General features: G+C 43.8%; 1 protein-coding gene across 1 annotated transcript; it reads right to left on the bottom strand.

Annotated features, from left to right (window-relative positions):
- Positions 1 to 8,343: 8,343 nt before the first annotated feature.
- Positions 8,344 to 83,687, bottom strand: LOC130492916 (tyrosine-protein kinase JAK2). Its single transcript, XM_056866689.1, has 23 exons — positions 83,439 to 83,687; positions 65,107 to 65,230; positions 60,537 to 60,654; positions 58,003 to 58,148; positions 56,768 to 57,089; positions 50,777 to 50,896; positions 49,128 to 49,285; positions 39,919 to 40,030; positions 38,448 to 38,634; positions 37,849 to 37,976; positions 35,130 to 35,264; positions 32,893 to 32,980; positions 31,741 to 31,868; positions 30,869 to 31,007; positions 29,417 to 29,568; positions 27,167 to 27,317; positions 26,134 to 26,270; positions 25,169 to 25,358; positions 21,460 to 21,584; positions 16,279 to 16,451; positions 15,969 to 16,086; positions 10,007 to 10,120; positions 8,344 to 8,472 (listed from the first exon to the last, which is right to left on the bottom strand). Exons 1-23 carry the CDS (start codon positions 83,656 to 83,658, stop codon positions 8,365 to 8,367), a joined length of 3,393 nt encoding a protein of 1,130 aa, XP_056722667.1. The 5' UTR covers positions 83,659 to 83,687; the 3' UTR covers positions 8,344 to 8,364.
- Positions 83,688 to 121,896: the final 38,209 nt, after the last annotated feature.

Below are 121,896 nucleotides of genomic sequence, written 5' to 3'. Positions count from 1 at the left end.
AGACAGAGGAAGCTGCTAGGACCCTTGTTGAGAAGGTCATAGAGTACAGAGTGGCATCTGCTAAGTTAACTGCCTTTAGGACTCTGTTTAGACCTTCTGACACTCTTCTATTTTCTTGTGGAATCAGTTCTATTAACTTCCTGATTCACATGATGCATGTCCTGGCAAATAGGGCTGCAGTGGCAGAGGCTTCGACTGAAAGGGCAGATGCCTCATGAGCCTTTTTGGTAGCAAAGTCTGCCTTCCTGTCCAGCAGATCTCTAATGTTCCCTGCCCCATCTTCGGAGAGTAGGCCCGAGGATTGGAGGGCTGCTATGGGGGCATCCACCAGCGGAACCTGAAGAAGGCCCATAGCATGTGGTTCTAGGGAATATAGCTTTTTTTTTGCCAATGGGGAACTGCCTATTGGACATTGGCTTCTCCCACTGTGCCCTTATTAGGTCCTCAAAATATTCAGGGAAAGGGATGGATCTAGATTGAGTTTTTAGCCTAGAGAAAAAATCCTTATTTCCTCTGTACTTGGATTTATTTTTAACAGCTTCTGTGTCCTCATCTGCATGCAAATCAAGAGCTGCAAGGACTTTGGGAGAGTAAGTAGCCTGATAATCCTCGCCTGCAAAGAGGTGAGACTGCTGTTCTTGGTACTGTGATTCTTTCTCTCCTTCATCCTCTCCTGAGGAAAACTCTCCTTCCTCTGTCCTCCTCGTCCAAGGGGTTTTGTGAAGGGGGGTAACTAGATCTATTGCTGGGACCTGGGTTCTGAGGCACAGCCTTTCTAGCTGCCTTGGTGGGCCAGGCGTGGCTAGCACTATTACTCTGCTCCAGAATAGCTTCCCATTTGTGTTTGGGCCATTGTTGACAAAAGAGAGTGAGCCCTGGAACCCACAGGGTCTCCCAAGGCTGAATTGCATAGGTGAGCAAGCTCTTCCCTCAAAACTAATCTCATTAGATCGACCATACTGCAATTCAGCTGCCCACCCATTGCAAAAAGCTGGGAGAGGTCTACGTTACCGATTTCTGTTGAATTTCCAGTTAAGGCAGCCATCTGGGTGGTTTGCACTCCCTCAGAACCCCTAGGGGTCGAACAGGGCATAGCAGCATCCATTTCTTCAGTCCACGTCTTTTCCCCGCCCTTTTGCTCTGGCGGTGGTGGCCATTTTCTTTTTGAGGCGATAGCTTTCACGTCTGCAATTCCCAGAGGGTGATGAGTTGTGCCACTGTGGAGAGAGGAGTCCAGCCACTAATTGCTCATCTCCAGACTTGAACTCTTCTCCTTCTCTTTCCTCCCGGGATGCCATTTTCTCCGATTAGAAGGAGAAGGGGGTGAATGGAGGTAAGATTGAAGGAGGAAAGAATATAACAGAATAGGGAACTGGAGATGGATAGTAGTTATGGTTAGATAAGTAAGCTAGATAAGTAAGTGATTAGGTTAAAGGACTGTTCCTAATCTAGTAATTGTCAAGCTAAGGAAAGAAAGAAGCAGGAAAGGGGAAGAGGCTATGGAGGCTTTCAGTGAACAGAAAAAGGAAATAGTGTGGGAAGCAGAAATGAGATGTCCCCCGCAAGTCCTTGCTGGTCCTCTGGTTTTACATTCCTAAATGAGTATTTATTGGCACAAGAAAGCTTACAATTGGTCTGAAAATCCTCAGATTTTATCACTGTAATATGTAGAGTGTTGTTGAAGTCTGTAAAAGTTATGATTATGATTGTATTTGTTGTTGGAAGCCGCCCTGAACCTGGTTTTTTGCAGGGGGAGGGTGGGGCATAAACTGAATTAAAAAAATTAAACTCTCCTTCTGAGTAGGTCAGTTTTCCACTGCTCTGTCAACATCAAATTTACCCTAGCATCTTTTATTCCTACTATCCTGGGTTTGGTCAGTGGTAAGAATTATTGTGATACCATGTGCAAAAATCAGAAGACGCTGTAGGATTTTTGAAAACATTTAATACTCTTGAGATATGTTGATACAGCAATATACAGTAACAGGTGCCCAGGAACTGTGGAAGTGTTTCTTACAAACTCAAGATCAAGCTACTTTTCTGCTTTTGTTTTAAGCTGCAGTTTATGCTTAAACTTTTGCTTATTTTGTGACTGATTCAACTCTCTGCAACAAAAGCAAGAAATTTTGAAATTCAGCATGTTGATATTTAATGAACCACAGACCTGTACTTGTAACTGTAAATCAAAGCCACATTTCCCCAAGTTTTACAATATTTTATCAAAATTAGTTTCATTTTTAAAAATGCTAGAATTTTTATTTTACTTCATAGCAGCATTACTGAACATGTACTACCGTATTTTTCGCTCCATAAGATGCACCTGACCATAAGATGCATCTAGTTTTTAGAGGAGGAAAACAAGAAAAAAAATATTTTTTAAAGACCTGGTGGGGGGTCTTTAAACTCCCCCGTGCTGCCATCCCAGGCAGCACAGAGCACTTTCAAGACCCCCCGCCCGGCTTCCAGGGAGTCCCTGGAACCCCGGTGGGGGTCTTTAAACTATTCTGCGCTGCCTGGGATGGCAGCGTGGAGAACTTTCAAGATCCCCCTCCCTGGAAGCCGGGCGGGGGGTATTTAAACTTCTCCACGCTGCCATCCCAGGCAGCGCAGAGCACTTTCAAGACACCCCCCCTCCAAGTACTGACCATGGCCAATCCTGCGTAGTTCCCATGCTCTGATGAGCCTGGGCTAAACTAGCCTATTTGGGTTGCTCAACTCAAAAATAAGCCGTGCTTTATTTGGGTGTGTGTGTGTTTCCTCCCGAAAAAGTGTTCTTAGCATTGCAGCCCAAGCTACATATTAGTAGATTTCTACAGCTAGAGTTACAACGCCATAAACTGTAAAGTGAAAAATGCCTTTCTGGGATAAATGCATTGTTGACAGTGCCAAAGCACACCACTCCTAGGGTTGCCAACTCTGGGTGAGGGAATTCCTGGAGATTAGGGGGTGGAGTATGGGGAGGGCAGGGACCTCAGCAGGTTATAATGCCATAGAGTCCAGGGGAACTGATCTCTGTAGTCTGGACATCAGCTGTAACTCCTCGAGATCTCCACCTGGAGGGCAACCAAACTCCAGTTCAATTTTTCCTTCTCTTAAGAGCCTGTTACCTTCTAAATCATATACTACGCTGGCCAATGGCCATAACAATAAATGGAAATGGAAATGATATATATAGGTTCTAGTTGACAGATACCTGAAGGAATGCACCTAACACACTAGTTGATTAGAGCAAAGGAAGCCATTACACAGATTGCATGATTCCCCCTCCCCCTATTATATTTGCTAAAACTCATTAATTGCAGCTATTTTGCAAAGTAGCAGCTAAAGAGAAGGCAGCTGGAAGAGAAGGGCTGTTTTAGCTGGGCTCGATTCCTTTCCCTTCTTTGCTGAGAGGCAACAAGAGGCGCATCGCCCACCCACACTCTCCTCTCCAGCACCTGCGCCTCTACCTGTCGCCTCCTTGAGCTGGACAAGGAAGTCCTCAATCAAACAGCCCTACACTAGGGCGCCTCTCAATCTCACCGCGTTGCATTTGGGGATTTGTAGTCTCCGTTCCCTGGCAGGCCACCCCAAGGAGCAGAGGCAGGACAGGGAGCGACTTGCTCCTTCTCCTCGGGCGGTGCCGTTTTTTCATTCAGCACGCTGGGCGTGCGCGTCGAGGAGCAAACCGTTCGGACATTGCGGCCCAGCCGGAGTTTTTTAACCAAGGCCAAGAACTACATTTCCCAGCCTGCTGCGGGAGAACGGGCTAACCCCCTTTCTTGCTGCAGGTTGATCGCCTGGGCTGCAGATGAGCGAAAGAGAAAACGGTGCAAAAAAGAAAAGAGGGAAGGAGGGGGGGTTGGGGGAGAGGCAGGAGAAGGACCCCCTTGGCTGGCGAATTATGCATGCACTATGCGAGCTCTGAGAGAATGGCCGTGGAAGGTAAGGGCTGCCTTTTCTTTGCGGTCACCCCACCTCCCTCCTGCACCCGCTTCCATTCCTCCTCCTTACCTGAGGGGGGACGAGGACAGAAGAGTCACCGGCTAGAAAGGGCCAGCGCATCGATCAGATGGAGAGGCCAGGGGAGAGGAGGAGGAAGCGGCCGGCACAGCTGGCTTTTTTGCAAAACGGCGGAGAGGCGTTTTCATGCATGGGCGCCGGGCTGCGGAAGGACGTGGAGGAGCTACCCGAGGCCGGCCAGAGAGGGACCCCCTCCCACCTTTGCATGCAAGGGACACCTTCCCACCTCGGCCCGGCTGGGGGCATGCTAACGGCCTGCAATCGCCTCTGCAAGCTTTGAACCCCAACTTCTTTGGAAAGCAAGGTGGTTTTGTTTTTGTTCAAGAGGGCTCTGTGCCTACCGCATGATCGACACCCCCCAAAAAAATATATGATATGAAGGCTCACTGCTCCTTTACTTTCCTTCCCAAATGTGAGTGTTTTAACTGGTGACCCTGGGCCTTGTTTGTGTTTATATATATATTTTACAGTGTTTCTTAAAAGTGACTAAAGTATCCTGTCCTGGGAAGGGGGGCGGTGGGTCTTTAAACTGCTCAGGCAGCGCAGAGCAGATTAACCTCCCCCCGCGCTTCCCGGTCCCGAGGCTCAGCTGTTGGGCAGGGACTCTGCACTGCGCTGGGCGGCTGGCGGAGTCCCAGCCGGCCCCCGGGGCGCCCCGGCGCCGCGCCCCGTTGCATTCGCTCCATAAGACACACTGACATTTCCCCTCGCTTTTGAGGAGGAAAAAAGTGCGTCTTATAGAGCGAAAAATACGGTATTTCTTCCACAGCAAATCATAGCAACTTTTGGTATCATGATAAACAAAATAATGGTCATGTGGAAACTGTGGGAAAACAATTGATAACTGCATATTTTAATAAACAGATTGCATAATTTTACATGATATGTACAGAATTAATTTCTCAAATACAGCATATTTCTGAAGTGTATTGATTTCAAAATATTATAACTAGTATTGTGACTGCATTTGTCCCATGTAGGTACTCCACACTGAGTGATTCAATAAAGAAATATGAAACCAGTGTCTAAATTAAGATTCAAGAGACAGGGAAAGGCTTCTGCAAGCACACAAGGACTATGTGCCCCCCACATTCCACAGCCTTTTGTACCCCTCTAAAAGCTGTTCCTCAAGGTAAGGGGAACCACCTAGGGCAGCATCCAATACTGAACATGGGACTGCAACTGGAAGTAAAATTTGGGAAAGTCTCCATGATCATGCAGAAATACTTTAGGCACATGCATGAGGCTGTCAATTCCTTTACAAATTTCAAATAGCCCATGAGTACTTTTTTATCATGTTCTTAAAATCCACAACAGCTGCACTTTAACATATACTGAGTTAAAGGGACTACCTCTACAGGTGTCCCAAGACACTTCACATCAATATGGGAGCAAGGAATGGGGGGCCAGCGAGCTTAAATAATCAAGAGAGAATTATTGTTCTTCCACTTAATGTCATAAAAATTTATCCCAACTGGAGCCCAAATTTATATTTAAACGATGAGCTACTTAGTCCCAGCCTGATGAAAATATCTAATTGCAATATACAAAACTCAACTTTCTGAAAAATGGGAGAAGACAAAGATGGGGCCCTCCAAAATACAGAACTGGAGAAGCCTATCTTCTTGCAGGTTGTCATTCAACTTAAGAAAATTAGACAAACTTTATTAGAACAAGCAAAGGCTTTTATTCACATTGGGGAAAAAACAGTATTATGGAAGATCTCTACATTGCATTTCACAAACTTCCCTGAGCTTTTTTTCTTTACACAGAACATAAAATTCTTTATCAAACAGATGCATTCCATTAGTGCCACACTGCCGCATTTGTTTATCCTGATACCTTATATTGCTTTCCTTGCCTCTTAAAATGCTATCTGATAATTTTCCAGCAGTTCAAATATAACATACTGTTATACAATGCAACTGCTTACAATTTTGACCCAGGCTTCTGCTCTCTTCCCTTCTTCAGCTGCTTGGCATAAGTCCTTACACTTAAAACATCCACAATATTGTTGCCTGAATATACAAGACAGATTGTGCGATCCCTTTCAGCTAGGCATTTCCCATTTCCCTTTACAAACAGATTAGGGCAAAGCATACTTCTATTTGTTAAGGGAAAACAAGGAAACTCTTATAAGGACAGAACTTAACATATGCATTGGAGCCACTAGGCCAGTTCTAACCCAGAGTGGCATAGTCTAATGCTGGTGCTCACCGGGTAAATATTTGCAATCTTTCTAAGGTACTTTTTCATCTTATACAATCGGTATCACTACACATCTCCTCTTTGTTTGAGGTAAATACAAAGGCTATGAGATTTATGGCATAGTGCCATCAAGGCTAAATTCCAAACACTCACATGTTTGGAATGTTTAACAAATGCTTGAATCAGTTGTCCCATTTCACCAACTCTCCCTTTGGATCTCTTTAAGGAAGTAAGCACCACACTTGAATATGCCTCTAAAGCATGCCTGGGTGGGTAAGCAGTGTAAAGGAGGCAAACTGGCCAGCACGGTACATTTCCACTGAACTCTAGGGACAGCTCTGAAAATTCCAGTCAGAGATGAGCAGCCAAGGGTATGACTGCTGGCTACTCTGTACCTTACCTTGAAAAAAATGTATCTGCATCACAGATCCTGGGGCTGAAGTAACTGCACCAAACTTCAGTTTATTTCACAATATAAACTTCAGTTTATTTCACAATATTTCACAAATTGCTCTGTAAAATTAAGCAAACAGAATCATATGGCTGCTACTACAAACAGCCAACTTATTCAACAACCTAAAGGTACTCTCTTGGGCCCCCTATGTTCTTAGTTATGTTAGAATAATGCTTTCTATTTCTATATGAATAACTCACCCTGCAAAAATGAAGGGAGAAAAGGAAAACTGAACCATGTAATAAAATTGGCAAAAATATCAAGGCTTAGCATTTGGAAAATATTAAGCTTGCAAATTTTTGTACCTTTAGGAGACAGAGAGAACATAACACATCTACAACACAAACATAAGAAAACAGACGGCTATATACTTGTTCATTTAAAAATGTAATTTTCAGCAGTTTTTTGGAAAAAATATATATAATTTGATCCCTTTCCTTCAAAATATATACAGTACATCACTCTGCCTTAACGTATCTCTCTGCTTATATTGCTGGCCAGTGATTGGCTCAGTCAGGCACATAAAAAATTGCTCAATAAACTATCCAAAAATATACATTTGACTTGTTCTTCAGAGAAGCCATTACAGCCTGGACATTTTAAAAACTATATAACCCTATTCATAAAACACAAGCCCTTGTGCAGTGCATGTTCAGTGAGGAAAGCATTTATGATGTCTCCTGGGTTTTCTTTTTTTATGCTGTCAGTTTGCAGAGAGCAGACCTATGCATCTTGCATCTGACACTCTACTCTGAACAGCTGCCAGGCTTAAGCAATTCTTCTTGTTGGCACCAGCAGGGTCTCTTCCATGACCCTCAGGCTAGCCTCATGCTCAGTCAGGCTGCTTTCTTCTCTCACCATAGATTGATAGAGATTGTGCTTTTCTGCTACACACTTCAATTGTCTGTTTAAAAAAATTCTTCAAACTCTACGTAATTGCATAGCCACAAACGATCCAGAGAAATGTACATTTATGCAAAATCAATCATGTTATCTGTCAATTAAATGAAAACAGCTTTGTCTGTTACACAGTCATCTTTTGTGGTAGGCAAAATGGACAAAGGTTACCGTGGGGAAATCAAGACAGAGTCCATAAATAGCAATGATGAGTAGTACAGGGTGAACCTGTATTTCCATACAGTTCAACATGTTAAGTGCAAATATTTGCTCTTCTTAAAGTGGTGCAACTTAACACAGACACTTCTAGTGGCGTTGTCAAACTGGACCCAAGATGTTTCCAACATAATGAAGTATGACAGGTCAGGTACTGATTATGTCACCTTCATTTCAGCAGCAACCCAAGACAACCATTATGTAGAAAAATCCTCAGTCCCTAAATTTAGTTTTCTCATCCTTCTATTAACTTCTCTGCTTGATTTTTTTTTGCACAACTGCACTATGACCCTACAAGGCAAACCATAGTGATTGCAGACTGAACATACATTATGCTATTTTGCTTTTCAGACAGCCGAAGTGCTTTTCATTGGTGTCATTGTAGTCTTCTTGATGAAGAAACTAAGCAGAATTCGTCTACATCATTTGCAAGTTTGGATGTGATGATTCCCTACAGTCTCTGTCCTCAAGATAAGATGAATGTATATGGCAGTGCATAGGAAGCCAATCATCTGCAACCATCCAAAGAACCCAGAACATATTTGTTCTGTATGCCAATGTATCCTTCTGAAAGAATTCCAGTAAACTCATCCACCCATGCTCTCCCTTATAAGATCCACTCGCAGAGCAAGGTCCCTGAAGGAGGGTCGCAGGCTCACATTATTATTCCAGCATTCCGTCATTATGGCATAAGCCTTGGCAAGAGAGAAAACATCAAATAAGGTCCACAAAATAGTCAGGGGTCAACCATCCTAAGGAAATCTTGCAGGTCAAGGTACCAGAAGTCTCAGCAGCATACACTATCAAACTTTCCCTTTAAGTACTGTGCATTGTCTTACACCAACCCCTTCTCTGTAGCATACCCACTCCTCCCACCTACTCATCTACAGAGGTAAGCCCCCATCTGTTCCAAACACACAAAGTTTGTCCATTCATCGGCCAGGTATAAAATGAGAAAATGGAACAGCTGAAGCCACTGCCCATCTGAAACAGTCATACCCAAGAATGGTCTGGCAGGGCTCCTGTTTGGGGCAGCTGCACTGTTGTTACTAGCTGTAGCTCAGTTACTAGCTGTAGCTTGGTCTTTCCAATGAGGTGCTTTATAATTGGGGTTGGTTGAGTCAACAGCACCAGCTTTAATGACTTATATCCTACTGCTCTGCTAACAGCAGTGCCTTCTTCTGGCTCATGCAGACTTTCTGCGATGTAATAGGCTGCTCTTCTACTTGACCCTCTTCCGCTGAATACAACCGCTGAAACTTTATTGCTTGCCCTACAGAATCTGATAGAATAGCATGAACATATCTAGGTAGTGCCACAAATGATTAACAGTACTGTTGAAAGATCAGAGATCAGTGATTTCTCCCAACTCTTGAGCTTTTAACAGTCTTTCCTGTAACTTCCTGCCCCCTTCCCCCAGGAAAAAACCACACAATTACTTTAAGCAACTAGGGTGAGAAAAGGCTTCTGTTTCCACTCCATTGGACAATGTTACACACAAAGGGGCACTTACAAATAATTAAGACAATTTCTTACTTTCAAAAGGGATCTATATTGTAAAAATCATTCCAAGTAAACGCTAACCAAAGATTTAGAGGAAAGGGTGGTAGATGGGCAAAGAATAATTTTTCATACAGACCCTATTTTAGAACTTCTGAGATTCCTTTGGGTATATTATAATGTGTGCTTGGAAAGGATTTCTTGCTGCTATCAAAATGGTTACTTTCACATAGACACATTATCCCGAAACATGGAGACCACTTAGTCACTTTCACCTGCAACTGTACTCTAGTAATGGTTAACTGGATAAAAGGGTCTCTGAAGGTAACAACCCTTATGGAGTTAACAACACACACAGTGTGTTCCTGAGTTGTTTTTTTAAACACATGGTTCACAAAAGATGTGTCTGGTAATGATAACATTTCAAGACTGGGAAACTTAGCTGAAAACAGGTAAAAAGAGTTAATATGCCAGCACCTACTGCACACTGAAAGTATTTTGTAAACTCTAGATGGTTTGGAGCAATAGTGTATTGCAGCTGAGTTTTTTTCCCTTTAAAATTCCAGGCTGCTGAAGAAAGCAGATGTTATCCTTGATTTTGTGATAAATCCAGAAAAAGACAGAAAGTGAATCCGGCTAGTATACGCCACTAGAACCCAAGAACAATCTGCAGGTGCCCCTCATAACTAAAGCAAGAGAACAGCAAGATAAAGTATTACATTTCAATACCTCATCAGGGCACCCATCAGGTCTTGGCAACCGTCCATTATTTTTCAAAAGCTCTATCAAATGGTACACGATCATCTGGTTTTGCTTATCATTGCCAATCATGCGCATGAACTCCTGAAACAGAAATCCAGCACTGAATCTGGGTCAAATTAATAACACTGGAGCATGTGTAAATGTTTAAGAGAAAGTTCTCTGTAGAAAGCCCAATTTTTTTGACTGCTGCAATGCAAGACGCCAGAGGCAAACAATATATCGATGAAGCATCCATTTTTCAAAGTAATTCTGAAGATAACACAATGAGACCTAAAATCTGTTTGTATTATGCTAATGCATTTAACACTGAGCCTCTGACAGGAGGGTTTTTGCTTCTCATCATAAAAGGTTAAGAATATGCAGGTGGTGGTGGGGAACATGAGGAGGAAAGAGAAAATAATAATGCCATTGGCTTGCTGGTCTGGGAAGCATCCTGGAACTTGTATGACCATGTTCCAGGATTACACAGGATTCCTTGTAGCACCCCCACCCCAAGCTGTGATTTATGTCCATGACTTGGACTACAATATTTTAAACTCAATGTACTTTCTGCACATGTGCAGAAGTTCATTTATCCATTATAAGTAAATTTAGAACTGTCAGAAAAATTGTGTGTGTTAAGTGCCGTCAAGTCGCTTCCAACTCATGGTGACCCTATGAATCAATGTCTTCCAAAATGTCCTATCTTTGACAGCCTTGCTCATATCTTGCAAACTGAGGGCTGTGGCTTCCTTTATTGAGTCAATCCATCTCCTGTTGAGTCTTCCTCTTTTCCTGCTGCCCTCAACTTTTCCTAGCATGACTGTCTTTTCCAGTGACTCTTGTCTTCTCATAATGTGACCAAAATACGATAGCCTCCTTTAGTCATTTTAGCTTCTAGGGTCAGTTCAGGCTTGATTTGATCTATAACCCACTGATTTGTTTTTTTGGCAGTCCACGGTACCCGTAACACTCTCCTCCAGCACCACATTTCAAAAAAATCTACTTTCTTCCTATCAGCTTTTTTCAATGCCCAGCTTTCACACCCATACATAGCAGGGAATATGATGGCATGAATTAACTTAGTCTTGGTGGACAGTGACACATCTTTACACTTCAGAATCCTTACACTTTCAGAATCTTCATGGCTGCCCTTTCCAGTCTCAATCTCCTTCTGATTTTTTGGCTGCAGTCTCTCTTTTGCTTGATGATGGAGCCAAGGAATAGAAAGTCTTCAACGATTTCAATTTCCTCATTGTCAACCTTAAAGTTGTGTAATTCTCCTGTAGTCATTACTTTTGTCTTCTTGATGTTCAGCTGTACTACTGCTTTGGCACTTTCTCTTTTAACTTTCAGCAGTAGTCGTTTCAAGTCTTCATTATTTTCTGCCAGTAATGTAGTATCATCGGCATATCTCAAATTGTTAATGTTCCTCCCCACAATTTTCACTTCATCTTCATCTAAATCTAATCCAGATTTCCTAATGATATGTTCTGTATACAGACTGAAGAGACAGGGAGATAAACTACATCATTGTCTAACACCTTTGCCAATTGGAAACCATTTTGTTTCTCCATATTCTATCCTAACTGTGGCCTCTTGTCCAGAGTACAGGTTGTGCATCAAAACAATCAGATGTTGTGGCACACCCATTTCCTTTAAAACCAGCCATAGCTTTCACTTCACTTTGTAAAACTGTAGGTTCTTCTTCAAAAGATTATTCTTGGAAGGAAACTCTCATCCTTTCATCTCTTCTGTATAGTTCTTCAGTGTATTGTTCTCACTTTTTCTTTGTTTTGTCCTGTCAGTTAATGTATTTGTCTCTACGTGTGAGTCACTGGAATGCTGCACTTAGACTTTTGATTCTGTTTCTGTCACCTTTTACTTTTGCTTCTTTGGCAATTCTAAGAGTTTCCTCAGTCATCCATCAAGGCTTTTCTTTTGGCTACAGGAATAATCTTTGCACATTTTTCTTTGATAATATCTCTAGTTTCCACTCATAGTTCTTCTGGTTTACATTCATTTGAACTCAGTAACGCAAATCTGTTCTTTGTATGGTCCTTAAACTCTTTAGGAATACTTCTTAGATTGTATTTTGGCACTATGAATGTTCTGGTGTTTTTCTTCAGCTTTATCCTTTTTGATATAAACAATTCATGATCTGTACTGCCGTCGGCTTCTGGTCTTGTTTAGCAGAGAATAGAGCTTCTCCATCTTCTGCTTCCAATTATGTAATCTACTTGATTTCTATACTGGCCGTCTGGTGATGTCCATGTATACAATCATCTATTTCGTTGACTGAAACATGTTTTGTCAGATAGGCTCTCTGTCAACCCCGGAATGAAATAAGATGGTTTCCCCCATGGACAAAATGGAGTTTTTGCACTCCGTCCCTCCCCCCGTTTACACCCGGTCTCCCTCCCAAGATCTACACCTCAATGGAGACCCGCCTGGGAAATCGCCTATCTGATACCGGGTCCCGCAAAACTATGACACAGCCCAGGAAGATCAGACAGTTAACGAACGCGTTTATTTTCTGTATGCGTTTGTTTAAGTACTTGCCGGTAGTTAAATTCTGTATTGTTTCTTTGTTTCTCAAAACTAATCTTCCCTATTGTATCTGCCCTATATATGTATCACTATCCCCCATGCCTGTATTCTAGCCTTAAGTCTTTTACCTGCTGAAACCACTGACTTTCTGTAATAAACTTTTAACTCGCTGTACAATCTGGAGAAAAGTTATTGCCAGGAACGCATTGGATTACTGAGGCCTGACATGTTTGCAATGAACAAACTGTTGTCTTCACAGAATTCTATCAGTCGTTCTCCTGCTTCATTCCGTGCTCCTAGCCCAAATCTGCCAACAACATTTGATTCTGCTTTCCTACTTTTGCATTCCAGTCACCTATGATTATCAGCACATCTTGAACTCTGACCGTGAAAGCCTTCGACAATATCAGCACATCTTGTTTAGGTGCGTGATCAATTTCTTCCTGAACACTTGCATAAAAACTTTCAGTTTCTTCCTCATCAGCATCTGTAGTTGGGGCATAAACTGGAATGATGCTTATGCTGACAGGCTTTCCCTGAAGTCTGATTGACACTATTCGGTCACACTTTGCAGTATAGCTCCTGACTGCCTTTGCTACATCTTGGCTTACTATTAAAGCAACTCTGTTTCTTCTGTTTTTGTCATTTCCCGAGTAAAATACTTCATAATTTTCGGACAGAAAATGTCCTAATCCAGTCAACTTTAGTTCACTTATGCCCAGGATTTGAACCTTTGAAATGTTCAAATGTTGCATTTCTTTGGTTCTTGTAGGTTATCTGGGCTGTGTGACCGTGGTCTTGGTATTTTCTTTCCTGACATTTCACCAGCAGCTGTGGCAGGCATCTTCAAAGGAGTAACACTGAAGGACAGTGACTCCCAGTGTCAAGTGTGTAGGAAGAGTAATTTATAGTCAGAAGGGGGTTGGGTTTGAGCTGAGTCATTGTCCTGCAAAAAATATCAAAGGTAATGTGCTAATCATTGTCCTGTCAGTATCAAGATAATGTGCTAATGAGGGTGTGGTATGTTAATATGGAACCATTGTATCCTGAAGTGATCTGTTAACATGTGGAATCCAAAGCTAATCCGCATGGCTATTGTGGACTGTAGTCTTCGTTAGTCTGGAGGTTTTCAGGACAGGAAGCCAAGCCTTATTCATTCTTAAACTCTCTTCTTTTCTGTTAAAGTTGTGCTGATGTTTATGAATTTCAATGGCTTCTCTGTGTAATCTGACAAAATAGTTGGTAGAATTGTCCAGTCTTTCAGTGTCTTGGAATAAGACCCTGTGTCCTGTTTGTGTCAGTCCATGTTCAGCCACTGCTGCTTTCTCAGGTTGGCCAAGTCTGCAGTATCTTTCATGTTCTTTTATCCTTGTTTGTATGCTGCATTTTGTGGTCCCGATGTAAACTTGTCCACAACTGCAAGTTATATGATATACTCCTGCACAGGTGAGGGGGTCCCTTTTGTCTTTTGCTGATCGTAGCATCTGTTGTATTTTCTTGGTGGGTTTAAACACTGTTTGTAGGTTATGTTTTTTCAAAAGTTTCTCCATCCTATCAGTGACTCCTTTAATAAATGGCAATAATACCTTTCCTATGGGAGACTGTTTTTCCTGAGTTTTCTGATTTTTGTTTGGTTTAACAGCCCTTCTGATTTCATTTCTGGAATAGCCGTTTGCTAGCAGTGTGTGATTTAGATGATTAATTTCTTCCTTAAGAAACTGTGGTTCACAGATCCGTCTTGCACGGTCCATTAACGTTTTGATTATTCCTCTTTTCTGTTGGGGGGGTGGTTGGAGTTTTTGTGTAAGTAGCGATCTGTGTGAGTTGGTTTCCGGTAGACCTTGTGACTTAATTGAAAGTTTGTTTTACAGATGAAAAGGGTATCAAGAAATGGGAGTTTACCCTCAATTTCCTTTTCCATGGTAAACTGAATGTTTGGATGGATATTACTGAGATGGTTTAGAAAGTCCATTAATTTTTCTTCACCATGGCTCCAAATAGTAAATGTATCATCCATGAACCTGAACCAGACTGTAGGTTTGTAAGGTGCCGATTCTAATGCGGTCTTTTCAAAATATTCCATGTAAAAGTTTGCTATTACCGGACTGAGAGGACTTCCCATAGCTACTCCATCAATCTGTTCATAAAATTCTTTATCCCATAGAAAATAACTTGTTGTCAAACAATGGTGAAATAAGGCTATTATATCTTCCGGAAAAATCTGGTTAATCAATGAGATTGTGTCTTTCGACAATATGTTGCATTTCTTGTTTTACAATTTCAAGCTCACCCTGATTCATGCTTCTCACATTCCATGTTCCTATTATATGCATCAAACAGCCTTGGACCTTCCTTTTGCATGCATTCACATCAACCTCTGAACATCCTTTTGGTTTTAGTCCAATCACATCATTGAGAACAGCACTCGTACTTGTCCTCTGCTTTTCCCCATTAACTGATTGAGTGCCATCTGACCTGGGGGTTCCATATTCCTGCACTATATCTTTTTTTCATTTTGGATTGTTTCATCATAGGGTTTTCAAGGTAAGGGTTGGTCAAAAGTGGTTTACCATTGCCTTCTTCTGAGCAGTGCTAACCAGGGTTAGCTGCAGTGGCACTGCCATTGTCTACAAAAGATCCTCCGCCAGTGTCACCTTCCACTACTGCTGCTGCCCAGTAGTTAACCTTCAAGGATTCCTCTGACCCTATCACCATTGGAACTGCCTGTTCTCCTCTGCAGATATGGCCATTGATCTCTGAAGTGGATGGATGCATGTTCGTTTGATGTCTCAGCTGTGACCATTCTGTCTTGAGTGACTCTGCTAGGAATTTAGTCTTTTGATAGAGTCTAGCCCCCTTACAGCATTGCTCCCAGCTTCACTGACACACACAAACCCCTCACCAGGTTAAGGTGTGTGTCCAAAAGGGGGGTTAGAAAAATTACTCCATCCCAAATACAGCTGATGGGAACTTGTCCATCACCACTTCAGATTTTTGTGGGTGTATATCGAGACAGGGCTTGTCAGAGATCCTGCAAAGTATGCCCCAAACTAACACTTTCCATGATCCACCTGTTAATCTCTCCTGATGTTATCTTTTATTCCTATGCTACAAGATATAAACTAGAAAGAGAAGGAAATATATTGTTGAGGAGCCAGACTTGTTTTAAGAGGACAGTTGTGCTGCTGTGGCGTGTACATTTATTTATTATTTTTATTTATATTATTTATAGTTCAGCATTCTCACAGGAACTCAAGGTGGACTGCACAGACTAAGTTAATACAATCACAACAGGATGGGACATCCAATAAACAACGCAGTAGGATTTGGACTGTAGAAATCTCGAACCAATCGGAAATCTGAAATAGAACTGAAATAAAGCATAAGTATATATACAAACCGCTGGAGGGCTTTTGTTCTTGTCTATATATGTGAAGAGTTCATATAGAACCACACCAAAGCTCCACATATCCGAGGCCACAGAAAACTTATTGTCTGTCAGTGATTCTGGAGCATACCTATATTGCAAGGGGGAGAAAATGGGAGACAGAATATGAAATTCATAAAAAGCTGCATGGAAAAGCATTATATTTCCAAACAGAATCAGGGACTTTTCAACCCTCATTCAATAGACCAAAACTGTCATGCAAAATGACACTGTTGTTTCCTCTATCAGTTAGCTTAGATTCAAGCAGCAAACAGAAACTTACCAAAATATAGGGCTCTCGCCTGGCTCCTTAACTTTGTAGTACTCTTTGTCCTGGGGCAAAACTTTTGTCAAGCCAAAATCTCCAATTTTAACTCTGTTCTCGTTCTCCACCAAGATGTTCCGTGTTGCGAGATCTCTGTGGACATATCTTTTTATGCCCAGATACTCCATTCCCTGTACATAAACACAGTGTTGTTAACTGATTTGATACATATGAATCAGAGAGAGGGAAGATACTAACAAGCCATTTAACCCATTGTCTGGACAAAGGTCTGATGTGACTCAGGTTTCCATGTTCCTTGCTGAAACTGCTTTTGCCTTTAGTAACAAAAGGAAAACACAAAAAGGAAAACACAGCAACAGTAGATCCTCATGGTTCCCCTGAATGCTGCTTCATACAGTTTGGCCCTGACAGCTCCCTTTTTCTGTCCTTTGAACCAAAATGCTTAACGAGAGGCGGTTATTAACGTTCCTAGGACAAAAAGTAACACTTTGCTGTTAGAACCAAACTATGCACATTTACTTTGGAGTAAGTCTCACTGAACTGAGTTGGACTTGTTTCCAAATAATAATGCTTGGGACTAGGGTGCAGGGCTGGACTGCCAACTGAGAAAATCCAGAAAAAAAGCCTAGCCTGCTTCTGTGCCTTTAACAGGACTCTGATTTTTGGAAATCAGTAAAGTTTTTTGTGCTATTGAGATAAGTAACATATTAATTTTTACAGATTAAGGAAAAAACATAGAAGGTATCAGGCAGCAACATTCCCAAATTTGGACATATCTACTTAATTTTGACCGAATCACCACTAGATGTCACCACTAGATTTGCTGCTAGGAGATGGGGCCAAAATTTTCTCAACAGCTAGCATTCTGACACAGAAAATAGCCCCTCTGATAATCTGCGAGAAAACTGGTACAAGCAATTTTTCAGATGGTATATCACACCAATGGATATTAAAAAGATAGATAAAACATATGATTGCCGCAGCTGGAAATGCAAAGATAAAGACGCAACTTATTTTCATCTGTGGTGGACTTGCAAAAAGATTAGGAAATTTTGGATACAGATTCATCAAGAAATGCAGGGCTAGGGTGCAGGGCTGGACTGCCAACTGAGAAAATCCAGAAAAAAAGCCTAGCCTGCTTCTGTGCCTTTAACAGGACTCTGATATTTGGAAATCAGTAAAGTTTTTTGTGCTATTGAGATAAGTATCAAATTTCAAATTTCCAATGAATCCAGAAATTATGTTACTGGGGATGGCACCAGAGAACCTGGAAAATAATCATAGAGAACTTTTTTGATATCTGACGACTGCAGCAAAGATAGTACTGGCAGCATCATGGAAACAAGAGACTGTTCCGGATTTAGAAAAGCAGCAACAAAAAATGGAAGAATATGCGGTGATGGCCAGACTAACTAACATCTTGAAAGAAAGAATGATTGAAGACTCATTGAAGAAATGGGAATGTTATTTTGAATATGCTAACTGGAAACTGTAGAATAAAAATTTAATGGAGATAGAAAATATTAGTCATATATCTTGAATAAGTTGTAAATAAAGATAATTTTTTTGAGTTCAGCAATGTTTAAGTAAATATAATAACTGTACAATGTTCATAAAAACTAATAACCTGAAGTAAGCACAAATTGTATGAATTGAAGTGTTTGTATATGTTTATCTTTGCTTTTGAAAATGTTAATAAAATATCTTTAAAAAAAGAAAAGAAAATAGCCCCTCTGATAGATACTCTGTGGAAGGTTTAGTTCTGGAAGGTCAGGGGAAGAAGACTCAATTTGTTTATACAATTCTGTATTTCCATTCATATCCCACACTGGGAAACTGATGTTCTTTGTCAGTTCTTTGCCTTATTATACCATGTTTCAGCTAGGAACAGAAATAATTTCCTGATTGACACCAATGATAAACACTAAAGGATTTATCATTTCATTAGATCTCTTTTTCAAAAATATGTAACATACATCAAAACAAGCAGGAAACTGAACCTTTATTGGACACTAAGCAGTCTCTTTTACCCTCATTCTGCCTGCCCCTTCATCCCTCCCTCCAACAGATCTATCCAACAGCCAGGTCCATAATGTACATTGTCAGGGAGAAGATGGGATGACCAACCAACAGGGTAAAGCCACAGCAAGCTGCTTGCTGCTGACATACTCCATATTTTCAAGACTACCAGCTCATCTTTCAAAATGCAAGATGCCCCATCAAGCTGCCCAGCAGGAAACTTACTTGCTGTTTTGCCAGAAGCAACACGTCCTCAGGATAGACTGGCCACCCCTAAATACACTTTGCTACTGTAGGCTCCAAAGGACAGCTCCACTACTTTATTGCCCATCAAAAACTTTTGGATGTATGCCTTCTGGACCTGATGATTTGTTATTTTTTTATTTATCAATTAGCTCTAGAAATACTTCTTTGGATACCTCTATTTGACTCAATTCTTCCCACGTTCTCTGAGGAATTCTGCTCAGAGGTAGGTATCTGTCCAACATTTTTCACAGTGAAGACAGACGCAAAGAATTTGCTTCACTTATCCACAATTTCCCTTTCTCCACTCACTAATCCCCTTACAGGTTGGTCATGTAATGGTCCAATAACTTCCCTTCATGGTTTCTTGCTTCTGATGAATTTAAATAAGTTGTTTGTTCTTCTAGCAACAGGCACTTCAAATTCTTTTTTTGCTTGCCTTACCTGTAACTTGCATTCATTTACCCGAGTTTTGCCCCCTTAAATCTTTCCTATTTGAGCTAGACTCCCATTTTCTAAAGAAGGCCTACCCTTCCTAATTAACAGTATACATTATAGCTGAGCTTTTACTATTGTGGTTTTAAATAGTCTCCAAGCATCATGAAGAGTTTGACCCTCCTCTTCAATTTCATTTTGAATGAATCTATCATTGAAAAGCTGCCCCTTTTTAAAAAAATAATTTTTATTATTTTTCTGAAACAAGTTAACATATACATTTCTACATTTATTAAAAACCATCAAAAAAAATTTGTTGTTATTGAAAGTATATATAATATATAGGTAAAAAGAAAAAGAACAAAAAAATAAACAGGACTTCCCCTACATCTCCCTCCATCCATTAATAAACCTGTATACTCTTTGGTATCAACAATTCTAATCCTAATATTTTTAATTACATTAATTAAACTAAATCTCATACAGTTTTAAAGATATAACATTGAATATAATCATTACAAAATAATTAATACTAACACAGAAAAAAAGTTAATAAATCTCATTAATAGTAAATGGATTAGATCAATAAGTAACAATTATCCACTACTTTATAAAATAGTTTCTCTGTAAACCCTCCATGTCTCCCAACACCTATTCATTATAGATTGTCTTTCTAATGTATTAATATAGTAAATTATACCATTATTACCAAAATCAAACCTTTTAACCAGTTCCTTGTCTATTTAAAAAAAAAACCTAGACTCCTTTAGCCAGTCCTTTTGTCCGGAATTTCCAGCGTCTTCCACTTTTCCTCATTTACACCAAACACCGAAGGGCATCCTTGGATATTGTTGGTAAAGTTTCCCCTGCAAGCATAGAGTTCTCATAGTAAACCTCAATTCCAAAATCGTAAAAATAGATCCCAGTAGCTCCAGTCTTTCCACTCTTCAAGTCCTTCAAGCTAGTATCAAAGAATTCTTCAGGCAAATTGTAAAGACAAAAATCAAAGTCTCTCACGTTCATATCCATCGTAAGCAGCTGGTCTGTTGCAATTTTTGGTTGAGAGGATGCAGTGTCTAGTTGTTTATCCTGGCTCTCCACTTCCTTTATGGGGATTTTCTGATCTTCAGCCGTCTTTTCAATTGGAGAATCCACTGCTTCCACGTCTGACTTCGTTGTAGTAGCTTGGTCCTTTATGTCTTTAATTACATCCAGAATAGTATCCAGTTTTTGATTAATAGTTTGATATAGGGTGTTTGTCATGGCAAGTAGTTGATCCATCTGTTTAATTGCATGTTCCATGCTTGCTGCTTTTAAGGGTTTTGTTGAAACTTAGTTGGTAAAGTCCAGACAAATACACCAAAAAATAAAAAAGTTTGTAGGTAATTTAACAGGATTCTTGTGTTGTGGGTAGTACTTTAATAGTAGAATACCATCAAGTTGGAAACACTAGTATAGAGCTGCTGCAGAAAACAGGATATACCCAAAAGGTTGCAGGACTGTGGACCTTCCGTTGCCTCCTCTTGTCCAGGAACTTGGGAATTATTTGCCAGTTACACAAGAGAGCCACACTTCCGGTCTCACGATATGATACTCTCGCGATGGCATTAGCTGAAGAAGGAAAGACGACACCTAAGGAGGGGGGGGATTCTTCCTCCCTCCCCTTTCAGCGTCGAAGTATCTGATTGGTAGTTGTAACGTCTTTCAAAAAATCCTGTTTGTTATGTCTACCCACTGATCAGATTGATAGGATTCCTGCCGATTTATCTGATTTTTTTTGTTTTCTAAGTCATTTATACATCAGGTGGGGAGGCACGGATTTAATAGATGTATTTGGCAATCCTTCAGAACCTCCAGATCCAGGTAAAACAAAAGAGTTTTTGTAACTTACTCAGATTTTAGAAGAGTAGGTATTCTTGCTTCCATGTAGTTGCTTAGTTGGTAATAGGTAGAGGAGATCTGAGCCTGATTTCAAAGAAACGTTTGTGGCATTGTATTTTCCCTCAATGCCGGTGGGACCGCGCCCAATTCCCCGAGAGTCTTCCTCTCTCAGAAAAATGGGGGTCAGACCGCTCTTCAAGGCTGCAGGAGAGTTCCTGATTCCCGGTCCACTATTTAAGAGCCGGGTAGGGGTGCAGGGTGCACCCCAAATTTGAATGTTTCTTGGGTCACTCGGGAGCTCCCGAGGAATGTGGCGCTCAGATCAGCGTCTCTAGCGGAAGTCCGAAAAGCTGCCTCTTTTGAAGCTTAACACAGCTGTGTTGGACTTCCCAGGTAGCTTACTGTTAACATGTAGGTTGAATTTGATAGAAATGAATGGCAAAGCTATTGCTGATAATGCAAATTAATTTAGGCTTTAGATTGTAAGCTGTCTTGAACCACAAGAAACGGCAGGATATAAATGTTTTAATAAATAAAAACCAACATACATTCCACAGTGAAAAGCCCTGACAAACACACGACGTCTGCGGAATTTATTACCTTGCATATCTGTGAGGCATACTGCAGGAGTTTCTTATGATCCAGTCTGTCTTTATGTTTCTGGATGTAGTCACGTAAACTTCCATAAGGTAAATATTCCATTATCAACTTCAGGTTTCTCCGACCTTTAAAATATATTTTTTTAACATGTCAAACACTCACTTTAAATATTTCTAAAAGAAAATATTTAAAAGTTATGATTTGTAGGGATTCCTTCATATGAAAGCTTTGGCATTCATCCACAGAGCAACAACAAATCAAAAACTGACATGATTATTATTAATAAAAGGTGAGTATTCTACTACTGTATTTCAACAAATTCTCACAATCTATTGGTTTGTCAGTTGGCCAGTAAGCACATATCCTGATTCATGTCAAATAATGAGGCCAGAAGGGCCAAATGCAATTTCATGCTCCCAGATTAACACAAACAACACTAACAGTGCAATCCTAAGAAGATCTACCATATAACTTTACTTACTTACTATAGGTGTCAACAGGCTTAAACGAGAGTAACTTTGCATAGTACTGTGCTATGTGTTATGTGCCATCAGGTCACTTCCAACTTATGATGACCCTACAAATTGATGACCTCCAAAACATCCTATTATTAACAGCCCTGTTCAGATCTTGCAAACTGAAAGCTGAGGCTTTCTTTATTGAGTCAGTCCATTTTATGTTGGATCTTCTTCTTTTTCTACTGCCTTCAACTTTTCCTAGCATTATTCTATTTCCTGTGAAACTTTTCTTTTCATGATGTGATGGTAGCCTTGGTTTAGTCATTTTAGCTTCCAGGGAGAATTTGGGCTTGATTTGATCTAGAATCCATGTCTTTTTTGATGGACCGCAGTATTGGTAAAACTCTCCTCCAACACATTTGAAACGATTTTCTTCCAGTCATCTTTCACATCCATATGTAGTAATGAGAAATACCATAGTATGAATTATCTTGATCTTGGTCTCCAGCAACAGTTCCTTCCACTTCAAGATCTTTTCTAGTTCCTTAATGGTTGCCCTTCCCAGTCTTAGAGCGCAATCCTGAAGGGGAGGTAGATCTGCAGTGGCCAGGAGTGGTGGAACAGCACCACCTCCTCAGAGGCTTCCTGGCTGCTGCGGAGCCTAAAAAAAATATTTTTTAAATAAAAAACGGGGGGAAAGGGGGAAATGCCCCATTGAAAACAGTGTGGCTATGCCACCAAAAAAGGTGGCACAGTCCCACTGCCACTCAAGGGGGCGTTCACGGGGCAAAAGGGCTGTGGAAGCTGCCTAAAGGCAGCTCCACCGCAGGAACACCCTGCAAACGCCCCCCACCCCATGCTGGCGAGGGCTTTCCCTTATGGGAAAGCCATGCCAGCATGGCTGTACCAGTGGCGGGGGCCAGTGGTGACCGGACGGCAATGTGTTTGCCCCCACATTGGCGTAGATGCCACCTTATTCTATGAGAAGGTGGCGCCGGCACAGGGTCATGCTGGCTCCAAAGAAGCTTCAAGAATGGGCTGTTCGTCACCTCCTGAATTCTTGGGTGCAGTCTCCCTTTTGGTTGATAACTGAACCAAGGAATAGAAACTCTTTAACAATTTCAATGTCTTCACTGTCAATTGAGTAATTCCTCAGTAGTCATTACTTTTGCCTTCTTGATGTTCAGCTGTAATCTTTCTCCTTTACATCAGCAGTCGTTTCAAGTATTTACTGTTTTCTGCCAGACATCTGTGTATCACAAATTGTTAATGTTCCTTCCACTTATGTACTTTTAAACTATCTGCCTATCTCTTGGATGCTAACCAATGGTCAACAAAAATGGACCCTCCGTGATTTTACTACAGTTAAAAGACTCATATTACAACAGTAGAGAGATAAATGCCTATCTCTAGCTTTGGATTCCACATGTTAAGAGATCCTTCAGGATACAATGGTTCCATATTAACATACCACACCCTCATTAGCACATTATCTTGATTCTGACAGGACAATGATTAGCACATTACCTTTGATACTTTTTGCAGGATAATGACTCAGCTCAAACCCAACCCCTTTCTGACTATATATTACTCTTCCTACACACTTGACACTGAGAGACACTGTCCTTCAGTGTTACTCCTCTGAAGATGCCTGCCACAGCTGTTGGCGAAACGTCAGGAAAGAAAATATCAAGACCACGGTCACACAGCCCGGATAACCTACCAGAACCAATGAACTCTGACCGCGAAAGCCTTTGACAACTATCAAATTTTTTGCATTCGCATTTTCTCTTTTTATTTTCCAAAGAACCGCGTTACTCTTCTCCAGCATTCCACCTACGCGCATGCCCATTTTCTTCCAGCTTTGACCTGCCTTCAGAAGAACTACTGCGCATGACTTGATCCTGCCTCGTCGCTCTGCGCATGTCCACTGTGCGTTTCTCCGGCTGCACTTGCCAACTTTGGAATTATAACTTGGGATTCGTTTAATTTATTATTTCACTTCAGTTAGCTGTCGTTAACATTGCTCGCCTGTATTCCCTTGGTACCGAGTATTTGTACTTTTGTGGTAGTGTGTTGTATACACCTTGCTTAGAATATACTTTTGTAATTTGCTAATTTCGGAGCTAGTGCTGTCTTTTTCTTATTGACTAGTCATCCTTACAGCGCTGTTTGTTTATTGTATATGCATCTTGCACCAGGGCTAGGGGAATGGAATACAAACTATTGAAATTCTGTATGCTCCAGAAACAAAGCAACTGGAAGTTGAAAGAACAGGCAAGTAATAGCACATCAATTTCTCCCCAGTCTGGATTTTAATTATATAGGAGGAAAGATGAAGAATAAGTTATACTGCCATTTTGTTCCACTGATCATTTCCCACATTTGTAATGCTCAGAGCTGTGACAATACTGCTAAGTGTAACAATCACAAAAATAGAGTTCTTAAAAAATCATTTTGTCTTAAAAGTTTGGATAGAAAAGAAAAAGATCCCATACAGATCTCCACTAGGAATGGCGTAGGATGCAGCATGGGGGTCTGCAGTGGAAGATGAAACATTCAGAATTTACTCCCCATGCTTGCACTTCCACTGGTAGGAAAAAGGGAGTTTAGATCCAACCCATTAGAAGGGTACGTATGGTTATTTTCCTTTACACTGAACACATCCATTGATTCAAGCCATGACAAGTGGAAATTTGTGTTGCTATTAGTAGTAGATAAAAGCTGAATAATTAAAATACATATTTAAAGTAAGTGGGACAGACAGTGAGAGCATGCCGGTGTGGTGCAGCGATTACCGTGTTAGCCTAGGATCTGGAAGACCCACATTTGAGACCCCACTCTGCCATGGAGGCTTGCTGGGTGACCTTGGGCCAGTCACACAATCTCAGCCTAACCCACCTCACAGCATTGTTGTGAAGGGGAGGAGAATGATGTAAGCCACTTTGGGTCCCCACTGGGGGAAAAGGTGGGGTACAAATGAAATAAAATAATAATAACTTGGTTAATCACTTTGGGAATTATATGAGGTATAAAATACAAGTTTCACAGACTTCTACTGTGATAAAACTTGTTTTAAAAAAAAAGTGGAAATCTGTGAAATTTAAATTTGTATACCAACTGTAATATACGAAACGACTGCCTATGTTCTGACATTGGCATTTACTGATTCATGCTAACAGTATACATTTTATAAATATGAAAGGATTGTTCGCTTTATCAAGAATATTAACCAAGGACATGCAGATTACCAGCGCTATAGCAGACTCCTTTGTACTTGACAATGTTGTCATGTTGCAGGGATTTGAGAATTTCAATTTCTCTTTCAAAGTCCCGCAGATGTTCTTCTGTGCTGTGCTGCAGCTTTTTAACAGCCACCACCTCCCCAGTATTGTCCTGCAGTGGGTCATATCGACACATCTCCACACTGCCAAAATTACCCTGCAAAGCAAATTAACACACATTTCTACCAAGAATGTAACATGCATAACACTTGATAGGTTGTTTCCCTAGAACCAGTGATCAACTACTAGTAATTGCGGCCATTCATCCAAACACAGGCCATTCAGCCTCCTGTTTCTGCAGTCCTAAGGACTGCACATCACTCTAGCACTCTTAATGAATACAAAAAGCACTACACTTGTTAGGATTTTAAGTCATCCAATAAACCCAAACTAACCTGACGACCAGCCGGCACAGCTCATAGGAACACAATGCATATTTAAGTGCAAGAAAAGCAAAATGCACATTAAAATGGAGCCAGGAAAAGGACAGGCACTGAAATGCAAACACACTCTAAGGCACTCAAGCCAAAGTCTCACAATAAAAAGAACGGATTCTTGTAAAGCAGACTCGGGAAAGGTTTTGAGCATCCAGGGCTGCAGACTAGGCAGATCTGAAAATGCAATGATGGTAAGATGTACAACATGTGCTTAATTATCAGAGTTAGAATAGGCAAGTTAAAAAGCCGTCACATTCTTCCCATTAAGTCAACTCTTCCAAATCACACTGTGATGATGAGCCAGTTATGCATGCAGTTATCTAATTCCCACAGATTCAACGTGGATCAGTGTGACCATAGGGCATTGTTTGGGTTGCTGGGTATTCCTCGCATGGCCCAGGTGCCCCATCCTGTCTTGTAGCCCTCCAATGTCCATGGCCCCAATAGCCTTTGGTGCTGCGTGCCCTTGCAAGGCTGCGCAACTAAGCTTCCTACCTTGCCAAGCTGCTGTAAGAACTTGAGGTGTCTCTCTTCAAAATGGGTTGGATCCCTGCTTGCAAAAGCCCCAGAAAATCCAAGCGCACCAGTTCTCATATTTGGCAACATGTCATTTTCCGTCAATAGTTCATAATCTTGGGGAAAACATAAAAACAGAAAGATAAAAAAATACTATTCAGCTAGTTTCTCCATAATATCTAATCAACATATTGATGGTAACAGCAGACAGATCAATTTGCTTTCACCATTAAAAGAAATGATCATATGAATGCAGTATACTAGCTTTCTGTCCTAATGTCCTAACAACAGCAGCAACCTAGTACATTTCAGAAGTTCCATTACAAGGCTGCTTCACTTATTATGTTTATGAGCGCACACAAAATTTGAGATAAAGATGTAATTTATGCATACTACAAAGATGTGTTCGCAAACACATGTATCACATAACAAGTAAATGGGCTGGGGAGACAGGGCTGGCATGTACCCCAATGAAAACAATGAGAAGGGGAGTCTTGGTGGCACTGCCACTGTAGTTTAAGGGCTATATATTTGCCATCTGAATTTTCTTTGGGTGAATGGGGAACACCCCATTCAACCATCACGAACTAGTGAGAACCTTTAACATTTTGGGCAAAACTGTGGAATAAACACAGGTAGGAAATGAAAATTTATATAAGAAAGTTTAGAGTCTTGCAGAAAACAGTTCAAAGAGCAATAACTTAGCATTTAAAGAGCACTTTATATAGTATTAATAAAGCACTTCACATAAAATATAGTCTTTCCAACTGCCCTGTAAACAAGGTCATAATTGTTATCTTACAGCAGATCTGAACCAGGAACTTCCTGATTCAAAGTATGGGCTCTTAGCTTACTGCTACACCACCCCTCTGAATAGGCAGTTAAGTTGAATGGCTACTAAATGACATCTCCTCCATGGTAACCCTTCACCTAGACAACAGAATGCATTTTTATAGCAGACTGAGAAACAGACAACCAAGCAAACCTTGCAACCTTTTCTCTGTTAACGTACCTGGAGTGAACAAACTGTTAAGATCACGTATAATTGCTCTGAATGAAGGCCTGAAGTCTGGTTCATAATCCATACAGTTATTTATTAGATTGGCCAGTTCTGTCCAATTTGGAGCAGGAAGCTGGTGCCTGTCTTCATAAAACTGTAGTTTCTAGAATTCAAGATGGTTTAAGGATTATTAAAAAATACCTTTAGAAAAAATTCTGAGCAGCTTTGGAACAAAATACAATATGCTTTCAACAACAGGAGATGGATGAGGGATTTTGTTAAGCCTTTGACTGAGACACTGCAAGCAACAAGTATGGCACAGCAGTGGATGCTCTGCCTCTTCTCCAAACCAACTCAATCTGCATGTTTCTTGCAAGTCAATGAGGTCTACACAGAAACTTTTCAGAAGAGCCTCCTGTATTGGGGAAGATTCCTTGCATTGAAAGGAAGTCCCACTGTTAGCAGAACAGATCTGTGGGATCTAACCTAGTAAAACCTTTGAATAAATCCCAATTCAGCCTCTTCACACTGGAGTCCCCCTTTGAAGGTTTTTTGTTGAAGAATTGTGACTTTCAGGTCATAAACAGAATGCTCCAGTAGACTGAGAGGTTCTCCCACTGGTTTCTGAATATTGTGGTTTTTAATGTCAGATTTGTATCCATTTATATTTTTAAGTAGGGCCTCGCTGTTTGTCCTATGTAGAGATCAAAAACACATTGTACATCATGCGCTGGACTGGTTGGAGCTATAGGTGACAACCAGTAGCGTTCTGTGATCTATTTTGGGCCTGTCTTGTAAAAAGTTGTTTTGGGGTATCGGTCTACTGTATTGATCCATTCCTTCACTGCACTGGGTGGACACTTTAACTCCAAGAGTATCTGCTGTAAATCTTTCAGGTATAAGCCCACATTCCAGAAACAGAAATAAACACTGTTGTAACATAGTGCTTAGCTGTAGATAATAGGCTGTGTGATTTGCTCAAGATGGTAGTGGTTGGTGGGCTTTTGAAAAAAGGAGGTTCTTATGGGTCCATGACATGTATGGAAGTATCCAGAAAACAGACATGTGGTATGGGCTGATCTAGGCCCAGGTTGTTGGTGCGGTGAAAGCTGTTGAGTTCTGGTGGAATCTTGAGAGCATCCTTCCCATATGTCCAGATGATGAAAATGTCATTGATAAATTTTAAGTACAGGAGGTTTTAGTAGATAGGAGCTGAGGAAGCACTGCTGTAAGTCAGCTATGAATAGGTTAGTGTACTGTGAAGCCACACGTGTACCCATGGTTGTGCCACTACCCTGAAGGTACAAGCTGCTGCCAAAGCTGGAGTAATCATGGATGAGGGAAAGGAGGCAAAGCCTGGTATATCTGTATGTTAAATAATTACATCTCACTCTGTACTTCCTGCATTTCATGATCCCTTGACCCTGCTGTTGTAAAAGGAATGCAAAGTGGGAATCTACCCAGTGTCTGAAGAAATGGGCTTGAGTCAATCAGAACTTATGCTGGAATACACTTTGTTAGTCTACAATATGCCACAAGATTCCTGTCGATATTTTCTTCCTGGTTCTAGTCGCCTGGAGAGTTTAAGTTAGAATTTTTAGATTAGAGATTTTGCTTGATGTTTATTGCCCTCATGATAGCAAAAGAAAAAAGCCAAGCAAAATTGAACTAATTATAGAAACCTATTGCAAGTCTCAGAAATAAGAAGGGGAAAAAAGAGATGCATACCAAATTATGTTTCAAATTCATTTTGCCCAACTTGGTCTTTTGATACATGGCAGCAAAAGATGAACCCTGGTGTTTCTACCACAGATCAACTGTCTCTCTTCCAAGATTTATTAGATCAACAGTTTGAAGGCAGGGGACTGCTGACAATTTTTATTCCTTATAAAACACTTAGTATACTTTAAAAATGACAATTATTAGGATGATGCAGTTGGACAAGGCTACAACTCCACCCAACTGCAGCTTCTGCTAGCCTTTTTAATTTTTCCTGAAATATAAATGTCCATTACAGGAAAAAAAAGTTGATCTGTGACGAAAAGCATGGAAACTTGTTAAATGGCTCCAGTTGCATCTGATTGGGAAAGTGTAGGAAGGAGTGGAACATTACATCTCTAGCTGGCCAAGAATCCTTTCCTGAAAATTAAGCCTGGTGAAGGTCAGAAGCAAATGACGAAACTGCAAACTGCATGCTACTGCATCAGTAAGATCACTGCAAATATTGCAAGATCAAAATGTTAAACTCCACATTGCTCTTACTCTCTGAGAATCCAGTGCATTAAGAGGCTTGTCTCCCCCACTGCAGATTTCCCACAGAGTGGTCCCAAAACTCCATTTATCTGTCGCCAAACTCAGCTGTTTGGGGTTTTCTATGCATTCAGGCGGAACCCAGGGTATTCTCTCAAGAAGAACTAGATAATTGGGAAGACAAACAAGATTACTCATTATTGAGAATAAATTCTTCACTACCGTATTTTGACAACGGTGGGTTATATGTAAATAAATAAAAACTTTTAAGTTACAAAAAGAATAATTGTGACCTATAGAAAGCAATTCACAAATGCTCACATATAACATAGCCCTAAGCACACAAAGGCTTTCAATTCTATTTTGTAGGGGAAAATGTTCTGCAGATGCACAAGGACTCCCCATTACATAAAGAAAAAATTCTTCTGACTATAGCAAAGAACATGGAATCTCTTTGACCATGGAGTGCAATGTACTGGATTATGGCCAAAGTACTGATTCTATGTTGTTACTTCCTCTGAGTGACTCTCACTAATTCTAAAAACAAAGAAGCACATTAGGAGACTGCGAGCATAAAATTTTTTCCAGGAGCCTTGGTGACTGGGATAGACAGTTTTTCAAAACCATTCCGAATATTTCATATTAAGCTATGTTGGAAACTGCTTGTCTTCTACAGCATTCTCTTCTCCATTCTCTGCCCAAGGACATTTGTTCAGCATAGCAGAAGCTATCTCACTTTAATGCATTTATCCTGAAGTTGTGTTTTTAAGACTGAAGGGAGAATTAAGTAGCCCAGCTTTTAATGCCAGGTTTTAGAATCTGCCATCTATACCATCAGATTTGTGCAGACTGTTAAAATAAAAAAGGAGGCAAAGAAGAAAGATGCATTGGCCTGATTAGAAGGGTATATGCTGTTTGAAATCCCAGTCTTGGGAAATCAACAGAAATATTATAGATGAATAGAGACCAGATGTTACCTTGTGTAACTAAAGGTTTCAAAGTGTGTCTTGTTAATGAGACAAATATATTTGTCTAAGGCAGGCCAAATTAGTAATTTTTGTATATGTGCATGTGTGTGATTAACAGGCTGGAAAGCAAGTCCAACAGTTCAAGAGTATGAGCGTTGGATTTGGATCAAGAGTCACTTGGATCATTTTGAAGCCCTTGGCACATTAATCTCTTGTGCTACTGTTGCTGCTGCCCAATTCTTTCAACATGCATAGGCTTAGATGCATCTATTTGGAACTTTAGTACAATTTCCAGTACTTAGAAAATTTTGATGTTCTAAAAATCAATTGTGCAAGTTTATGCTGCCAAGCTTATTCTATTATTTATTTTAGGGCTTCCCAAACAGTGCAGCTGACTGTAATAAAAAATCAGAACAATAAGAAAATTCAGATAATCACATACTGACATTTTTAAGGCAGCAAGTTAACCACTGAAATGGTAGAATCAGAGACTTACTGTCTTTTGGCAACACTGTAATGCTGATACCAGGATCACTAAGCTTGATAAAAGGAAGGTTCCCCGCCTTCCTATCTTCTTCTCTGATAAGCAAAATATTTTTTGCACATACGTTCCCATGAACAAGGTTTTTATCTTCCTGGAAAATACAAATAGTGCAGTTTAATTTTCCCCCTCCAACACAAATCATTTACCATTTCCAGCTTCTGTAACACTATGAAAATAATGTCAGACACTAAAGCATGGAACATTTTCTAGCGGAAACAAATTCCCAAGAGTGGTCAGGTATAAATGAGAACACCATGGCTGGAAAGTCAGAGGATTCCACTGTGCACACTGAGCCAAGCAGGGTCTGCCTACTGTTTGCAGGACACGTCTCATATACCATCCAGAGTCAGCATTTGCTCCTACGGAGCAATGCCTTGATTCTATGTTAAAGTCCCACAATTACAGGCTACAAATAGCATGAAAGCTCATGAACAAATCTGCTTGCAATTGGCAGATAATTTACATTGCATGCATTCCCCACAGATGAAGTTCAAATCTTGGATATCTTCGTATTTTAAAATAACCATGACAAGAACAAAGTATACCTCCCTCCAAGAAACAAGGGACATTTCCGACACACGTCCAACAGCAACTCAAATATTTTCTCAACATGCCACTAGATACCAGATAGGTTTTTCCTATTCTGAAAATCAGTTTCATTAAAATGGTCTGCATTCTACAAATCAGAATTTGTGAAGACCATATAAGCAAGAATGTTAAATCTTTACTATAGGAAAGCCACTTATAGGAGTGGGAGGGGCCACTTACACAAAACAACTCAAGCTGCTTGCTTTGGAATTACACCAAGACAGTTAGCTACTTACCAGAAAGTGCATGGCCATTGCAAGCTGCTTGGCAACTTCCAGTTTCCACAAGATGTTTATAGAATTTTTATTCTTCTTCAAATAGGTGTCCAATGATCCAAACTTTACAAACTCCTGTACAAGAATATCTGATGAAAAACAAAAACAAAAGATATTCCAAGCCATCAATACTTTCTAACTTCATTGCTTTCACACTTCAAAATCATTATGACACTTAATTCAAGATTGTGCCACATTTGGAAAAAAGGCTATTTTTCTTGTAGTCTAGTGTGTATTTCCAATTATGCATCATACTTAAAAAAAAACCTCAACTATACTGATACCTATATCTTTTAGGAAGGAAGAAAGCCACTGATACCACTGCAGTTTTTTAAATTTCCCTTTCCTTGTCTGTATGAGGAGGATGGCTGGTGCAAGAAGCCCCACCCCACCCCACCCCACGCCCATGCCATTATAGGCATAGGTGAACAAGGGTCCAGCAGGCACTAAACTTCAGGTCAGATTTGACCAATTGCTGCTTTAACTACTAAATGAAAGAGCTGAGATACAAGGCTTCCATATTGCTGAGAGTTTTTATCTTCCTTTGAAACCTGTGAAAACTAGCTAACTTTAGGTGTTCAGAACAGGAAGAGGTGGGAGGGGAAAAGGAGTTAAAGTACAAGGGCAGATTTTAAGAGCATGACTATTCAGAAGTTTATAAAATTACAGAATGGCCATTCTTTACAACTAATCTTATGAGGTTTGAAGATCTATTTTCCAATCTTCTGGAACAGTGGAAACAGAAGGTATGGGCAAGTGACATACACTTATAATGGAGATTGTAGATCTCATCTCCAGTAAAATTAAACGAGAAACCAAACATGTGATTTACAACTAAGGTAAAATACACCATTAAATAAGCTTTTTAAAACAAAACAGCCTCCAAATATTTACTCTGGAGGTGCAGCAGTTTGCACACACACACACACAAGAACGTGCTGACGGGTACAAACGGCTTGTGCTCTGTGCATCTCCCACTCTTCCACATCAGTACCTGAACACTGTCAAACAATGTTTACCCTGACTGCGATGTAAATAAAATTCTGAAATAAATATTTATACAGTACATTATTACTCTAATGTGAATATGAAACATTAATTGGCTTTACTCACTTTCCTCTCCATAGACACAAACTCCATAATTTAATACCAAGTGCTTGTAAGAAAGTTGACTCATCATGCTTGCTGCCTCAAAGAAAGACTGCAAGAGAACATGAACAGCAATTAGTGAAGAGAATCCTGATGGGAACTGTCTGGAATTAAGTCTCAGTAAAACCCACCTATATTTTCACACAACTTCCTCTTCCAACCTTCCACAACAATACTGCATAACTGTGGTTTACCATTGGTCTCTGCAGGCCCATTTGAATTGTTTTGGTTACACTGCATAACCACTTTGATAATAAATCAATCCAATTTACTGGCAGAATGAAAATCCCTAAGGAGCACATTAGGACTCTTCACACTGCAGAAGGAGGGGCTATTTTCAATGCACATAGAAATGTCTGACAGTTTCACAGCAATGGAAGTAATTAAAGTCGGCTGCGACTTGAAGGCACTTTACACACACACACAATTGCTCTAGCACTGGGTTACAGCACTTAATCTGTATACACAAGGCACACACCCCCAGCCGACTCCTTGAGGCCTTACTAAGCTGTGGCACCAGACATGCCATTTGCCTGGTTCAGGTGGGCATTCTCCTGTTGCTGGGCCCTCCCATCTGCCCTTGCCTCTGGGCTGGTGGGAGAACAGGGCTGGTAGTGGAAACGACATTACGCTGTGTGTCAACATCACTCTGGGTGAAAATGTGGGCATGTCAGCCAACACTCTGGAAATCCTATGGTAAAATTATGGCTGTAACTAGGGCTGTTGATTCGGTAAAAACCGAACCGAAAAAATACTGAATAAATGCCATTTCGGTAAATTTCTGGTTCAGGTTTACCAAATCAGCAAAATCTGGGAGGTTGGCAAAGCCGAATTTGCCATTCCCGAAAATTTGGCGTTTATCAGGAATGCCTTTCTCCAGCTCCTGGGAGAGCATATTTGCAGGTAGAGGTCCCGAATTTTCAGGGTAGCTAGAAGGGACTCTCCTTGCAAGAACCTCCAAGTTTGGTAAAGATTGGGTCCGGAGTTATGGGGTCTGGAAGGGGTCACCCCATCCTCCTCCTTTGAAATGCAATGGCTGTGTTCAGAATCTTTAGTGTGATCTTTGCAATGTATCTTTGCAAAGTTCGCCCCATGCCTCCATAGAGATACAATGCAACCTTAAAAATGTGGGACCTCTACCTGCAAAAATGCCCCCCCAGGAGCCGTGGAAATCCGCGAAATGGGTTTAAATGGACGAATTTTTCGGGAATCCCGAATTTAAAGCTGAATTCCCACCTTTACCGGTATAGGGGAATTTAGCATTTGGGTTTTCCTGGGAAAAAAGGCTAATTAAACCCGAACCTGAATTTTCCTGAATTTTTTTCCCCAACAGCTCTAGCTGCAACTCTATGCAGGCTTACCTGGAAGTAAGCCCCACTGAACACAGTGAAAGTTACTTTTGAGTAGACATGTGCAAGACTGGTCCAGATCCCCACCCTGCTGGGAAAAACAGTGGGTGACCTTGAACCAGTTCCTCTTTGATCTAGGCCTAATTTACCACCCAACTACATGCCTCATAAATAAGGGAGGAGAAAATGCTGCCCTGATCTCCTTGGAGGAAGGATAAAACAAGAATGTAATGTATTCCCTGACCATCACCCACTGAGGCACTGAGCAAACCCTACTTAGGTTCTGTAAGGTTGCTGCATCACGTGTTTTCAGACCATCCTCTGTGTCATATAGTAGTGCAGTTGCCATCTGTGTTGTGGTAGAGTTCTTGTGGATTTAATGAGTGGCATGACAAAATTCACCAAGTGAACCTCTCCTCAAACGTCTAGCATGTTGGATTTCAGTATCTCAAGTTATGTGTAGTGATTTCAAAGTAGGAGTTGTGTGCCCCTGACAAAATTACTTCAGTGATCAAGCAGGGCTATTATGAGGGATTGTTGTGACAAAGCTAGGCTGGCTGGCTGGAACTGTAAAAAGGATGCTGTGAGGGTCAAGTGGTGCAAAATGAAGCCTACACATATGGTGGGTAGGTGTGAGAAAAGTGAGGAATGTTGACAGATGTGATGTGCGTGTGTAAAAACTGTCATTTTGTGCCTATCACAGTGGTAAGAACTAGAAACCTGTAACATTCAAAATGAAAGGTGTAACACTCAACATGTTGAAGTGCACTTCTGCACGCTGCTTCTGAGCCATCATGCACCCTCAAATAATTAAGTTCATCATCCATAGAGTGTTCTAAACCAAACACAAACCTCAGAGTAGTTCCTGTGAACTTTATCCAGAACTTTCAGTAGGACTTCAGTTTCATACACCTTGCCATAGTCTCCCTCTTCTTTTCTCATACCTTTGAAAATCTTAGTGAACGTTCCCTGACCAAGGCTTTCATTCTAATAGAAAACAGCATGAGAAGAAAAATGAGGAGGGAGGAGTTAGTTAACTGTAAAAACCTATGAACTGGAAACTAAAGATATTAAGCATGTTGAGGAACAAAGCCTGTTGAGAGAAAATAATCAGGATGGCTTCCACAAAGGGAATTGTGGATTGTGAAGAGCTATAGGAAAATCTATAAGACTGGGTGAGTGGGCAACAATGTGGCAAACTAGTTCAGTGTTGGAACGTATAAGGTGATTTTATTTATTTGTTTAAAACATTTATCAGCCACCTTTCTACCTTACAGGCGTCTTACAAGGCGTCTTACAATATAAACAACAATAAAACACAGTCAAATACATAAAATGTATAACACCACTAATTTAAAATACACAAATTAAAACTGATGGTAGGCAGAAGAACAAAATTAATCAAATGCCATCCTGAATATAATAGCCTTCAGCTGCCTCATAAAGGTCGAAAGTGAGGGGGGCAGGTGCACCTCCCTGGGGAGGTTTTTCCATAATTGTGGAGCTGCCAATGAAAAGGCCCTCTCTCATGTACCCACCATATGAGCTTCTCCGGTTGATGGGACAGTCAAGTGGGCTGTAATCTCTCCCTGTAACCTTAGTTCCCAGGCAGGAATGTATGGGAGAAGATGGTCCTTCAGATACCTCACTCCCAAGCCATGTAGGATTTTAATGGCCAAAACTAACACCTTGAATTGGGCTCAAAAGCAAATCATTAGCCAGTGTAATTGCTATAATATTGCTGTAACATATTCCTAATAACTGCCCCTGACTAGCAGCTTCTGAACACTCTTCAAGAGTAAACCCAAGTACGGTACATTGCAGCAGTCCAGTCTAGATGCAACTAAGACATGGAACATTTTGGCTAGATAAGACTAAACCAAGAATGGGTGCAGATGGCGCACCAACCAAAGTTGGGCAAAAGCTCTCCGAACCACAGCAGCCCCCTGATTTTCTAAGGTTTCTACTGTGTTGAACAGCACTCCCAAACTGCAAACCTGGCTTTTCAAGGGAAGCGTAACCCCATCCAAGACAAGCTCTCAAGTCCCTGGTCTGCCTTTCTATGAACCCACAGAACCTCTGTCTTGTCAGGATTTCAGATTGTTCATCCTCATCCAACTCATTACTGACTCTGAGCACCAGTTGATAACATCAACAGCTTCTTTGGAATTAGGTGGAAAGGAAAGGTAGAGCTGGCTATCATCCACATATTGGTGACACTGCAGCCCAAACATCCTGATGACCTCTCCCAGTGGCATCATATAGAAATTAAATAGCATGTGGGATACGATCAAACCCTGTGGAGCACCACAGACCAAAGGCTATGGGGCAGAGCTGGAATTCCCTAGCAACAACTTCTGGGACCGACCTCCCAGATAGGACTCGAACCTTTGTAACAGCCTTTAGTCTCAGCAAGAAAGGTAGACTATAAATAACCAAAATAAATAAATAAAAAGAAGGCCAAAGGGGACATGACAGAAATTTATAAAATTATGCATGTGTAAGAAAGTGGACAGAGGGAGCTTTTTATCCTTCTCCTACAGTATTAGAACTCAAGGGCACCTAATGAAGTTGCTGGACAATAGGTACAGGACAGACAAAAGGAAATACTTTTTAAAGTAAATTGTAGAATTCACTGTAAACGAAGGTCTGGCTATGAGCAAATGACTTTAAAAGAGGGTTAAGACAGATTCATGGAGGAGAGGTCTATCAATGGCTACTAGCCATGGTGACTAAAGAGACCCTCTATGCTGTTAGTTGGCCTTCCAAAAGAAGTGGTTGGCTACTGTGTGGAACAGGATACTAGACTAAATAGATCACTGGTCTGACCAGCATGGCTGTTCTTACATAAACACGAGTGTACATTTTAAAACAAATGACTGTAATCAGGCTCAGAAATAGCATCAATTGAATAATTGTCCTTAAATGCTGTCAAAATTAAATCCCAGAGGTCTACAGTGCTTGCACACACCACAAGAAAGGCTTAAAAGGCCAAACCTACACATGATTATTCAAATGGAAGTCCCACTAACTCCATTCATTCTTATTCCCACAGAACTATGCATGGGATTGCTCGACTTCCCTGTCTGAGAGGGAAAAGTAGAAGCTGCTGGAGCAAATGACAAATAGTTTATTTATATACATGGCTGAAATCAAATGAGCAAACATATGCAGTTACACAGGAGTAAGCTTCACTGAATTTAACAGAATTCAGAGAGATGTTAGAGCCCAACTGTACGCATATTTGCTCCCACTATGCTAGGAAAAAACTGTAGCATCCAGCTTTTCAAAAATTTATTGGTGGAAGGTACACATTCATTTCCCAATGTATAATTAAAGGATACACTTGCATACTGAGTTCAAGTCCCCTGGTTGCATGCACACTTAGCAACTGTGCAGATTCTATATGAACCGTACGTAGTTCTTGTGCCTGTGGGTACAGAATCTCCAGTACTGCATTCCTGAGAAATATTGTCATTGCGTTTGAATTTATGGAATTTAATCCTGAGTAACTGCATTTAGTTAAGATCTGGGTGTTACACAGACAAGGATTCAGGTCCAGAGAACTTACAAATATCAAATCTTCATTGGAAATTTTGTGAAAGACCATCTGGTTGATGTTATTGTGCCTCTGCAAGGTGGGTGACGTTGGTATATCAGACACTCCATTGCTTCTGAATACTAGGAGGTTCGATTTATCTGTTGAGAAGAAGCCAGAGAGCATCACCTGATGACTCACAGCAAAGAATGCAAATGATTACTACAACAAGTATTACAAAAACAGACATTGGCTTATCCTAAGCATAGCTTCTGATTGCTAAGGCTAACAACCAGCACAGTAGGAAAAGATTCGGTATAACTCCCCATAGTTTCACCATAATCACTTAAATAAATGAAGCCTCAAAGAATCAAGCATCTCCCTTTACCTAGCCCCAGAACCAATCAACAATCAAAAGTTGCCAAAGGCCTGGGAACTCCCTTCTTTTCACATTTGACCTATCAGGGAGAATACCTATTAGCTCACCAAGATTCCCCTCCTTTCTCTGGCTCAAGGGTCGGGCCACGTACTAAAACCAGACAAATTACATAAAATAGAGTTCTAAGGAATAAAAAGTCAACTGGAGAAGAATTTTAAACATTTGAGTAATATTCACTAAGGAAGTCCTTTACCTTTTGGCTTTGGTGGGCAGCATCTGGTAAACTGGAAAATGATGCTGTCTGATCGTACAGTTTCTGTCCGGTAACAATTCAACAAATCTGGGAGGTTTGTAAAGCTTCTTCTTGTACCAGTGAGATTATACTCTCCACTTTCACTTTTGGTTATTAAACAATGCTTGTAATCAGTGATGCTGTCACGCTGTAGAATTGGACAAGGTGTGGGGAGAAGAAAATACATTTTTGAAAAATGCTTTCTTCATGCTCTATCAACGTTTTTAAAAAAAGGTTGTCTCTTTTTTTTGTACTCTGCCAAAGAAGTAACTACATAAATTTTATATTCTCATTAAAGTAGATTAGAATTTTATGGGTGGAAGATAATTTATCCTTTAACTTTCTTTCAAACATCCTCCTAACGACACAAGGGAATCCTTGCAGGAATGATTTCTACCTTCTCACACTGAATGTCTAACTGACATTAACCAACTGGTGGTTTAATGTAGAACTTATCGGAAGGGGGTGAAAAAAAAAAACAGTATGGAAGTGATACTTGGAATCTGCTGAATAGGGAATGTTCCCCTCTGGTGGCACCCTGCAAATGGGTAAGATTGGCAACTGCATGTTCACACGCATTCTCTATCATTCTGCAAAATGTGCAAAAAACATGTTCAGGAGGGTATCTTTACAAGACTTTAGTAGAATCAAGCAGTCCAGGAAAGCGACTTTACAATGGAGTTGAACTGTAGCACACTGCAATAACCTTGCTTTTACTGCATTGTCTTCTACTTTTGTAGTTCCACTATACCTTGCCTAGGCAGTTGTGGTTTGCATTGTCTACTATTCTGTAATCCTAGTCCAATTGCATGGTTCATTAGATGTCTTATGCTGTATGGCTGCATTTTTTAAAAAATTCTGCAATCCGCCTTGAGTCTTAGAAAGGTGGGATATAAATAAGTAAAATAAATAAATTTAAGGATGTTAAACAATAGCTAATTCACATTAACTGATTTTCAGATATGTGCCCAGATCATTATTGTTATTTAATATTTCAACTGGAAACCCCCATCAAATGGATGTCAAGGGTAATAACACTCTAATTCAAGCTTTTAACTTCTTGGCATCAGAAATCAGGATCAGTACAGAATAAATCTCACAGACTAGGCATCAAGTAACCAATCTCTGCTAGGAACGTCAACTGCTTCTACAATAATTTTCTGTGCAACAATGATTTGATATAGGAATAGTGAACAGAAGTCTGTTCCGAAATTACAACTAAAACAAGTTTATCTAAAGACTTTACAGTTTTAAAGGAATTGTCAGCAATCTCCCATTCAAATCTGAAACTACATATATTTTGTTCAAATGTTTTATGCTATTAATTTCCTACGCATTCTTTAAAGATGGAGGAAGCCAATTAAATTCTGAAGTAATTTGAAGTAAAAATCAGAAAAGTCAAAGGAGTTGAATTCTGATCCTCAGTACTAACCTGCACAGCAAAGGTCAGAAAGTATTTCTTAAACTCTTTCGGACTGCAACGAAGAACATAATACCCAGTCTGATTGCCGGCTTTCTTCAGTTTACTGATTGCAAAGTCCATACTGTTTAAAAAAAAAAACCCAAGAGAAGCAACATTTTTTTACTTTTGAAAAGTTTTTTACTTTTGAAAAGCTGAACTTCAGCCTACAGCCAGATATTTTAATGCCCAATCAAGAGTTTTATTAAACACAGTATCTGTTTATTATTGCTTACAGATTACAGCATCTGTTTACCTTTCTCTGGTCTACTGTTGACAAAGTTAATGAAAAAGTTCTGCCAATTCTGAAGTGCCAGCTGCCAGAAACCCAGCAACAGCCAGATTCATCAAGCTGGCCAGCTGGAGAGGTGGGGATGAGGTGTGTAAATCCCTAAAAACACAGAGGAATGTATGGTGGCTGATGAGGAGGAGCTTGCTCTCTAGGCAATGCTGGTTAACTGAGCATTCTGCATAATTGAGTGCTGGATAACAAAGCATTTACTGAATATAGATTCACATAGCCTCACCTGTGAACAATGTGGGCTACTGCTCTTGTATGAGGAAAAAGGGAAATGTTGACATGGCAGATTCCTGTTAAAAGCCAGTCTGCACTTTGGGAAAGTAATGGAAGGTAGGGTTTTGACCATCAGGGCAAAAGCTGCTTAATCACTGGTATTGTTAATAATTGAGCAGAAGCTGCTTAATCACTGGTATTGTTAACAAACTGCTGAAACTAACATGGCAACTGACAAATAAATGTGAGTCATACTAGAAATAATCTGGTTATAATAAAACATAACATTATACTTTAATTTTGAACAAATTGATAGCGTCATTACTTTGAGATCTCCTGCATAGGACAAGCCAGGTCAAAACACTATCAGGTAAGTGACTGCCATCTGACTCTAGGATGCATAAAAGCAGTGTCAGCCCCCCACAATGGGTTTTATAGGTGATGGCCACACCTCAGACCATACCCTTTGAAGGGGTACCCTTTTCCAAATGCAGCCTCAGCAGAGAAAGGTGAATTTGGCCCTCTGGACTTCTCAAGGAGAAGCTCCACCGAACATTTAGTTCTTCAGAAGACAGTATAGTAGACAAGAGTAACAGCCTGAAATAACCTTTCTGTAGAGAATGGTGTGTGTGTGGGGGGGGGGGTGAGCAATCTGTACTCACAGCAATTTCCTTTGCTAGCAATTTTCTATGTTCCCGCATAATAATTTAAGATACTGATATCTGAATTGCCTTTTCTTCACAACTTAAATTCTATTTTTGCCAGACCCTGCAGTGAACACATTAAGAAATCCTCAGCTTATGACATCATACATTATCACCACGGTTATGGTTGGGAGTTCTTAAGTTCATTATCTGTTCACAGCATGCCAGATTCAGAAGTGAACAGTGAATAGAAGAAAACGTCTTTAACTTTGTTTTAAGATTTGTGGGTTAAAATCAAAAAAATAAATCTAACACAATAATCAAGACCTATTCATACGTTGGGTATCGCATGGAAAATGGCAGATTGATCAGACGTGTTTTCTTACACGTCCTGCCTCTCCCCTTTGGGACTCTAATGCTAGGATTGAGGCTGGGTGGGGTAAGGATTTTTTTGTTCCTATAGCCCCCCCCCCTATTTTGAGTGCCTTGTTTTCCAGCTGCTTGCTGCGATACCAGCAGGCTTGGTTTTTTTCAAAGGGAAGAACCATGAGCTTGTCCCGGTAAGATCCAGCCTCCACCAACTGTGTTGTTTGTTTTGTTTTGTAGTTTTTGTTTGTGTGAGTGTATGTGTGAATGATCACAACTGGACTAGGCAAAACTGACTTCTACCTAGAAAACAAGTTTATCAGAGTGAGATCAAGGGAGGAAGAAAAAAGACATGCTGCATCAGATTGCTGCTGCTTCGCTCTTCAAAACAAAGTACAATTTCACACTTTGAGCTCTCGAACTGGCTTGAATATTCATCTAAGTGGGGACAGGGAAAATGCTGGGCTTTGGATTCCCTTAAGAAAAAATCTAAATAAGAATCAAACTGACAGAAAGGAAACAAAGCAGAGGATACACACACACACCTCCGTTTGTTTTGACTGCCAAAGTAAAGCTGCTTGTCTGGGAAGGAGAATGGCATTGACTGAATAGAGAAGCTGAAATGGGGGGGTCCCCGAAGTCACTGAATAAGTGGCTGGACTACTCTCATCCCTGAGTAGGATCTGAAGTGGCATCAAGATCTGTCAGATAAGCAGTGGAAGAAAGTTAATTGCTCCTATATAAACCCACAGTTCCTGTTTGAACTTTTTGCTTTCATTCTCACTGTAATGACATGCTATTGAATAAACTTTTGAACTGAGATAAGAGAATCAATTTTGGTACAACTAAAGACTTTTATTTGGTTATTGCTTACAGCCTCAGGTGTTGCCAAGGGCACACCTTGTGGATACAATTTACCATTCTCTCTCAGTGCTTTTAAGACTTACAAGACCAATGCTACACTAAAAGGATTATAAATAAATCACAGGAAGCCACAGCCTTCAATATGCAAGGCTGTCAAAGATAGGACATTTTGGAGGACTTTCATTCATAGGGTCGCCATGAGTCGGAAGTGACTTGACGGCACTTAACACACACACCACACACACACACACACACACACACAAATAAATCACTCATACCGTATATACTCGTGTATAAGCCGAGTTTTTCAGCCCCAAAAAAGGGCTGAAAAAGCCGGCCTCGGCTTATACACGGGTCAATACGGTAGAAGGGGGAAGGAGGGAGGAGGGAGGAGGGAGAGGGGAACTTACCTCTGCTGCCGAGCCACCGCCATTTTCTCCCGCCGGGAGGGGCCCTGGGCAGCCTCTCTGCAGTCGCAGAGAGGCTGCCTTGGCCCCCCCTCCGGCCCCCGCCGCCATTTTCTCCCGCCGGGAGGGGCCCTGGGCAGCCTCTCTGCAGTCGCAGAGAGGCTGCCTTGGCCCCCCCTCCGGCCCCCGCCGCCATTTTCTCCCGCCGGGAGGGGCCCTGGGCAGCCTCTCTGCAGTCGCAGAAAGGCTTCCCCGGCCCTCCCGTCCCCCGCTGCATTTTCCCCGCTGGGAGGGGCCATGGGAGGCCCCTGCCCGTCGCGCCGCTACCGCCCACGCGCCTGGGCGCCTTCCTCCGGCCGGCAGCGGCCTGGAGGGGCCTCCTGCCAGCCCAGGAAGGACGCGCCGCCGCCGCTTTGCCGCCTCTCCAGGTAAGGAGTGGGTTCAGGGTCTTTTCCCCCTCCCCCCTTGGATGGGACTGGGGTCGGGGTGGGTTGGGGTCGGGGTGGGGGCCGCCATTTTAGAGCGCAGCATTGCGGGTAAAGGAAATTTCTTATTGCCCCTCGGCTTATACGCGGGTCAATAAGAAATTCCCTTTTCTGGCCTCTAATTTGGGGGGTCGGCTTATACTCGGGTCGGCTTATACCCGAGTATATACGGTATATATTTTTTGCTTTAGACAGCAGATTTGGGTTTCCTTGATAGTGGACAACATTTTACTATTTCCTTTCCTTGTTTATATGAAATTGAGAAGAGAACCATGGCAAACATATCAAAAGTTTCACTAGCAGCAAAAATCCAAGCTATAGCAAATCAAGTGGAGGGGTTAGAGGAAATACTAAGATCTGAGTTTAATTCTATTGAAACAGAAATGAGAGGAATGCAATCAGATATCAAATCATTGATTTTGGAAAATACAGAGGTTACAAAAATTGAATATCATGTGGTGTTGGCACAAGTTCAAAAGCAAGGTCCTGAGGAAGATTATAAGAAAAATAATATGGAGGGAAGCTCCAGAGAACCAAAGAAAGATCAACCCTTTTTTGTGAAAAGGAAAAGCCCACTGCCCCATAAAGGCAAGCAAACACAAATTTTTCAAGATGTGTCTGTCAGAGCAATTAAAAAAAGGAAAAGATACAACTCTTTAAGACAGATTTCTTGGAAGAGAGAAACAAGATACTGTTGGCGGTTTCCTTTTGTAGCAGATTTGTCGACAAGAGAATTGACCACACAGGAAAGGATGGAAGAAAAAGGAAGGAAATCACGGGGAAAGAATTGAAGCAAAAAAGTCACTAATTTTAAAGAAAAAGATAATAGGGACAAACAGAAGAATCTACTGAAGGACACGTCCAGTGATGGTTAAGCTGATAAATCTCGATGACAAAAAAGTCATGGAAGAGTGTGGGAAAAAGCAGAGATTTTACTATGATCGTATGTGTTAAGAATCTTGACTTATTAATGCTTATACTTATACTGAGATTATTATATTATAGAACATGTAAAAAATGCTAATTATGATTACATGTGTCATGATCTCTAACCTGATTTACTAATGAAAACATATTGTCTAAAAATGTTATTGAATAGTTAAAATAAGTTAAGACACATATAGATAGTGAATAGAAAAACCAACAATTTATTTATAGTTGAGAATTCAAATAATAATGGAAGAGTGGGAGAAAATCAGAGCTTGAATTATGATTATATATATTAAGAATTTTAATTTGACTTAGTAATGCTACATATGTATTCAAATTAAGAAATATTATAAGATAAGGTAAAGGTCCCCAGTGCAAGCACCGGGTCATTCCTGACCCATGGGGTGACGTCACATCCTGACGTTTCCAAGGCAGACTTTATTTGCGGGGTGGTTTGCCAGTGCCCCAGTCATCTTCCCTTTACCCCCAGCAAGCTGGGTACTCATTTGACTGACCTCGGAAGGATGGAAGGCTGAGTCAACCTTGAGCCGGCTACCTGAAACCAACTTCCGTCAGGATCGAACTCAGGTCGTGAGCAGAGCTTTTGACTGCAGTACTGCAGCTTAACACTCTGCACCACGGAGATTATATATTAATTATAATCATAATTAACAATTTTAACATGTTATAGAACATGTTAAAATTGTTAATTATGATTATAAGTATTAAGAATTCTAATCTAATCTACTAATGCAAATACTTTGTTTAAAAAATGTTACTGAATAAGTCAAATAAGTCAAGAATTATATAATAAACTGTGAACAGAAAAAATAAACAATTTATTCATAATAACTTATAACAATATACACAATTAAGGTCGTATTAATTTTGAAGACTGCGAAAAACTGAGTTAGTGATGCCTCTGGTGCTGCAGAGGGAACTGGGGTCAAAACTGTGCCAGAGGCAGAAGCAGTAGAGGGTGGGTTCTGCGACTTCGAGCAACAAAGCCCTCTTCCAGAGATCAGCCTTAAGTCGGGAGTCTCTCTCATCTCTGGCTTTCTTAGTAAATTTTTGGCACACTTTACAGGCCGAGACATTATGGGTCTCCCCCAGGCAAAGTACGCAGCTTTCATGCCTGTCCAATTGGGGCATTTTGGTCTTGCAGCCCATACACCTTTTGAAAAGGGGCTTAGGCATGGTCCGAAGAATGTAGATGAGGTTAGGCAAGCTCAACTACCCACACACTCACAGTTAAATACACGAAGCTCCTAAAAACACGTCTGATCATCGCGGTGGCAAAAAAGGAACTGAGGGAAGGAGGAGGTGCCTCCCGGAGCATGGGACGTTTGGGCAGGAAAGATGTCTCTGGCTGTGTAGGAGAGCGCCTCCTAGTGGCTCTAAGCTAAAGTCTGTCCGGTGGTAGGCCTGCGCACAGGCCCAGTCCCAAATGCGGGGCTGCACGAAACCAAAGATGAATATATATAGACAGTGGACAGAAAAAAACAAATAATTTGATAACTTAAATAATAACATAAATAACTGTGGTTACATCAAATATGAAGACCCAACTACATAATTATATGAGAAATAATAAGGGCAAACTATCCCTTCTTTTTCGCTTTTATATGATAAAATGCTGATAAAGTAAGAAGGTAGAACAGAACAGCTATACTCTGAGTAAAATAGATTAAGATAGATTATATAAAATAGATATGTAAGATCTTATAAAATAGATATGTAAGATCAAAGTGTAATAGTCTGTATTGTGTTTGTATATTGTTCATGTTTATGGTGTTCTATGTTTAGAAAAATACAAACGTTCAAAAAATAGACCTATCCATATGTTCATGCCAAGATTTTCACCAAATTTCAAGACGATAATACGTATTGAACACCAGTGGTCCTAACCCAGCTTCAGGGAGAGACAATTAGTCCTATGTAGCAACTGGAGACATTCCAAGTGTTCCAAAGCACCCCTGCCAATTCAATAGAACCCAAAATGATTATCTTGATGTGGCTAGAATATGCAGTCAGGTTCACATTGGTACTGGCTATACACGTGAAAGACTATTTGCTTAACACTGATTATACTTGCTGGATTGGGACAACCATCTCTCAAGAAAGGGAAACATTTCTTTTTTGATGACATGTCTGGCTTTGTGGGTTACCATGGTAAAGCAGCTGCTGGAGCAAATGGTGCATTGCTGACCTAGTCACTCCAGGAAAGAAATAGGAAGTTACCAGAATGGGTGTATGACATCACCTTTGCAGGGGTCCAAGAAGCTGGAGGGAGCATACAGATGATCCCCCCCCCCACCAAACACATGCACACTCCTTTTACTTTTGTTACCAACAAGGCTTCTGTAAAGGCCCCTTGTGACAGAGAAGGGGTGAATCTGCAGTAAACTCACAGAAACCAAGAATGGGCGGAGCCAAAAGGCTGACACTCTGAACTCTGAGGGAGAGAAAGGATTCGAAGCTTGGTAACCAGCCTGAGAGGAGGCTGAGATAGATTCTGAGCTTGGTAGCGAGACTGAGAAGCAGCGTGACTGTACTCTGTGAACCTAAGGGGTTCTGTAAAGCCTAAACTAGTAGAACACACAACCTGTGGAGTGACAGGATTGAGAACTGGGTGGGAAAGGGCCCTTTCTCAGGTCACAAAGGGGAATTAGTCTCTGGGGCAGAGCTATTCCGGTTGCAGGGTGGTGTGGAGGATTACTGCCCCTGGCGTGGGGAGGTTCAGTGAGAACTGGAAGAGGGATTTTTGGATATTTCCCCAAACTTCTGGATGTTCTCTGAGTAGAAAGGGTTTCAAAGACCCTTCACTCCTGTTAGCCAGGCTGGGAACAGAGTCTGCGAAACTGATCTGTAACAGTTCTGAGGGACAGAACTAAGCTTGTAACCTAAGTACTGAAGGAACTTAACTTGAGAAACATCTAAGCTAAAGACAATCTGAGTAACATCTGAACTAAGCTATCTCTCTGAAAGAATCTTGTGTACATATATGTGATTTTGAGTTTTCCCTCCTAGTCTGCCTTTTCCTTAAAATCCATGTTGTGAGTTCTGTTCAATAAACTTCCCTGTTCTGTTTGTTAAAGTTAAGAAGCCTCTTGGGTCAAATTTCTCTCTGAGGTAAATACAGGTGTGGGACTAGAGGAGAAGAAAAATAATCTCCTCACAATACACTCAGGCTAACACTTTCCCTCAGCATATTCAGTCAGGCTGAGAGAGTGGGATATTAAAGAGGGTAAAAAGAGGGGTGTATCATTCCCCTCTACCAGCAGCCAGCAACACCCACATCCCACAAGGCCCTCGGGGAGAATTTGGAGAAGCAACACACCCTCATCCCACAAGAACTTTCCAGACCCTCATCTCACAAGCCCCTTAGGGACAACTTGTAGAGGCTACTCAGAGGGTGAAGTGACTTCCTCTCTGGCCATACCCTCTCACATTGTGCCATATTAGCCCACACTGGGGAAAGCTCCTCCTGGTCTCAGAACAGGAGGGAGAGGAGGTTGCAGCACCTTCACCCTCTTCTATTCCTTAGATAGCTATTTCCCTTCCAGCACAAAGTCCTGTCCACTTCCCTGGCGTATCCCTAGAACTTCCCTAATGAAAGGTGCCTGCCCCACCCCCCTTTTCCCTAGGTCTAATCCCTGCCCTGCTTGTCAGGCTGTGGTACCTGTTCAGGCCAATCTGGAGCTATAGGTGGGGCATTTGCTCACCCCTTCCTGGCTGCTGACTGCTTCTTAATCCCTCCCCCCAGCCCCTGGCATCTCTCCACCCCAGCCTAAGGCTTGTCCTGACTCTATCCTGTCCCTGGCCTTTTGTCTGGGCCACTGCTGTTGCTGGGCCACTTGCCATTGGCAAGGCTGTTGTCCTCCACAGAATAGGGTCCACTTCCCTGGCAGTCTCAAGGGCTGCTGGGGCCTACTTCTGGCTGGCGCGGGTGTCACCAGGCTCTCGGCAGCTGATGACATCAATGGCCTTGTCGTGATGAATCCAGGCTGACTCCTACCCTCGGTGGCTTCTGGACCCTCCCAGCTTGACTCTCTTTCTGGCAGCTGAACTGGCAGTGCTCCTCCCAGCCTCGGGTGAGTGCCTGCCAGTCTGATTGTGAGGGACAGCCCTGCCACGGCCAGTGGGGTCTGGGCAAGTCCAAGCCAGGTGTCATCTCCAGACACAGTGATGCAGTGATGCAATTGGGCTAAAAAGAGCATGAGGAACCACACAGTGCAAAACACACACACACACACAAAAACAACAACAGCCATGCTCTGCTCCACCCAGCTAAAGGGAGAAGGACACCTCTGCACGATGTTATCCCACATGCTTGGTTTCTTTCTGTGGCTGTTACCACACTAGGTATTCCCAGCGATGTATTAAGAGTTTAGAAATGTTATAAAAAATACTTTTCGCACTTTGTTTGGCCCCTTTAGCTGTGAAGACGTCTTCCAATCATTTTTTAGCCGTGGCATCCAAAAACCCTTTTAAAGTGATGTTTTTTATAACATTTCCAAACTCTTGATACATCGCTGGGAATACCTAGTGCGGTAACGGCCTGTGCATGTAGCCAGGGCAGGGCATCTTGGCCAGGGCTCCCCAACACTCACAGTTGCCCTGATCAAGAAAAAGAGCTGATTTGTATATGATGACTTTCTCTACCACTTGAAAATCAAACCGGCTTGCCATCCCATTCCCTTCCCCACAACAATCCTCCTTCTGAGGTAGGTGGGACTGAGAGAAAACTAAGAGAGATGTGACTAGCCCACAGTCACACAGCAGGCTTCATGTGGAGGAGTGGGGAAACCAACCCAGTTCACCAGATTAGCGTCTGCCGCTCATGTGGAGAAGTGAGGAATCAAACCCGGTTCTCCAGATTAAAGTCCACCACTCCAAACCACCACTCTTAACCACTACACCACGCTGGCTCTCAATATTTTGTAAAATGTAAGAAGCATGTACCACTTACGAAACTGGCCCATGGCAATTGCTCTGGATATTTTCAAGCACTGAAGGAGGTGCTACTTCTTTACAGAGGTAATGATGAGCATCTGCAGTTAATCTATAATAGCCATCAATTAACGATACAAAAGAAAGAGCGTCTCTTAATGAATGAAATTCTGCTTCCTGAAAAGATAAAAGGGACAAAATTATATATATTACATAAAAACGTTTCTCTTGCATGCTCAGAACAATTATTCCTGCTCCTACATGCTGATCAATGAAAATGCATGGCAATAGCTGTCAACTGTATTTTGTGAGGGGATGAAGCTCTATTTTACTTCAGAAAAGCCATAACACTTTGATGTCAAGCAATGGAATGTAGATAATCTGGAAAGCTTACAGCCAGCTTGCCTATGTTCTCAACATTATGAACTGTATGTACAATCATGCACAGAGTTAAACAGCACATATTAGGTGCTATTATACATGTGGCCTTTGAAGCACAGCAAAATTTTAAAAAGCAGATTCATTGTTACAAAGATAGTATGTGGTTACAAGTGTGCAAGACCTCACAGGCTGGCATCAAAATAACTAAATCCAAAATAAAAAGTAAATTCTAAAGAGTGGTTCTGTCAAAAAAAGTATATCAATACACAGACCTCTCTTTGCAGACATTATGCCCCCACAAAAAACTTGCATGCTAATTAAGACTCTGTAAATCTAAAATTCAGCAGACAGAGGATGACGATTTGAGTTTTAAAGATCAAATGATGCAATGGTAACTGAATTGAGGGGGAAATATGCTCTCCTTTAAGGTACTTCTTCTAAATCAAGATCAGCTGTCACAGATTAATCCATATACCACAGTACAGGATGAAGTAAAACCTAGATTCCAGACTCCTCCTTTGGGGACTGAAAAATATATTGTTACCTCTCAGCCACTTCCATAAAGGTTTTGTGGTCATCACCATTATTGAATTAATGCTTCCAGCCACTTTGAGGCATGCTGTCCTAATCTAATTTGTGGGCAGAGAAGCCAAAGCTTAGCCTTAGCCATAATGTGGAAGAGATCTGTTCTAGTTTCTGCTCTGCCTCTTGAACCATTCATCAGATTTCAATGGCACATAACAGCTTCCTGGTGATTTTTAAAAAGTTTCTTCCCCATCTCTCAAACTATAGGAAAAGTATCTATGGTGAGTTCACATATTAATTTTTAGAGAAAGGTTTTGGCAAAGGGAAATAAAATTGCCTAAGTGTGCCGTCATGTGGGGAAAAAAGCACAACCAGAAATGTCTGGCATTTCAATAACATCAGGACTGTTCAGACAGGGTTATTCCTCTGGAACCTCTACATGTGCAGAAATTGGAAATAGGTTTCTGGGTTGGATTAGATACTCTGATTCCATTGGGAAATGCTGCATTCAAATAAATACACAGGGGCTCTGAAAGAATACTTATATTTTGCATTCGCTAAGCAGATATAAGTAAGATGGATACGGTGCATAAGCCCAAGTCTCAATTCCGATCGATTACATGTACAAATACTATCTACATGTCTCATGGTTTCCCAAAGTGGTGTACTTATTACAGCCATTAATGCAGAGTATCCAGTCCAATTAGAGCAGTCAGCTAAATATATACAGACATAACTAGCTGAAAGCATAAGCCACTGTACCAGATTCTTGGAGTCCTGCTTGTGAATGGTTACAATTCTGCTCTCAGTGGAACCTTCCTGGCTTGCTTGCTTAATACTGACATCAATGATATCAGGAAAATCACAGTAGGTCTGTAGGTTCTGCAAAAGGGTGTTCATTTATTAGAAAATGACTTGAGACATAACAGAGATGCAAACCCAGGGACCAGACCCTGTAACAAATACAGAGGCCAATGCTGTCCCCATATCCACTGAACCAACAGTTACAGGACCTAACCATCTGACAGTGCAAAAAGGACTCATTCATCAATATATCTGCCATCAGCTGTCAACAATGCCCTTCTCTTTACAACAGGACAAACAGTTCAGTCACTTACTGGACATCATTTAACAAAGTGGACATCATTTAACAAAAAAGACAATACTCAGAAACTGACTGAGAATATTTCCCAGAATGCTCAAAATCCCTATTTTCAGGAAAGAATTTCAAAAAAGGAGACTCCAGTATGAATCTACTGAGTCAGAATGATCAAGAACACCATCTCCCAAGGACTTTGCAAGGACCTGGAATTCTTCAGCGATTACATACATTAACCTCCTTAGCAAAACTAGGGAAATTATATAGTCTGCCTAGCGAGGACCCACCATATGTATCTGATTAGAAGAGCTGTAGTCCATGGCAGCACATGCTGCAATAATTTTTTAAAAAAATCTTTAAGGTGCCACGAGACTCCTGTTTATTTATGAGCATTTGCCAAGTATTCTCCATGAGAGCTTTCCCATAGAATATACCAGATATCTAGCATACTTCTGCATGCTGACAGATTATCCAAATTGTAAACATAATAAAATGCAGACATGAATGCTGAAATTCTTAGGCAGGAAAAATTTCAATATACATAATCAGTAAACCGATGAAGAAGAGGGTACTATCTCAATTTAAACAAGCTAATTAATCTTGTCGAAGGCTTTCACGGTCAGAGTTCATTGGTTCTTGTAGGTTATCCGGGCTGTGTAACCGTGGTCTTGGTATTTTCTTTCCTGACGTTTCGCCAGCAGCTGTGGCCGGCATCTTCAGAGGAGTAACACTGAAGGACAGTGTCTCTCAGTGTCAAGTGTGTAGGAAGACACTTGACCCAGAGACACTGTCCTTCAGTGTTACTCCTCTGAAGATGTCGGCCACAGCTGCTGGCAAAATGTCAGGAAGGAAAATACCAAGACCACGGTTACACAGCCCGGATAACCTACAAGAACTAATTAATCTTCTTTATAATATCCCCAAATAGCTCAGAGAAAACAAGAATATCAAAGCAGTAACATCAACCAACCAATTACCATTTTCAATAATATCATCAAAATATTAGGAGAGACTACAGCAAAACTCCACTAAAATATCCACAGACTTCCACTATGACAACCAACAGTCTAGTTCTAAGCAGAGTTACACCCTTCAAAGTCCACTGAAATCAATGGGCTTAGAAGGGTGTAACTCTGCTTAGGATGACAAAGTTGCATGTACCTGTAACTGATGTTCATCAGTTTTCTTCTGTGAAGGCACACATTGGGGGCTGCGCATGAGCAGGCCTGCCTTGGATGGTTATTTTCAGTGTTTAGACTCTAGGGGGCATTAGACAAGGCTTCGCACTCACCACGACCCTTCCCTCACCAACAGCCACATGGCCAGTGGTCTAGGGCCCCACCCCTCAGTTCTGAGCCGCTACCATATCCATGCCCCTTACAGCACAGAACTTGCAGCAGGGCAGGAGGGAGGGATGTGTGCCTGCACAGAAGAAACTCAATGAACAACAGTTACAGGTAAGTGCAACTTTGTTTTCATCATCGTTCTTTTGTGCAGTCCCCACATTGGGATTCTAGCAAGCTAAAATACAGGTGGAGGGCACAGTTCTATGACTGACCTTAATGAAACATGGCCTTTCCCACTGATGCTTCTTTTCTTGCATCCAAATCCAGGGCATAGTGCTTCACAAACGTCTCGGCCAAAGACCAAGTCGCAGCCTTGCAGATCTCCTGAATTGGAACTTCACCTAAAAAAGCTGCGGACAAAGCTTGTGCCCTTGTGGAATGAGTGACTATCCCAAAAGGACAACTCACACCTGCTTCAGCCTAGCACAGTTTTATTGTGGACACAATCCAACGAGATGATGTCTGAGAGGTTACTCTTTTTCGCTTACACGGACCAGAATATGCAACAAATAAAGAATTATCCTTTCTAAAACCTTTCATTCTCACATCCAGGCTATGCATTTTTCTTTAAGCTTCATATGATGGGTTGAGGTAGAAAACTGGCAACGCTATTTCTTGGCCCAAGTGAAAACTCGAAACTACCTTAAGCAGAAATTTTAAACTGGTATGTAAAACTACCCTTTCAGGAAAAACCTTCAAGAAAGGGGGATCCACACATAATGCTGCAAGTTCACTAACTCTTCTTGCAGACGTTATCACTACTAGAAAACGCACCTTAATTGACAAGACTGCCATGGCACTGTGGCCAATGGTTCAAAAACTCTTGACCTGAGGTATGTTGAAACTAATTATAAGGACCATTGTGGTACCACCTTAGGTGTGGGAGGGAATGCATTTACTAAGCTCTTCAGAACCTCTTGGTTAAAATATGGGGAAATAGAGATTGATCTTGGATAGGAGGCTGATATGCGGAGATTGCTTCCTAATGCACCCTTACTGAAGAAAACGCCAACCCCCGCTGCCTAATATGCAGCAGATACTCAAAGATGTTCGGCAAAGAATTCCCCAAAGGATCAAGTCCTTTTGCTTCAGCCCACTCAGTAAAATGCTTCCATTTTAGACAATAAGACTGCCTAGTAGTCGGTTTTCTGGCCTGCATTAATATCCACTGCTGCCGAGAATCTTTGCCCCTGGGCTGGATTCTCCAAGCTGTTAAACACAGATGTCCAAGTTGCCATGTCTCATTGACCCCATCATAATCAATTTGGGGTCCTATGGCAAATGACCATATATTTCCTCCACCAACCTCATCAGCATTGGGAAACATAATTGCGATCAGTATAACCAATGGAGCGATCAGTATAACTGATGCCTTGTCCTGTACTATTTTTGCTGTCACCCTGCCCAGTAATGGGATAAGTGAAAATGCATAAAAAGTGCCCCTGTCCATCTTATCTGGAAGGCATCTCCCAGTAACCCTGGCTCCCTGCCTGAATGGAGCAAAAACTCTTGGCCTTAGAATTCAGATGGGTGGCAAATAGGTCTACCTGGGGAAAACCTCACCTCATAAATATGGTCTGTACAAATTGCTCCTACAGAACCTATTCATGCTTTGTCAACATCTCTCGGCTGAGCTGGTTTGCCTCCCCATTGCTGGAGCCTGCAATGTGAATTACCTGTAAAACCACTTTGTTGTGTATGGACCACTGCCATATTTTTGCAGCTTCCAAAGACATACATGGCTCATGCCCCCCTGTTTGTTTATGTGATACACAGCAGCAGTGTTGTCTGGACCAGAACTGCTCTCCCACGCAACATCTCTGTAAACGAAGTTCGGGCATTTTTAATAAGTTCAAGCAGATTAATATCAATCTCCCTTTCTAATGTCAACCATTCACCTTGTGCCTCTGCCCCTTCACAGTGAGTGCCCCAGCCCACCTTTAAAGAATCAAATGTGACTACCACCTCATGTGAAAAGATACCAAATGGAGTTCCCATGAACAATACCTCGTCTTGCGTCCACCATGCAAGCGAGTATATGACCTCTCTTGAGACAGAAAATTTTCTGTAGGGTGAGTGCACCATAGGCCTGAACACCCTTAGAAACCACAGTTGGAGCGGCCTCATAAAGAGCCTGGCAAGCAGTAGCACTACTGTCACCGCCTTAGCTGACTGGAAACCATTCCTTTTGAACTTGTTTACCATAGCCTTGATTGCCAGGCCTCTTTCTTTGGGAAGGAAACCCTTGCTTTCCCTAGAATCTAAACCTGCCATTCCTCCAGCAAATACGCAGTCGAACAACACTGTCTCGGTTACAATACTATTCTTGGATCCAACTCCTAATCCAATAAGGCAATGATTGACACAGGTGACCTGATCGATGGAGTTCTGGGCGGTGTTGGAACCAATTTCTCCAGGTCTGGCCTCAGTTTCAAGACAGCCGTTGAGTTTTGAGCCGTCTTATGGCCAGGGTTCTCCTTGTGCTTGGTCTTGCTCTTCGCTTTCTTTGCAGGAGGTCCCGAAAAACTTCTCGGAACCAATGGCTCTCCTTGATTCCGATGCCTTGGCCGGAGCCAATTTGATGGAACTGACCACAGGCGACTTAACTGGGTCTGAGCGACTGGGCTGGAGATTCAGTAGAAGCTAACACTCTCTCCCAAAGCACTGCCTTGAGCTTAGAAGCTCTATTAGAATGTGCCTTCCTTTCCCAAGCAGAGAAGGCAAAGGGCATGCTCATCTGTGTGAGTCATTTTAACACACTTTTTAAACAGCCCTGCATTTCACACACTTTTAAAACAGGCTTTGCGCCATATCACCGCACTCTCTCAACTACAAAGTAATGAAGAGCAGGTGAACAAAAGTCCACACAATCCAACAAATTTATTCAAGAAACTCACAATGACCAATCAAGCAAAAAACAACCTAATCCGGCGGCGGCGAAGAAACTGAAGGGCAGGGTGCTAGACTGTTGGCCATGTGGCCGTTGGAGAGGTGAGCACCATGCTGGGTCTAGCGCCCCCTAGAGTCTAAAAGCTGAAAAAAATCTGTCTGGAGGCAGGCCTGATCATGCACAGTCCTCAATTTGGGACTGCACAGAAGAACAATGATGAACTGTAAATTCCTTGTCCTACAAATATTATGTCTGTGCTTCAAGACAGACGTCCAAGAAAGAATTTCCAAATGTGGGGGCATGTATCAGAGGATGCCTTTCTATGTGGTCACAGCTGCTTCCAGGATAAACTATTATTTTTATTCTACTTTTCACCTCCAAAAATTTTCTCCCAAGCACGTCACAGAGATCAGAATCTAATATAAATGAAAAGTAACATTCAACATAAAGTGTTCCTTGGGGATTCTGTTCTTTGAACTGGATTCAGGCACAGTGAAGGAGTGCTTGGCTGCTGCATTTCCTCCCTTTGGTGGGATCAGCAGTGGCAGAACTATTGAAAGGTTACTCCTGACAGATTGCAGAACCAGCAGAATTAAGGCCATGATATCAGTGAGGTCTTCATCAGTGTACACAGACATCATTAGTCAAGTTTGCTCTTCTCTCTTTAGGTTTGCTCTTCTCTCCTCTCTCTTTCTCCTTAACTTTAAATAATGCTCTTACCACTTACATATTCATTTTAAACCTTTCTGCGTGAATGAGAATAACCCTCCTTTGGTTAATTTACCAGGCTGTTTCAAGGAGAGTGCAGAATTTACAGATAAAATGTTTTATCCTTTGAGTTAACTCTGCATCACTATGGCTTTCTTGGTCAACTTATATCCTCTTACAATGCCACTGCAAAACACAGACTGGCATTCTTTGCATTCTCAACCACATCTGATACCAAGACAGTTATATCTGTGATAAGAAACTAGCAATCTTTAAAGCCTTGGCAGCAATTCTGTGTGATGCTACATGCAAATAAGGTTAGCTAAAAATCAATGGGAGTTACACACGCACAAATACCAATAGGTCGTCTATTCTTTGGTACCATCTAGCATCTCCAGTGTGCTTATTATGCTCCAGCATGGACGTGGTACTCTACTGAAGCAATTGGCAATATGAACTGCCCAGGGTACAAAAGAGCAGTGGGTGTGCAGAGCTTCCTCTAGTTACAGGACATTTAAGAAGCTTTCAACCAGACTCTGATGCTGGGGTTTTATCTTCCACAAAAAATACACTTTGTGAGAACTATTTTGTATTCAATATGAATATCTATTTAGCTGGTAAGCCTTCCAATACCAAGACCAGATCACATTGCTTCCAGTAGTTTTCAGAAATCTTGAAAGTAAAAAAAAAAAAAGGTTAAAAGAGATTACCTGTTCTGCCAGCGTTTCACTGTCTTTATGTTTCCCTCTAGACAACCGAATTCCTCCATTTCCGGATATTACAATGGTTGCAAAACTGTCTTTGTCTGAATGCTCTCTGCCAGGCTCCTTTACTTCAAACACCTCTGAGTAGAAGGCAGACTGGAGAGTTTCCAGATTTATAAGATATTTCAGTTTCAAATTTCTGGCAGTTGCTTTGCATTGGCTGAATTGCTGAATAAACTTGCGAAACCTGTACCTTATTCTTTTTCGTGTTAGAATGTGATAGTCTTGGATTTTTTCTTTGATACATTTGGGCAAAAACATTTTGTAGCTGTGAATATAAAATCCAACAAGTCAGTGGCAATTTACCCATAGAAACCTCAAAACGTGAATTATTTCTGTAAACAAGATCAAATAATAATGAAAAACAGTCCTGAATCCTAAAATAATTTGACCTGAAAGCAAATCAGACTGAAACCAAAAGTGCTGAATTCCAAGTTATTCTATTTACTGTTTGCATCATACTATCAAACCTTATTTTTGCAACGATTAGAGCTGAATAATGGTTTTAAATAAGAAAAAAGAAAATCCAAAGTTGTCACAATAGGCTAAGAAAAGCATCCCAGGAGTCTAATTTGGTATATGGGATGCATTTAGTACTCACAACTGCAGTGGTTCCTTCAAATCTCCCAATGTCTGAGTTAATCCATGAGCCAGTGCAGTGGATACTCAGACTGTGAGGTCCCGAGTTTAAAATCTCTGTTCAGCCATGAAACTTACTGGATGACATTGGGCCAGTCACCATCTCTCTCAGCCTAATCTATTTTATGGGGTGGCTGTTGGGATGTAATGCTTATATAGGCTGCTCAGAAGAGGGAAAAAGGAAAGGAAAGAAAAGAAAAATAAACTATAAGTTGTGCACTGGACAAATTTCAACTCTCATGAAACAGAACTACCTATGATTTCATTTTTTTTTTAACAGAAGAGTGTTGGTGAGGGATTAGACTTGCATTTTGAACAACTTGGTGACCTTCACATACGGTAGTCCTAACTAACCTCTATTAGAGGCTTCACTGTCTTTAGATATCCCATGCATCAGCTATGTGTCTGTTAGAATGTTCTATCTGTTAGAATGTTCCGGATAGGACACATGAAGAAATTATCACCCTAAGAACACTATCCTACCGGATAATTTTGTTTTTAAAAGAAGTATGTGAATAAGAATGACGTTGCAAATTAATTACCTGACAGAATTGTAGATAGCCAATGGAGTTTGGTCCTTTTCTTTAGCCATTCTCATCATATCTAGAACAGCCATGCCAAGACACTCTTCTTGTGTCTCATGAGTAACAGACATCTTTACCCATCCATGGACAAAGTCTTCTCGCCACTGAATGCAAAAGAAAGCAGACAACTCAGGCTGAACATCTGCAAGATGCCTTTTCCATTTAACGTATTGTGGTTAGAACTTCTTTGAGAAATAGTCACAACATAAATTGCATAAATTATTTTTGAGACTCCAATAATTAGATTGCAAGGGCACTAGCATTCTAACTGCTATCAATCATTTAGTGATTAGGAGAACCCAACCAAAGAAAAATTGGGAAAGAGCGCCTTAATCTTGTTGGTTATAGCAGGCTCTCAAAAACAAAAAGGAAAAGACAGTGAGATAGCCCCATACAAGGACCTGCAGCCTAGCTGTTTTCCCATAGTGGATGGAATGGCCAAGTACGTCTCTAGTCTCTTTCCCCGTCCCCTTGGTTTGTCACCACACCACCATCTTCACAGGCAGACACTACTTCTGTAGCCAAACGGTTCCCATCTCCCGGACTATGCTATCTGGCACCCACCTATACACGTGTCGCCACCGTTCCAGGCGTGTGCCAAACCCCCAAACGCAAAGGGAAGGGCTCACGCACCGTCCCATGAAACAGGCATGAAGGAACCATGGGCAGGACGACCCCTCCAAGTGAACCAGAGGGAATCCATTTTCCTGTGACCCCGTTTGAGTGTCCAGTAGAAACCATTTCGCAAGGAACAACCAGACACGTAGCCAGCATTCCCCCCCTCCATCTGCATGACTAATGGCTCATCGGAAGCCTCTGAGATATCAGCTCCAAGAGATCGCACCTCAGGCAATCAGGAAGTGACTCGCCTGGACGCAGCTTTTCGCTTCTTTGTATCCAGCCCGATCATCCCATTAACGATCATTTCCCGATCTCCCGGAATGTGCAGTCAATGATGTAGTGTTAGCCCGTCTCAATTGCCCCCTGCCCCACCTTAGCAGCCGACCATCAAAGCTTTTGTCCACCTTTGTTTGCAAAGGGAACCACGAGGGGGTAAGCCCATCATCCCCCACCCCACAATGAGTATAACTGGGGTCGCTGACATCCATAAGCTAGCTAGCTCTCTCCCTCCCGTACTTGCTGTTACTCTGTCGGTGTAGGCAGCAATGCTCGAACATGCAGGGGACCCCCTCTGCCCCCTTTTCATTCCTCTCTGCTGCACGGAATCTAGGATGCCGTCTTCAGGATCAGGTGATTATTGCCCCTCTTCAAAGGGAAATCTGCCACATGGCAAACGTCTCTACTCTACCACCTTTTATTCTCTAAGCTCTGTGTGTGTTTTGTAAGAATCTGTTTTGTTTGTGCGTGAACATATAATCAAGTAAACACCTTTTAATTTCAATTCCATTGCTTCCGCCTTGTTTTGTAGTCACGGTATGGACTCTGGTAGACACAGGCTAGATCCTGCTTAAGTTACGCCTATTTGCCAGATATTGATCTGCTAATTCCCCCATATAAAAATTAATAACTGAGCAATTTAGCTAACACTTCCCCCTCCCCCCCAGCACTCTGGCCACAAGAGTTACTTTCCTGTGTACTAGACAAATTTTCTATTGTATTTCATTATGGTATGCCACACATTCTCATGCTCTCGTGTTGCTAATCACCTCTGCGTACTTCCAAATAAGTAAGAGAATATATTACCAAATACTAGACCAAAATTATCTTAATATCTATATGGTTAAAACTAAGTTTCTAACATTCTACCCAGTGTCCAAGAAGCAAAACTGAGGGCTAAGCAGGCAGAGCTAGCTTCCATCTTAATGGCTGGCCTCAGATAAAGAAGGTAACAGGTTTATCCAGCTCCTAATGGTACTCCCAAATACACTCCATTATTTTTCCCCACACAACTGAATATTGCCATTCACTACTATTGGGAAAGTAAACTGCTGCATTGGGCAACATTGTTGTCATGAGGTCACAGCCTGTCTTCTATCCGCATCAATGGGATTTTCTGGCTCTCACTGACAGGAATTCTACAGAGAAATGTAGAATGTATGCCTGGGCACAGAAATGAATTGTATCAAAATAATTAGCATTTCCCTAGTTACAAGGTAATATCTACGCAGCCCTATCTTAATTGCTAACTGGAAAACTCCTGCTAGATTTGTTTAGGACAGAGTAAAATAATGCAGAGAGATTCCAGTTTCCCAGGCCTGTTCTTTCATCGCAAAGTTAATGGTAAAAGAAGGACTTTCACATAAGGACAAAGAACCAATGCAGTTTTAGCTGCAGCAGATGTCATCATTTACTTCCAACTTTCTTCTCCATAGAAGATAAAACAAAACACTTATTTAATTTCATGGAATTGTTTCCTGTTTCTCCTGTAAAACTATCCACATTTGAATGAAGACAAATGTAAACATGATGAAAAAAGGGACAGAAGGGCACAAGCACAAACAGACCCAAGTATTAAATTACCAAAATCTTACCTGGGCAAACAAATAAGACATGACAACATCATCAAGAACAGGACTCTCTGCACCCCGAGAAACACCATACCGGTATGATCGTGTACTGCTGTTAGAATACCAGTGAGGGAAGTAATACCTGTTAGGAAACATATTTTGTATCCTGTATCAATCTGGTTCGTTTTAAACACACAAGCTCTAGAAACATGTTAGTGAAATTAAGATTGCCTGTATATAATATGAAGGCTTCCAGTACTTCTATATAGTACTCTCTCTATTTTATTTATTTATTTTATTTATTGTCCGCCTTTCTCACGTGGATTCAAGGCGGATTACACAGAGTCAGTATAATCAACAGGATAGGACATTCAATAAACAATACAATAGGATTAGGGTTGTAGAACCAATCAGAAAACTAAAAACAGATCTGAAACAAAGCATAAGCATTAATATGGCACATTAAATGAAGTAAAAATTACATAGTAGGATCCTAGTTTCCACAAACTAAACACAGTAGTATAGACTACCATCCCTAATTATTAATCCAAGTAAATTCTGTGAATCATTTAGTACAGTCCAACTCTGTTGCCTACATAGAAAAGCCCTCTTGAATCTTTCAGTTTTGCATAGTTTGCGGAAAGCCAGTAGAGTGGAGGCTTTTACGAACTTCCTCAGGCAGCCCATTTCTAGACATTTGGGAGCTGTGCCATCATGAAGACTGTATGCGCTTTGCTTCATGTTTTCTCCCAAACCAGGTGTTCCTGTTCAAAGGGACTTGCATTACAAACTTGGCAAGTAGAAGAAAACCAAACAATATGGCTTAACTGGGAAAGGAGAAGGCAAGCAGCAGCTCTCTGGCAAAAGTTAGCAAGTATGCAATGCCTACTCCTAAATGAAGGTAATATTTGTATGTGACCTTTACTCTTGTGGTGATGAGCAACGAAGTTGCCTCACTTCTGCCAATTTTATTATCAAACTGTCTGAAGGCATGAATTTGTTTTATTTATTTTTATTTTATTAAACTTATATCCTGCCCTCCCCAGCAAATCCGGGCTCTGCAGAAATTATCTGAATTTTTTAAAATAAAAGAAGCTGCTTCATGTTGGCAGAGCAACTCAAATCATAATATACATCCATATGATGCAGCACTGTCCAATGGTGTCTTGTTAATCCACTACTTCAGACAGCTCTTGCATTATCTACAATTGTTATGCATTTTGGACATACCCAGACTCCTTGGGATTCACAAAACAGCAATGTTTACTGGATTGGCTGCTAAGACATTCATTCTATAAAGTTGGAAATCCCAATTCTCACCTAATCAGTTCATAACTTCAATAAGAGTCTAATCTGGCAATAAATCAAACAATGACATATACAAAATGAAATCATGTTGCAATTTAGAGTTCAAATTTTCAAACTTCCAACTGCAATTTAGGAAGTCCTCAAGATTTCATGTAACAGAGAGGAGGCAGGCTCATCAGTCATAGCTTCAGTTTTTTAATGGAATATTCAGATGTTATGGACACAACTTTCTTTTCTTTTCTTTTAGTTTAAATCAAGGGATATAAACTGGAACACAGGCAGGATGGTGCTGCTGCAGTTGTCTTGTCTGTGGCTTCCTAGAGGCACCTGGTTGGCCACAGTGTGAACAGACTGCTGGACTTGATGGGCCTTGGTCTGATCCAGCAGGGCCTTTCTTATGTTCTTATGATTATGTAAGAATTATGAGTTTATAGTCTACTACAGTTAATACTGAATAACAAGTGGGGGCCGTGAAACTCGCACAGGGGGGATTCCATCTCCCCCTCCCCTCACCTTCCAGCCCAGCTGCAGCCTTACAGTGGCTCCCGGGCTCTGTCACCGCAGTGGAGTTGCTTTTCCTTCTCTCTCTCTCCCTCCCTCCCTCAGGGGCTCCCCTGGACTGCTTTGGGCGGGCTTGCCAAGGCCCCTGCTGGCAGCTGCCTTTTCCTCTCTCTCTCTCTCTTTCTCTGGATCTCTCCCCTCCCCCAGCTCGCCTGGACTGCTCCGGGCAGGTGGGCCAAGGCCCCTGCTGGCAGCCATCTTTCTCTCTCTCTTTCTCTCTCTTCGCAGTAACCACTGCCAACAGCCTGAGGTAAGGTTTTTTAAAAAACTTTTTTTTACATTTCAAATTTTTCTGCAGACCTGGGAGGTCCCCCAGGTCAGCAGAAACATCTGTGGGGGGGGGTCAATGTGCCCCCTATCCACGGATTTAGCTACCGTATATACCCGTGTATAAGCCGACCCGCGTATAAGCCGAGGTGCCTAATTTCTCCCCAAAAATGGGAAAAAATTAGGCACCCGCGTATAAGCCGAGGGTCGGCTTATAACCCCTCCCCCCCCCCCCCGCAGGCTTACCTGGCGGCGGGCTCCTGGCGGCGGGAAGCAGCGGATCCGGCAGGGGCGGCTGCAGGAGCCCCCCCCAGGCCGCTCCTGGCGGCAAGAAGTGGCGCGGGCCCGGCGGCCCGGCCGCAGGGGGCCTCTGAAGGCCGCTCCCGGCCAGGAGAAGGCAGCGGGGGCGGCTGGGCGGACTCCCTGCAGCCGCAGGGGGCCTCTGAAGGCCGCTCCCGGCCGGGAGAAGGCAGCGGGGGCAGCTGGGCAGCCTGCCTCCGGCCGCACGGGGCCTCTGAAAGCCGCTCCCGGCCGGGAGAAGGCGGCGGGGGCGGCTGGGCGGGCTCCCTGCAGTCGCAGGGGGCCTCTGAAGGCCGCTCCCGGCCGGGAGAAGGCGGCGGGGGCGGCTGGGCAGCCTGCCTCCAGCCGCAAGGGCCTCTGAAGGCCGCTCCCGGCCGGGAGAAGGCGGCGGGGGCGGCTGGGCGGGCTCCCTGCAGCCGCAGGGGGCCTCTGAAGGCCGCTCCCGGCCGGGAGAAGGCGGCGGGGGCGGCTGGGCAACCTGCCTCCGGCCGCACGGGGCCTCTAAAGGCCGCTCCCGGCCGGGAGAAGGCGGCGGGGGCGGCTGGGCGGGCTCCCTGCAGCCGCAGGGGGCCTCTGAAGGCCGCTCCTGGCCAGAAAATGGCGGCGGGGGCGGCTGGGCGGGCTCCCTGCAGCCGCAGAGGGCCTTTGAAGGCCGCTCCCGGCCGGAAAATGGCGGCGGCGGTGGTAAGTTCCCCCCTCCCTCCCCTCCCCTACCGTATTGACCCGCGTATAAGCCGAGGCCGGCTTTTTCAGCCCTTTTTTTGGGCTGAAAAACTCGGCTTATACGCGAGTATATACGGTATCTTTGGGCAGGAGGCACACTTGGGAATTAGATATATAGACAAGTAGCCAATTGACTTCAGAGTCTGAAGACTAATCTCGCTATGCAACGCAGCAAACAGGACAGATTGCAATCCCTAAATTACATCAGAAGGGAGGAGCCATATCTCAGTGGCATGTACCAAGTTGTAGCCTCACTCTGAGGCATCTCCAGTTAAAAGGAGCTGGTAGAAGGACTGGGAAAGACTTCAGCCTAAGACTTCAGAAAGCTTCTGACAGTCACAGTGTTGGGTTGGATTCATATGTAGGAACAGTCTGCAGTACTGCAGCTTAAATAACATCTAAGGCTGGAGAAAGGCTACCCATTCATTAAGATGGCAAAAGAATGAGAAAGTTCTTATTCAGAAGAGGAGGCGATCCTTTCCAGATGCAAATTTCCATTTGTCAAAGATGTCCTCTATACCTCAGAGTAGAAGAAATCACCACAATAAGGCCAATTGTTCAACTCCTTCCTGTCTTACGGGTATTCTTTGCAGGCACTGACCATATGAAACAAGAGGCTACATGAGTCCACATTGTAACACTGTTCTGAAATAACTGCTTTATTTTTATAAATAAGTAGTGAAACGTTGAGTTTCATAATGCCACAGGTTTCTGTAAGACTAACATTACAATTCTAAGCCACTTCTTCAGAAACATTCAAATGAAGTCACAAATAACTAGGGTTGCCAATCTCAGGTACTAGCTGGAGATCTCCTGCCATTACAATTGATCTCCAGCCAATAGAGATCAGTTCACCTGGAGAAAATGGTAGCTTTGGCAATTAGACGCTATGGCACTGAAGTCCCTCCCTTCCCCAAACCCCGCCTTCCTCAGGCTCTGTACCCAAAATCTCCAGCTATTTCCCAACCCAGAGCTGGCAAACCTACAAATAACCCACAGCTCCTGGATTTAAGTGGTTTGTGGATAATGCTAAGAACTAGAGCAGCATGAGCTGCCAATGAGTTTTCTCCATAATTACTGTTCGCACAGCAAGTCTCTGAGTTTCTAAGAGCGTCATGGAAAAAAGCTCACCCCAGAGGTGTAAGAGTGACCGTGTAAAACCATCCTCAGATTATCATCTCTTCAGGATGTGCACCTGTCTCAATGCCATATTCTGCATTATATATCATATTCTGCTTAATATGCATGCAATAAGGCTGGTTATGGAATGAAAAGATGAGGACATTATTATTCTGTATGAATCTTTCTGACAATTAAAGTACAATGAAAACCATGATAAAAGGAAAACAATAACTGAATTACATTTCAACAGTTTAAAGTTTTGATTAACAAATAACATTTTCTGTACATGTCTAAGATAAAGCATCAACGCTACCTTAATCGGTACAGTACGGTGTCACTAGCTGATCCCTCTATTTGGAAGGTATGGTTTGGAGGATACCAGCATCTGTCTGCCTGGTTCATTAATGCAAACATGTTATGGTAGACTGGCAAGATTCCTGGTAAAGAAGAACAACGTATTTTACTGACAATTTTTTATAATCATCATACAGAAATTACAGATACACAGAAATTACAGATACACACACCCTCTAGAGGCCGTTGTAGAAAAACCTAAGCAATCAAGCATTTACACTTAATTTAATTCAGGTAGACACAAACTTTATTGTACCAGTGAAACAAACAAACAGCTGCCACATTATAGAGAGAAGGATGGGACAGGCTTGCCTATCCCTTAGTGTATTTATATAAGACATAGTAGGCATTCCAAGAACTACTTCCAACACTGGCTTCAACTTAAAAATGAGATACATATTCACCTCCAAACAGGCAGCTAATGGGAACTGACATCATCTTTTCTACACCTCAAATTTGTATTGTTAAAATCACGTCTCAACCAAAAAAGCAGGCAAACAATTCAGAAATGGCTTTGGATCCCCACTGGGGAGAAAGGTGAAGTATAAATTCAATAAATAAATAAATATTGACCATAACCTATTAAACTGTGATCTAGTCAGCAGATGGCTGCCATCTAGCTTGCCATTCACCCCCTCACATTCCCCAGTAGTTAGAATCATAGAATCATAGAGTTGGAAGGGACCACCAGGGTCATCAAGTCCAACCCCCTGCACAATGCAGGAAATTCACACTTCCCCCCACACACACCCCTAGTGACCAGAATATTGGCCAAGTCTCCCACATCCTATAATTATGCATTTGATTTTTCCTTCCTAAATGCAGAACTTTACATTTGTCTTTGTTGAAGTGCATTTTATTAGTTCTAGCCCAAGTCTCCAGCCTGTCAAGATCATCCTGCATCTTGGCTCTGTCTTGTACCATATTTGCTACCCCTCCAGGCTAGCCTGATCTTGTCAGATCTCAGAAGCTAAGCAGGGTTTATGAATCAGCCCTATCTGATTGAAGGGTCCAAGAGTCTCTGTTTGATTGTTTCCTTGGCTTTTTGGTGTCCCAATGCCAATATGGCTTGAGAAGAGAAGCAGTGTCTCTGGAGAGGTTGAAAACTGGTCTCAATTTAATGTATGCACTATTCTTTAAGTTTCACTAAGACTGAAGCAAGGGTGTAAAATGTACAACAGCAGGCAGGGACACTGGCTTTAAATACAAGGAAACTTCTGTTTAACAATAACAAATTCTGTACTCCTGTCCCCATATCTGTGTTCTGCTTTAACATTCAAATGGCAGAATCAGCACTTCCAAAAGGAACATCTTTGAGGTAAATACATCAAGTACTCTCAAGCAATTTGGTTTTTTGATCTTCCAACCTAATCGCACACACACTACATTCTGTGCCAGAATATTACTGCAATTCAAAGAAATAACATTTAAGAACAACTTATGCATTTAAAGAACTACCTAGGTCAGTGGTCGGCAAACCGCGGCTCACAAGAAGCATGCGGCCCTTTGGCGCTTTGAGTGCGGCTCTGCCCCCTCACTCACCGGCATCTCATCCAGGGCGGCACCAACGGGTCTGCTCTCTCCCCAGCGGCCCTCGGAGCCGGAAGGAAAGGGGAGAGTCCGACCGCTGATCTAGAGAGGCAAATCCAAGGCAAAACCTCCCATGCATAAATGCTCTCCTGTCCTATCCCAGATGATGGGAAAAACCCAACCGGCGTAGCTTTGTCCATCCTTATGTCTTTGCAATAGGAAAACGTCACGAGGCGAACGCCTCCTTCCTACCGTAGAAGGGGAACCCTGCCCAGGACTGATCTCCCCAGCAGCCCCGCTCGGGAGGAACCCGGACGGGCCCGTCCCCCTTCGCGCCTGCCGCTGCCGGACTGGTCCATTCCGAGCTCAGGAAGCAGGGAGGTCTCCAGCACTGGGCCGGCGACCTCCTCGCCGCCGACTTCTCCCGCTCCTTCGACCCGACTGCAGTCCGGCGGAGGAAGGGCCAGCAGCGGCCTCAAGAGACTCTCGGCCCAGTGGGCAGCGGGGAAGGCGACGGAGCGCCCGAGCCTCCCGGCTCTCCCACACACCCCTCGCTGCCTGCTCATCCAGCGGCCCTGGGCTGGGACGCCTGGCAGTGGCGCCTGATTCGAGCTCCGGCTTGGGAAGGGGCTCGGGAGCGAGTGAGCCGAGGAACGCGCACCGCGGCTGGTCCCCAGGAACGTGCAGCCGAGTGGCCCCCCGGACCCCCCCTCCCGAGGACTAAGGTGAGGCAGAACAGCACCACCACCCGCCCGAGCTTTTGGGGTGCCTCTTCTCCTCCCCGGGGCGTCCCCCCCCCGCCAGCAGCTCCTGCTCACGCGGCTTTTCTTTGCACAAAACCAACCGCGGAGACACAGCCCAGCCCTGGCTTTTGCCGGGAACCGTTTTGTGCAGCAACTGTTTGCCGCTAGTTTTTTTTTTTTTTTAATCTCCCTCCTCTTCCTGTGCGGAAAAGGGCACATTGTATTTTGGTGCTATGAATGTTTTGGTATTTTTCTTAAGCTTTATCTTTATTTTCTATATTAACAATTCATGATCTGTACCGCAGTAGGCTCCTGGTCTTGTTTTGGCTGAGAGAATAGAGCTTCTCCATCTTCTGCTTCCAATTATATAATCTATTTGATTTCTATACTGGCCGTCTGGTGATGTCCATGTATACAATCGTCTATTTGGTTGCCTGAAACATGTGTTGGCAATGAACAGATTGTTGTCTTCACAGAATTTCAAAGTACGACAGCCTCAGTTTAGTCATTTTAGCTTCTAGGGTCAGTTCAGGCTTGATTTGATCTATAACCCACTGATTTGTTTTTTTGGCGGTCCAGGGTATCCGTTACACTCTCCTCCAACACCACATTTCAAAGGAATCTACTTTCTTCCTATCAGCTTTCTTCATTGTCCAGCTCTCACACCCATACATAGTAATAGGGAATACGATGGCATGAATTAACCTGATCTTGGTTGCCTTACACTTAAGAATCTTTTCTAGCTCCTTCATGGCTGCCCTTTCCAGTCTCAACCTCCTTCTGATTTCTTGGCTGCAGTTTCCCTTTGGTTGATGATGGAACCAAGGAATAGAAAGTCCTCAACAATTTAAATTTCCTCATTGTGAACCTTTAAGTTGTGTAATTCTCCTGTAGTCATTACTTTTGTCTTCCTGATGTTCAGCTGCAGTCCTGCTTTGGCACTTTCTCTTTTAACTTTCAGCAGTAGTAGTTTCAAGTCTTCGCTGTTTTCTGCCAGTAATGTAGTATCATCAGCATATCTCAAATTGTTAATGTTCCTCCCCCCAATTTTCACTCCACCTTCCTCTAAATCTAATCCAGCTTTCCTAATGATATGTTCTGCATACAGATTGAAGAGGTAGGGAGATAAAATGCATCCTTGTCTAACACAAACTTTAACATGCTTCCTTAACTATGATTTGATGGGATGTTTCAATTAAGCCTTAGTATTTTGACCACAGCCTTCCAGTGAGCTTCAAGACACCCATATCTTTCTGATCAAAACTCAACACTATTCCGTACAAACACACTGACCTCATGGCAGTATTGCAATGACTTCTGGTTACAGAGATTCATTGTACAACTTCTTTGCTATGTTCACGTAGTCTTTTTAAATACACATTTTACAGGGAAAAGGACAGATCAATACAACAGTAGGGATATACTGAACGTAGAACAAGTGGAGTAAAGTCGAGAGTTGATGGAGGCAGTAAGCATTTTCTTTCTTGACAAAGCCTATTAGATCTGATTTCAAGGTAGGGCACCTATTTTGAATACATAAAGGGTTTATGGAAGTATTTGATATAAACTACTGCTGCATCTGCTTCAAAGGAAGAAGGCGGGGTGAAGTAACAGAAAGGATGACATTAGGCATAATCCAATCTTCCCAACAGCTTTAAAGGTTAGAAGAATAGATAGCAGAACTGTGTACTGGGCATAGTTAAAGAAAGAAGTGTACAGGTTTTACCACTCAAGAGTATGCCACTGCAACCCATTTCAAGGAGACAACGTTATTCTAATTATAGGATCAATTTAGCTGGCAACAGAGTCTTAGATTAAGCCTAAGAAAATTCTAAAATCTGAATCCAATATTTAAACAAATATGATACTACATGTGGCCTCTTTTAGTGGCAGCAATGTTTCTTTGCATTGTTTACCTATACTAGGACAAAGACTGGAGAAATATATAGTTTATAACAGAGCTTCTTAAACTGTGGGTAGCGACTAGGGTTGCCAACCTCCAGGTAATTAGTATGGAGTCGGCTAGTTAATTTCAAGTCAATCACAGACACAAAATACTCCAGAATTTAACAATTTATCACATAGGGGCAAAAGTGCAGTGAAAGACTTACAACATACAATTCTATATACAATCCTATGTTCTCAATCCTATAAGGTAACAATCTCCACAATTTTCTCTTGAGTAATCTTCACAAAGGTAACTGGAGAGCAAAATTCAAAAAGTCCCTTGAGGGTAAGGTTTCAATAGTATTTCTAGAAGAATGAAGTGGGGGATGATCGTTTCAGTTCTTCTTCAGCCCCTTTCCAGTTTAATTCAATTGTATATGTTCACAACTTATCTCCATTTTTCCATTCAGGATAAAGCTGCAGCCACGTACTGTATATATTTCTTCAGCCAGCAAGTCAGCTGAAGCAGCCCCTCCACCCCCATCTGGGCTGCAGACTTTGTGAGGGGGAAGAGAGAGGATGGCCTCAGAGAGGCAGCAGCAGCCCAGCTGCTCCATGAACAGCCCTGGCCAAGCACGTGAGCCTCTCCCTCTGCCGCATGAGTGCAGGAAAGCAACAAGAAGCTCAGCTGCATGTGCTTTCCCCTCATGGCGCAGGCGATGCACACTTTTGCAGCCCTAACTTAGCCGCATTATGGGGGAAACAAACAAAAGGTAACTTTTCCCCTGGCTCTCGAGGGCTGTCCCAGAACAGAAGAGATTAAGGCAGGAGGCAGCCACCTTGGAAAGGAAGGTGCTGCTACCACGTACCTGGGCAAAGGGCTCACACCTGCATGCTACCTGGTAGAGCAGGGGGAAGTTTGCTCAGAGTTGGGCACCCCTTTGGGCGGGATCCTGCGCCCCGCAGTCTGCCCTTGAGCAGCCCACGGTAAGTGCTCAGGGCCAGCAGGGACAGAGGAAGGAGGAATCAAGTTTCTCACTGCGGAAGGCGCCTCTGACTCCTGAGACCTTTTCTATTGTCCCTTTCTTGCAGATGCTTGGGGGCTGGAAGGGAAGACCACATAATTCCCTCCCCCTCCCCCCAAGGCTTGATCCTGGCTTCCCTCCCAGGCTGGTCCTGCAAAAAGCCCCCTCACTTCCGGAGGACCACAATCCTTCCCGGGTGCTGGATTGTTGCCCAACTCAAAGCCCCAAAGAAACATGCTGCGGCCTGTAGGATCTCTGCTGTTGTTTTTTTCAGTGTTCTAATTATTTTAATACATTAATTTTCAAATGCACCTTTGGGCATAGCAGTAAATATTTTCTTCTCAGTTGTGTATGTCAGAGTCTGCTCCTGGTAGTTTTTGTATGTGTGTGCACATGCAAATGAGTTTGGTGGGCTCTTTGGCTTTCTTAATGCTTAAAGAAGTTTGGGAAGGGGGGATTCAGAGAAAGTTTGACCAGATGATGTTCTACAATTGGATTTGTTCAGACTTAATTTGGGTAGGGCTGAAGTTTGCTTTGCAGGCTGGGAAGGGGGGCTGGTCCCAGATAGACTACTTTGGGTCTGGAATGACAGCCTCCAGAGTGGAATGACAGTCCCTAGGAATAGAATCAGTGATCTGTCATGGGAATTACAGGTCACAGACTGGAATGACAGCCCCTTGGAACAGAATCTGGGCTCTGGGACTGAAATGATAGGTCACAGAATGGAATGACAGCCCCTAGGAGTAGCAGAAGTGTTCTGGGAATGGTATGACAGCCCCCAGAGTGGAAGGATGGTCCCTAGCAATAGAAGGAAGCAAAGACTGTCATTCCACTCTGCAGCCTGTCATTTTAGTCCCAAAGTACTGATTCTCTTCCTAGGTGGAAGAGTGGATTGTCATTCCACTCTGGTGGCTCTCATTCCGGTCCCATTAATTGGCTTTGCCTGTGCCTTCTATAAAGTTTGTATCTCCGGTACCTGGCATTACATTTTATGCTACACATGGCCCGGCATTCTCAGCATTGACAATTATAAAATCAAAATATTGATCAACTCTGAAAAACGTTGAAGATGCTCTACGTCCTGCAGGATCAAATATCCTGCCACGATTTAATTCTTTATGTAAAAATAAACAAGCACATCCATCTAATTAATATGCAAATTTGCTTTAGCCTTTAATAAATGGTAAAATTATATGTATACCAAAGAATTGTTTTAAAATAAATTTCTTTATGATTTATTATCAGTAAATGTTTGATTTGTATACCTATTTTATATACCTATATACCGGGGGTCCCATAAAAAATTCTCAGGCAAAAAGGGGTCACAAGTGAAAAAAGTTTAAGGAGCCCTGGTCTATAACCCTGCTCATGCTTTCCTTTGAGAACAGATAGCACCTTCCAGCAGTCTAAAGAGGGGTTGTTCTAAAGAGGGGTGCCTTACTGCATCTTCATTTGCTCACTGGGAGAGAAAAAACAAAATAGAAGCTGGAGCCACTGCCACACACCGACATGTCTTCCTCTGCAGCTATGGTTCTCTTTTGAAAGCTTTTGTTCCTCATTTGATCCATCTGCAACCTCTTTTGCCTGACCACAGAAGATCAGCTGCTAAATGAGGAAAATACTTTCAAAAGACATCTGCAGCTACTGAGAAGGACAGGCTGATTTGAGTGCGAGAATAGGCTGCTGCTCCCTTTTTCTATCACTTTTATTTATTTTTTCTCTGTGTTCTATTTTATTGTACATCATTTGAACCCTACTTTTCTCCCCAATGAGGAACCAAACTGGCCTACAACAGTCTCCCCGCCTCAATTTTTTCCTCAGAACAACCCTGTGAGGTAGGTTAACTGAGAGCGTGTGATTGGCCCAAGGTCATCCAGCAAGCACCCATGGGTGGAGTGGGGATTCTATTCCAACACACTAACCCAGGGGGTCAAAGATGCTATCTGGCCCACGAGCCAGCCAAGGCAGCCACCCCCACCCCCCGCTCCCGATCTGGGCTGAAGACTTCAGGGCTGGATCTGGGAGGAGCGGCTGCCCCTGGCTTGACTGCTGCACACACCACCCTTCCTCATCGCCAAGGCGACTCTGAGGGTGAGCACTGCACATGCACGAACATTCCAACCAGATGCTTCCCCAGCATGTGGATCTACTTGAAGGAAATTGAGTTTTTCTTAAGAATGATCCTGAGTCTGATTAAGGACTCAACAAAGTGAGTTTATTCAGAAATCACAAATGTGTAAACGACTGAGAGACAGGCTTATCTCTAACTAGGGTCCATAACTAACAGGGTAACATGCGGCCTGTTACTCGTCTCTTTCACTGTAACTAGAAGGAAGAGGAGGGGTGCATTATGGAAACAAACAAGAACACAGGAAGAGACGGGAGAAGGATCACAACCTTTCTATCTATCCAACTCTCACACTTGCTGCCCCCTGATGATCTTCCTTTCTTTAATCAATCTTTGTGAACTAGACATTGTATTTCCAACACCCCTTCTCAAGGTCTAGCGTACAAAGTCTACAAGATTGAGGTTCTGGCATAGACCTTTACACTTGTCTTTTGGGAGAGGCTTTATAAGTATATCTGCAATCATTTTCTCTGTGCAGCAATATTTCAACTCGACAAGCCCTTCCTCTTGCATATTTCTTATTATGTCTTCCCATGTGGAAGGCTCAGATACAGTCGCTGTTCTAGCCAAATAGGAAAGTCTGTTTGGTGGAATCCTTTGGTTGTTCTTACTGACTACATGATGCTTGACTCTTTGGCTTCTGTAGCCCCTTCTGGCTCTGTGGCCCCTTCTGGCTCTTCATTTGTGTCAGGTTCGTGGTCCATAAGGTAGAATTTTGTTGTTTGTAGGTGCTGTTCTTCATCTTCCTTTGTCAGTGCTTGGTCACTCACATTTTCTTTCTTTCATCAACATAAACAGCATGGCAAATTTTTATTGTTTCAGTCTTGGATTGAGGACCCGGTATCCTCTACTTCCTTGTGCATATCCCACAACAATTCCTTCTTCTGCTCTCAGATCCATCTTGGACCTCTTTTCTTTAGGAACATAGCTGTAGGCTTTTGATCCAAAAACCCTAATGTGATTGACATTGGGTTTGTATCCAAACCATAGTTCAAAAGGGGTACTGCTTGCACCTTTGGTAGGCAGTCTATTTTGCAAATAGGTAGCAGTATTTATTGCTTCTCCCCAAAATTTCTCAGGTAGTCTTGCTTCAAAAAGCATGCATCTGCTCATTTCAGTGAGAGCAATTCTTTCTCTCTGCCACTGCATTCATCTCTGGCATGAAAGGCACTGTGACTTGATGCTGGATCCCCTGCTCAGACATGTAGTTCTTCATTTCATGTCCTACGTGTTCACCTCCATTGTCAGTGCGTAGTACTAGTGATTTTCTCTGGTATCTATTACTAACCAGTCCCACATAAATTTTAAACTTTTCAAACACTTGACTTTTCTCTCTGATCAAGCAAGTCATGGTATACTTGGAGTATTCATCAATGAAGGTGAGAATATATCTGTTGCCACTAGGTGTCGCAATTTTCATTGGGCCACATAAGTCACTGTGAACCAAGTCCAATGGCTTTCTTGCTTAATTTTTCTGTTATTTTGCCCTTGAAACTTGGTCATGTTGCCTTGTTTTTAATGCAGCAAACACATTTTTCTTCAAAAGCACATTTTGTAAATTTCATCCCTTTTGTTGTCATTGCTTTGCAGCTGGTTTATTGCATTTGCATCACGATGACCAAAACGTCGGTGCCAAATTAATGAACAATCTCTGTGCTTGCAACTTTCCTTTGCATTGGCAAAGCTTGCTACTTGCTCACATGTTTCCAGTACATACAGTCCATCTCTTTTCTTAGCTATTGCAATTATTTCTTTGTCCTTTTCAATAACACATTCTTTTCCAAAAGTCACATTCATGCCTTTATCAGTAAGAACACTCACAGAAATCAGGTTAGACTTCAAGGCTGGCACAAAAAAACACTTTGTTATTAGGATTTCTTGAATTTCTTCATTTAGAAGTTTGCATCTCAAAGTCCCTGACCCAATACCTGCTATTTCTACAGTCCTGCCATCAGCAACATGCAGTACCTCCCTTTTTTCTTCCTTTAATATTTCAAAGAAGTTTTTGTTTCCTGTCATGTGTGCAGTACATGCAGAATCTATATATCATACTTGATTACTGGATTCTTTCTCTGCCAGCCCAAAACATTTCTTTGGAGGTTTTGATTTCTCATATGAGAAATTCCCCTTTTCTTCTCCTTCTTTCTTGGAGAAATGAATTCCTCGTTTAAAGAAAGGACAATTTCTTTTAATATGTCCACACTTCCCACACTGATGGCATATGATTTCAGTTTTTGTTTTTAATTTTACAGCACTCATTGCATTCTCACAATCCCTCAGTTCACACCCCGTCTGAGTTCTTAAACTCCTTGTATCTATTATAGTCTTCCAGCATACTTATTGCTTGACTCAAGGTTAAGTCTTTCTTAGTTTCAACTTGGTTTATAAAATTTTCATACTCTGGGCGCAGACTTATCAACAACAGTATTATTAAATCCTCATCAAGAAAGTCTTTTCCAGCTGAGTGGAGCTGCTGCACTAAATTCAGAAAATTGTCCAAATGTGAACACAAGCTCTGATCATTTCTCATTCTGATGGAGAATAACTTTCTTTGAAAACATCCTACTTTTCAGAGAGGTATCTGTATAAAGTTTCTGAACTTCTTCCCAGATTTCTTTAGCTTTATCAAAATGAATCACCCTCAAAATGTCCCTGTCTTCCAAACCTTTGAACAGGACTCCTTTTGCTTTGTCATTATGCTCGTCCCATTTGCTTTTCTACTTTGACATCTGCTGGTCTTGGATCCTTTATCGCACTCCAGTTCCCCAGCTCCATTAGGTGAGTCTGCATACGGGCTTTCCAGATTAAGTAGTTGTGTTCATTCAGTCTTTCTATCACAGCAGCATGCTGATTATTGTAGGCGGCCATCTTGCCTCTCGTGAGCCCTTTCCTTTACTCAGAGATCAATCCACAACCATCCTCTGCTACCATGAAGGAAATGGAGATTTTCTTAAGAATGATCCTGAGTCTGATTAAGGACTAAACAAAGTGAGTTTATTCAGAAATCACAAATGTGTAAACGACTGAGAGACAGGCTTATTTCTAACTAGATTCCATAACTAACAGGGTAACATGCAGCCTGTTACTCCTCTCTTTCACTGTAACTAGAAGGAAGAGGAGGGGTGCATTATGGGAACAAACAAAAACACAGGAAGAGAAGGGAGAAGGATCACAACCTTTCTATCTATCCAACTCTCACACTTGCTGCCCCCTGCTGATCTTCCTTTCTTTAATCAATCTTTGTGCACTAGACTTTGTATTTCCAACAAGCTTGACTTCCACCTGTTTCCCTCACTAGCCAGTCAACCCTGCTTAGCTACTGAGTTCTGACTAGATCGGGCTAGCCTAGGCCAGGCTGCCCTGCCAGGAGCCAGCTGGAGGTCGAGGGGGGAAAGCAGGAAGATGCGACAGCCACTGGGGGAAACGCCGGGCCTGCTCAGCAGCCGAGGCAACGTTCGCTGCATGCCCACCAGCTGGAGTCTGGCCTGGCACATGGGGGAAGGGCGAAGGCAGGCTCCCTGCCCCATCCCCGGAGGAGAAGGCCCCAGGCAGAAGGACCTGGAGGAGCCGATGGGATGAAGCTCCTTGCCAGTAGCCTGGCCGGAGAGAGGTGAAAAGTTCAGGTGGGGGCTGGCCAGAAGGAAACAGGGCAGAGCATGGGTTAAGGAGCAGGGGCGGTGGAAAAGCAGGGTGGGCGAAGTGCTGCCTGGCTGAGTTCAGGAACAGGGGGAGGGAATGAGGGAGGGATGGGGGTAGGGAAAGCAAATAAAAGGGAAGACACCAAAACAGCTGGGGAGGAAGAAGGTTGAGGGCAGCAATGGTTTTCCATCACAGCGGGCCTATCTCCCCCTTCTCTATGCTTTCCATCATTTAATTGGGGAGTCTGGCTGCTCCTCTCAAGTCAGCCAAGACCCTATATGTTAAACTTGTGCTCCATCTGATTTTTTGATTTTGTTTTAATTGGATTTTAATTGAATTGGTGGTTTAATTAATACTGTACAAATTGAATATTTTATGGTTTTATGGTATATACTGATGTGACCCGCCCTGAGCCCGGCCACGGCTGGGACAGGGATGGATATAAATTTTAGAAATAAATAAATAAAAGGCTGGAAGGTCTGGTCTAGTCTAGAACGTACCCCAGAATTCTCTGCAATATTGGGGAGTTCTGTGACAGATACGCTGAGGATCCTTAACAGAGCAAAAGGATTGCAAAAAGGTTTCCAAACCCAAGTAGGTAGAAAGTTGGAGGGGGGGGAATACTGCCTGAGCATAATGCTCCGTTTTACCCACTTCTCCCATGGTGATAACAACAAATTACAGAAAATCCTTTACAGTTGATCAATGAATGGTACAGAATTTCCAACAAGGTGCTTACTTGAAAGAAAACCTAACAGCATTACAGATGTCCCTGCTATACATGACTTGCAGCTAATTAAGCTTCTTTGAGTGATGGGTTGATGATGAAGGGGGTTTAACATCCATAATCCTGATATTTTTATAATAATGTACAGAAACACAGAAAAGCAATTATCTTGGGACATAAAAAGATTGATTTAAAAAATAACGGAGAGGCTCTTAACTGATTATTTTATAGTTTTATCATTAAAAAGTGCGGGAGTATTTATTGTATTTATGTGTTCTATTAAATTGTGTGTGTGTGTGTGTGTGTGCGCGCGCATCTTAAATGCATTTTAATGTTTGCCACCTTGGGTGGAAATTCAAAAATCGTCCCTCGTGCTATAATAACAGAGTTGAAGGAAAATAACAAGCACTGATGGCTAGTGGAAACATCAATAAGACTTTTTATAATTCAGTCATGAAAATCAAACCTTATACAGTGAAACGGAAGCAAACAAAGTCCCGTGGTGAAAATAAATTCCGCCGGGTAAGGTCTCCCGATCCGTTCACTGGGGCGGCACTAGCAGCATGCCGAGCCACGGATGAAACAGATACCGCAGGCAAAGGTAGTTGCAGATCGATGTTGGCTATATGTAGCCGAAGAATTTCAAGCCAAAACTTGATTTTAAAGTATATTATAACAAAAATTAGGGCTGAATTGCCCTTTTCTTTGAGGAGAATTTCCAATATTCAAAGGAAATTCTCCTCAAAGAAAAGGGCAATTCAGCCCTAATTTTTGTTATAATAAACTTTAAAATCAAGTTTTGGCTTGAAATTCTTCAGCTACATATAGCCAACATCGATCTGCAACTACTTTTGCCTGCGGTATCTGTTTCATCCGCGGCTCGGCATGCCGCTAGTGCCGCCCCAGTGAACGGATCGGGAGACCTTACCGGCGGAATTTATTTTCACCACAGGACTTTGTTTGCTTCCGTTTCACTGTATAAGGTTTGATTTTCATGACTGAATTATAAAAAGTCTTATTGATGTTTCCAGTAGCCATCAGTGCTTGTTATTTTCCTTCAACCTTGGGTGGAAAGGCAGCAAAGAAATGTTTTAAATAAAATAAATAAAATAAATGTTAGTTTCTGTGTGACCTCCTCAAGGTGCACGGGCTGTCTCTGTTAATCTCCAACAGCCTGCCTTAACCTCAAGGACAAGTGTGTGTGGAACCACACTCTGCACTCTCAGAGCCACTGGTCTTACGCGACCTCACGCATATCCCGGCCCAACCAAGTGACATTTATGTCATATCCGGCCCTCCTAACAAATGAGTTCAACACCCCTGCTCTAACCATTCCTTCCAAATCCATCATTTAAGAACTCCACACTCAAACACACACACACACACACAAGGGAATGAGCCTTGGACTACTTACCATGAAAGCTCCTTCTGCTCTGAGGTACGGAGGGCATCTTCAGATTGGGTTATTTCCTTCTCTTGCTCAGGGAGCCAGGAACAAAATTCAACAGTTCCTGTCTCCTGGGGGAATCAACCCCTCCTTTCTCCTCAGGTCCAGTACTTTCCGAGCTCTAATTGTTAATAACAGTCAGGAAGACAAAAAACAAGAACCATACAGGCCCTAAGGGAAGTCTCCTAAACATGAACTAGGAATAACAACTGTTAATAAACCAGGTTAGATAACTACAGAGCAGAACGGATTAGAATAACAAGGGGTAAAGCGATAATCTGCCTCTTCGTCCCGGAATATTAGATATTGAGAATGTATCACATGTCAAAAATTCCTCTTTTTTTTAAACTCCAGCTGTTGCAAGTATCTTCTTGGGTGGGGAAGATGCCCTCCATACCTCAGAGCAGAAGGAGCCTTCACAGTAAGTAGTCCAAGGCTCATTCTTGCTCTGGAGGAGGGCATCTTCAGATCGTTACTTACAAGACCAACATCCCTTGCCCGAGTGGTCCAATTAGTCTTCTTCCATACTCTGCAACACTTTTCTTCCAAATGTCGCATCTGCTGAAGAGATGATGTCGATCTTGTAATGGCGGACAAATGCGGAGATGGATGACCATGTCGCTGCCTTACAAATTTCCTCGACAGAGGCTTGATGATTGAAGGCTGAAGAGGTGGCTTCACTAACCGAGTGAGCCGTGACTCCAGGTGGCACAGGCAAACTGCTAGATCTGTATGCCTGTTCAATGCAGAGCCAGCGTGGTGCCTGTTCGATGGGAGCCAGTGTGGTGTAGTGGTTAAGAGCAGTGGTTTGGAGCGGTGGACTCTGATTGGGAGAACCGGGTTTGATTCCCCACTCCTACACATGAGCAGCAGAGGCTAATCTGGTGAACTAGATTTGTTTCCCCACTCCTACACATGAAGCCAGACAGATGACCTTGGGCTAGTCACAGCTCTCTTAGAGCTCTCTCAGCCCCACCTACCTCACAGGGTGCCTGTTGTGAGGAGGGGAAGGGAAGATGATTGTAAACTGGTTTGATTCTCTATTAAGTGGCAGAGAAAGTCGGCATATAAAAAACCAACCTCCTCCTACTCCTTCATATTGTAGCTAATGGAAGCTCTGGACATAGCCTTTCCCCTGTTGGGAGCTGTTAAGGTGATGAATAAGAAGTCTGATGATCTGATGGCCTGGGTGCACATAATGTAGATATGTAGAGCTCTTCTCAAATTCTGAGAATGCCATTCCTTTTCTCGCACTCGCTGGGGGTCTGGGGAGAAGAATGGTAAAGCGATCTCCTGTTCCCTATGAAAGCGGGAGTTGACTTTTGGGATAAACGTGGGATCTGGGCGGAGGACCACTTTGTCCTTATAGAACACGCAGAGACCGGGTCTGATGGACAAGGCTCCTAGTTCGGAAACTCTGTGTGCCAAAGTTATTGCTGTTAGGAACACAACTTTCATTCTGAGCCATTTGAGGTTGACGGTACAGAGGGGCTCAAATGGTGGCTGTGAGGACTGTATGAGGTTTCCAAGTGGGGAACCTATGGATCACTGCTGGAGAAGTAGACTTACTGCCTCACAAAAAGACTTTGATGTGAGGGAGTTTGGCTAAAGGGTATCTCGATACTCAGGGAACTAGGGTAGCAATGGCTGCCAGCTGCCTCTGTAGGGTTGTGGCTTTCAGGCTTAAACATCGATCTTCCTGAAGGAAGGATAGAGGTTGCCCATCCTTGGTCTGAGTGGGTCTAGTAGCTTGCTGCAGCACCAACTATCGTACTACTTCCAGGTGGCATTATATATGTGGTGAGTGGAAGGTCTGTGTGACTGTATAATGGTGTCTGCAATATCAGAGTCATATACAAGAGCTAATAACCTTCGCCTTTCAATGACCAGGTGGTCAGCTTGTACCATCCCGGGTCCAGGTAGCAGATGGGCCCCTGGACCAACAGGCCCTGACGATCCGGGCATCTCCATGGGTCCCTGAAAGACATTTCCTGGAGAGCTGGGTACCACAGTCTTTTGGGCCAATCTGGAGCCAACAGAAAGACTGTGGCCATCAGGAGTTGAATGTGATGCCCAACTATCGAGAGTAGGGGAAGCGGTGGAAATGCATACAGAAGTCCCAGAGGCCACGGTGATGGAAGTGTGTCTGTCTCTTCCACGTCCTGTTTGTAGTGGGAGAAAAATCTTGGGAGCTGGTGGTTGCAGAATGAGTTGAACAGATCCACCAGAGGAGTACTGAACCTCTGGGTTAGGTGGTGGAAGACCTCCCAGTTCAGTTCCCACTCTGCTTCATCCACATGCTGGCAGCTTTGTCAGTCCGCTTGAACATTCAAGGTCCCTTGAATGTGTTTTGCAGAGATGGAGGTCAGATGAGTCTCCGCTCAGTTGAGGACTAGCTTTGCTTCTTTGTGAAGGGTAGAGGAATGCGAGCCGCCCTGCTAGTTCACGTGGGCTTTTGCAGCCACGTTGTCTGTCCTGATGAGTAGATGCTTGCCTGAGAGCTGGTGTCCAAAGTGGAGAAGCACCTTTAGGATGGCCCTGATCTCCAAAGCATTGATGTTTAGTTTAGAAATTGCAGGAATCTCTGGTGCCCAGGATGGATGGGGATATGGAGATATGCCTCATTGAGATCTATTGATGTGAGAAAGGCATCTGGCCTCAGAGCATTTGTTATGGAGCGCAGCATTTCCATGCTGAATTGTTTCTGACAAATATGTCTGTTGAAAAACTTCAGATCCAGGATGGTGCTCCAGTCCCTGTTCCTCTTGGGGACAGTGAAAAACAATGAGTACACGCCAGAGAAGTGTTCTGATGGATTGACGCGTTCAACGGCCCAGGCGTCCAAGAGGTGCTGGACTGCCTGTGAGGTCTGTTGAAGTTTGTCTCTGCTGAGATGACATGGAGAGGTTACTCGACGGTCCGATGGGGTTTGAAAAAATTCCATTAGATATCCCTGATTGACAATTTGGAGAACCCAGTGGTCTGCCTGGGCGGCCGCCCAGCAATTAGCAAAGTGGTTCAGCTCCCCTCCCACTGGTGCCGTTATGGACAGGAGTTGGTGTCTGACCTGTCCGCGTGGCATTGGGAGTAGCGGGATGGTCTGGAAAAGCAGCCGCCTCTGCGAAAGGAGCCTTTGGATTGGGTCTATCGATTCCTTCTCTGATCGTTCTGGAACCAAGGGAGTGTATGGTATGATCGAAAGGAATGTTGAGAGGCAAAACCCTTGTGGTTCCTGCACATGCTTCTGGGCAAATACATCTTTTTGTCCTTAGATTCCACAAGGATTGACTCCAGCAGATCTCAGAGCTTGCCTCCTTAGTAAGGAAACCCCATCAGTACAGATTTTGGAGCATGGGTCAGCCTGCCACGCATGAAGCCACGTTGCTCGCCTGGCTGCATATTGTGTGGCCAATGCTCATTCCGCAAAGGACATGGTGTCCAGTGTGGAGTCTGCTAGGAAGGTAACAGCCTTCAGTACCCGAGAAATGCCTTCTAACACTTATCCTCTGGGATAAGTTGGTTCAACTTGCGCATCCACACAATGGTGGCTCTTGAGATGAGGGCTGAAGTAATGGAGGTGCTGACCACCAAGGAATAGGCCTTGTGAGCCCTTTTGGAGGCGAACTCCGCCTTTCTGTCCAAGGGGTCTCTTATTACACCGAGGCAGTCTCCAAAAACCAGATCAAAAGAATGTAGTGCTGCAACCAGAGCATCCACTAGGGGGACTTGCAGCAACTGAGCCATGGAGTTTGCCAGGGAATAAAACTTCCTAGTAACTGCTGGGAATTGCTTATTGGCCATGGGCTTCTCCCATTCAGCCTTCAGCAGGGTGGTGATCTGGCACTGGAATAGACTTTGAAGGGGTACAATGCCTATGAAAGAATTCCTTGGATCCCTTTAGCTTATCTGCATTATGAGGGTCAGAGTCCTCTGACAAATCGAGGGTGACAAGAGCTTTTGAAAGGAGGGGTTGGAAGTCATCTTGTGCAAATAATCTAGTCTGCTTCTCCTCTACACATGGTATTTCTTTGTCAGAAGAAAATTCTCCCTCATCGTCTGAGGAAACCAAGGACATGCTAAGTCTTGCGGGTTTGGTGAGGGGGAGCTTTTGGGGCTGCCTTGGTAGGCCATTGCACCCCTCAAAACCCTGAGGTGGGCTGAATAATTACTCTCCCTGGGCTCTTGTGTGGAAGCCTGTGTGGGGAGGAGGCTGTGCACCAAGGGAGCTGGGGAGGAGATCTGAAGGGCCTGAAGCCCGTCCGCAAAAGCGCTCCTTACTAACTTGGCCAGCTCCAATCTTAAGGCCAAAAGCCCTCCCTCTGTCTGAGCAGTACATTACAGGCCGTTGAGTCCCGGGTGCTGGGCTGAGAGGCGGGCTGAGCCGAAGCGTCAGATGATGTAGCCTTCGGCGATAGAAGAGACTGACTAGAAACCACGCCTCTTTGCCTCGGGGTTTGGCTAGGAGCCGGAGTTGCGTCACTTAGTTTTGCGGCGTTTACTTTTGGGATGTCCTTTTTTGCGCCCTTATTAACACTGGTCGAGCTGATCTTTTTGTGTTTGGCTCCAGACTCCTTCCCTTTGCTGTGTTCCTTGCTGTGCTTCTCATAACCATCTCCATGTCTGCAGAAGGGCTATTCCTGGCTCTTAGTAGTCGCCACAAGCAAGCCTGGGTCTAAATCTGCCGGCGAGATATACTCGTCGTTGTGGACCTCCCCCATCTTGCTCAGTGGGAAAATTGCCTAGCCGATGCCTCAGGCAAAAGGGGAAGCAAAGGAACACAAGAGAAGATGAACAAACGATTAACAAGGTACAATCCACAAAGAAAACAATTAGTATGTAGAGCTGAACAGGTAAGTTTCCTATAAGTGCTAAAGACCAGCGGAGAGCTGCACAAAACTGCTCTCCCTATACAAGGCAGGAAACAAACTGGATCTGAGGAGGAAGAGGGGTTGATTCCCTCAGGAGACAGGAAGTGTCAAATTTTGTTCCTGCCTCCCTGAGCAAGAGAAGGAAATAACTCGATCTGAGGATGGCCTCCTCCTCCTCAGAGAGAGAAAATATGAACTAAGCCCAAAAATAATTTCTGACCAATGTTCCTAGTTAAATAATAATTTAAAAAGCAACCAAAATGGCTCAACGAGTTAGAAAACTGTCCATGATCTTACCACAAGCCTTACAGGCAGCCATACAGAGCTCTTCCGCAACATATTCTCCAGCTGGAAACTGTAGATAATCGCCTTCCACTTTCCCTAGGGAATGATAAACATAAACCTGAAGCAGCGCCTCTCTCGGACTGTGAATGGCTGAATTCCCAAAGATGCTTCCATTCTGATGAACAGCAGATGATGTCGGTCCTTCCATCTGTGTTATTGTAAGACAGGCCATGGTATCTTTAGTATACTTTCAAAGCATATTTCTGCAAAAAATACAAAATCATCTAATGATTTTAAGTTACATAGAACATTCTATAGAAAAGTGTAGTTCTGCAATACTTTATCCCCTAGTAGCATTCATAAAGCAACAGAGAATCTATACTTCAGCCGCACTAAATTTGTGATGGTTTTAAGATCCTGTATAAGATTTAAAGTGCTGTCCAAAGGGTCTCAAGGGAACTCTGCGTAGATGCCCCTCACTGAGCTCCATGTCAAGTTGGACTTTTTTCACTAGCTTTAAAAAAATCTAAACATGAACCAAACCATAAGTGGAGGTTCTCTGTTCTACCCACACAACCTTACTAACAACAGCTTTGTTTTAAATTGATAGGACTATGGTGATAATGTACATGGGGAGTAATGTCAAGAAATTCAACATGCTGAATTCCAGATGCAGGAAGAGAAGCCCTATTGAAGATAGCTAATGCCAGGAATTCAAACTTTGAAATTACTTTCTATAAAAGCTTAATGGTAAAAAAAAAAATCCTCATAAGGGCCTCTTTTGGCAAACTACTTCATGCATGTGTGTTTTCCACTGGCAAGCAACTGCTAGAAGGCTCCTTGTGGTGAATAAGCTGCATAAATTAATTATAAGAAAAATACTCTTCTTAACTGCAAGTCTTGGAGTTTATAACACAGAGAAATTAACACAGTTGTTTAATCTGGGAATTCTCATTCTTCTTTTCAAGTACAAGCATATTAACAGGTTTCCTGATTTAGAAGTTTCATTTCTGCATTAAAAAAAAAACAAAAGGCCTTAGATCCTCTTTTTGTTTACTTCCTCAAAATAAAAATACTGCAGAACTATTAGCGAACTGCTGAAATATTATTCAGAAATCGTCTTTACTGCTCTTGCTTTTTTCTCATGGCTAGCAAAATCCCCAATGTCTTCTCCAAACACCTAAATGTCATAAACTTGGAATCCAGGGATTTTTCTTTTCCAAGGAACACAGGCTGCATTTAGAGTTACACAAATCCTGGTTAGTCTGTACTTCATGTGCATAAAACCACAGTGTTCATAAAGCTGAGTTACGCTGCAGTTTGCCTCCTTTGCCAGCTTCAAGCAGAATTTCCTGAAGCCATCCCATGCTGTCCGCATTGCCATTCACTTCCTCTTGGTCAGCTCCAAAAAAAGGGGAGGGAAAATCCTAGCACAAACCCAGCCTACTCAGTCTCACTCTTGGCTTAGGGTCTTTCTTCCCCCTTTCTGTCTAGCTTTCAATGAACTCCTACACTTTTTAAACTCTGAAACAAAGTAGATCTTTTACAAGCCTCACACCCACCCACCTTTCTCTTTTGCTGTTTCACCACATTCTTTAAACTTGTTTTTTGCCAAACAATAAGAGGTGGTGGGAAACACCTGATCTCTCATTCTTCCCCACACAGGTATAAACAGGGGATTGGAGGAGGAGCTCTCTCTATAGGGAGGAAAGAATGGCAGTAGGCAGGTTGAAAACTGCTTTTGACAGCAGTCATGTCTTGCGTAGAGCAACATCTATTATGTATGTTGGCAAACTGAACAAAAACCCATGCAATTATTAAAGATCTTTTATCCTGCTTTCTTTTAAGTTTTCCCTGGGTAGAGGCTGAGGTCTCTGAAACACAATCCTGCTTGGCAAGTCAGAAGCATAGTCCTATATGAAGTGCTAGTTGCAGCTGTCTAATACATAAGTTCTAAATAAAGCATGCCTTTCCCCCCCACAGCAGGTCTTTCATGATAAATATGTTGTCCCTTTCACAATGCGAACTACATTTTCCTAGTACTTCACTAACAGACAGTGAGCCAATAAAAAGTGTTTATTTCTCCTGCATTGCTTATTTTTTTTCTAAATTCAAAATACATTGCAATTTAAAAGCTAGTGCCCTGCACTTTGCAAGCCAGCCCAGTTAGGCTACCTCTGAAGTGATGCACTCAGATCTAGACAGCGATGCTTGGGAGCACTGATAGTTGCTGGCAGCCAAGAGTTGGAACTGATGGCAAGGAGCTGGAGTTGGTACATAGACTTGTGCCCAGGGGACCAGTTGATCCAGCAAGGCAGCTTTCCCTGATAACTGAGGCCGGTGGTGAGGCCTCCATTGCACTTGGCTGTGTTTGGAAACAGCAGGACCAAATCTCCTCCTCCTCTCTCACTAGTATTGTTGTTACCACACAGAGATTTCCTGTCATCACAAATTATGACTAAATGGAACTGATTTAATGGAATGTGGGTGGGAAAATGCACAATGCAGCAATTTTACATATCAAGTATTCCTAGAAATTATTAGGAAGGAAAAGACAATAGGCTGCTATGTTCCGCATTGTGTTTTCTATCATTTCATTCTGCCCAAGGACTTTTTAGTATATGCCAAAAAGACAATATTAAGGGTGTCACTGCAGGCATCACAATTTGGAGATAATCAAAGCACTCGAGAAAAACCCAATTAGCGCAATAAATCAGAATATGCTTCATAAATCCTCTTTATTATTTACATAGCAACAGTTTGTATAGCATGCTTTCCTATACATTGCAATCAATTTCACACTGCCTCAAGTTGTGAGTGACTTAAACAGAAGTTCCTTCATTTCCTCTCTTGCCACACAAAATCTAAATTGAGGTGGTCTGCAGTTAATATATTTGCCACTTTCACAGTGCATTCCTGAGCTTTGGAGTCGAAAGTGCTTAGGAGGCTCGCAGGGCCTTCCACTGGCACAAAAGGCACTTCCGCGGGCACAAGAGGTCTGGATGCTGGTGTAAGTGGTTAGGCTGGCGGTGGCAGGCGGTGTAGAGGGAAGGCGCGGGGATGCTGCCACAAGAGTCATGCCAGCACCCAAGAGGTGCAGAAGCAGGTGGCTGCCGCAGTGGAGGCATTTCCAGGGGCGTTCCACCAGCTAGGAGGCTTCCTAAGGCCCTTTCAGGCCGGGAACACCGACTTTTGCTGCCGAAAAGTTACACCAGGTATTTACCTAGCATAGCCCATTGAGCCCCATGCAATTGCTCCGGGCCCTCGTCTCTGAGCCGCCCAAAAGGGCAGCCCATCTCAGCATGGCGCCTCTGGAACCCGACTAAATCCCAGGAAGTGGCAGCACCCCCCTGGGGGAGGGCCCTGGAAGATGGGAAATTCCCTCATAAGCAGCACTTTGAAGCTGGCGCTCACTTGACAGGTAAGCCTCGCATGGGCCAGCATGCTGCTAGTCAGCTCTGGGGAGTTGGGACTTTGCGATTTCCCCCCTCCAACTCCCAACCCTAGGGGAACGTTGCACATTTGCTCCTCCAGCTCCCAACTCTCGGGGGACTTTGCGCATTTGCTGTCCAGACCCCTTCCCAACAGCCCAACTGGACAAACTCTGAGAAGTGCTCCTGTTTGGAATAGTGGTGGAGAATGTGTCGGTCGCCATCCACCCAGATATGCGCATGCCGACACAGGTGCGACGCCGTGAGTTCTGGGAGGATGCGGCCTGAAGAGTGTCCGATCTGGGCCATGCGACCAGGATAGGACCCTCATGTTTGAAGCGGTGGAACAACTCCTATGGCTGCGCCAAGAAACGGGTGCGGCATCTGGTGGCGCAGGAGTTGGCCTTCGAGCAGGCCCTGGCCACAGGACTGGAAGGGCCTGAGACCATCTTGCGCCCTCCCATCCTGACCACGGTGGTGGAGGGGAGAGGTCTCAAAGATCTGCCTGGTGTCTGGGGGAGGGGAACCCCCAGGGCCCCCCCACCTCCCCTGAATGCCTCCCCTGTGTCTTGCAATGCGCAACTTCCAACAGGATGCCCTGAGCACACTGCCACCGCCTGGAAGCCTGGCCAGCACTGACTCCCAGGGCAGCTGGCCCGCCCAGGGCCCAAGCACTCAGGATGGGGCACCTAGTACCAAAGATCCCAGTGCTGGATGCTCGTACGAGAACCCCGCAGGGATGGCTGAGACCCCGGAGTGTGGCCCCCTTGAGCGCCACGCCTCCACCCAGGAAGAGCTGATGGAGCTGACCCTGGATGTTAGCCGTCCCTGTGAGACAAGCCGAGCTGCGACGGAGAGCGCAGGTGTGGGCCAGGGGCTGGGCGGGGATGAGGGGAGTCAGCCACTGGGCCGGACTGGAAGTGATGAGGCACCTCTCTCTGCAGGTCTGGCTCTCTTGTCCATGACCCTGGGCGCCCCTGTCATCCAGTGTCCGTGTGACCAGCCCCCGAGGAGCAGCAAGGCGACACTGGTAACGCGGTGCAGGAGTCCATGAAGATCCCAGGGTCTCATGGCCTGCCAGGCGGCCACTGGCCAACACCCAAGACCTCAGGAAGCTCATCAGGAGAGGAGCTGGGCAGCGGAGGCCACCCACCACCCCTCCATGAGCCTTCTAACGAGCCCCCTAGGATGGCCACTGACCCTGGGGCCAAGGAGGGGGAGGAGGGGCTGGCCCCCAGGCCTCATGCACGTGGGCCCCGGCCGGTGCAACCCATTCCCCCACCTTTTCCTCCATGTGGGCGGCCATTGAGAGGGATCGTCTGGAGGCCAGACGGAAGTGGCGAAAGACGAGCAACTGGGCTGATCCGTGGATGGAGACCTTGGCTGCTGATGTCACCACCTCCAGGGGCCACCTTTCAATGATGCTGGAGCTGACCATTTCCGTTAGTCTCTTGCCTTGAAAACCATACTGGGTCGCCTTAAGTCTGCTGCGTTTTATACATACACACACTTCCCAATATGTTGTCATTAAACCACTCAACCAATCTAACCTGTGTAACCAGATTCTTTCCCCAGAAGTTTAACTGCTCCCCCGTTTCTCAATATTTAAGCAACTTCCCCACTCTCTTTACACACTTTTACACCCTCACACAGTGTGCCTTTTCTGGCCTTCCTATTCACTTATTTAGACAAGAATGGACAGTTTCCAGAAGATTGGGCACAACAGTAGTTGTCCCCTTTTTCAAAAAAGGTAGTAGGAAAGAGCCTTCAAACTTTAGACCCATTAGCCTGATAAATATTATTGCCAAACTCTATGACAGGCATCTGTTAGAAAAGTTCCAAACCTGGTTGGAACTAGAGAATATAATAGCTGAAGAATAGACAGAGTTTAGGGGAGGAAGGTCAACCTTAGACCATTGACTAACTCTGCAGCATGTGATAGAAAAATATAGTTCCAGAGGGCCTTCCTCTCTGTATGCTGCATTCATTGACCTTAAATCAGCATTTGACTTTATATCACATCCCAAATTCTGGGACAAATTAGAAAAATCTTCCACTGATAGAAGACTTTACTTTCATGAAGGCACATCCCTTAGAGTCAAGTGGAACAGAAAGGGACAACTAACTGAAGCTATTAGTACATCCAGAGGTGTCAGGCAGGGCTGTTTATTAGCTCCAACGTTATTTATATTTTACATCAATGATACCATAAAGGAGCTAAAGGAGCCAAATTTCCATCCACCTAAATTTTCCCATTGCCAGGTTTCAATATTACTATATGCAGATGATGCCGTTATCCTTTCAAGCACACTGGTGGGGCTTAGGAGAGCATTGGCCAAATTAGCAGTTTATTGTAACAATCAGGAGCTAAATGTTAATGATCAGAGAACCAAAATAATGGCTTTCGGCAGAAGTTGTAAGCTCAGGAACTGATCTATTAATGGGCATAAGGTTATTAATTTCAAGTGCCTAGGAATGGTAATCCAATCAAATGGCAGCAAAAACACACATAGTAATTATGTGGCCGAGCTAGGTGACAGATCTGCATACAGCATTTTTAAGTTTTATCGCACCAAAGATGGATTTATTATCCCAGTGGCACGTGAATTGTACCATGCAAGAACTCTGGCACAGCTCTTATATGGCCCTTTTTTTAGAATCAGCTTCTTCCTGTTACGTTCCCCTAGAGCAAACTCAAACAAAATTCCTAAGAGCACTTCTACAGGTGCCTGTCTAACTGCCATTGATTTTAGAGGATAACTACCCATCAAGTTGGCTTAAGGCCGTTAGAAACAAAATAAAACTTCTTGGTTTTTCCCCAGAGAACCTGAGAGCTTTAGGTTATGATATAGCGAGACAAGCAGTAAAAACAAAGAATGAAAGACTCTGAAAAGCAATTTGATCTAGCTAGAGTGCCCTTTTTTAGGGCATCTGCCAAAATCAAGTACATCCCTTGCCCAGTGACATGCCTTTCGATAATAAATAAATTTTTATTTGTGGCTAGTATGTCAGATAAAACAGGTAAAACAGAAACTGACCATACAGAGATGTTTACAACCAAGGCCAACAAAATTAGGAATGACCCAATTTTACAATTCCACAGATTAAGGATGTACATTAAGGCGACGTAGCTTTATTGCTACTGCACAATATTTTGCCTTTTGATATCAGAAGGAAATACTACTAGGAGAGCATTTACTCTAGCTCAATGTTTGGCTCTGCCCTCTGCAGTATTAGAAGGAAAATTTTAAAAGACTCCTCTCTCACAAAGGCTCTGTCCCTGCAACAGTGGTGACCCGGAAACACTAGAGCATGCCCTTCTTAGATGCAGTTACTATAAGGAGGATAAGGAGAAGATTCTTGGCCGTCTTTTGAGAAAAAGTACTGGTTATCCTGAATCTGTTAGAGTTAACATCCTTCTTAAGGATGAATTTTCTCAGGTAACAAAGTTGGTGGCCAAGTTTTGTAGAACAGTATTTAATTTTCGGAAATTTAAATAGAAATGAAAAGTTGCAGATGGGATTGATTAAATTTATACTGTACACCAGTTTTTAACAATTTTAAAGAGAGTAATATTTTGTATAGCGTTTAAACCCAAATGTATTGTTTTATTCTGCCAGTTTGGGTAAGGCAGTGTAACTGCAAAAATTTTATGTTTGGTCTAAGGACCATAATAATAAATCTTTACCCACACACAGTAGGGAGCTGGTGTCTTGACCATAAACCATTTCAGCTTTCTCCCCACCACAGTCCTTTAATTTCTGATGGTTTCAGATAGAAACCTCCAATGATTTTGAACTCAAGGGTTCTTTCTTCAGAATAAATTTTCACTCAGCTGCAAAGCCACCACTCCCTATCTACTATGCTTTGGTATTTCTCCTTCCAGTCAAGTGAAACATCCTTTCTTTCCCCCAACTTCCTTTCATCTGGTTACCGGTCTGTACTTTTCTCCAACTGTCTATTAAAACTTAAGCAACTGTCAATCAATCCCTCTCCACATATGGAAGTGTGCCAGTTTTGGAGTAAGCAATGGCACCTCTAAAGTTATACAGTGAACAATTTTACTGGCACAGAAAACCACTTTCATGGATTTGTGAATGTAGCACAGACTAAACAAGAATGCTCCTAGTTACATTTTCCACTTCCAAAATGACTGCCCATGTCTTTGATATATAGAGTATGACAGAAACCCTAAAACTTACTAAGGCTCAAGAGTGCCACCTAGAGTTTCTGGGATATTGGACCCCTGGAGGTTCCATTAGAAAGAGCCATTCACTTCCATTCCACATTAGACTATCTTGGCAAACTTAATCTCTTTTGGACAAAGGACAATCCAGTTTGGACTAGACCACCTATTTGTCATAAAAGTTCAGGGCCATTACCAGGTACATGATGGAGGTGGGACTGTATTTTATACAGCTCTGATTGGTAACAGTAGCCTCTGACATCAGAGATGGGGCTTTGTATGGGATTTGCTTAAGCCACTTGTTACTCTTAGTAACTGGGTTTCTAAGATCCACTTTACTGGGACTACAGAGTTTGAGCTGTGGGAAATTGTCTCAGGTTGCCCAGCCAGTTCCATAACATCCGTTTTTTACAGGCCAGTTAGCTTAACATCTGTTCCAGGTAAATTAATGGGATGCATTATTAAAGATAGAATTGTCAAGCATATAGAAGGGCAAGCCCTGCTGAGCAAAACCCAACATGGCTTCTGTAAAGACAGCTCCTGTCTCACTAACCTTTTAGAGTTTTTTAAAAGTGTCAATAAGCACGTGGACAGGAATGAGCCTGTGGCCATTGTGTATTTGGATTTCCAAAAGGCTTTTGACAAAGTCCCCCACCAAAGACTGCTAAGCAAACTTCATAGTTATGGGATAAGAGGAGAAGTCCTCTTATGGACTGAGAGCTGGCTGAAAAATAGGAAGCAGAGAATAGGAATTAATGGTCAGTTCACACAATGGAGGGATGTGAGTAGTGTGGTCCCTCAGGGAACTGTGTTGGGACTGGAGCTTTTCAACCTGTTAATCAATGACCTGGAGGTGGGAGTGAACAGCGAGGTGGTCAAGTTTGCAGATGACACCAAATTATTTAGGGAGGTTAAAACAAAATCGGACTGTGAAGAGCTCCAAAAGGATCTCTACAAACTGGAAGAATGGGCATTAAAATGGCAAATGAGATTCAATCTGAGCAAGTGTAAAGTGATGCATATTGGGGCAAAAAATCCCAGCTTCACATATACACTGATGGGATCTGTGCTGGCAGTGACAGACCAAGAAAGGGATCTTGGGGTGGTAGTGGATCGCTCAGTGAACATGTCAACCCAGTGTGTGACTGCTATGAAAAAGGCAGCTTCCATGCTGGCCATAATTAGATGAGGAATAGAGAATAAAACCGCTGCTATCATATTGCCCTTGTACAAGTCTATGGTGAGACCACACTTGGAATACTGCGTACAGTTCTGGTCACCACACCTAAAAAAGGATATTGCAGAGCTTGAGAAAGTGCAGAAAAGAGCAATCAAAATGATCAGGGGACTAGATCAACTGTCATATGAGGAGCGGTTAAAATGCTTAGGGCTGTTTAGCTTGAAAAGAAGGTGGTTAAGGGGAGACATGACAGAGGTGTATAAAATTATGCATGGTATGGAGATAGTGGACATAATACTAGAATATGGGATCATCTGCTGAAGTTGGAGGGTGAGAGATTCAAAACAAATAAAAGGAATTATTTCTTTACACAACACATAGTTAAATTGTGGAACTCCCTGCCCCAGGATGTGGTGATGGCTGCCAACTAGGAAGGCTTTAAGAGGGAAGTGGACATGTTCATGGAGGAGAGGAGAGGGTATTCATGGTTACTAGTAAAAATGGATACTAGTCATGATGCATACCTATTCTTTCCAGGATCAGATGAGCATGGCTATTATATTAGGTGCTTTGGAACACAGGCAGGACAATGCTGCTAAATTGTCTTGTTTGTGGGGTTCCTGGTTGGCCACTGTGTGAACAGACTGCTGGACATGATGGACCTTGATCTGACCCAGCATGGCTTGTCTTATATTCATTTTGCACATTAAGACCACACATTTGATACTTCTTTAAACATGATGCAAGCTAAATACTTTTCCAGTCATTGTTGTCATTCATAATTTCTCCATTTTTCATCAATTAAATGATTCCATCTTCATTTTGCAGTCTGTGGGATTGTCTTCCTTTTTATATCATGTTCTGTGTTTCAATATCATCTGTGAGTTGCAACAGCACCCACCCCAACTACACGTGACAATTTGAGACAAAGAATCAGCATTCAAATGCCTTTTGCAAGATCAGTGTACATTATCATAAAGGTATTTATATCATTCAGTCAGCCGTAACAGTAGCAAAAACCAGACACTGCCAGGCTTGCGTAGCTTTCTTGGTATATCATTACACCGAAATATTCATCAGGTTATCTGAATTCCCAGCTTTCATTAAAAAAAAAAAAAAAGTCTCTAGCCTACTTCACTGGGGAGGTATTCTTTATTTGCATATATCTCTGCAAGGAAAGGGGCTAAAGATTTAATTTTTAAAACAAGGAAGCTGGGAATTCAGATAACCTGATACATATTTTGGGATAACTGTGTATCAATAAAACACGATTAAATCGCTGATTTTTTTTTTAAAAAACCTCTACAGTAGGGAGAAGAAATGGCTGCCGCAGTGCTGTGTGGGTGGGACCTGGAAAATCCGATTTTTTCCACCCATACAGCAGCCATCCTGGCTTTGATGTGATCTTTCAAAAACTTCAGAACAAAAAAGGTTTGAGAAAGATCAGTGGAAAGCCAGGGAAACCCTGGGACGTACACGAATGCACCACAATGCTGCAGTGAAGGAGAAATCCCAATTCCCAACAGCATCAAGCCCAGGGCAAATAAGCCATGCTTAAATACCCTTATTCTTCTTAGTAAGGCTACAGATTCAACCCAAGATCTGGTATTTGATTATATAATGACTTTTTCCTGCATCTCATGTAACAGTTATCCAAATTCCTGGGGAAAGCTGGATGAACCGACTTATCACATTTTTATCCCACCCTTTGTTCACAGCTATATAGACTACAGATATTATTAGTAAAATTAATCCCATTTGTCCAGTCCAAGTCATGGTTTCCTCTTTACCAAACCAGAATATTTTAGTTGGATTTTGAGGCCCTTCTTAACTAACATTGGGCAGCATTACTAGAGTTGGAATTATTTTGTGAGATGAATAACAGTCCACTTGGATTTTGTTGGTATGTGGCCTGTAGTGAAATGTAGTCTTGATTGGGTAGTTGGAACAGGGGAGGAGCAACTAACAGGAAACAGGAAGTTAGAAGGAGACTTTGAAAAGAGAAAGTGCAAGCAGGCACTAGGGAGGAACTGTTGACTTTTCTTTGTGTTATAGAAGTTCAATAAATACCTTGTACCAATACCTGAAGTCCCTGGCAATAATAAGACATGGAGTCAGAGGCCTGAACCCTCAATCTCTGCAACAGAGCTACAGCCAGTCAGGGCCTGCAATGGCAAAGTTTTCCCCACCAGAAGCCTTAGATTTTAGTAGGCCTGCCGGATGGCCTGAATGGAAACAACGCTTCTCTCGCTACAGGATTGCAACAAAACTGAATGCAGAAGCAGGAGAAATCCAGGTATGCTCCCTAATCTATGCAATGGGCCCACAGGCAGAGCAGATCTTTACCTCCTTTGTTTTTGCTGCTGATGGAGACAAGGATGACTATAATCTTGTTCTGGAGAAATCTGACAGCTATTTTGTGCCCAAACGAAACATTCATGAGAGGGCCTGCTTTCATCAGAGAAAACAGAAGCCAGGGAAGTCTGCTGAGGCCTATATAAGATGGCTGCATGAGTAGGGTTGCCAGGTCCCAATTCGCCACCAGCGGGAGATTTTGGGGGCGGAGCCTGAGGAGGGCAGGGTTTGGGGAGGGGAGGGACTTCAATGCCATAGAGTTCAATTGCCAAAGCGGCCATTTTTTCTCCAGGTGATCTGACCTCTATTGGCTGGAGATCAGTTGAATTAGCAGGAGATCTCCTGCCACTACCTGGCAGTTAGATTAGGAAATCAGTACAGGGGCGACAAAATTGTACAATAACAATTACTGTTAAGTGCAACCAATATTTATCCTATGGTATCTAAATACAACTATACATATAAACATACAGTGTTATGTACAAGCATACAAAAATAACAAGCACAACCAAACAAGTCCACATGGATGGTGACACAGACACTAACAAAATTCACAAAAATGCAAGGTCTTTGGCAAGGTGCTGCATTCTTCTATAAGTCCCATGCAGGTAAGTGTGCAATTCTAGCAGAAATACCAATTTTAGAGGAGTAACTTGATGGAGGATATGGCCGTTTCAAATTCTTATGGGTAGAATTCTTCATCAGTCCTTCATATAGATTCCTCTAATACTGCACATCTTAAAGATTAAATTTCAAAATACTGGATGCATGTTAGTTCCCACGAAGGGTAGTTATCCTTAAGGCAGCCATATTAGAGGAATCTATATGTAAGTATTCTTATATTTATTGTATTTATTAAATGAACTATTTTTGTAATTTTATATTTGAAACATATTATATTTATTGCATTTTAAAATATTACATATTGGAATAGGAAGGACTGATGAAGAATTCTCCCCACAGTGGTGTCTTTTTCTCCTACTACCTGGCAGTTGGCAACCCTATGCATGAGAAAGCAGAGGCCTGTGATTTTGGTGGCTGCAAAAGTGAAACCATTCGAGATCAACTAGTAGTGGGCATTTTAGACAAAGGCCTATCTCAGCAACTACAGCTGAAAAGTGACCTCACCTTAGAAGGGGCAACACAAATGATCAGGACTTCAGAACTGATCAAGAGACAAGTCCATGACCAAGGAGCATTTGCAGGGCTTCAGGAAATCTCATAAAACGTGGTTTCCCAAATACTCTAGTCGGATAGAGATGGGCTTACAACCTTCCCAGAAATACCTCACTAAACCACACAAGCAATCTCCCTGTCCTCCAAAACAAGCCCCTAAGTGCACACGCTGCGGAAAAGGCCATGCTCAGAGAGCTGTGTGTCCAGCAAAGACTGCTGAGTGCCACAAATGTAAAAGGATAGGACATTTTGCTGTTGTATGTATTGGGAATAACACATTAGAGATTACATCACCCCTCTTGAACTGGTCGGTATTAGGGCTGTTGATTCGGTTCGGTCCAAACAGAAAAACAGCCGAATTTACCACAATGAACCGAACTCAAAAAGGGGGGAAACCGGGGAGCCGAATTCGCCGAGTTCGGGGTGTTCCCGAATAAATCCGGCGAATTCGGCCCCTTTAAACAGATCTGCGCCTTCCAGCTGGAAGGTGCAGATCTGTTCCCCCCCCCCCGCGCCTCCAGCTTCCCTGGAGGCGCGCGGCGGGCCCTTTAAATAGATCTGCGCCTCCCAGCTGGGAGGCGCAGATCTGTTTAAAGGGCCCCCGCGGGCCTTCAGGGAATCCCCCTGAAGGCGCACGGGTGGCTGAATTTTCCCCCGAACACCGGATCCCCCCAAATTTCGGGGGATCCGAAGCAGGGGAGTTCGGACTTCGGCCCGGCCCGAATAAAAACGGGCCAAATTCAGCCGAATCCAAACTATACCGAATTTTCTTTTTCAACAGCCCTAGTCAGTATGTCGTACTCAAGGGCTGAGAGAAGTCACAAAACAAGACAGCACCCCAGATCAGGTTTTTTGGGGACCAGTCCATTGCTCCACATCCACTACTGACCCATGGGTGATATCATTACCAATCCATGGCCTTTCTCTAGACTTCAAAATAGACACCGGGGTAGATGATGGCTTAAAAGTCCTCCTCCACTCCATCAAACATCCTCAGTATTTTCTAGTCCTGGGAGAGCTAGCCTGAGTTGTGCAGGATATTTTCACACTCACTCAATACAAAGCAGAGAACTACAGTTTTAAAGTCTACGTGCTTCAAGCTCAATGTAACAACCTACTGAGCAGAAACACTGCTGTCACAATGGGTTTGGTACGTCATCTAGATGAACTCCCTATAGGACCCCAACCTGAGTTGGGAACTCTGAAGATTGTATCATGTCCGGAGACGGGGCTCCCAACCCGCTCCCCGGACTTCATGGCCACTTCAGCGGGGTTGGTGCGTCCTCTCCGCCCCGCGGCCGCGCAGCCGGCTCAGCAGGGTCGGCCCATCCTCCTCACCCCGGGGCGGTGCAGCCTCCCCGCCTCCTGGGCCACGCAACCCACTCCCCCGAACGAGGGAGGCCTCCAGAGCCCGAGGCCCCACAACCGTCTCCCTGCCGGGGGCCCAACCCACAGCCTTACCGCTGGCCCATCCCTCCTCTCTTCCAGGGCCGAGCCGAGGCCGGGGTCGACGGAGGCACGCCGGCTCTCCCACCGCCACCGGACCAAGCCGCGGATCGAATCCCCGCGGTCCCAGGGCGGCAGAGGGCCCTCGGGCCGTAGCGGCCGCCCGAGAAGAGGGAGACCAGCCCGCCCGCCAGCGGAGCCACGGGCGGGCCCGCGTCCGGTTGAGCCGCCCCCCCCGCCCAACCCTGCAGGGCCGGGTAGAAGCAGCCGGTCATAGGGACCGGCTAAGTGGGTGACTTCCGGGTGGTGGGAAGGGGGCGGGGTCTATTATTGAGCATCGCTGGCTGGGAAGGATAAAGAGGGGAGAGAGAGAGCCGCCAAGGAGGATACAGAAGTCAGGAGTTGCAAGAGCTGGGGAGCTCGTAGAACGCTGGCTGAATCGGGAGGAGAGACTAGCTCTGACTCTCCTTCCGACTGGTCTGAGGCTGAAGAAGTCGTCTCAAACCCCTCTTCCTCGCGGGCAGCAACCTCGGACCCCGGGGGAGACACCCGCCCGCGTGACATATCAATAAAGATAAGGTTAAAGGAAAATGCAGTAACTTATGCTGTCAGCACAGGCAGAACCATATCAGTCCCACTGCTTCCTAAAGTGAAAGCTGAACTGGATAGGATGGTTCGCTGTGGGGTTATAGAGCCAATTACAGAACCAACTGATTGGTGTGCTCCAATGGTGCCAGTACCCAAAAAGGATGGTTCAGTGCAAATCTGCGTAGATCTGCTTAATAAAGCAGTAAAAAGAGAAAAGTATATCCTTCCTACTATTGATGACATCCTTCCACTGCTAGCCAGTGCTTGCATATTTTCACAACTAAATGCAGCTAGTGGATTCTGGCAGATCCGCTTGGATCCGGACAGTGCAAAATTAACCACCTTCATCACACCATTTGGCCGGTGCTTTTTTCATAGATTGCCTTTTGGAATTTCCAGTGCCCCAGAGTTGTTCCAAAGAGAAATGACTCAACTGTTGCAGCATCTTGATGGTGTGTCTGTGTACATGGATGGCATCTTGGTGTATGGCCACACAGCGGAAGAGCATGACGCCCGACTAGACAGAGTTCTAGATGCGCTACGATGAGCAGGCCTCAAGCTGAATGATTCAAAATGCCTCCTATGCCAGAAAATAGAAGCTATTTTGGGGATAGATCCTCCCAACTCCACTACTGATTTAAAATGTTTTCTAGGCATGGTACACTATTTGGGCAGATTCTTGCTGAACCTGTCAGAGGTCTTACATTTGTTAAATGACTTGCTGAAAGTGGATGTTGCTTGGCATTGGGGCCCAGAACGCTGACAGATTCAGAGACACGTTATGCCCAAATTGAAAAGGTGTGTTAGGAGCTGTTTGGACATGTGAAAGGTTTTCCGAATATCTTTATGGTCTAGCCTCCTTCCAGCTTTCACAGATCATAAACCTTTGGTACCCTTGATAAATTGTAAAGACTTGGACAAAGTACCAATAAGATGCCAAAGACTCCTTCTGCGTCTGATGAGATTTAACCCACAGGCGGAATACCGTCCGGGCAAAACTCTAGTAGTTGCAGATATCACGACATCCACTGAAGACTATTGATGCTGATGCATTTACACTTGTAGAAGAGGTTGCATGTTATGAAACCACTGTGCAAAGCTTGAAGCCGATTTTGGATCCCTTACTCCAACAGTTACAGGCTCTTACCACCTCTGATGCAGAGCTACGAAAGGTATTGGGATTTGTGAAAACAGGTTGGTCACAAAACATGCGAAGTATACAAAGTGATCTCAAGCCCTATTTTGCTGAATGGGGACACCTCACAGAGTCCCAGGGGCTACTTCTTCATGGTGATCACATTGTTATCCCACCACAGAAGAGACAAGAAATATTGCAGCAGCTCCACACTGGTCACCAAGGACTTACCTGCAGGAAAAGAGCCCAACTTTCCATTTGGTGGCCATGAAAAGGTCAGGATCTCAAGACCCTGATACAAAACTGTGAATTCTGTCACAAACATAAACCTTCACAACGGAGAGAACCCTTGATAGTTACTCCACTACCAAATAGACCTTGGGAAAGGGTCGGAGCTGACATTTGTGAACTGCAAGGACGCAAGTATTTAGTCACCCAATGGTGACTAAATACTTCTCAAGATACTTGGAAATAGCACATATTACTGACATGACCAGCAGTACAGTTATTAACTGCTTAAAGAATATATTTGCTAGATGGGGTTGTCCAGAGGCCCTAATGACTGACAACATTCCTCAGTTTGCAGGGGGAAAGTTTGCTCGATTTGCAAAAACATACAATTTCAAACATATTACAGCTAGCCCCCACTTCCCACAGTCCAACGGAGAGGCAGAAAGAGCTGTACAAACAGCAAAGCAACTTTTAAAACAAGATCCTTTTCTGGCTTTATTGACCTATCGTAATACTCCCATCAATGCAACTGGATATAGTCCTGCACAGTTGATAATGGGTTCACAACTACGAACGCCACTTCCAACTTTGGCAACAACTTTGTATCCTCAATGGCCCGATTTGAAGAAAGTCCATGCTACGGATGAGAAGGCAAAAGCCGCATACAAGAGACATTATGATCAACATCATGGAGTTCAGTCATTGCCAAAGTTCACCACTGGGTCACAGGTGAGAATAAAGCTTGATGACGAAAAGTAATGGTCTGATCCTGCAATAGTTTTGAAACAGAGTCAAACACCATGATCATACCTTGTAGAAACCAGTACTGGAACAATTAGAAGAAATAGAAGACATTTGCAACTTGTACCAGAAGAACGTTCAGAAACAACACCAACCAAAGCTCCAGAAACTGAAAACCCAGACAACGTTCAAAGCTCATCTACTGTCATGAGTCAGCCTGCAGAGACCTCCTCTGACGAAGGGAAAATAGAAGCCAGAACAGAGGGACATCCTCAGGCAGAAGTCCCACAGGAACAACCACAGGGCCTACAGCCTGCCAGAATAGAGGATCAGCCAAAGTCAGGAGATGACTCACCATGCCTGCAGCCTGCCAGTTCAAGGACTCCAGTTGGACCTGACACCTTGCAACATGCAGTGTCTCCAGAGGCCTCGCCAAGGCCACTGGAGCAGAGAAGAAAACAGGTCCGTCTGGCAATGCAGCAGAGATGGCAGAGTGCTAGACTGAAGGCTTTACAGAGGAATCTCCTCAGTAGCAGTGATGAGGAAGCGCAGGGCTGAAGCACCACCTATGAACTCAGCCTAATCAGCATCAGCTGGCTCTGCTACAGCAGCAGGGGAAGGGATTTAAGCCATCAGTTAGGCTTGGCTGTTGTGCAAGCAACTTGTCACCAACCACCTTGTTTCCCTGCTATCCTTTGGATTCCTGACTTCTTGGACTGGCTTTGACTAACGCCTCGGACTTCCCTTGCTGGTATTGAGATCTTGGACTTTGCCTGAACTGTGAATGACCTTGGACTGTTCCCCAGACTACGCTTTCAGCTTACAGCCCTCACTCCTTGCCTGCACCACGACATCTACAGGTCACCAGACCGGAACTGACTCACCAGTGTCTGACCCAGGTCCAGTTCAGTCTACACTTAACAAATCTTATCCTCCGCCTTCAAACCCTGAGAGAATGACCTCAAGAGGTAGAGTGTTTCGGAAACCAGCAAGTCACAGAGACTGACCTCTTTTCCCTATAGATAGCAATAGCAACCTGCAATGGGGCAGAATAATCCCCAGGTGCTATTAGGGGTGGTTGACAGTCTACTCACCCCCTCAAGGTAGGAAGTTCATAGAGAATGTTATAGTTTAATGTTGTTGTTGGTATAATTAAAACAAAACTGTTGTTAAAGGAGGGGAAATGTAGTGAAATGTAGTCTTGATTGGGGAGTTGGAACAGGGGAGGAGCAACTAACAAGAAACAGGAAGTTAGAAGGAGACTCTGAAAAGAGAAAGAGCAAGCAGGCACTAGGGAGGAACTGTTGACTTTTCTTTGTGTTATAGAAGTTCAATAAATACTTTGTTAAACCAATACCTGAAGTCCCTGGCATTAATAAGACATGGCTTTTTCTTCCTGCCTGGCACTACAACTCCTGGAAGGTCTCCTTTTCGTTCACACATACACTTGTATTAGAAGTTCCAATCACAGTGTCCAAATACAATGGCAGCATCAAGCTGGCAACCCAGACAGTTATCATAGGGTCACTCACTTTCTTAATGAACTCCCAGTTTAGACATATCTTTGTAATGCTGTTAAAGTGTCCATAATCCTCTCCATGTCTACTTGACATTATCACCCACTAACATTTCCATTCAATGGGGCAGTGACCAAATTTTGAGAGACTATCACTGCCAACAATATGCAATGCAGCCTGGAGGGCTTCTCAAGTGACAGCACACAGTGGTCCACAAAAAGGGGCTCAAAGGTGTGCTCCAGCCTATCTTTCTGTAGGCACATGAAGCACTGCAGAGGCACTTGTGCTATGGCATGGTAGAGCAGGAAACAAGGGATGGCCACTGACAGGACAGAAGGAGCAATCTGCATCATCTTTGCTGGATTCTTACCTCTAGATTGGTAGGAATGGAGAAGGAAAATAATCACATTGCATTGTTTAGGCAAGAATAAAGAGATAAATTGAGAACTTTCTTTCTGGGAGGGGGAAAATGGAAATAGTGTTTTGAAATGAACAGAAAGGGAATTAATTTTGGGACATTTATGTTTGGGTTTTAGACTACTTGTGCACTGCACTTGAATTATGATTTTGTATAAAAGTCATGTGTTTCTATACTGTTTACCATTTTAATAGTGCCCAGCCAAATAGGATGTGAAGGTCATAGCAGTTTCCTGTTGGTACACATCTTTCTCTGATCATGGAGGTTTCATTTAGCTATTACAGGTTGAGTATCCCTTATCCGGACTGCTTGGGACCAGAATTGGTCCATATTTTCGATCTTTCCATATTTTGGAATATTTTGGAATTTGTGTACATTGAACCATCAATGGTGCTGCTGAGGGCCTGTGAGTAACGCCTGCATGCCGACTCAAAAGTTCCGGTTATCAGATCAGTCTGGATATCAGTTATCCAGAGAAGGGATACTCAACCTGTACAGCCAATAGAAGGGTGTGACAGATCTCAGCCCACACAACTGGGAGTTACAAGGCCAACCCCTGGGTTCACAACAGAAAATGCCTGCTTGGTGGTGGTCATACCAGGAGGGCCACAGCCAGGATCCCCAGGGGAGAGAAGGGTAGGCTCTGCTAATGGAAGCCAGTACAACAGACTGGGGCAGGGTTGGTTGGTGTGGGAGGTTCCCCCTGGCGAAGGGCCCAGAGCTGGTAACGAGTAAGGGGATGGAGCCACTTCCAAGAGGTAGGCAATGCATGTTAGGCACATCTCTACTTGCATAGGAGTGGTAATGTTTATTGTCTGCGGCCAAAGGCCATCACAATCCACCATACAAAACATAAAATAACATTTAAACAACTTTAAAACAGTCAGACTCACAAGAAACTAGTATTTAAATATGTTGTTCCCTGATTAAAAACAGCTTTTGCTCAGATTTTCTTAGCTGCTAAAGCAAAGAGTGACACTTTGTAGGAAACATCAGGATTGGTGTCTGATAGGAGAAAGAGCAGCTTCTCTGGATCTGGAGAAAGATTTAGGCCCTTTAGAAACGCTATAAGAAATTTACGTCTGGGCTCTGTGTACAGAGGACAGAATAAGGTGTAATGAATTAGGGCCTCTGGAGCAGCTCCACAAATACATAGGCGAGAGGCCCATGGTGTTCGGGAGTAACATCCAGCACATCCCTACTTAAAAGGTGCAGTTCAGCATAATTTGGGGCTGGCAAATGAGGAGGAGTCCCACATATGCTCACCCTTCTTCCACAGAAAATTGGCAGTTACATTGTTATGAAGTGAGACGATAAAGAAACCCAGTTGGGGAGGATGTCATACCACCTGCTCTATGTGTTCTATGGGTGCTCCTGGTTGGAATGGAGCAATGCCAGTGTTCCAGCTTGCCATGTCTGGTGGTGCTGAACCCCAGTGGGGACCACAAGATGCAGGCCAGTGGTGAGTCCCACTGACATGGTCACAAAGGGACTCCCACAGGTTGAGAAAGCATCAAATTTTGTGTGGGCACAGGTGAGGGAACATGCAGGAGTGGAGTGGAGGAGGAGAAATCCTAACATCTCATTTGTTAGAGGGTTGTGGCTATCACAGATACCAAATGCATACAAGCAATCTGGATTGCAATAAAAGGAAAATAATTTTGGCAGTTTTATATACTAAGAATTACATCACAACCTAACTCTAAATACAGCCCTCCTGGCTTCCTCTTGCTCCTTCCGGAAAAGGGTAATAAAATACCATTGCCAAAGGAACTGTTAAAAACTTTTAAAAAATCATGTGAATTTCATTACACAGTATATTCTGGTAGTTTTCATTACCAAAATCCAATTCTTCTGTCAAAGAATGACAGAAAAGGTATGTAAAAAACAAAACAAAACTACAAGCTATTATCTGTTAAAGAATATGAAGTTAACACATAAGACAGGTTAGTTTATTGCGTCATACGTTCTTGGACTCTAGACTAGAAAGCTTTCTACTTGCTGCATATCTGAAAAGACAGACAGCCCAAAATACAGATATGACAGCTTGCACAGCCAAGATGTCCGTTATCTCTACAAACACAGCTTGACAGAAAATGGAAAAAAGCCCACAAAAACAAGTCAGAGCTCTGAAAGTAAACAGCATTTAAAAAAAAAAAAAGTATGCTGCTGGCATAAACATTTGCTTTAATTATAGGATTAAACGATAGAGTCTGCAGTTCAGTCTATACAGTTTGAGCACTCAAACAAGTATTTCTATATTTCTATTCTTTGTGAAAATGTCTGCTGGCTCAGGTTGGTTTTATTAACTGAGTGGAAATGGACGTGAGGGTGATCTGGCTGCAACATCTGTCACCCCATTGATCACCAGGGTTGATTTGGCTGATCTGGCTGGCTAGGCAGGTGTCCCCTACCTCCCTCACCTCCTGAAGCTGTGCACTTGGTGGGAGAATACGACCATCCCAGACAGAAGGAGTGTACCATTCTTTGGTCAATGGTATACAATAGCTACGCTCCCCTACTAGAACCTCTAAAAAAGCTCAAGGTCCACTTGTAGGAAAAGAAAAGAAAGCTGAAGAGAAATTGCTAAATTTTGTCAGAGTTCAATTACAAGTATACTAATATTGTAATTACACTTAAAATTTAGAAATGAATAAAAATTATACACTTCTCTTTTTAACTTGGATGTGTATGTTTCATGCTTTTTACTGCAAGGATCCTTGAGTCCTTTTGGAAAGAGATGGTGAAGAAATGCTTTAAATAAAATAAATTGGCTTTGAGAAATAAGGCAGTTAGCATTTTCCAGCTTTAAAAAACTTTTTAAAATGTTTCAATTGATAATGCACACTGATGTGAAGTTATACCACCAAAATCTATCTAGCATCAAAATACATAAAGAGTGAAGTAAAATTTATTTCTCATTCTTTATGTAGGATATCTATACAACCCACCTTTCTCCCAACACAGTCAAGAATCAATGCAGGTGGCATGAATAGAAACAATACAAAAATTATGTATTACAAGAATTAGCACACAATTAAAAGCAGGTATTTGATGCAGATAATTAAAAACAGATAAGCCAAAGCCAGTTCAAGCTGTCCCAGAAGCTCTTAAATAGGTCCAGCTTTCAGCATCAACAGAAGCTAGCTGTATGAACGTGACTATATTTGCATAGGGAGTTGCACATAAACAGAACCATTGCTCTTCTCCTGGTGTAGTCTGGAGGACCGCAGTCCCCCCTGCTTGTTTAGATGTGCTTTGGCAGACACATTGTCCGTGTGAATTAGTATGTGCCTGTGAAGGATGATGTCCTGGAGTTGTAGTAGAGCCAGACAGATGGCTCTGAGCTCCAGCAGATTTATGTGTAACTTTTTCTCCTTCGCTGACCAGATGCCCTGAGCCATGTGGTTCAGACAGGTCGCCCCCCGCCCTTTTAGGCTGGCATCCGTATGAATCTGAATTTGATCCTCTATGACGAACTGTACCCCTTTGCTGAGGTTCTTGGGGCTGCACCACCATAGGAGGCTGTGCCTGAACTGGTGAGGTAGTGGGATAGTTTTGTCCCTGCTCCGAGTAATGAGGAATTGATAAGGTTGTAAGAGCAGTTGAAGCGGTCTCGAGTGAAATCTGGCCCAGGGGACAGAGCTTAAGCAGGCCACCATCAGACCCAGTAGTTTGACAAGAAACATGATCCTGCCCTGTTTGGACCTGACTGTGGTCTGAATCAAGGATCTGATCTTCGTGATCCTGTCTGGAGGAAGCAGTACTAGGTTTTTGTGTGTGTCCAGGATTACCCCTAGGTGTTGCAATCTCTGAGTAGGGGTCAGATGGCTTTTCTCCAGGTTCACCAGGAACCCGAGATCCACCAAGACCTTGACGACCCTGTCTGTATGTGTCCTGGCCTCTTCCTCGGACCTGGCACAGACAAGGATGTTGTCCAGATATGGGAAGATCTTGATCCCCTCCTGCCTGAGCAAGGCCACCAGTTTCACCAGGATCTTGGTGAAGACACGTGATGCCGACGCCAGACCAAAAGGGAGGGCTCTGAACTGGTAGTGTTTCCCTGCATATGCAAATCTGAGAAACCTGCGATGTGTAGGATGTATGGGAACATGGAGGTATGCTTCCCTTAAGTCTGAGGAGGTCATGTAATAACCTATCTGCAGGGCCTCTATGATGGATTTCAGAGTCTCCATTCGGAACTTCCTGTATCAGACAAATTTGTTTAGGTGTTTCAGGTCTAATATAGCTCTCCAGTCCCCATTTTTCTTGGGGACTATGAAGAAGGTGGAATAAATTCCCAGGCCCATCTCTTTTAGAGGTGTTGGCTCTATTGTTTGTATCTGGCGTAAGTGGTAGAATGGCATCTAAGGTTCTTGCGTGGTTTTCCCTGTTCAGGGGTCTGGGAGAGCTTATGAACTTGTCCCTTGGGGAGGAGGTTAGCTCTATTAGGTAGCCTGATGAAACTACCTGGGAAACCCAGGCGTCCATGTAAGGCTGTTCCCACTTCTGATGGAACTGAAGTAGTCTCTCCCCCCCACCCACTGCCAGTTACCTGGAGTCACTGTTTTGGGTTTTTGGAGAACTTATTTCCCTTGTTGCCACTGAATTGCTGCTGTCCCTGATGGAGACGAAAAAACATATTCCCTCTTCTGCGAAAGGAGCCCCTGCCATTATTCCAGGAACCCTTTCGCTGATCAGGTCTGTAGCGTGCGAGGGAGTGAGAAGATCTAAAGTTGGGGAAGGAAGAGGATGGTCTCCCTTCCTTCCTATAGGATTTGGGTAGGACCTTTTACTTGTCCTTGTTTTCTACTAGAATCCTCTCTAGTCTATCTCCAAATAGTTTACCTCCTGTAAAGGGGTAGGACAAGGTAAGTGATTTAGTCTTGAATTCGTTTTGCCATGGGCAGAGCCATAGTGCTCTCCTGACGGCTATGTTGGATGATGCTGCCCTGGCCGCAAAGGACATGGCATCCAAAGATGCGTCTGCCATAAAGGCCGCGACCTTAAGAAGTCTGTTAAGCCCCTCCGAAATTTTATGGTTCTCAGCAGGGTACAGATGGATAATTTTCCTGAGCCATACAATGGAAACTCTGGCCATTATGGAAGTGGCTGCTGAAGCCTGAATGGCCAGAGTGGAAGCCTTGTGCACCTTTTTTGACATAATTTTGGCTTTTCTATCCATGGGATCCTTAAAAGTCCCCATTCCATCCTCAGCAGGCAGATCTGGTGAGTGAACTGCTGCCACCGCAGCATCTATCAGGGGGAGCTGAAAGAGAGTCATGGCCTGCGGCACCATGGTATAGAGTCTTTTGGTGTTAGCAGAAAATTGCCTGTTAGCTAATGGCTTGTTGAACTCTGCCTGTACTTGGTTCTCAAAGAATTATTGGAAAAACTCTTTGGCTTCCTTTTTTCTGGATTTAGGTTTGGATTCCTTATCTGGATCAGGATCCTCCTTAAGGTCTAGGGCCAATAGGGCTTTACTCAATAACCCCTGGAAGTCCTCAGCAAAGAACAACCGGGGCTGCTGTTCCTCCAAAATGATGGGGTTCTCTTAGTTAGAGCCGTATACCCCTTCTTCTCTGCTCTCCTCCTCAGACTCTGCTGCCCCCAGAGGAGCAATCATCCTGTAAGTGACGGGACTGTTCCTTAAAAGGGAGTTTCAAGGCCGCCTTGGTGCGCCAGTGGGGCCCAGGCTGTTCCCCCTGTCCTTGACTGTCCCCACTGCCCGAGAGGCCAGGTTGGGGGCGAGGGAAGGAGGTTAATGAAGGGTTAACTTCGGCCCTCTGGAGGAGAGGAGACAGGGAGTCTGTAAAGGCTTGCATCATTTGGGCTTGTTTATCTAAAACGCCATTAAAAAGATCAAACATTTCCCGCCGAGAGGGATCTCAGGCTCGGAGCGCATTACATTACTCCCCAGTTGAAGAGTGGAATCAGTAAGAGAGGCGTCTTCCCTCTGAGTGCTCTGGGGCCTCCCGGCTGGAATTGCCGCCTCCTCTCACAGCGCGCCTTTTTTAGACAGCTCATTAGAGCGCGCCTTCTTCGGCGCACTGAGCCCCTCAACACCATTCTCCGAGGAACTGCAACAGCGGCTGTTGGAGCCTACCCGGCAACCTTGCCCTGTCGAAGCGACGAGGGCTATGTCGCGGTCCTCCTCAGAAAGGAGGTCTGAATCAGAGTCTCTCCTGTTGTCCGTCATCTTGCCCAACGGGGCAAAGTGAGGACAGGGGGGAGGGGATGAGGCACAGAAGGAGAGAGATTGCAGAGATAAAGAAGGATGAGCTGCAGCCACAGACAGACGGGTTTGGGAAGGAGGCTTAAGGTAGACTGAGAAGGGAAGACGAACACCAGAAGAATTTAGGAAAAGCTTTGCAGTCAGCTTGGAGCCGTACGACGAAGCTGCCACCCTAAACGAGGCAGGACGGAATCTGGCCTTTCCGCCCAGGGAGACAGGAAGTTAAGTTTTTGGTCCTGCCTCCCTGGGCACATGATGGTAATACCCACAAGTCAGTGAGATGCCCTTCCCCCAGAACGAGAACAAACACATACACAGAGAAAGGAAAAGCTAATGATTTGGGGTCTTATTTTCAAGACTTCACGTAGGTGTATAGGCAATCCAAAGAGCTTCCCAGCTTGCTGGGGGTAAAGAGAAGATGACTGGGGAAGGCACTGGCAAACCACCCCATAAGCAAAGTCTGCCTAGTAAACATTGGGATGTGACGTCACCCCATGGGTCAGGAATGTCCCGGTGCTTGCACAGGGGACCTTTACCTTTTAAAGAGCTTCCATTTAACCAGAACAGTAGCACAGACATTCAGTTAATTTGCTCAGTTATAACCAAGATAATGATGAACTAATAAAAATTACATTGGCTCTCTACACAGTCAGCTTAATATGTAGGGTTTTCGCGCTACATCACCACTCAAGAAATAGTATGTGCCATTCACAGTTATACATGAAAACCAAGAGGCACAGTTAAGTGTTTCTGCCCTCTGACCAGTGCCACCACAATCTTCTTCTCTAACTGAAGTTCCCAGAACATCTGGTTCAGCTGCACCAGTGGGGTATAGGAGGGATACACTGGTATAGGAGGGATGGTATAGGTGGGATGCATTGGGGAGCTGAGGGCTGATAAGCCCCTGTGTGTGCAAAGCTCCCTGCACACCACTTTTAAAAAGCAATTTTAAATACAAAAAATTATATTGGTTTTCCTTATGCTAGATGCTCTAAGATCTGTTTCCTACTGTATATTTTATTGGTTTTTCTCCCCCACCCCCACCCCCGCCAACGCACACATACTGCTTGGGACCAAGTGACCCTTCACTCTGTTTAAAAGGCAATGGATACTGTTAACAGCTTTAGTCAGACTCGGCACCAGCAAGGGTAAACATAGACATTATTTAAACTGGCAAACTATTGTTTCGCTCTACATTAGCTACACAAAAAAATTAGTGGTACAGGCTATGGAGGCAATAGCCAAACTTAAATAAAAAACTTACCACACCAGTGTGCTGTAGTAGTTTGTACATTGGGTTCAAACATGGGGAAGTTGTTTCAAATCTCTGATCAATTATGAAACTCAAATTGTGATCTTGAGCAAGACCCAGTTAACCTGCCCCACAGATTTTTCTGCAGCTAACACCCCATAACACTTTCATTGGAGGAAGGGAAACATCCATAAAGTAGTCTGCCAACTAAACGCAATGGCCTCTTTAAAACTGACACATTTTGGGACAGTAAAACAGATAAAGGGGAAAGCAAAATGAAAAGGAGATTTATGAATAATAAATAATTAACCAGCACCCTGCTATGGTGGCTGTTCTGGAAACTGGGGAGAGAAGGGAGGAGGAAAGGCAACCAGTTTACAGGGCTGCAGTAGCTACTATACGCAGAATGTGTTTCCAGAACTAGGCAGCCTTGGCTTAGAACTCAGACAAGAGTAAACAAAAGCACAGACACCACCAATGAACAGAATGTTGCTCTAGCTTAAAATGAGAGGGCACTGAACTTATTTTGGCCATCTATCTTTACAGAAAAGATGCCACTTCTTTCACAATACCCCCAAAATATACCAAGGGCTGCAGTTTTTTGCAGTTACCTAGGAACAAGAACCAATGTGCACAGCAGGGCTAGCTTCCAAGGAGAAAGGTGAAGGTGAGAAAATTACTCTGGTTCGCCACAGTACTGTCTTGCCCCTCCCCCCACTGACATATTTTTCAATTTTCCCAACATAAAAATTGGAAATTTAGTGAAGGACTGAAAGAACTCCTATAGAATCTTATCTTTTGGAATGAATGAAATGCTTTTTTAATACAAAGCTTGACTTACTCTGAATGTGTGTAAGACAATTTACAGCATTAGACAATAATTCCTATGTATACTATATACATCATATTTTCAAGGATACTTCAATGTTTAAATAACTTTGACAACATATATTTCCAGCAATATATTTGATGACACTACATTATTAAAGAGTTCAATGTTTTCAATGTTATAAAGTTTAAACTGATACTTGAATATGCTGGTACTCCAGACTGTTTCTGCCCAAACTATGTACTCTCATCTTTACTACAAAATTTGTCTTCTAATTTCAGTTTTGATTTCCCCCCACACTTGTTAGATTGCAAAAATGAAGGTACGTGTGCCTAAGGTAGCATGAGGTATAGCAGTATGTGTATTATGTGCCATTTTGCTCATAGAAAACCAAGAAATGTACACTTTTAATTCCAATAAGTATGCCAAAGTTATTAATGATGCATTTCATATTGCTGAACAGTAAAATAGGTTTAGGAAAGAAAGAATTGCATGCATTTCAATTTCCCCCTAAACTTCCACTTTTTTTTAAAGCAAGTTTTACATCTCTATACCATAGCAAAATAAGTTTAGGGTTGCCTTAATTCCTAGAGCCTATGCAGCCAGAGGTACAGGGATATTAAATCTTAGATTAATGCAGAGCACTGTGATAAGAATTAAGTGCAATAAAATGCCGCTTCATGATTAGACAACCAGGTCTCCATGAGAAAACTGTCACACCCTTTAATCAGTGGCTTGTGTGACTCCATGGGGCTTCTCCATACTCAAGCCCAACTGAACAACCAGTGCATCCCTCATAACAAAGATGTACTCAGTAACCCAACCAAATTTTTAATCAATAGGATAAATATATCTCCTGCTCTATTAGCATCTCCCCCAGACTAATTTAAGTACCCAGAAAATCAGGTTCCCATCACTGGCAGAAAAGGGTTTTACATAAGGACCTCTTCTAGTCCAGAATTGTAGGTTTAGCTTTTCCCTGGACTGTTCCTCTACCACCAATATTTCAGTTCATTTTATTACCCTCAGGACTGTCCCACCGCCTCCACAATTCTTGACTATACTCATACTCCAGGATCAGGCAAGGTGTGAACCTTTCACTCTCTCTCTCTACCTCTCCCTGTTGTCCACCTCATCTCTGCACACAAGTAAACATGCATAGGAATGTACTATAATTTCACATATTTAATGCTGGTATACATATTTTAACTTCACTTTAAAAAAAACCTCTTCAGAAAAATGGCATTAATGACATCAGTTTCCACAGTAATACACTTGATCCATGCAGACATGGATGCTGCAGTTGTTCCCTAGTAGCAGAGCCAGTTGTATCTATCCACACAACTGAGCTGTACCACAAGGCAAGTTACCCGATTCATAGATTTGTGAAACCAGATACAATTGAAACGTGCACAGAGCTGCAATCTAAATTACCTGTAAAATGCAACCGTATTCCTCTTTGACTTGTACAATCTAGAAAGGTTCTCTCGTGTTAAAAAAAAGTATGAAAAGAATTAATCCCTCAGCAGGAACAAACCATTCCAAGATACTTCATAAAATATGAAAAGGTCAAGATGTTCTCACATTTGTTGCCATAGAGAAACAGCAATTCCATATCAATAACACCCCATTTTTGTCACTCTAAAATTTTACATGGCATGAAAATTACCAGTTTTCAATTTTAAGGGGCTATTTTTGTAAAGGTTGAAATCATTAAATAGTTGAAGTTGCAGAACACTAAAAGTGTTCTTTTAGTGTTCTAAAAGTGTTCTGGCTTGAAATGTTGACTTGTTTGGCTTTCAAGATAAAAGATAGCATTTATTTTAAAAAGAGCCTTGGTTCACTTACCGTGAAGGCTTCTTCTGCTCGTAGGTAAGAAGGGCGTCTTCAGTCTGGGTTATTTTCCTTCATTTGCTAGGGAAGGCAGGATTCAACAAAAATGTAGGCCTTCCGGTTCCCCGGGGGAAATGACCCCCTCCCTTCGGAAAGCCTCAGTAGTTGAAAAGCTTAGATACCAAACTCTTATAATTTAACTTTGTAAACAACATTTTTCCCCGATAGACAACGTAACAAAAGGAACAAACAGGTGGTAATGTAAACACCTTGAAGATAACATTAACAATTTCACTCAAGACACCCTCCCTTTTTTTTTTTTTTTTTTTGCGTGTGTGCTTCTGGCAGGAAGTAGGGAGGGAAAGACGCCCTTCTTACCTACGAGCAGAAGAAGCCTTCACGGTAAGTGAACCAAGGCTCTTTCTCGCTCTAGGTAAGAAGGGCGTCTTCAGTCTGGGACTTACCAGAGCTGCTAAAGAAATAGGGTGGGAGCTAGTCCTCGTGCACTGCCTGAAGCACACCCAGGCCAAAAGCAGAGGAATCTCTGGAGAAGGTATCCATCTTATAATGTCTTGTAAAGGTCGACAAGGAAGACCAAGTAGCAGCATTGCATATTTGCTCCAGCGACACCCTATGTTTAAAGGCTGCAGAGGTGGCTGCACTCCTCACAGAATGCGCTGTAATACTTGCCGGGATCCCTATACCGGAATTTTTATAGGCTAGGGAAATGCAGGCCTTTATGGTACTGCTAATAGCAGCTCGTGACATAGCCCCACCCTTGTTAGGTGCTGTCAAGGAAATAAAAAGGCGCTCTGACTTCCTGATCTGCTGAGTTCTTCTGATGTAAATGCGTAGTGCTCGTTTAACATCCAGCGAGTGCCAATCCCTTTCCCTTTGGTTAGAAGGGTGTGGGAAAAAGGTGGGGAGAACAATCTCTTGTTCGAGGTGAAAACGCGTATGGACCTTTGGAATAAAAGACGGATCTGTCCGAAGAACCACTCTGTTTTTATGAAAGACGCAAAGCTCCGGTCTAACTGAGAGAGCTCCTAGCTCTGACACCCTCCTGGCTGAGGTAACCGCGGTGAGGAAAAGAGCCTTCATGCGGACCCACTTGAGGTCGACCGTTCTGAGAGGCTCGAACGGTGACTTTGTCAAGGCTAGTAATACAGTGCGCAAATTCCAGGAGGGAAATCTATGAACCACTGCTGGCGATGACAGTTTAACCCCTCTAAGAAATGCCTTGATGTGAGGGTGTTTTGACAAGGGGTACTTGGCTACTCGAGGTACCAAGGTGGCTATAGCGGCCAATTGACGTCTCATGGTGGAAACTTTAAGGCCAAGCTTTCTTCCCTCTTGAAGAAAGGCTAATATATCCACAACCCTTGGTTTCAGGGGATTTTTGGAGTTACGGTGACACCATGTGGCAAAAACCTTCCAAGTAGCCCCGTATATACGTTGAGTGGCTGGTTTTCTAGAGGCCAAGATGGTATCGACAATGCCAGCATCGTATCCCTGATCTAATAAGTCTCTCCTCTCAAGTGCCATACGGTTAGCCGATACCACCCGGGGTCCGGGTGGCAAATCGGTCCTTGTATTAAGAGGTCTTGTCTGGGAGGAAGACGCCAGGGAGGTTGGATGGACATCTGTTGTAAGGCCGGATACCATGGCCGCCTTGGCCAGTCTGGGGTTACTAATAGTACCGTGGCTTGGAGAGCCCGTATTCGTCTGATCACCCTGGGAATAAGAGGAAGAGGAGGAAATGCGTATAATAGGCCGGTCGGCCATGGGGATAAGAGGGCATCTGTTCTTTCCGCCCCTATTTGGTGATACCTGGAGTAGAACCTCCTGAGCTGGGAGTTGGCTGGAGTGGCAAACAGATCCACCCGCGGGTTCCCGAATCTGATGGTGATCTGATGGAAGACCTCCGGGTGTAGGGACCACTCGTCGAGGTGTTGTCTGCTGAGCCAGTCGGCCTGAGTGTTCTGAACTCCCTGAATGTGTTCGGCAGCTATTGACGCTAGATGGACTTCCGCCCACTCCAATATCTTGGAGGCCTGCTTGTGCAGTGAAGACGACTTGGAGCCCCCCTGCTTGTTTATATGCGCCTTCGCGGAGATGTTGTCCGTCCTGATGAGAAGGTGCATCCCCTCTAACTGAGGGGCAAAATGCAGGAGGGCCTTCCATATAGCAGTAATCTCTAGGAAGTTGATGCTTTTCTTGAGATGTTCGTGTTCCCAGAGACCTTGGGCTGGTTGGTCGAGTAGGGTCGCACCCCATCCCTTTAGGCTGGCGTCCGTGAATAATTGGACAGGTGCCTCGTGAATGTATTGCAGACCCCGAGCTAGGTTCTTGTGAACCGTCCACCAGGATAGGCTCGATCTGGCAGAGACCGAGAGGCTGAGTAGTTTGTGTCGTTTCTTGGCAATGTCCTTCTGGAACGGGCGAAGGAACCATTGCAATGGTCTTGCCCGAAAACGAGCCCATGGTACCGACGGGATGCACGAAATCATGTGGCCCTGTAGCTTGGCCAGTGCCATAAGTTGAAAAGTTGGGGCGGATGCTGCTTGATTGGCCAGAGAGGAAATAGACTTCACTTTCTCGTCCGTGAGAATGAAGGAGTTGGTCGTGGTGTCGATGACTACACCCAGATGAGTCAGTCTCTGTGAAGGTGTCAGTTGACTTTTGCTCCAATTGATCATGAAGCCGTGATCCTGTAAGATCTTGAGTACAATGTTGGTGTGAACCCGACTGAGCTCCTGCGAGGGAGAGCATATGAGTATGTCGTCCAGGTACGGGTGTACCTGGACCCCTTGCTTGCGGGCCTCCACCATGAGGGTCACCAGAATCTTGGTGAAGACCCTCGGCGCAGATGTTAAGCCGAATGGCAGGGCCCGGAACTGATAATGGTCGTTCTGACAGGTAAAGCGCAGGAATCTCCTGTGACTCTGGTGGATGGGGACGTGGAGATATGCCTCGGTGAGGTCCACCGAGGTCAGGTAGGCTTGAGGTGTTAAGGACTCTGAGATGGACTTCAGGGTTTCCATCCTGAACCTTTTGTAGATGACGAACTTGTTCACCCACTTGAGGTTCAGGATGGCTCTCCAGTCCCCGTTTTTCTTTGGAACCGTGAAAAACACGGAATACACTCCCAAGCATCGCTCTGAGAACTCGACGGGCTCTATGGCTTGTATGTCTAACAGATGACTTATAGCCTCTTGAGTGCGGAGCAACTTTTCTTTGCCTAGAGGCTGAGTTTTGGAGATGAATCTCGAAGGTGGGGTTTTTCGAAACTCTATCAAGTATCCGTGATTGATGATGGAGGACACCCAGTGATCCGTGTGGGATAACTGCCATGCTTCCGCAAAGCGGGTGAGACGGCCCCCCACTGGGCCGACGGAGGAGTCATTGTTTAGACTGCTGAGATCCGTAGCCAGCTCTGTCTGAGGGCTGGGTGGAACGTGGGGGTCTTGCATAGCGGCCTCCTCTTCGAAAGGAACCCTTAAATGAGTTCCAGGAGCCTCTTCGCTGGTCACCACGAAATCTTTGGAGCGTGTGGGAAGAGCGAAAGGAGCGGGAGTAGGTTTTTTGGTCCCGCTTGTAGCTCTTTGGAAGTGCCTTTTTCTTGTCCCTAGTCTCAACTAAGATAGGGTCCAGCTGATCTCCAAAGAGTTTCCTTCCCTGGTATGGAAACCCCATTAGATCTGCCTTAGAATGGTGGTCCACCTGCCAAGGTCTAATCCACAGAGCTCTCCTCGAGACTAGTTGAGTGGCAATGGCTCTGGCTGAAAAGGAAAGGGTATCCAAGGAAGAGTCGGCCAAAAAGGTGACTGCCTTTAAAATCCTCGACACCCCCTCCTGGGCTTTCTTATTTCTTTCAGGAATAAGTTGGCGCAACTTGCGTGCCCAGACTATAGCTGCCCTGGAAACCAAAGCCGATGTAACTGAGGCGCTAATAGCTAAGGCAGAAGCTTCATGGGCCCGTTTAAGGGAGACTTCTGCTTTCCTGTCAAGAGGATCTCTAATAGACCCCATGCCATCCCTGGCTACCACATCATTGGAATGTAATGCACAGACAGGAGCTTCCACCACTGGGGGCTGAAGCAACTGAGCCGAAGCAGGAGCTAGGTCATAGAATTTTTTAGCTGTAGCCGGTACCTGCCTACCTGCCAATGGTTTGTCCCACTCTGCTGTAATCAGAGAAGTGAAATAGTCTGGGACTGGGATGGCTCGAGAAGGGTTAGTATGTCTGTGGAAAAATTCCTTTGAACCCTTAAGATTGACAGAGGCTTGGGGGTCCTGTGGCTCAGACAAGTCCAAAGCCTCTAGGGTCTTAGCCAGGAGGGAAGGGAAATCCTCCTGAGGAAACAGTCTAAGCTGTTTATCCTCTGGTTTTGGAGGGTCCTCCTCCGAGGAGGAGACCTCCTCTTCCTCCTCCCCTTCGTCTTCAGAGGAACCTGGGGAGGATTGGGGCTGCATAACAACTGGCCGTCTGGAATGACCAGAGGACTGGCCAACAGTAGGCTTTTCACTTCCAGGCCTCTTGGGTCTATGGAGTGTACTGGGGCCCTCTAAAGGATCCTGATAATCCTCTGAGCCTCTAATGGAGGGAGTAGGGGACGCTTGAGCCGCCTGCAGGCCATCCACGAAAACGCTCCTAATGAGCTCAGTAAGCTCCGCTCTTAAAGCGGCCAGCCCCCCGCTATCCGAAGCCCCCGCGAGCGATGGTACAGTACCATGTGCTGGAACGTGGCTAGGAGCCTCAGCAGCCGTGAGAGGTCCAGGCGCCTCCAAAGTACCCGCGGAGCATTCTGCAGCCTCCAAATCTCCTGGCGTCCGGCTAGCAGCCGCGCCCGCTGCCCGGTCCGCAGCCGGGACAGCCTCCGACTCCTTTGGCGTCCGGCTAGGAGCCACGCCCAGCGTCCGTCCGGAAGCTCCAAGCTTCACCCGCTCCGCCACGGACGTGGCAGCGGGTGTAGACGGCGCCCGGCTAGCAGCCGCGCCTGCGCCATCCTTCTTCATCCCGGAGGGACGAATCTTTCTTTTTACCCCTTCTTTAGGGTCCAGTTTTCTCTTTCTTTTGGAATTGTCCCCTTTGGAGGGGTTAGAGGGATCCCCGCGGCTTGGTGCAGCCGCCACAAGGAGACCCGGGTCTAAATCCACGGGTGAGATAAAATCGTCCTGGTTGGATTCCGCCATCTTTTTTAGGCGGGAAAGGAACCCCCAACCCTCCGGGCCCCAACACAGACAAAACAAGGGACCGACAAGGGAACAGACGACGAAACACCAACGACACAGGAGGTAAAGGGGTAACTGGGAAAGGCAACCGGGTGGGGAAAAATGGTAAATATAACTATCTACTCTGAGTCTTGCAAGAACTATAATCGAAAAAATGGCGGAGCACCGCCACAAACCTGCTTCCCTGACAAAGGCAGGAAACAAAACTGAGGCTTTCCGAAGGGAGGGGGTCATTTCCCCAGGGGAACCGGAAGGCCTACATTTTTGTTGAATCCTGCCTTCCCTAGCAAATGAAGGAAAATAACCCAGACTGAAGACGCCCTTCTTACCTAGAGCGAGAAAGGCAGATTTCCCCACAGGATTCAGTTTTCACATGCATTAGCTACATTTGGAGCAAACAAGCTTACATAAAAACGCACACAGTTGCACATCTCTCTCAGGATTTTCCCCCCATATGTTACTTATATTAGAGATATTAATGACAATGGCTTGTCAAAGAGAAACTCAGAGCACTTTAGTGTACTCCACCCTGTCCCATTATACATAAATGCTCACTTATTAAGGGAAAATCCCATTACAAACTCTGTGGCTTTAACTAGTAGATCATGGTGGGATTCCCCTTGTTGCATAAATTATAATGTGTGGTTGACTATACTGGATTACAGAAAATATTTTAGATATAAAGATGGCATCATATCCTAGGATAAACCAACTCTCTATTTGACCACAAAGCCCAACTATGACCCAACCTATAGCATTGGTTTCAAGATTACAGAGCTGTGGTATCTTCTAGCCATATCAAGTTTCCACTTACCAGGTTTGCATTGTCATTTTTAGAATTGCTTAAAAATATGTAGGATCTTTGTCTAACTTAGCAGTTTGAGCTTCAAGAAATACTTTCTGTGCTTGTGCAGAGATGTGAAGGACAATGGGGAAACCTCAGCAAACTGGTAGAAAAGGTTTTTTTTTCTTCACCATTCTTCTTCAAGGCCTTTCTCCCCCTGTCCCATTTTTTCCCTAAGGAAAAATTAGAAAAATTGGAGAAGCAATGAAAAAATACTGCTATGAAATATGTTCTCTTTTGGAATGAGATATATGCTGTTAAAGACAAGGTTTTATTCAAAATGTGGAATATGGCAGCCTACAGGATATACTCAAGGTTGACTCAGCCTTCCATCCTTCCGAGGTCGGTCAAATGAGTACCCAGCTTGCTGGGGGTAAAGGGAAGATGACTGGGGAAGGCACTGGCAAACCACCCCATAAACAAAATCTGCCTGTGAGAGATCCCCTCTCTCTGAGTTTACTTCTCCAAATCAAATGTTCAGACGTTGATAAAGAAACAAAGGATTTATTGAAGACATCAGGAGATGAGACAGGCACAGGTAGAAAGTTGCAAGTGAGGGGCATTTCGGGTTTACAGAATATATTGACTCCAGGGCACTGGGGCACTGGGGTTCACACTTATTGTTATGGGAAGTTACAAGCTAGGCATAATACAAAACATCAGACGAGTCCCAGGAAGTCTGGTGAAGCTATCACACTTCCAAGGCCGCATCGGCCTGAGGGAGTACTGACAGGAAGAACAGCGGGGGGGAAGATACTTGGGGCAATCAGGCCTGGCGCCTGAGACCAGAAGGTGTGAACTGCTTTTACGAGTTCACTGATAACAAAGCAGGTGATGGGAAGCAGAAACACATAGACAGAGACCCTCACATTCTGCCCCCCTTAAGGCCCCCCTCCAGGGTCCTCGAGAGGGCGAGGCTTATCGGGATAAGCGAGGTGGAATTCTCGGATCAAGCGAGGGGCCGCCATGTGGGGTGCGGCCACCCACTCGTCGTGAGCGGGCCCAAGGGTTTTCCAACGAACAAAGTAAAACAGTTTCCCTTTCTTCCATTTGGAATCTAAAACCTTGGATATTTCCAAATGGGTATCCCCCCCTACCACGGTAGGAATCTCGTGTGCGGGAGGGGGGTGGAACTGGGGAGCTGCCACATAAGGTTTGAGGAGGCTTATATGAAAGACTGGATGGACCCCTTTGAGGGTCTTTGGGAGTTCCAGTTCCACGGTAACCTCGTTGATTACTCTGGTAATGGGGAAAGGTCCCACATAACGGTCGCTCAGTTTCTTGCAGGGACGAAGAGACCGGAGGTTTTTAGTGGACAGATAGACTTGCTCCCCCACCTTAAGTTCCCAACCCGGAGACCGGTGTTTGTCTGCCTGTTCCTTGTACTTGCTTTTTGCCCTCTCAAGATTCTTGAGCAGCCATGGCCAGGTAGATTTGACTACCTGAATCCACTCCTGAAGATCAGGGGTGGACTGGAGATCTGGTGTGACGGGGGCGGAACCGAAAGGACCGAATTCCGTCCCGTATATTACTTGGAAGGGACTAAAGCCGGTAGAGGAATGAGGCGCATTGTTGTACGCATATTCGGCAAATGGCAGCAGGTCGACCCAGTCGTCCTGGTGGAAATTTACATAGCAACGCAAATAACATTCTACCACCGCGTTTACACGTTCAGTTTGACCATCCGTCTGGGGGTGATAGGCGGAAGAAAGGCCCTGTTCCTCCACCCCCATTAGCTTTAGGAAGGCTCGCCAAAATTTGGCAACAAACTGGACCCCCCGGTCGGAGAGGACCTTCCTCGGGATCGAGTGTAGCCTGAGGACGTGTGTGACGAACAGTTTAGCCAAGCCCTGGGCTGAAGGAAGGCCTGCACATGGAACGAAATGGACCTGTTTGGAAAAGAGGTCCGTGATTACCCAGAGAACCGTCTTTCCCCGACTTGGAGGTAGGTCGGTGATAAAATCCATGGCGATGACTTCCCAGGGACGAGAGGGGTTCTCAAGCGGTTTGAGAAGCCCTGGGGGTTTTCCCATCCGTCTTTTAGCTGTGGCGCAAGTGGGGCAGCTGCGCACATACAGCTCTACATCGGATCTCATACCGGGCCACCAGAACTGCCTCCGTACCAGGTGAAGAGTTTTTATGAAACCAAAATGACCCGCCAACCTGGCACCATGTACAAGTCCCAATACCTCTTTACGAAGGGAGGATGGGACATATAGTTTTCCCCCTTGCACCCACCAGGTGTTGGTTCGTTCCAAGCCAGTGGGGAGGAGATGGTGCTCCTCCTCCTGTAAGGAGGCGTCCCGGAGCCGCTGTTGGAAGGCTTCCGGGATGCCTTTGAGCGTAGGGGGGGTCTCTGGTTGTTGGGCTTGGGATCGGGTAGTGACGGCTAAGCTGGGAACCTCCCCTCGCTGCTCGGGAGTGAACAGGGAGTCGACTGGGCGATCGAAATCGTTGCGATACTGAGGAAGTCGTGACAAAGCGTCGGCTAGGGCATTTTCTTTGCCAGGGACATGTTTGAGGGTGAACCGGAATTTTGCGAAGAATTGGGCCCACCGAATTTGTTTGGCGTTGAGCTTTCTAGCTCCCTTGAGAGCCTCGAGATTCTTGTGATCGGTACACACTTCAAACGGCAGTTCGGCACCTTCTAAAAAGTGCCTCCATATGGTGAGGGCATGTTTGACCGCCGCCGCCTCCTTCTCCCAAATAGCCCAGTTGATTTCGGACTGGGAAAACTTCTTGGAGAAGTAGGCGCATGGTCTCAACCGCCCCCCTTCATCCCTCTGCAATAGGGCCCCGCCCATGGCCACATCCGAGGCATCCACTTGCACCACAAAAGGCTTGGTGCAATCCGGGTGAGCCAAAACGGGTTCGGATGAAAAAAGCAGCTTTAAACGGTCAAAAGCTTGCTGGCACTGGGGGGACCATTGCAACCGGGCTGAGGGAAGCGCGGCGCTAGCCCCCTTGTCCTTGGTACGCAACAGGGCAGTGAGGGGAAGCGCAACTTGGGCAAAGTTAGGAATGAAGTTTCGGTAAAAGTTAGCGAACCCCAAAAACTGCTGAAGCTGGCGGCGGGTAGTGGGGGGTTCCCAATCCTGCACCGCCTGGACCTTTGCGGGGTCCATTTCTAACCCTTGGTGGGAAATCACGTACCCAAGAAATGTAATGGAGGGTTGGTGGAACTCACATTTGGACACCTTAGCATACAGTTTGTGCTCCCGCAGCCGTTGGAGCACTTCTCGCACTAGGCGCACATGTTCTTCCATGGTTTCAGAGTAAATAAGGATGTCATCGAGAAATACCACCACCCCCCGAAACAGCAAATCATGTAAACCTTCATTAATTAATTGCATAAAGACACTGGGAGCCCCCGAAAGTCCGAAGGGCATGACTAGGTACTCAAACATTCCAAAACAGCTGGAAAAGGCTGTTTTGGACTCGTCTCCTTCTTTAATGCGAATGCGGTGGTATGCTTCCACTAAGTCCAGTTTGGTGAAGATTCGGCCCTCCTTTAATTGTGCTAGAAGGTCGGGAATAAGAGGGAGAGGGTAAGCGTTAGACTGGGTGACGGCGTTTAGCCTACGAAAGTCAATGCACAGTCTTAAATCTCCCGTCTTTTTCTTCACAAAGAAGGCTGGGGCCGAATAAGGAGCCTTGGAAGGGCGTATGAAACCCCTCGCCAAGTTGGCATCCAGATAGTCCCGTAACACCGCCTTTTCACTAGGGCTCATGGGGTAGATCTTCCCTTTAGACAGTTTGCCTTCCCCCACAATTTCGATGGCGCAGTCCGTCTCTCTGTGGGGGGGTAGTTCGTCACATTCCCTAACATCAAAGACGT

The sequence above is a fragment of the Euleptes europaea genome, unplaced genomic scaffold (assembly GCF_029931775.1).
Source record: "Euleptes europaea isolate rEulEur1 unplaced genomic scaffold, rEulEur1.hap1 H_2, whole genome shotgun sequence".
NCBI classification, from domain to species: domain Eukaryota; kingdom Metazoa; phylum Chordata; class Lepidosauria; order Squamata; family Sphaerodactylidae; genus Euleptes; species Euleptes europaea.
Note: the sequence above shows the minus strand (reverse complement) of the source record. Positions and strands in the feature narration are given on the sequence as shown.

Coding starts and splice junctions, on each gene's coding strand:
- LOC130492916 (XM_056866689.1), bottom strand. CDS start 83,658: ATGGCCTGTCTTACAATAACACAGATGGAAGGACCGACATCATCTGCT. Junction 65,231..83,438: donor GGCTGCCTGTAAGGCTTGTG/GTAAGATCATGG, acceptor CTTCTTTACCAG/GAATCTTGCCAGTCTACCAT. Junction 37,977..38,447: donor CTGCCCACCAAAGCCAAAAG/GTAAAGGACTTC, acceptor TCTTCTCAACAG/ATAAATCGAACCTCCTAGTA.